At 43.6% G+C, this 113,431-nt stretch overlaps 1 protein-coding gene across 1 annotated transcript; it reads left to right on the plus strand.

Annotated features, from left to right (window-relative positions):
• Positions 1-10,909: 10,909 nt before the first annotated feature.
• Positions 10,910-67,525, plus strand: LOC134608115 (1-aminocyclopropane-1-carboxylate synthase-like protein 1). The gene is made up of 14 exons (XM_063450757.1): positions 10,910-11,192; positions 20,953-21,012; positions 21,574-21,644; positions 23,558-23,627; positions 24,582-24,648; positions 26,301-26,398; positions 48,664-48,741; positions 49,509-49,609; positions 57,747-57,833; positions 58,825-58,870; positions 62,736-62,877; positions 63,587-63,729; positions 64,149-64,302; positions 67,413-67,525. The coding sequence occupies exons 1-14, from the start codon at positions 11,079-11,081 to the stop codon at positions 67,469-67,471; spliced, it is 1,290 nt and encodes a 429-aa protein (XP_063306827.1). The 5' UTR covers positions 10,910-11,078; the 3' UTR covers positions 67,472-67,525.
• Positions 67,526-113,431: the final 45,906 nt, after the last annotated feature.

Genomic DNA, 113,431 nt, shown 5'->3' on the forward strand with positions numbered 1-113,431 from the left:
AATAAACCGGACCATTGTTAGACGTCTTGCCGGATTAAGCTGTGGAGATATAAAGAACAGGAGCCAACAGGTTAAAGTCGATACTTGCAACAAGTTACAAGGTTACACCAGTGAGAACAAAGACCCCTGTATGTACAGTCCCACAAAACAATTAATGTTAACATTTCCATTATTATTGAAAACAACAAGGTCTGAGGACGGCCCCACTTACCTTCTCAAACTATACTATGCGGTGTATCGCGGTATGAGTAATTTGGGTGGGGAGATACATACTTACCATCGTGTAAGAAGAACAAAAAAGGGTGGGGCAATACTCGCCTCCGTGTCTTTAATAAAATCATGACTTTTCGTGATGTAATAGCAAAATCATGCAATTTTATAACAAGACACGGAGGCTCATATTGCAAGTTTAAAGCTGATCCATTATCACAGCGAATGTGTGTGGGGCCGGCCGAAAGTAGAATTCTCGGAAGGTAGATTCCCTAGACCAATCAGCTGTTCTCATAATGTCTTCTAGGCGGGCGCCCGCTGACATCATAGAAGAGGCTGATGCCCCTCGTACTGAATGGGCGCCAAACACTGTAGTGTCAATGCCCGCTTGGGTTAGCAGCCATTTCACCCAGCGTGACAAGGTAGTGCTGGAAACTGGGTGAAAAGGAGGACGGAAAGATAAGAACAACTGATGAGAGGCAGTAGAGCGGTGTGGTTCGGTGCGAGATTCATATTCACGAAGGCAGGTCACTGGGCATAGCGAAGGAGAGGCAGGGAAACTAGGGTAGGATACCGCTTTGATGGAAGTCTTAGTGCGCCTGCTGATGTTAAAAGTTACCCCGTCCGGGGTGTATGACTTGGCATCGACGTCCAGTGCACTAACATCCGAGACTCTCTTGCATGAGATGAGACAGAGCAGGCACACCAATTTGGCGGACAGCTGTTTGAGGGAGAGTCCAGCGTTAGCGGGCCAGGATGAGAGGAAAGCCAATACAACGGAAACATCCCAGGTCATGGAGTAGCGGGGCCTGGGCGGCCTTGAAAATCTAGAACCCTTGACGAGTCGGCACACAAGAGGGTGTTGTCCCGCGGGGCGGCCCTCGAAACCTTGGTGAATAGCCGAGATAGCGGAACGGTAAAGGTTAATAGTCCTGTAAGCCTTACCGGCTTCGAAGAGGGACGTCAGGAACTGCAGGATCGTTGTTACAGGGGCCGAAACGGGATCCTCGTTCCGAGCCATGCACCAGCTAGCCCAAGCTCGCCAAGCTGACCCATATGCCCGTCTAGTGCCGGGAGCCCATGCTGCTGCCAATAAGTGTCTAGTTGCGTCCGAAACTCCTGGGATTTCCCAGGGTCCCCGGAGATTCGCCAAGCTAGAAGTGGGAGAGAGCCCTCTAGCCGGAGGGGATGATAGCGCCCCGTCGGGTCTTGCAGCAGGTCGTGGTGTCCCGGCAGGAGTCGAGGGTAGTCCAACGTCATCTCGAGTATTTGGGGAAACCAAGACTGCGTTTCCCAGAATGGGGTGACCATGACTAGCTCCGCCCGGTGTTTGCGGGCTTGCAGGAGTGAGCGAGGGATCATGGAAAATGGGGGAAAGGCATAGAGGAGGCCTCCCTGCCAATCTTGCAGGAAGGCATCCACTGCCTCCGCCATTGGATCCGGCCTCCAGCTGAAGAAGCGTGGGAGTTGGGCATTGAGCCGGGAGGCGAAAAGGTCTATGGTAAATGGTCCCCAGAGAGATGAAATATTGGAGAACACCTTCCTGGCTAATCTCCAGTCGCTGGTGTCTGAAAGATAACGTGAACCCCAGTCCGCCTGGACGTTGTGCAGACCAGGTAAGTACTCCGCGTAGACCATCAGGTTCCGTTCCAGGCAGAATTCCCAAAAATCTTTCGCCAACCTGGCCAAGACCGCCGACTGTGTACCACCCAGGTGGTTGACATATCTCACCGCCGAAACATTGTCCATGCGGAGCCGTATACATGATAGGGCACGGTCCTTGGCGAAGCTGCGGATGGCGAAGGAGCCTGCCAGAAGCTCCAGGGCATTGATATGTAGTCGGGCTTCGGACTCCGACCACCGGCCCCCAGTTGAGATTCCCTCGCAGTGGGCTCCCCAACCGTGTAGACTCGCATCCGAGTCGATCGTGAATTCCGGCATTGAGCCGAAGATGGCTTTGCCATTCCATGCAGACAGGTTGAGAATCCACCATCGCAACTCGTCTTTCGTCTCGTTGTCCAGAGAGACCAGGTCTGCGTAGGATGCCCCGGCTCTTAGGTGAGCGATCTTTAGGCGCTGTAGCGCTCGGTAGTGGAGAGGGCCTGGGAACACGGCCTGGATTGAAGAGGCCAGCAGGCCTATGAGGCGTGCCAATTGGCGTAAGGTGAGTTGGGGTCGGATAAGGGCCCTGCGCAATTCTTTGCGGATGGATAGAATCTTGGATGTCGGGAGACTCAGTGTTGCAGCCCCCGAATCCACTTGGAATCCTAGGAATTCCAAGCGGGTGGCGGGGGTCAGGCATGACTTTTCCCAGTTGATTATGAAACCTAAGCGTGACAGGAGGTTTATGGCTAGTCGGAGATGTGTGAGGAGGGTGGAACGCTCCTGAGCCATGAGGAGAATGTCGTCTAGGTAGACGATTAGTCGAACTCCTCGACTGCGTAGCCAGGCCATAACGGGCCGTAGAAGCTTTGTGAAGCACCACGGGGCTGAGGATAGGCCAAAGGGCAGACAGGTGAACCGCCATGTTTCGTGTCGCCAGTAAAAGCGTAGGAGGTCCCGAGAGGCCTCCGCTATTGGCACTGTCAGGTACGCGTCTTTTAGGTCTAGTTTCGCTAGCCAGTCTCCGTGAAGGAGGAGATCCCTTAGCAGGTGAATACCCTCCATCTTGAAATGGCGGTACCTGACTACGGCATTGAGGGGGCGCAAATTTATGACTGGCCTCAATTGGCCGCCTTTCTTTTCCACTAGGAATATATTGCTTATTACGCCCGCAGGGTTGGGGGGTGCTAGTTCGATAGCCCCTTTGGACCGGAGGGTTGAAAGTTCTTCGTCGATCCGACCGCGATCCTGGAGGGAAAAGCGGATCGGTCGAGGAGGGGGAATGTGTGTAGGGCGGCAGGTGAGTTCTATATTGAAGCCCCGAATAGTGGCCAGTACCCAGGGATCTGAAGTGATTTGTGACCAGGCTGGGAAAAAATGTTGGAGTCTGCCCCCTATGTAACCCGGAGAAGAAATGTGTGGTATAAGGCAACTCACCGTATGGTCGTCTTGAGTTTGGGTTACCCCGAAGGCCTCTGGATCGCCATTGACGTCCGCGGGATGGAAAAAACATGGGGCGGGAGGTCTCCTGGTACTGGTTATAGTGTTGAAAGGAGCCTCTTCCCGTGCCACGGGATTGGGGATAGTTGCGGCCGGACAGACGGCTCCTGATTCTGCCGGCCCTGGTAGAGACCCGCCCCTGGAATACTCGCCTCATGGAGGCCTGGGCCTTGTCTAGAGCCGTGAATGCTCCCACAAAACGCCCTAAGTCTTTAATGAAGGAATCTCCGAAGAGGAGTCCTTGGGCGTCTTTGCCCGCTTCCGTAAGGGCGAGGTTGGCCAGTTTGGGCTCAATTTTGAATAATATGGCTTTACGCCTTTCAATAGATAGGGAGGTATTTACGCTCCCAGCAATACAAATTGCTCTCTGGACCCAACCTCTAAGGTCTTCAGGGTCGACCATGCGGTTCTCCGCTCTGGCGTCTTCCGCCAAGTCAAATAATTTGGCCAAAGGCCCGAATATGTCCAGGTGCTTGTCCTGGCAGGACTTCAAAGCGGACTCCAGTCCTTTACGGGGATTCCAGCCCAGTTTAGTGAGGAACTGAGTCATTTTAGGATCAACCTCTGGGGTGTCACACACCTTGTTGGGCACCAGAGGCCTAGGACACTCCGCCCTCAATTTGTTGCGGGCCGCCTTGCTTAAGGGTTTTCTGACCCAATTTTCCAGGTATGTGGCAACGTGGTCGGCCGGGAGCCACTCCGCCGACCTCGGATGATGAAGGTCATCCGGGTCGAAGAGTGGGACCCCCGAAGGATCCACGAGGGATGGCCCCGCAGCCGCGGGGTTCCTGGTCCCTGTCTCGCCTCCGGGCATCTCTGCCTGAGCAGAGGAAAGGAGGTCAAGAGCGCCATCGGCGGAATCCGCATCAGAGTCGGTATCTGACTCGTTCATAGCCTCCTCATTTGACCCGATTTCTGAGTCGGTGTCGCTCTCAATCTGTGCTCTAGCACATTTCCATAGCCGCGCCCGTTCTGCCTGGCGCGGAAAGGCTCTTTTGCGTGGATGGGACACGCTTTCTGGGGCGACCGAAGGTACGCCAGTCATTGTGTTTCTGGAGGCAGAGGAGTGTTTGGACTTACGGGCAGCCTTTTTGAAGTCCCCTTTAGACACCTCTCCCTGGGGTGTCAAGGTGCCCGAGAGTTGCTCGTCTGAAGGACGGGGCAAGAGGGCTTGTGAAATGGTGTGGGAGAGGGTGGAGGACATAGACCCCATAGCAGCCATAATGGCGTCTGTTACTGAGCGCTGTGGCGCTAGAAACTGTGGTCCACTGGGTTGGGTATTCCCATCCGCCATAGAAGGCGAAATATCTGAGGTGACAGGGGCCTCAGTTCTGATTACTGGGGAATCCGACTCCCCAGAGTGAGCGGACCCAGTAGATAGTCTGGGTTTAGGCATGATGGTGATAGGAAATAAAGGACGTATGGGTTAGTCACCCAAACAAACTAAGCAAGGAAAAAACGCTCTCACCAGGGCCCAGACCAGCGACACACTAAGAGGTAGGGACAGGATGTCAGAAAATGGCCGCCGGGAATCTCGCGGGATTCGCGGCACCCGCGAGATACGCGGTAAAACTATGAAACAAGAAGAAGTGCGCAGAAAGGCGCTCGAGCAGAAGAAACAGACAAGATTACATAAGCAGGGGAGGTCTGGGCCCTGAGGCTAGTGTATAAAGAGACAAATACTAACCTTAGAAATAAAAGACTAAATCAATACAAGTTAAATAAGAGAAAATTATCAATGAACAGTATATAAGAGAAATATGAGGAGAAAATATGGCATGTACTTATCTTTGTGTCAGAGCAGCAAAGAAAGAGGGAAATGGAAGGGAAGTGCTGCCTGTTATACTGGGACCTGAGGGGGAGGGGCCTATGTTATCACATGTTCATTCTTTTTTCATTCTGTTTGTTTCCTTTGCTGCTATTTGTCAACAGTAAAGAAAGGGATATGCAATATGAGCCTCCGTGTCTTGTTATAAAAACATGATTATTACTCTTAAAATGAACTATATATTGTAAGAAGACTCCTTATACTCTGAGTAAATACATAAAAAATACAATTTTTTTTTTCTAAAATAGAAAAAAGTAGAATGCAGTAATATAATATTGCACTCACTAGAGTTTAATTGATTGCAGGCTCATAACAGTATCTTTTAAGGGATTCTCCAGTGCCAAGAAAACCGGTTTTCCTGGCACTGTAGAATCCTAGAGTGCCCACGTCGCTGAAGGAGTTAAAACCCTTTCAGTAACTTACCTAAATCCAGCGCTGATGTCCCTCGGTGCTGGGTCAGTCTGCCAGCAATGGCCATGCTCGCATTAGGATTTTCAGTGACGCTGGATAGCGTGAGGACATGCAGCGTCATTTAGACTACCAAAAGTCGTCTAAGCACCTGGAAGTCCCTCTAGTGGCTGTCTTCTTTCCTTCTCGCTTCCCATGTTAATACATATAAGGGAAGGAGAAAGACACAAACATAGTGCAAAAAATGCTTCAAAATGAACACTTTTATTCAAATTGTACTCACAAGATAGGTAGATATATATTGCAAATCAAAATTTCCAAAGTCATTCTGTTTATGTCCAGCAACGACAGAAACAAAATTATGGCATAAAATAAAAAATCACTGTAAAGTTTTAAAAATTATAAAAAGATTCGAACTTGCAATACAAGAGTTTAGCACTATGTGGGTCTCCTGGCCCGACGCGTTTTGTCCGATGCAGGATATCCAGATGTGTATGGGAATCCTCTCCTTGATTCGGCTTAAAAGTCCTCCTTAGCACCATACTGAAATGCCTTCAGCCAATCGGAAACGGTGGCTTGTTGTATATCACCTGCAATCAATGATGTAGCTTCCGCATCTCAAGTCTTGGTTTCGTGTTGCGTTCCAATGATGCATTTACAGTTTCACCGAGAGCGCTCTATGCGTTCCAACAGGCAAACCAGAATTCCTTTTTCTTGCGGTCTATGAGTCCAGCAACATAATAAATTAATAAGAGAGGAGCCTTATTGTATAAATCCCTGGGTAGTAGTAGGGGGTAACTCTAATATTGAGAAAAGTATAACTTAAAAAGAGGTAATTGCTATTTCAGATAAGAGGTGTTATAATTATATAATTAATTTTCCCAACATCTTTAATTCTACACTCATACTTGTAACCTATCTTTATTTATCGCTCTCAGAAGGTGGATAAAATTGTACTCAATTAATCTATCCAGATCTTTACACATCTTAATCCTTAAATAAGTGAACACCTAAGGGTGAAGGAAATTATATTCTTCTTGGAAATTATTTATATCATTGGGTGCAATATTATTACATAACGCTATTAAATGTTGACCTGTTTAACTTGTAATTAGATCCTACTGTATACTTCTGTTTCTCTCATAACTTGGGAGAGGGAAGTTGCAGGATCAACAACATATAAGAGAATATCATCCACATATAATAATGAACTGCACGTTGCCCCAGGGGATCGGATATCCCTCAACCAATTTTTTTCCCCTTAATTTGGCTGCCAATATTTCAGTTGTCAAAATATATAAAATTGGGGATAGAGGACAGCTCTGTCTCGTACGTTTTTTTAATTTGAACCAAGAAGAACATAAATTAGGGCCTATAGTCCTAGCCATTGGGGCATAATATATTTAAATCACAGCCCAATGTAGCCACCCTGACAAGCCAAAGGCTTAAAGTATGTGTATAATTATTTACTTAGATTATACACACTCTACTAATAAAATAAATCATTATATTAGATATATGATATAATTATTTTATTAGTAAAGTGTGTATAATTAATTTGTAACTGTATTTTTCTGCTTTGGTGGGTCTGCCTGACATCGGAGACAGGCCCCCCCGCAGGCAGTGCTGCAGCCGGCTATTCAACCCCTTTTGTGATCATGATGTCATCACAATCACATGGCCTAGAAGGGGCAGAGTGGCTGCAGGGGGACTGCCTGGAATGTCAGGTAAGTCCCCCCAGTGCGATCGCCATTGTGGGAACACTGGCAGTCAGGTAAGTGGCGAGGACGGCAGGCATGTGCTATGACGCCTGGTAGAATTTAGGACTGTCTCCTTAAGGATGGTTTAGCACTGTAAGATAAAAATTTAGATCTCTTTAAATGATTGCCATGGACTTCTATTAAGTGATCAATCACTGGTTTCGTCTGTACCCTGTAGATCTGCAGTACTGGGAAGCCCAACTGAGCGACACACACGATGCTGGTTCAAAAAGACTCCGATTTAATTGTAACACACATCAGTATATGAAATGAGCATTAAACATGCCCCTTATTGGATGATCCAATAGGGTACTAACACATAGTTCTTAAAGGAAATAGAGGGGTAGAAACACACATACCTGCAGTATATGGGAAATAGGGAAGAAGGTAAATAAAGTACTAACAAATGGTCACTGTCATACAAAGAAAGGACAGCAATGTATAGAACGGCCAACGCCCTGTCTAAAATGAACAGGACTTAGCGTGTTAGTCTAGGGGCTTATTCACTAACATGTTGAAAATCAAGAAGCATAAAAATAATATTCTATCAAGCACGCAGGCCATCCTTAAGGAGTTAACAAATATGGAGAAACTGCTTGTAAATATTACTGAAGCCTTTCATTTATTGTTGTATGGAAGGCTAACACATAAGGTTACATCAGACATAGCATTCACTGGCAAAATGGAGGCTTAGTGGATGTTATAGTGGAGTACGTGTTACCAGATATATAATGGATGCAATAAGGATATGGGGGAATGGCAGTGCAGATATGAGTATTGCAATTAAGATAAATTCAATAGGGCTGTGATTTTCCAGCCTTGATTTTCCAGCCTAGGGACTTGTTCTACATTACATTTTTCCATTCTTTATTTTGATTTTAATTGTGCATAAAATAACAATGGGCTTGCTCAGCCACAACAGCTGTTGCAAGCATAACTTTGACAGGTGAGACAAATATGACATGGCATAAAGAGTAAACATGCTATGTAAGTGTATGGTGTCAATAGAATGTTAGCGGTAGTAAGACAAACTGGTTATGGGGACCCTGTTTTGTTGATTGTCTGTGGTAACCTTTGGAGCAAAGGTAGGTGACTAAATTATCTGTCGGTGAGGTTTCAGAGTATCGAGGTGTTCTATGTACAATTGTGGGAATTTTGGCAGGTTATCACCTACGTCTGATTGGGAGGGCACAGCACTGTTTGTAGAGAGAGTCAGTAAGACCCTCTCGCGTTGGATCGGTGAGTGTATAGGCTGTCGACTTGGCACAATTTGGTCCAGGCTCCGTCGTGTTAATGTAGTGCAGTCTAGTCAGAGGAATTCTCTGTGTCTTGATTGTGTGGTCGGGTTATTACATTTCTCAGGCATGGCTCCGTCACCAATGGGACTTGTCATGTGCCCTCGCAGCAGAAAGTTGGAGGTTAAGGCCAGGCTAGTTATCAAAATGAGAGGCATGTCCCCTCCCCATGGTACGGGCCCCCCTGCCGGTCCACCATATTCGGGTCATGGTGACCGACAGGGGAGAGCCCCCCTTACCCAGCTAGACCCATCATCTCCCAGCCGTACCCCCTGTGGCCCACAGTGCACTCCCTGTGTAACTAGACCACCTAGCGTTACCGCAACACTCTCCCTTGGGTCAACGTCCCAACATGTCAATGGCATCCTGTAGTGTGAGTCCAAAAAGGGTAAAGGAAAGTCTCGTCCCCGGGACAACAGAGTTCCATCTGGAGTTATTCCACAGTATCCGCTTGGGCATATTAGGGTGCATTACTGGCAGGAGTATGAAGTCCCAAATGGTTTTAGCCACAATGGTTAGCGTCCGTCTGTCGAGCTGGACTATGGTGGGTTCTGCATTCTTGATTTTCTCTGCGTGGTTCCCACCTCGTTGTTCTGTTTCCGTGCCGGGCTGGTCCCCTGAGTTGCCAGGGTTATTTCTGCAGGTGTGGCATGTTGAGCCTGCCGCGGTAGTTGAAGTGTCTTTAGGAACTCCGCTCGGTCTTCCTGTGCCGAGAGGGTCAGGACGGTGTCTCCCCGTTGCACCACCAGGGTGCCCAAAGCACCCCATCTGTAACGGATCCCGTTGTCACGAAGTTCTTTCGTTACGGGCATGAATTTCCACCTCTCTAAAAGGACGTTGAATGGCAGGTCATCATATATCTGGACTAGGCAGCCATCAACCCTGATGTCTGGGGTACTCCTCGATCTGGCTAGGATTGCAGATTTGATTGAGACGTCCCTGGTGACAGCGATGACATCCCTGTGCGCATCCGTGGGGGCCGTCGGGGCTTTTCGTATTCGGAACGCGGATGAAACCGGCACGGTTCCCACCGCGGTCCGCATTCCCAGCGCTGTTGCCACTGCGTTAGTAAAGTCTAGGATAGTGTCTGTTCCCACTCTTTCAGGTATCCCGCGGATCCGTACATTTTTCTTGCGGTGTCGTGCTTCCAGTGAGGTGACTGCACGTGTGAGCCCCTGGATTTGCTGTGTCATTGTCTCTATTTGGGCTCGGGTTTCCGTGAGCTCTTGCTCCCTCTTGCCTTCTCTGGATTACGCTGCGATCACCCTTGCAGTGAGGCCGTCGACTTTGGTTCGTACACCAGCCAGGTCGGCCTTCCATACTTCTCTCAGGTCAATTAAAAGTTTTTTGATATCACCTTTGGTGGAAGGTGAGGTGTCAGAGTCTGATTCCTCGTTACCATATACCCTGCTCAGGGCTCTTGCTGGCGTGAAGGTGTCATCTTCCAGGGACTCGTCTGAGTAACTAGTGTCTCGAGACCTCGTGGGCGCCATCTTGGTTTGTTGCGGCCTTTCAAAGGACGCTCGGATGTCTGGTTGTTTAGCGCTCATCGAGTGAGTCAGCTTGCGGTTTTTGCGTCCCATTTCTCTCTAGGGGGGTTCTTGATGATGCAGGCTTGTAGTTTGTGTGAAATTTGGTGAATCTCCGTGGCAGTTTACTCCTTATAGCCGTGTGGTTTGCCGGAGCTCCACAGCAGCACGTCTGCTCCCTTGCTCAGCTAGCCACGCCCCCCTTGTTCTACATTACACCCACTCCTGGAAATCACATGGCATATTACAATGTACTGTCTGGATTCAGATAAACTAATTGTGCTGTAGGTGTGGCTCTGCACATGTCATATAAATGTAGATTTCCTTTATCCAAAATATAAACCAATTCTAAACTGTCAACAATCAACATTGATACATTGTCCCCATCAGTTGCTGGATTTTATTTGGTCCTCAGCGTGTGCAGCTGTCCTACCCAGGTACTATAAATGTGTCCAATCTCATAGATTGGTTATGTCCATCCATGGCATTGGCACTCCGTCTGTTTTAGAACTACCCAGATTAAAGGCTGATTTAGCATCATGGGAAATGCATTTCTAGAAAATCCGGTAAACCATCAATGTTTTTGCTAAAGGGCTGTTTTGCTGAAATCTGCAATTGTATCCAATACACATTATTTTCTGCTGACGGTTGTATGTATAGGGGAGGATGCTATAATTATTTTTTTAAACAATATTTTAATATTATTGTAAACCATGGTACTCTGAAGCAAATGTAACCGATATATTACCACAATAAGAGTAAATTGGATCTAATATTTAGTTTCAGTACTGTTTGAATTCTGTATTGGTTTTTAAAGTGTCATTATTTACCTAAAGAAAATCATGTGTCTGGTAAGTGCTTTGTTTTTATTAGCTCCCCAATAAGCATATCCTTAATAAATAGAACAGAACTCTCTAGTCAGTTATTTCCAGTGAGCTGTAGCAGAATGGATGAAAGCCTTTCTTTAAGAGGAGCAGCCTTTGCCTGCAAATCCAATATCTTGCAACAAGGATTTAAAATGTGTATCCAAGACCTGTATGACAAGGACAGCAACTCACAGGTGAGAGTTTCAATGTTCTAATTAGTAAACATTTACACACTCTTCATTCTAATCTTTGCATTGTATCCTTTGATTCCCTATTTGCTGATTCATCACAGTTTGCATATTTAGATACTATTAGTTTGCATGTTGTTGTTGTTGCTGTTGTTACTATTGTTAAAGGGTTTCTCCAATATTTTGAAGTGGTCATTGTGCCTACATTCTGGACTGAATTTTGCTATGAAATGTGCTGTAAATACAGAGTTTAACCCCTTTGCTGTGTGGTGAGAGGGGTGTAACACCATCCATTGGTGGATCTAAAGTAGAGAGGGCCCTGGTGCCAGTGGCGGATCCGGGGGGGTGGGGGGGGGGGGCAACGGGGCAATGGCCCCACCCACCCGAAAGCATATTGTCTCCTCTGCAGGGCAGGTGCTATCCAAGCGCCAGCCCTGCTTTGTGCCTACACGGACCGGAAGGGAGATCAGAGATCTCCCTCACCGGTCCGCAGGCACTTTGCTGACATCCGGCAGGGGAGGGAGGGGAACCCGGGGCTCAGCCTGCAGCTCCTCCGGGTCCTTCTCTCACGAGCTCGGAGCGGCAACGCTCCGGATCTTGCGAGAGTGAACTCTATCCCAGAAGCTGCAAGCTAGAGTTCACTCTCACTACTAGGACTGTCAGGGATTATACACCAGACCACCAGGGATTGAGAAAGATTCCACCTCCCAGGCAAAGGTAAGAAGGAAGGGGGATCTAAAAATGTGTTTATTTTAATGTTAAAAAAAATGTGTGTGTGTATATATATATATATATATATATATATATATAATAAACAATACACAAGATCCAGCGCACTCTCCTATCTACTAAACAGCAACTTCAATGTTGACAGATTTTATTAGTTTTTAAAAGTTTTTTTTAAAGACACCTAATCTAGGCAAAAAAATAATAATGGGGATTTAGTTACATTATATGATCATACATTGCATAAGCCTGCCACAACGTCAATGTACACCATGGTTGGCAGGTCCTACTCTCACAGTCTAATGTCTGCTCTTATGAGATTAACCCACTTACTTGGGGAAAAATTCCATCTGAGGCTCTCTGCAGTACAAGGCTAAATAGGGACCTGAGATGAGGCACCTGTAACAGGGAGGGGTGCAAAACCAAGGAGTTGGCTAGACTCCCAAATATATATGAAACATGGGGGATGGTTGCACTCACCTGAACATGCTTAACCCCTTAAGGACAGAGCTTCAGAAGTCTTTCACTTAATGACAACGGCATTTTTTGCTGTTTGCGTTCAACTGCAATCTGCATTTTACTAATTTATTGCACCGACGCATATTATATACCTTTTTTTAAAGGACAGAAAGGGCTTTAATTTGATTTAATATATATATATATATATATATATATATATATATATATATATATAAATGCTCATTTATTATTAACAAATACAGAAAAATGCAAAAAAATGAACATTTTTGATTTTTTTTACAGTTTGCAATAATAATGTGTGCACAATTAGTGCAGGTTAAGGAAAGTAATTAAAAATAAATTTGTTTAGTTGTTCTGATTTACAGAATATATAATGTGTCTGGGATTTTCAGTTTTTTTGGTAGTTACAGGTCACAAAGCACAAGGAGTAAAATAAACTTTTAATGTGGAGCGATTTTAGAATTTGGTATGTTTGTCTTGTAAGCTTAATAGCCATAAAAGAAAACAAAATTGCCACACAAAGGTATATATTTAAATAAAGTAGACACCACAGGCTATTTACCTAAGGTTGTTTTGACACTTTCTACGTAGCCATTTCACCGCCACCCTCTGCTAAATATTGGAGTAAAATTTTATTTTGGGGGGGTTTTGGCACACAAACGTATAACAAAGAACTTCTCATGTGTATTTTGTAAAGTTGGTGTGTTCTATTCCTGTACAAAGTTTTATTTTGTATTCAGTTACATCTGCTGAGTAAAATGACACCCCCATTGTATGTCTTTGGCACTATTTTGTGAAGCTACAGTGCCATATAGGAGACCTGTCCTGTTCAGTATTCACAGTCGAATTTTGAGAGACGGATTTAATGAGCTTATGCTTCCATTTAGGGTATTATAGTAGTTTGACTGTTCAAAAACCCCCCACAAAGGCCTACGATTTGTAAAAGTAGACACTCCAGGGTATATCATAAGGTGCATATTGAGCCTTAACATGCCCTCATTATTTCACCAATATATGCCAAAGTTTGTGGTAAAAAATAATTTTGTGCATTTTTTACATACGGATTGCATTTTTGCTGGGCATTTTGTATATTTCATATGTGCCACTAAGTTCAAACCCCCCAAATTATGCTCAGCTAAGTCTTCTGAGTAAAAGGACACCCCCATTGTATGTCTATGGCACTATTTCATGAAGCTACAGTGCCATACAGGAGACCTGCCCTTTCAGGTATTCACAGTAGAGTTTTGAGAGACGGATTTAATGAGCCTATGCTTCCATTTGGGGTATTATAAAAGTTTGACTGTTCATAAAAACCCCACAAAGGCCTACCATTTGTAAAAGTAGACACTCCAGGGTATCTCATAAGGTGCATATTGTGCCTTAGCATGCCCCCATTTTTCCACCAATATATGCCAAAGTATGTGGTAAAAAAATATTTGGGGCATTTTTTTTACATACGGATTGCATTTTTGCTGGGCATTTTGTATATTTCATATGTGCCACTAAGTTCAAAACCCCCAAATTATGCTCAGCTAAGTCTTCTGAGTAAAAAGACACCCCCAATGAATGTCTTTGGCACTATTTCGTGAAGCTACAGTGCCATATAGGAGACCAAGCCATATCAGTTTTTACCGAACTTTGAATTTTGACGCTGGGCCTATGTGCAATTTCCAAGCATCTTCGCAGGTTTTAAATTCAAACTACCCCACAAAGGCCTACCATTTCTTAAAGTAGACACCCCAGGGTATTTCAAAAGGCATATTTTGAACCTTAGCGTGGGATCATTTTTCCGCTAGCGTGTGCCAAGTGTAGTGGTAATAAGCGTTTTTTTCTGCCTTTTTGACACACAAAGTGAGTTTTCACAGTATATTTTGCAAACCATATGTGTACTACCACTGTATAATACTTCATATGTTGCTCAGCTATTTCTGCTGAGTACAAAAATACCCCCATATGTACCTTTGCCATGTATATGTGGACATCGGAGGGGCACATTTGGGACACAGCCATTCCATTTCAAACTTTACATTTTTACGCTGTGCCCATGTCCCATTTTAGAGTATTTTACCAGGCTATATAATCCAAATACCCCATAAAGCCATACCATTTCTTAAAGAAGACATCCCAGGGTATTTCAAAAGGCATATTTTGAACCTTAGCGTGGGATCATTTTTCCGCTAGCTTGTACTAGGTGTAGTTTATTTTTTAAACTTTCGTTTTGCTTATTAATTTTTTTAAAGTTTCCTAAACTTTCGTAAAACTTTTTTTTTTACAGATTTAACATTTTGCTAAGCTTTTTTTTTTTTACCGTTAACCCCTAACTAGCAGTAAGCAGCACTAACAGTACATTCACCATTTTCCCATAACTCCCACCCACCCCAGCTAGCAAAATATTTAATTATACAATATTTAAATTAGTTAATTAAATAAATGTAACCCCTGAGGGTTAAAAAATAAATAAAAGTTTATCGTCAGGGGTTAAAAAAAATGAGATCACAGTATAATACTGTGATCTGTATTTTGATCACTGAAGCAGTGATCGACTGGCAGGGAAGGGGTTCATTTTTATTTGGACTGGGTAAAGGGTTTATTTTTTAAAAATTTTTTACTTAAACGTTATTAAAACTTTTTTTAACTTAGTTTTTTTAACTTTTTAAAGCTTATTTTAAAACTTTTTTTAACGTTAACCCCTAGTTAGCCTAACACTAAATCCCCCAATTCCCCACTAACTTCCACCCTCCCCAGCTAGCTAAATTTATAATTTTAAAATATTTAAATTAATTAATAAAATAAGTTTAACCCCTGAGGGTTAAAAAAAAAAAAGAGTTAACCCTCAGGGGTTAAAAAAAAAAAAAAAGAAAAAAAAATCAGATCATAGTAAAATGTAATCCCTGACAATTGATCACTGTAGTCAGTGATCAATTGGCAGGGAAGGGGTTATTTTTTTATTAAAATAGGTAAAGGGGGGTGGGATTTTTATTTAACTTTGTTTTTTTTTCCACCAGGGGGCAGGATCAGCACTGATCTGTCTCCCTGCACTTCACAGTGAACCCGGAAGTGCAGGGAGGCGGAGGTGAGTATACTGAGCACATGTGCCCGCTCTGACATGCTGTCAGAGCGGGCACATGTGCTGGGACAGCCCGATCCGGTGCTCCCGGTCTGCCTCTAATACAGAGGCAGACCGGAGCACCATTAACCCCACGATCGCGGCGATCTGGGGTTCATTTTACCGCGTGACGGACGAGGTCCTTCACTCGTCATTAAGGGTTTCCCCTGAGTGACGGACCTCGTCCGTAACTAGTCGTTAAGGGGGTAAATGGGGTGCTGCTGGGGGCCATATTATACAATAAACAATACACAAAATCCAGCGCACTCTCCTATCTACTAAACAGCAACTTCAATGTTGACAGATTTTATTACTTTTTCAAAGTTTTTTTAAAAACACCTAATCTAGGCAAAAATAAATAAATGGGGATTTAGTTACATTATATGATCATACATTGCATAAGCCTGCCACAACGTCAATGTACCCCATCTTTGGCAGGTCCTACTCTCACAGTCTAATGTCTGCTCTTATGAGATTAACCCACTTACTTGGGAAAAAATTCCATCTGAGGCTCTCTGCAGTACAAGGCTAAATAGGGACCTGAGATGAGGCACCTGTAACAGGGAGGGGTGCAAAACCAAGGTGTTGGCTAGACTCCCAAATATATATATATATGAAACATGGGGGATGGTTGCACTCACCTGAACATGCTTAAATGGGGTGCTGCTGGGGGCCATATTATACAATAAACAATACACAAGATCCAGCGCACTCTCCTATCTACTAAACAGCAACTTCAATGTTGACAGATTTTATTAGTTTTTAGAAGTTTTTTTAAAAACACCTAATCTAGGCAAAAAAATAAAATAATGGGGATTTAGTTACATTATATGATCATACATTGCATAAGCCTGCCACAACGTCAATGTACCCCATCTTTGGCAGGTCCTACTCTCACAGTCTAATGTCTGCTCTTATGAGATTAACCCACTTACTTGGGAAAAAATTCCATCTGAGGCTCTCTGCAGTACAAGGCTAAATAGGGCTATATATATATATATTTTTTTTTTTTAAATCTGCCCCCTCACACCCACACACAATAACTTTCCCAGTCACACATTGCCCGCCCCACACGCACACTGCACCTCTCAGACACAGTGCACCCATCACACACTGCCCCCTTCCACACACTGTATCCCTCACACACTCTGCACCAAACAACACACACACACACACTGCACCCCTCACATACACATTGCACCACTCACACACTACTGCCCTATACCCTACGAGAGCCCCTATCCTGGCAGACTCCAGGTAAGTTGTCAAACTGTTCTACTATGGTTTGACTACTTATTCTGGGAGGGCACCACGTCACTCCTGACACCATAACCACTACATAGAGCTGTAGTGGTTATTGTGCCTGGATTGTTCCTTTAAATAATCTACCAGTGCCCCTCCCGAGATCAGGTTCTGGGTCCTCCCCTGCCAGGTGCAAGACTTGTGGGCCCCCGAATCGCAATGATGGGGGGTAAAAAAAGATAGATCCCTGTCTGTTGTATAACTCTCACGAGTTACAATAGTTGAACACCTCCGGATCCATTAGAGCCGCCCTCTCATGGAACGGGACCCACCTGTTTACAAGGATAGCCGCCCCCTTTATTTGCCTGCGCGGTGATCGCTGTAGTACCCTGTCAGAAAGCGGTGGTCCGTCAGTTTGGTCCTGAAATGTTCTCTAAAGTGGGTTTCTTGGATGTAGACTATGGAGGCTCTGAGCCTCTGGTCGGTCCAAAACCGTTAGTGAGGTCGGTTGGGACTAGGGTATATGTTCTCGAAGTCCTTTTGGACAATACCTCATGTCTCCCCCTAGTGGCTCAGTGTGTGGATATGCAGCCAAAGTGTTCCTTGCTATGAATATCTCAGCCCTTGGGTCCCTTAAGCACAGTGCGTGTCAGGTTAGATGCATAACATTTGAGAAAACATATGAAGAAGTGAACATTCAGCAAAAAGGTACATAGGTGATCAAAACCAAAATATTATCATCAATATGAATTGGAGTCATTTGGGGTATCTTCCCCCGAATCCCCTGCTCCACTCCTAGTACCCGTGGCTGGAGACTGTAAGCAAGCATTTCTGTTGTATCCCTACCCCCTCTCTCACCTGAGGACGCCCTCCCTACTGATCTGGCAGGGTGCTGTCGTATCCCCTTCCCCGGTACTTTTCCCAGGCTCCAAGCGAGCTGAGCCAGTGCCACCCCCCTCTCCCCGCATGCTCCCAGATCGTCACACGCAGGTCAGGCAACCAGTGGCCCAGGCCGGTTGGGGCTCAAGCCCTCATTACCCCTGCACCATCCTCCTTGCTATGTGGTCCCCTCTCCCTCCCGGTTTGTAGTTGGGGTTGTTACTTGACTCCTTTGTACGGGATTACTAATTAGGGGAGGCCAGTTTGGGCTACGTGTGTGAGAAGGTCACTGGGTGCAGGTACCACGTCCCCCCGTCAGAGAGCATGCCCCCCCATGGCGGTGTTCCTGTTCCCACCTCCTTCCTTGTGCCCCCCTTCCTCCCCGAAGGGCATCAGCTCAGTGTGTTGAAGCATTGACCATGCCCTCCCCAGTCCGTACAAAGACATAAGCATCTTGGTGCAAGTTAACCTCTAAGGTGTGAGTCTGGTGGGGTGGTACTTGCGGGCATATGTCCGGTTTGCACTCAGCAGCTTCCTTGATCATTTATAGTAAACCACTGTTTCCAGGGTCCGGGTGTCGCAAGTAAGCCCAGGAATGTAGAGAGACTCTGTTCAGGTACCACATGTCTCAGGGCCTGTCTGCCTCGACTAGGCCGCAGTTCCTGAGGGTTGCATAGCTTGTAAGCAGGTTCTCCGCTGCCTCAGGGGTTTAGAGGTCAGATCTAGGGGTCCCATGGCAAATGTGTAAAAGGCCATTGCATAGGCCCCCAGGGAAGCTGGAGTTCTTGGGTTAATGCAGCAAGATCGTCTGCACATTTGACCAGGAAAGGGCCATTCATGGTAAAGAATTGCAGTCCCATTGGGAAGCACCAGCGGTACCTCAGCTTATTAGATTGTAGGATTGCAGTAAGTCAGTGTAGCCAGGGGGGTAGAGCACTTACTACGTTCAGCACTTACTACGTTCATCTGGACTTGTTCTGTCTCTCAAGCCTTCTGCAGCACATCTTCCTTGAGCTGGAAGCTCACTAGGCAGCATATGATGTCTTGGGTGGTCTTCAGGGGGCCCTTTAGGGTGTAATGCACGGTGGGCTCTGACAAATTCATTTGAGGTCGTCGCGGGCCTACCCAGAAGTTTATTGAATAGTTCAGTAAGGGTCGTCTGTATTGGCGCGGAATTGTCTGTTTCAGTAATGCCCCTTATTTTGACGTTTTGCGTTCGGACCCTATAACCTATGCCATCTGTCTGAGTTGGTCTGATTGCGTGTGGATGGCGCCTGTATTCACTGACTGGCTGCCGACATGTGGTCCCTGTGATGTAGGCCTTATAATTCCTCGTGCAGGGCATGCAGCTCTAAAGTGATAGACTTATTGAGTCAGATACTGTATTAACTCAATTATCTCCAGACAGAAAAACTCATATATTTCTACAAAACCTCAAAACGCATAATATGCCCTGATCTGGGTGACCGACATATCCAAAAATCACCCAGATCAGTTCAGGAATTCTATGGAAGTCATTTATTTGACCGACCGCAGACATGGTCCCATGCCCAAAACAGTTCCAGAGAATCAGGGCTTGCAGTCGGTTTAGTTCAGTAGTTTGAAAATTAACAAACTACCGAACCGAGTCAATAGTCTTACCCTGGAGCTTGTTCCCCCTCATTCAGACAAATAATTTCACCGAACAGTGCCCTTCTAAGTCGTAGAGAACCGAACGCAGGCGATGATAAAAGTCCAGTGGTGTTTGGGACTTTGTGTCCGATTTTTAGTTCCATGAGATTCATACCCAAACACCGCTGCCTGCGATAATGCGAACAAGATGGCAGCCACCTCGTGGTTCTCCATATTAATTGGCCACCCAGACGAACAATTAGAACACTGCGGTGAGAAACGTTCCAAGTTGTTAATAGATGTTAACAAGTTCCAGGGTGGTCTCTGGTTTGTGCGGTTGTTCGGGAGTTTGAAGTGCAGCCATGCAAGTCCAAAAAGGCACGAACAGTGGTTTTAACCCAGGTTTATCACAGGGGCCATAGTCACAGGGTAGAAGGCTGGAAAAACGGCCCCTCCAAAAGACAGTGGCGCGGTAACTTTTTTTTTTTTTTTATTCTTTATTTTTCGTTGTGCATGCGGTAACAAAGCATTGGACAATGCCACAACGGCATATAATAACTCAGGTACAACACAGTTTGAAATAGCTATGGCATGTAGGTAACAGCACATTTTTAAATATATTATGATCAGGATAGGCAAACTTGTCCATGTATGGTTCTCAGCCGGTTAAGTTAATTATGATTCAATTTTTCTCGTCTATAACATAACAGGTAAGAGTTAAACATTTAAAGATTTTCATAATCACCGCTTTGCTATCTAGTCATGAAATTCTCATGCTGAGTCAAGGGTTAGTGTGTGGGTACAGGCTAAGTGTAAGTATAAGGATGAGTTTACGATGGTTGTAGGTACATGCAAATAAAGCCTGCAGGATCGGGATATGTCATGCTATACATTAACTTAGGTTCCATACTAGCGGTAGGTAGGTGCCTACATCTAATTATGTCGGCATGGCCGTAGAGTAGCGGCACGATTCGTAAACGATGTAGGCTACATAAACATAAAAGTTTAAACAGGCTTCCTTTCACAGTCCTAAAATTAAACGATGATAATACCTTGGAGGTTGACCAGACACAGGCGTTTAGCGGTTAGGCCGCAACTTAGACAGGCTTGTTCTGCCATGGTGTCAGAGCATCTTGTAAGTTATAGTTTTACCCAGAGACTATACATCGTGCCATATCAGCGCATTTAAGCGGGTTCCTAACATTCAACTTAAAGGTTATTCCACTCAGTTAGTGTGTGTATCACTATGTATTGCTGGGCGCTGATGAATGAAATAGAAAAGCAACAACAAACTAAATGTAGTCTGATTGCTGGTTTACCTAGCCAGTCTAGGGTATATGGCGGTAACTACTTGTTGCTAGACCGCTAGGTGTGCACTGTAAGCATTGTTAGTATAGCTTGGACAAGGCTGCTGAAGTATTAAGACACAATAGTAATAGAGTGTTTACAGTTCAATATAGGTACATAGATTGCGAGGTAGGTGTCCGGGCTGTGGATTGTTGCCAGTGGTAACAGTGTTTCTTTAAGTTAGTCCCTTCAGCCTATGCCCACCTGGCGAACCGACCTGGGCGCGGTAACTTTCACCACACCTAGCAATTCCCCAGAGCTGATAGTATTGTAGTTTGATGTACTAAAGATAATTTAAAAAAAAATGAATTGTTAAAATGAAAGCCGTATACAAATGCATAAATGAAATACAATATTTTATTTATTTTTTTTCAGGGTTTTGTCAATTTTGGAACAAGTGAAAACAAGATTTGCTTTGATTTACTACATGAAAGAGTATGTACTGAACTGTTTGTCATATAGATTATCTACATGATAATTGATAGTAATTATAGTTTAAATATGTTGCATTTACAATCAGTTTATTCATTTTCTTACATTGTATACCAACAATATGCTAGTTCTATATTTTATTTTTAATAATTCACTATCCATGTTCTATTGAGAATCTCAAGAGAAATATTTCATATAATGTTAACAATTGCTTTTATTCTTTATAAAGAAGGTGCTCACATGGGCACTCACTAAATTCAAATCGTAGCAATTTAAAATTCAAAAGACAACACGGAGGCAAATGTGACCAAGCTTTGTTAGGCTGTCTGTATGATGAGGTGGATTTAACGCTAAAGAAAATGCAAAAAATTTTACATTGGCGGTTTAAAAGGACAGGGCCACGGCACCCAGACCATTTTATTTCGATAAAGTGGCCTGGGTGACTATAGTGTCCCTTTAATCTTTATCTGAGTTTGGTGTTTAGTTAATAAGCCACTCTGTCTTAATACAAAAGTCATGTACAAAGTTTGCGATGTTAACATTTTAAAAAATATATTTTTACAGCTCACAAGGCCTGATCTGAACTATTTAGAGCCCAGTCTGCTGGAATATAATGCCCCATATGGCATCAAGAGGTAAGTTGGAAAAATAAAAGGTCCAAATTCAAACCGTAGGTTCACTAAAATAGTCCAAAGTGAGACTCCAAATACTGTTTGTACCTTAAAGGAACACTATAGTGTTAGGAATACATATGTGTCCTATTAAACATTTAGGGACTTGCCCCCACACCCCCTTGTATAGAGTAAAAATGCCTTTTTACTCCCCTCTTCTCCATCCCTTTGGCTGAGATCATCGAGATTGATTATCTCAGACAATCCAAAGCGTTACAATCTATTGAGAGACTAGTGCGCATGTTCAGCAAAACGCTGTTTTACTCTGTTATTTTACGCAGAAGCACCTGTAGTGACTGTCAGTATGTATGACCGCCACTAGAGGCGTTTAAACCCTGCATCTGTCCCTAGAGAATGGCAATGTTTTCTATTGCAGGGTTAAAACTACAGGGACATGGCATCCAAAACACTTCACTGAGCTGAAGTGGGCTGGGTGCCTATAGTGTCCCTTTAATGCTGATAGTGCAAGGAATTATCAGGGCCTCTACCACTTCATTCTGTTTTATTATAGCTGCAGTAATTTGCAAATATGACTTCACATGGGAAAACTGTTTCTTCCCACTGGCTGTACATGTTCTTGCACAAGTTATACGTGCTCGAAATGGTCACAAAATGTACAAGTCTTAACTGGCTTGTTCACTCTTGAAGATCTGTTAATTATACCTTGTTGTTTTATATTGCATGTACTACAGTCTCTGGGAAAATGTTCTAACTTGTTTGTTTTTATTGTTTAAGTGTACACCTAAAGGGTGTGCATGCTTTGTATACCTTCTTTAGGACCCTGTTTTACATTATACTGGGGATCGCCCTGTAGTTTCTATATTGCCAAGAGGTCATTTTTGTTCACAACCAAACAGTATATCATGGTCTTAAAATCTGCATCAGTTTTGTTCAGTTGCCAGTCTCCAGACGTTGGGCTACTCTGTACAATTCCTAGCCCATTGTTTGAATGTTATTTCTGTTTCTAATCTTTGCTAACCCTTTTTAAAAAGAGAGAGAGAATTATTAGAAAGAGAGCGAGCTTTTAAACAAAAATAAACACATGTGGAGATTTTATTTTGGAAAATCCATGGCTGAAATTATGTGTCATGGTTTGGCTGTAACACGTTTGCCAAGGAGTTACCCATAATTTTCATTATCTCAGGCAATCCAATTCTTACACAAAGGGAAGCATTGGGAGACTAGTAAGCATGCTCGGCAATTGCCTCACTGCGCAAATCAACAGTTCCTCATAGAGATGCATTGACTCAATGCATCTCTATGGGGAGCGTTTAATGTCTCCACACTCTTTTCGGGACCAAATCCAGGAAGTCCCTCTAGTGGCTGTTTGAGGGACAGCCACTAGAGATGTAATTTCTCAGAAATAACCGCATTTACACTGTTTAACCTGCAGGAACAGTCTCTATGGCCCTGAACCACAACATTAAAGGACCACTGTAGGCACCCAGACCACTTCAGCTTAAAGGAACACTAAGTTCACCTAAATTACTTATAATCAATATAGACTAATATAGTGCTAATATAGACTAATATAGTGCTAGGAGTGCTATGGTACCTTCCCACAGTAAGAATTAAAACCTTAAATAGCTGTTTAACAATATTCCTGAGGTCTGCTGGGCACTTGTGCCACTTCTCCTAGAATCAAAAGCTCTTGCATGCAGCTTTCGTTTGCTCCACTGAGCTAAGCCCTGCCATGTAGGGTCAGCTCATTGGCTCACAACACAGCTGGCCAACTGATGGACCCAAGTAACCATTCTGAAACAATCAAACTGCTTACTTTGGGAGGGTGCCCAAAGTTATGTAATGAAAATTAAATTGGCACATTGTCTAAGTGAATACCTCTTTACAGCTAAAAGCAAATACATTCTATATTTCAGCCTCCGAGAAGCCGCTGCTGAATTTCTTTCCTATTACTGCCAGGCTCCTGTTCCTTTAAATCCAGATAATGTAAGAAACATTTTTTTATTTTTTAAACCACTTTTATACCATATTCTAAGTCGGTTGTATTCCATTGGACTGATTTCTAAATGTGGTCATAGTTGCCCAACAATCTTATTATTGGGTGTAGATGTAAAAAATTTTTTTACTGAATGAGTGAATGTTCTACGATCTTATCACCATTTGGAACCACAAAATAAGCTGTTTTATGTATACATATAATGTGACTACCAATCAGGGCTCGAGTACAATGAGAACCCGTGGGAACCTAGTTCCCTTAACCTATTTTCCGAAGGAACCAGGTTTCCATGCTTCTTACTGGGAAGAAAGGGGCTAAGCACATAATACTGGAACATTTATACAGAGCACTTGGCATTTTCAAATCTTAGAGAAGTGAATACAAAATTGCTCTGCCTTATTTCACTCATAGGCAGCTTTGAAATTCCGAGCTCACAGTAGCTAGTCCGGTACGTCTCCCTTTACACAAGGGTGACCTATTTTACATAGACTGACATGACTGCCGGCGGTGAGATGACCCATTATTAGTCAGACAAGGCCAAAGTTGCCAACCGTCCCACTTCCAGGGTCTTCTCCAACCGCCCCAATTTATTTTCCCCTGGCATCCTAAAGATATAAAAACCTATCTACAAGACTGAAAGCAATCCTAAATCAAACTAAATAGCTGAGTTGGAGGATTCTTCTGTTTGATTAATTTGGCTTTCAATATGCAATTCTCATGTAAGTTCTCTGCACTTCCTGGCTTAGCAAATAGCACCATAGCGTTGTTTCAAGAGCAGCATTAATATTCATTTTTACTTACCGTTTTCTTTTCCTTTTTTTTTTTTCATAAACTAGAGAACATGTCCAACGTGTTTTAAAAAGCATTTTACTTGGGTAACTTTTTAACTAATAATAAAATATAATTATTTTTTTTTAACCTATAAAGCTGTGCTTTCTTTATAGATCATTATTTTGAATGGATGTAACTCCATATTCTGTTCCCTCTCCGCTTCGATATTTAATCCAGGAGGTAAGGAAAGCTTGTCCAGAGAATAGTTGCTATTGCAACTGAATTTTTTTTTTTATAAAACCATGCACTAAATACTGCCATTCCCATGTGCTAATGAGCTGGTGAAAATGGTTATGTGTATTTATATAATGCCAAAGATTATTTAAAGTGTTATTCACTAAATTGACAATTTGCATCACGGAATCTCAACTTTTAGACTAAAATTACTGACCTGGGAAAAAAATATGCAGCTCAGTTATTCTGTCTCTAAATCCAATATCAATCCATGATCCAACCTGAAAATAATTAGCATTTTAATACTGCTCTGTCTCCCTGCAAGTAATTACAACTAGTCACCACAAGAGGTCATACTCTTACTAACTATTGCTTGGTCATAGTCTTACTAACTATTGCTTAGATGGCTGGAATCAAAAATAGTGTTTTCTATAGCGCCAGTAAGACTAAATACACAAAGAAAGGTGTAATACCCCTATGTCGAGCCTAGGAATCCTCCCAGTACACACACTCTCATATTGCTGATCAATAGTGCATAGCAAAGTAATTAAGACACAATAGAAGGAAATGAAGTGTGGTCACGGCCCAGTCTGCTCCCTATATTTATCCTAATGTAAAAATAAACAGTAACTACATAGTTCCTATTTATTTGTTAATTTTGATTGTCATTTAAGGGCTGAAACCCATTGGTCATGGGTCTAACCTTCTGATACTGTAGGGGCTCTGCTCCTTTAAGGGAAACTATATGCTAGAAATATAAACTTGTATTCCTAGCACTATAGTGCCCTCCCTCGCACGCTCAATCACCCCCACAGCGCAGAACCCTTTTCCACTTACTTGAATCCAGCACCAATGTCCCTCTGCGCCGGTTCAGGTTCCGCCTTGGTTCCTACTTCCCCCTATGACTGTCGATGTCAGGACCTAATCCGCATGCGTGGCAACCACATTAGGACAGCCCCATAGGAAAGCATTCTGCAATGTTTGTTTTTTTTCTATGGTATTTCAGGTGACACTGGATGTCCTCATGCAGAGCGTGATAATGTCCAACGTCAGTTAGGCGACCAAAAGCCACCTAACCACCCGGAAGTCCCTCTAGTGACAGCCACTAGTGGTGCAGTTAACCCTATATAGTAATTATTGCAGTTTCTCAATAACTGCAATAATTACTATTGCAGGGGTACGGGGACTGGGACAGTGCGCCCAGGCCACTTCAATGCGATTAAGTGCTCTGGGTGACTAGTGACCCTTTAACATATAACATGTTATCTGCTTCATTTGCTAGAAAATGTACTGGTGAAATATTGTTTTACTATACAATTTATGATGTCTTTTTATTCTCTGTACTGATATACCATCTGGTAAAGTCACAAATATGGATGCCACCAGCTCCTGCTCGTTGCATCCAATTTCCCAATTAAAGAATTGACTTTTTCCAATTAAATAATTCCACATGTCTAAATGTGTGAATGCTGATGTAATTTGGGGAGAAGATTGTCCCATTCACCTCCCCCTTTCATTGATGGCTTTCATCTCCTAGAAAGTGAGATCAAGCTTCAGATATTTACGTAATCTTCTTGTTTAATCCATGTGTTGAATTTATTTGTGTTGAATTTGGTTGGGGTTTTAAATGTATATTCTTATATCATTTAAATTTTCAGATGGTTTCCTCATTCCCACGCCATACTACAACTTAATAGATGAATACACTGGAGCATATACTGGAGCACGACCTATACACGTTCCACTGTCCAGCAAGGTAAGACTTTATAGACTGCATCATAATATTCAGGAAGCAAAAAGATACAATTTATTTTAAACCATAATGCAACTGGCCAGGTACTTGGTGGGCCGAAATTGATCCAACATTAGTCTACTCAACAAGGTATGAATACTATGTTCATGTTGGTATAATACTTTATATCTATCGCTACCTTAAAAAGCTTTCCGGGTGCAAAACGTGAGTCAAACCTTAAAATATATGACATACATTTTATAACTGGTGTTCAGACCGTCTTGTTAAAAGTTAGGTCAGTCTAACAGTTGTTGTAAAGAACAACATAACCATGTCTACTTGTAAATCTGAGGAAATATGTCATATCTACCACTGTGGATCATGGCCAATTCTCTGAGCCCTACCAACGTCCCTTAATAAAAAATGAGGTGGGGAAAATTGAATCTTTAAATATAAAAAAAAATAATTCATACTTATTAGTCAGAATTTTGATTGAGGATCGTCTTTACTCATAAAAACATGCAAATAAAAAAGCAAACAGAACACAATTATTATTATTATTATTATTTTTTTCAATCTTTCTTTTATTGAGACATACGAGATGGGATACAAAATAAAGAGAGGGAAATGCAAGAACGTTTTACAGTATAGGGTTAGTACATCGTTAATTTGGAGAAATTACATTTCCTGACAAGTGATGCCTCATTTTTTTTTTTTGTAATTTGAATTTTATTTGGTTTTTGATTTTTCCATTTCAATAACATTAGGATGGGTAAGGGGTACAAAAGGATTACATGGTAGACTGTTTACATGGTTATTGTCACACTGAAATACAGTCATCATTTATACATTTTTCTTAAAAGTTACATTTCCAATACTTGCGCTTCGGCTTGCGTGTGCAATATGTGTTGGAATCTACTATGATTTCTACTATGGTTTCTGTTTTATTTCGTTGGGTGGTGGTGCACCATGCATATAAGCAGGGTGAATGCCTATTACTGGTGTGATATCCCCAATGAGAGATTTGCTCCTGCTTGGGAGGGGGTATGCCCCTCTTCAGTTGGTCAATGTCGATGCTCCCGTAGCATCATTAGGTTAGGGGTGCCCGCTTTAGGTTACTTAGCGGGCTGGTCTGCTCTTGGCCCTGGTGGCGCGGGTTTTGTGCATGCTTCCCATGCCCTGTGAGCTTCTTTGACGCTCACGCGGTTTCTGAATTGTGTCGTTGTCATTAGCTCATATGCCCAATTTTGGTCCACTTGCTTTATCAGATTGTCTAGTGTGGTGGGTGTTGTTTTTTTCCATAGCCTGGAGATCACTAAGTTGGCCGAGATGATAGTGTGGTATATTATGGTTCTAGTGTGTGGATTGTGGATTGTCTAGTTTTGGGGTAGGTAACACTTTGAGTAGTAAACGTGTCACCTCTTTCCAAAAGGTGCCGAGTTTATCACATGACCACCAGATGTGTAGCATTGTGCCCACTTCTCTTTCGCATCTCCAGCAGATATTGCTGGTATTGAGCCATAGCTTGTGTAGTTTGTCTGGTACTAGGTACCATCGGTACAGCAATTTGCATTGGAGTTCCAGGTGCATAGAGCACGCTGTGAGCCCCCGGTGAACAGAGTGCGCTCTTTCCCATTCGTCGTCAGGGAGTCTGTCCCAGTTCGCCGTGCCATGCACGTTTAATCTGTTCTAACGTGTGTGCTTGCGTTAGGATGAGCTCCTGGTAGCCCCAGGACATTGTCTTTTTTAGTGGTGAGGTTCCCACACATTGTTTCTCAAAGTTGGTCATGCTTGTAACGACCTCAGAGTCTGGGTTATCTCCTAGCTTGTCTGCTACATATGATTTAAGTTGGAGGTATGAGAATGTCATCTTAGTGGGCATGGCGTACTCCGCTTGGATTGTTGGGAAAGTTTTCAGCCTCCCCCTGTCTATTACCTGGTATACGTGATGTATTCCTCCCCTTACCCAGGTTTCCCATGGGAATGTCGGTATCTCCAGCCCTATGGTCTGCATCGGCGTGATGTCGGTTTCGTCACTAATTTGTTCCTCATGTTGCTCCAAACCCGCAGTAGGGTTTGGGTGCTAGGCAGTAGGTTGTTGTGAATATGTCTGGGGCATTTCTGCTGCCACATTATTGCTCGGAGGTCCTTCTGAGGGGCCCAGTGGGATTCTATGGCTTCCCATTGTGGAGCATCAGTCAGGCGATTAATTTGTGCTATGTTGTGGAGATAGGCTGCCCTGGAGTATGCTGTCACATTTGGTAGGCCCAGTCCTCCTCTGTGTACTGTTTGTTGTAGGGTGCCTGTAGCCACTCTTGCTTTTTTCGCCTCCCAAATAAAAGTGTCGAGGGTATGTTGTATGCTCTTTCAGTATTGTTTTCGGATGGGTATTTGTAATGTGCGACACTTCTCCGTATGTTTTAATATGCGCCATTAGGTTAGGCAGTGAGACCAGTGGCTGTGTGATTGTTACTAAAATGTCATCTGCAAACACGTTAAGCTTCTACTCTCTGACCCCTAAGGTGATGCCGTGTACGGATGGTTCCGCTCTTAGAGCTGCTGCTAGTGGTTCTAGTGCTAGGATATACAGCAGTGGGGATAATGGGCAGCCCTGCCTCGATCCGTTGGTTATTGGAATTTGCTTGGATATAAAACCTGCGTTAAGTACCCTAGCCGTGGGGTGGGAATACAGCGCCCTTACTGCTTTTATAAATGGTAGCGGAAACTTGTACTTCTGAAGTACACCTTCCAGGAACAACCAGTTAAGGCGATCAAATGCCTTTTCGGCATCAAGTGAGAGCAATACACCTCCCTCTGGGCTCCTGTGGAGGCTGTGCATTAGGTCTATCACCTTTCTCGTGTTATCGGAACCTTGTCGGCCTGTGGTGAAACCCACCTGGTCATTATGTATCAGAGTGGGGAGGATAGTGGCCTGCACTTTTGCATAAAGCTTGGTATCGGTGTTGAGTAGCGATATTGGCCTGAAATTTTGACTACAGGTGGGCGTCTTCCCCGGTTTGGGCAGAGTAATAATATGAGCACCTAACATTTCTGCTGGGGCTTCCGCTTTGTGGGTGATGGTATTGAATAGGTCGACTAGGTGAGGTGCTAGAGATGTAGGACATTTTTTGTAGTATGTATTTGTGAGCCCGTCAGGTCCAGGTGCCTTCCCGTTGGGGAGGCGTGAGATGGCTTGGAGTACCTCCTCCTCTGTGATAGGGGCTGTTAGGGATGCTATCTGCTCCTCATTCAGGGATGGTAAGGCTATTCCTTCTAAGTACCGTTCTATGTCCGTCGGGGTTGGCTGGGGGGTGGCGGTGTCCTGTTTTAGGTTGTATAAGGTTGTGTAGTAGTCAGCGAATACATCGCTAATGTCTTTGGGTGTCACCTTTTTATCACCAGCTGGGTTCAAGATATACGGTATCTTGGAGTTTGCATTCCTAAGTGATAGTCTCCTGGCTAGCAGTTTGCTGGCCCTGTTCCCCTGAGTGTAGTGTGTTGCCTTAAGTTTTCGGAGGCTGAATCCTAGTTTCGTTAAGTCGTGGTCCTTGATTTTTTCTAACACGTCCCTGATCTGGTCTCTCAGTTGAGGGGTCGGGGTTAATTGGTTTTGCTTATTCAGATTATAGAGGTGTGTCAGCCATCCTCTCCTTTTTGTTTGGGATGCCCGTTTCAGGGCGCTGGCTCTCCCTATAAAAAGTCCCCTGATGACTGGCTTATGTGCTTGCCATAGTGTATCTGGCTTGATGTCTGTGGTGTAATTCTCGGTGAAATAGTGTTGGATGTCTGCCTCAATGTGGTCACAAAATTGTGTGTCCGTTAACAGCGATTCGTTGAGTCACCATGTGTCAGGGTACCTGAGGTCTCTACCTCCGAAAGAGGTAGAGACTTAGCTGTTCATCCATCCGGACGGTCTGATTTCCCCCTTCCTCGCGGTCTATCCGGTCATGCAAAGCCGGCCGCGAGGGAGTGACTCCCTTTTATAGCATGACGTCCGGAACTCGATGTCAGGACGCTAACCCGGAACGACCTGTCACTCAATTGCTTCAGGACCAATCAGGACGTCTCGGAGGCGTGTTTACTTATCTGAACAGGGCATTTAACAGTGCTTCTTTCATTAGCTCATTGCCCTGTCGTGGTTCTAGCTTGTTCTAGTCACTCAGTGCTCGTGTATTCTAGTTATCCCTTTTGGTTTTGACCCGGCTTGTTTGCTCTACTCTGCTTATCTCTGTTACCCTTGATTCGGCTTGTCTCTCGCTTACCTGTCTTCTGTTACCCTCGACCTCGGCTTGTCTTTGACCATTCCCTACTGTACTACTTACGTTAGTCCGGCCATTCTAAGGTCCGGTATACGTATCTGGCTACTGTTTGTACTCTGCGTGTTGGATCCCTGTCCCGATCCTGACATTACGACAGGGCCAATGGATCCTGCAAGTACAAACAGTCAGCTTGCTTCTCCTGATCCTAGGTTTGAAGCCATGGATCACAGAATGGATCAGATGGCGCTAGCGCTACAGGCGTTATTATCTCGTGCCAATAACCCACCAGAGGAGATACGTACTACTCCTATCTCTCCTGTAAGTTCAGGCCTAGAGGTAGCCACAGTAGGTGCTTCTTCTCGCATTACCCCACCAGTACGTTATGGTGGGGCTCCTGAGAAATGTCGTGGTTTTTTAAACCAAATTAGTATTCACTTTGAATTGCAACCTCGCTCCTATCCTACAGATAGGGCAAAGGTAGGATTTATTATCACCTTACTCATTGAGAAGGCTCTGAGATGGGCCAACCCACTATGGGAGAACGATAACCCGTTAGTATATAACTATAACGCATTTGTAGCTGCTTTTAGAAGAACGTTTGACCCTCCAGGTAGAAAGGTTAATGCAGCCAGATCACTGTTGCGCCTGAGACAGGAGAACCGAACACTTGTGGATTATGCACTAGAGTTCAGGTCTCTGGCGTCAGAGGTCAAGTGGAATGAGCAGGCGTATATGGATGTATTTTTGAATGGGCTATCAGATGTAATCCTTGACGAGGTTGCTACTAGAGAACTTCCTGAAAATTTAGAGGATTTAATTTCATTCATTTCTCGTATAGATGAACGTTTAAGAGAGAGACAGAACACTCGAGAGAGGAACCGGAGACCTTCCTTTAGGGTGGGGAGGATAGTGGCCTGCACTTTTGCATAAAGCTTGGTATCGGTGTTGAGTAGCGATATTGGCCTGAAATTTTGACTACAGGTGGGCGTCTTCCCCGGTTTGGGCAGAGTAATAATATGAGCACCTAACATTTCTGCTGGGGCTTCCGCTTTGTGGGTGATGGTATTGAATAGGTCGACTAGGTGAGGTGCTAGAGATGTAGGACATTTTTTGTAGTATGTATTTGTGAGCCCGTCAGGTCCAGGTGCCTTCCCGTTGGGGAGGCGTGAGATGGCTTGGAGTACCTCCTCCTCTGTGATAGGGGCTGTTAGGGATGCTATCTGCTCCTCATTCAGGGATGGTAAGGCTATTCCTTCTAAGTACCGTTCTATGTCCGTCGGGGTTGGCTGGGGGGTGGCGGTGTCCTGTTTTAGGTTGTATAAGGTTGTGTAGTAGTCAGCGAATACATCGCTAATGTCTTTGGGTGTCACCTTTTTATCACCAGCTGGGTTCAAGATATACGGTATCTTGGAGTTTGCATTCCTAAGTGATAGTCTCCTGGCTAGCAGTTTGCTGGCCCTGTTCCCCTGAGTGTAGTGTGTTGCCTTAAGTTTTCGGAGGCTGAATCCTAGTTTCGTTAAGTCGTGGTCCTTGATTTTTTCTAACACGTCCCTGATCTGGTCTCTCAGTTGAGGGGTCGGGGTTAATTGGTTTTGCTTATTCAGATTATAGAGGTGTGTCAGCCATCCTCTCCTTTTTGTTTGGGATGCCCGTTTCAGGGCGCTGGCTCTCCCTATAAAAAGTCCCCTGATGACTGGCTTATGTGCTTGCCATAGTGTATCTGGCTTGATGTCTGTGGTGTAATTCTCGGTGAAATAGTGTTGGATGTCTGCCTCAATGTGGTCACAAAATTGTGTGTCCGTTAACAGCGATTCGTTGAGTCACCATGTGTCAGGGTACCTGAGGTCTCTACCTCCGAAAGAGGTAGAGACTTAGCTGTTCATCCATCCGGACGGTCTGATTTCCCCCTTCCTCGCGGTCTATCCGGTCATGCAAAGCCGGCCGCGAGGGAGTGACTCCCTTTTATAGCATGACGTCCGGAACTCGATGTCAGGAAGCTAACCCGGAACGACCTGTCACTCAATTGCTTCAGGACCAATCAGGACGTCTCGGAGGCGTGTTTACTTATCTGAACAGGGCATTTAACAGTGCTTCTTTCATTAGCTCATTGCCCTGTCGTGGTTCTAGCTTGTTCTAGTCACTCAGTGCTCGTGTATTCTAGTTATCCCTTTTGGTTTTGACCCGGCTTGTTTGCTCTACTCTGCTTATCTCTGTTACCCTTGATTCGGCTTGTCTCTCGCTTACCTGTCTTCTGTTACCCTCGACCTCGGCTTGTCTTTGACCATTCCCTACTGTACTACTTACGTTAGTCCGGCCATTCTAAGGTCCGGTATACGTATCTGGCTACTGTTTGTACTCTGCGTGTTGGATCCCTGTCCCGATCCTGACATTACGACAGGGCCAATGGATCCTGCAAGTACAAACAGTCAGCTTGCTTCTCCTGATCCTAGGTTTGAAGCCATGGATCACAGAATGGATCAGATGGCGCTAGCGCTACAGGCGTTATTATCTCGTGCCAATAACCCACCAGAGGAGATACGTACTACTCCTATCTCTCCTGTAAGTTCAGGCCTAGAGGTAGCCACAGTAGGTGCTTCTTCTCGCATTACCCCACCAGTACGTTATGGTGGGGCTCCTGAGAAATGTCGTGGTTTTTTAAACCAAATTAGTATTCACTTTGAATTGCAACCTCGCTCCTATCCTACAGATAGGGCAAAGGTAGGATTTATTATCACCTTACTCATTGAGAAGGCTCTGAGATGGGCCAACCCACTATGGGAGAACGATAACCCGTTAGTATATAACTATAACGCATTTGTAGCTGCTTTTAGAAGAACGTTTGACCCTCCAGGTAGAAAGGTTAATGCAGCCAGATCACTGTTGCGCCTGAGACAGGAGAACCGAACACTTGTGGATTATGCACTAGAGTTCAGGTCTCTGGCGTCAGAGGTCAAGTGGAATGAGCAGGCGTATATGGATGTATTTTTGAATGGGCTATCAGATGTAATCCTTGACGAGGTTGCTACTAGAGAACTTCCTGAAAATTTAGAGGATTTAATTTCATTCATTTCTCGTATAGATGAACGTTTAAGAGAGAGACAGAACACTCGAGAGAGGAACCGGAGACCTTCCTTTAGGTTAGCCCCCGCATTTCCAAGCCCTGACTCCATGGTCTCTCTGCTTCCTGAACCTATGCAGATAGGCTATACCCGCCTCTCTGAGGAGGAGAGACAGCACAGGAGAAGGGAGGGGTTATGTATGTATTGTGGAGCCAGAGGTCATTTACTCTCGAACTGTTCTAACCGCCCGGGAAACGCTCGCACCTAAGTTTCTCTAGAGGACAGGCCTTGGGTGTTTCTATTTTGTCCTCTACTCCTAATTATAAAGATCACAGGCTTCTGCTACCAGTTTCCTTAACTTGGGAGAAGGAAGTAGTAAAGGCTATGGCATTGATAGATTCCGGAGCTGCTGAGAATTTTATCGACCAAGCCTTTGCCACTAAACACAATTTCCCATCCCAGTTAACGGAAACACCCTTGGCCGTTGAGGCCATAGATGGTAGACCACTACTGGACCCTGTTATCTTTCGTGAGACTATACCCATTAACTTAAATGTTGGTATCCTACATGTGGAGAATTTATCTCTTATGCTCATTTCGTCCCCTTCTGTTCCCATAGTTCTGGGGTATCCATGGTTGAAGAGACATAACCCTATTATCGATTGGGAATTAGGGGAGATACTCTCGTGGGGTCAGAGCTGCCAGGAGAGGTGTTTACGCAAGGTTTCTCCATTGGCTAATATTAACACACCTGGTAGTCCTACTCAGTCCACAGAAAGACAGATACCGTTCCTGTACCAAGACTTAAAGGCAGTATTCGACAAGAAGAATGCCGATTCTTTACCTCCACACAGGTCATTTGATTGTAAAATTAAGCTTCTACCTGGGACTATGCCCCCGAGGGGTAATGTATATCCTTTATCTGTTCAGGAGAACTCTGTTCTAGAGGAATATATTCGTGAGAATTTAGAGAAAGGATTCATTAGGAGGTCTTCTTCTCCTGCCGGGGCTGGGTTCTTTTTCGTTAAGAAAAAGGATGGCACGCTGAGACCTTGTATTGATTACCGAGGCTTGAATAAAATAACTATCAGAAATGCTTATCCTATCCCATTGATTACCGAGTTGTTTGATCGTCTTAAGGGCTCCAAAATCTTCACCAAGTTAGATCTCAGAGGGGCATATAATTTGGTGAGAATCCAGCATGGACACGAGTGGATGACGGCGTTCAATACCCGGTATGGCCACTATGAATACACAGTTATGCCGTTTGGACTTTGCAATGCTCCTGCAGTATTTCAAGATTTGATTAATGAGGTACTTAGGGAGTTTCAACATGATTGTGTTATTGTCTACCTGGACGACATACTGATACACTCTAGGGAGATTGAGACTCACCATAGACAAGTCAGAAAGGTATTACACAAACTTCTGCAACATGGCTTATACTGTAAATTGGAGAAATGCAGCTTTGATCAGTCTCAGATAGACTTTCTTGGTTACTTGATTTCTGGGGAAGGTTTTAAAATGGATCCTGACAAACTCCAATCTATTTTAGATTGGCCTTTGCCCAAAGGACTCAAGGCTATTCAGAGGTTTATTGGTTTTTCCAACTACTATAGGCGCTTCATTAAGGGATACTCTTCTATCATTGCGCCTATTACCAATATGACCAAACAAGGGGCTGATACTAGGACCTGGTCTACGGAGGCTCTTGTTGCTTTCAAGACTCTCAAAGAACTTTTTGCTTCTGCTCCCATTCTAGTCCACCCTGATACGACTCTGCTGTTCTTACTCGAGGTCGATGCTTCTGAGACGGGAGTTGGGGCTGTTCTGTCTCAAAGGTTAGGGGTGGACAAACCGTTACACCCTTGTGGGTTCTTCTCTAAGAAATTATCTGGGCCTGAAAGCAGATATGACATCGGCGACAGGGAACTGTTAGCGGTCATTAAGGCTTTAAAGGAGTGGAGACATTTACTAGAAGGGACATTACACCCTGTTACTATTTTAACGGATCATAAGAACTTGTCTTATATTGGGGAGGCTAAGCGCTTATCCGCCAGGCAGGCTCATTGGTCCTTGTTCCTCACTCACTTTAATTATGTACTTACTTATAGACCTGGGTCTAAGAACTCTAAAGCCGATGCTTTGTCTCGTCAATATGAACCGTTCACTATAACTGAACCAGTCCTTTCCTCCATAGTTCCTAAGGGTAATATCATCGCTAACACGAATCTCAGGATTCACTCTCCGTTGCTTGCCGAGATCATGAAATTTCAGCATCTTGCGCCCAAACAGACTCCTGGGGATCGACACTTCGTTCCTGCCACTCTCCAACTAGAAGTGTTACGCTGTTTCCACAACAGCAAGGTGGCTGGACATCCTGGCATTCGCAAGACGTATGCTCTGATCTCTAAAGATTTCTGGTGGCCTGAGTTACGTAAAGATATTAAAGAATTCATCGGGGCATGTGAGGTTTGTACCAAGACCAAGCAACCCCATTCGCTTCCATGCGGATTTCTGCACCCTTTAGAGGTTCCTGAAAAGCCATGGTCCTGTTTGGCTATGGACTTCATTGTTGATTTGCCTATCTCTAAAAAGCAGACTGTTATCCTCACTGTGGTGGACAGATTTACTAAGATGGCTCACTTCATTCCCTTACCTAAACTCCCATCTTCGCCCGAATTAGCGGAGATATTCGCTAGGGAGATTTTCCGTTTACATGGGATACCTTCCCAAATTGTATCTGACAGAGGTTCCCAATTTGTTTCCCGTTTTTGGAAATCCTTCTGCTCTCAACTAGGCATCAAATTGAATTTCTCTTCTGCCTACCATCCTCAGTCCAATGGAGCTGCTGAACGCACCAACCAAAAGGTTGAACAATATTTACGTTGTTTCGTTTCTGAACACCAGGACGATTGGGTCGGTTTGATTCCTTGGGCGGAGTTTGCACACAACAATCTCGTCTGTGATTCTACGCATTCTAGCTCCTTCTTCATGAATTATGGCTTTCATCCTTCCATTCTTCCTTCGGAGCCCTCTTCCCAAGGGGTACCGTCGGTGGATGTCCATGTTGCCAATTTAAGGAAGTTATGGGACCAGACTCGACAAATTCTTCTGCACAATTCTATGCTGGTTAAAAAACACGCTGACAAACGTAGAAGGGCAGCACCGGTGTTTGTTCCAGGCGATAGAGTATGGTTAAGTACTAGAAGCATTCGGTTAAAAGTGCCTTCCATGAAGTTCGCTCCTCGGTATATTGGACCTTACAGGGTACTGACTCAAATTAACCCAGTTGCGTATCGTCTAGCTTTGCCTAATGCCTTACGCATTCCTAACTCATTTCATGTTTCCTTGCTAAAACCACTAGTATGTAACAGATTCTCCTCCACGATCGCCCCTCCTCGCTCTCTTCAGGTGGAGGGTCAGGAGGAGTATGAAGTCAATTCCATCGTCGATTCTCGAATCTCCCGGGGGAGAGTACAATATCTGGTCGATTGGAAAGGATATGGTCCTGAGGAGAGAAGTTGGGTACCTCAGGAGGAGGTTCATGCTCCCGTCTCCGCAGGGCATTTCACTCTCGCTTCCCTTCTCGTCCTGGTGCCTTCCGCCCGGTGGGCGTATCTGAGAGGGGGGGTACTGTCAGGGTACCTGAGGTCTCTACCTCCGAAAGAGGTAGAGACTTAGCCGTTCATCCATCCGGACGGTCTGATTTCCCCCTTCCTCGCGGTCTATCCGGTCATGCAAAGCCGGCCGCGAGGGAGTGACTCCCTTTTATAGCATGACGTCCGGAACTCGACGTCAGGACGCTAACCCGGAACGACCTGTCACTCAATTGCTTCAGGACCAATCAGGACGTCTCGGAGGCGTGTTTACTTATCTGAACAGGGCATTTAACAGTGCTTCTTTCACTAGCTCATTGCCCTGTCGTGGTTCTAGCTTGTTCTAGTCACTCAGTGCTCGTGTATTCTAGTTATCCCTTTTGGTTTTGACCCGGCTTGTTTGCTCTACTCTGCTTATCTCTGTTACCCTTGATTCGGCTTGTCTCTCGCTTACCTGTCTTCTGTTACCCTCGACCTCGGCTTGTCTTTGACCATTCCCTACTGTACTACTTACGTTAGTCCGGCCATTCTAAGGTCCGGTATACGTATCTGGCTACTGTTTGTACTCTGCGTGTTGGATCCCTGTCCCGATCCTGACACCATGGACTTCGGTTTTTGTAGTCGTATGCATCCCGTAATTCTAGGGTTATTGGGGCATGGTCAGACCATGTGATGGTACCTATGTAGCATGCTGTTAATTGGTTGAGGAATGTGCCCTTTAGATAAAATCCGTCAATTCGCGAATAGGTGTTGTGCACCCGAGAGAAGAAAGTGTAGTCCCTCTCCCCCGTGTGATATTGTTGGTGCTGGGGTCTTATCTGCTAGTACGTTGTTAAGGTTGTGCCCGGGTCCCACTAGGCGGCCCATCTCTCCTTCCCTTAAACATCTCCCTTGGGTATGGGTTTGAGGCTCCTTATCAATTATCCCGGTGTGCAGTAGGTCCCTGCGTGTCCCCATCTTGTGGGGCGCTACCTTACCATGAGTCCCATGTTGCCATTCTTTGGGGTTAATTTTGGGGTCATGTTCCTGTCTGGTGGGGGGGGAATGGGGAAGGCGGGTGTGTGTGGGGGGGTAACAGTAATGCAACCATTATTCAGAACATTCGAATAAAACATTACATCAGAAATAACATATACATCATATACATTTGTGGTAGTGTCGATAAACATGTCCCTCTGAAGGGTCCGGCACAAGTTAGGCAGTGCCAGGTGGAGCGTGGTTATCGCTTGGTGTAGATATGTGTTGTGGTACTGGGTGAGCACGCTATGCCCGGTGTTCGCTGTCTTCCTAAGATGTGTGTGGCAGCTCTAGCGTGTCGTGCCATCAAGTGGGTGTAAGAGGTGTTCTTGGTGATTGAATGAGCAGGGGTAGTCTCCGCTGTAGGGATAATGCCATTATTTGGGCCTCTTTTTTTTGTGAATGGTCTGTCCTGTTAATGTTTTCGTCTCTCACATTTCCCTAGTGGGTGCTTGGCACGTCTATTTGCCACTTCTTCGCTACATAATTGTGAGATAAGGGTGAGTGTGTAGATATGTTTGTGTTTAGCGTGTGTGTGATTTATACTTGCAACATGTCCGCTATACTACTCCTTCTCGTGTCTAACTTAGACCACTTTTCAATTCTCAAGTCCGTACACCAGTTCATTTTTTGGGTCTCTTCCATTCTGGAGACAACCTGTTATGCATTGTAGTGGTCCTCCCATCTTGGGGTGCTGTGATGTTCCAGCTGCGTAGTATTTTGCGGCCTTCCGCCTCCGGGTTGTTGGCAGTTGTCACCGTACCTATTTTCCTGATCATGAGGCGTATCGGGTATCCCCATCTGTACTGGATGTTATTGCTGCGCAGTGCTTCTGTTATGTCCTTAAATTCTTTCCTCTTTTGCAGCGTGGCTGCTGACAGATCTGTAAATATATTCATGTGTCTGTATTTTTGCGGTGGGTCTTTACCCACTCTAGTGGCCTGTAGTATGGCCTCCTTCACGTGGAAGTAATGTAAGTGAATGAGCACATCCCTAGGAGTGTCTTGTGGTAGGAAAGTTGGTTTTTGGACTCTATGGTATCTGTCTATGAGGAATACCTCCGCAGGTAGATCAGGTGCTAGTGCTTTAAAATATTCTATGAGGTATACATGGAGGTCCTGCTGTTTCACCTCTTCCGGTATGCCCCGAATTCGCAGGTTTTGTCGCCTTGATCGATCCTCCAGGTCCATGACTTTACGCTGTGTCTGTTCCATGTGCTGCTGCAGGGTTTGCAATTGATCTGCCACTTCATTGTGTGCAGACGCTTGCTCCTCTATGCGCTGTTCAGCACACGCTGTCCTGTCCCCCAGCTCCTTTATATCTTTATGGAGCTCCTTCAGGGTACCTTGTATAGAAGCCAGAATTTTGCAGGACATTTCCTCGAGACAGCTTTGTAGGAAGTCCTGGGTCACAGGTAAGTTGTGGGGTCCGGGGGATCTTTGCAAAGGCAAGGTGTCATTCCCGCCGTCGCCATCTTGATCCGGGTCAGTCGGGGCCGTTCCACGCGGTGTCGAAGTCGTGCCGTAAAAAACCCGGCTCTGTCCGTCTTGTCGGCCTGCTTCTTTTGCTTCAGGCTTGCCATGCTGGAGGAGGAACCGAGGGCACTAATTAGCTGTTTTGTTAGCTTTTTTCTTTGCTTTTCGGGCTAGCGTTGTGTGGAGCTCAGGTTAGTGCGACCATCCGCGTTGCTCGCCAAGCCACGCCCCCTAATTTTTTGTTGTTTTGTTATGTCGTGTAGCAAAAACATATTCAAGTCCAACAGTGTAGTAATAAGTAACAAAAGTCAGGCAGTTCTGCACTGTAGACACCATTCAGTCTAGATAACAGGGTGCAGGGCCGCCATCAGAGGGTGACAACCATAACAGTTGTCACGGGCCCGGCGGCCCTGGGGGGCCCGGCCGCCCGGGCCCCACGTGTGGGGCCCATCGGGTGGCCGTTGTTTAGCGCGACCGGGCCCCTTTAAAAAAAAAAAGCAGCCGCAAGTGCTGCTGGGAGGAAGTAGTCACTTCCTCCCAGCTCACTCCGCGCGGGAGGAGCGCGCGCGCCCAGCCGTGAAGAGGGAGAGCCAGGCAGTGAAGAGGGAGCAGCGCCGACTCCTATCATCCCCAGCCACCCTCCTGCAAAGAAAAGGTAAGAGACAGGAGGGTGGCTGGAAAATGAGCTGTGTGTGTGTATGTATGTGTGTCTGTGTCTGTCTGTAAGTGTGTGTCTGTATGCATGTCTGTCTGTCTGTATGTGTATGTCTGTATGCATGTATGTCTATGTATGTATGTCTGTCTGGATGCATGCATGGCTGTCTGTATGTCTATGTCTGTCTGTCTGTATGCGTGTATGTCTGTCTGTATGCATGTATGTATGTATGTCTATGTATGTATGTCTGTATGCATGTATGTCTATGTATGTATGTATGTCTGTCTGTGTATGTCTATGTATGTCTGTGTGTATGTCTATGTATGTATGTCAAAGAAACAGCAACCTCAAAACCTCACCCTACTGATGTGAATATTTCTACTTTAAACATCATATCATAATGTTCCTGGACATATTAAAAACCTAACTTGTTTGTTGCCACTCATATTATGTATGTATGTCTGTGTGTCTGTATGCATGTATGTGTATGTCTGTCTGTCTGTATGCATGTCTGTCTGTGTATGTATGTCTGTATGCATGTATGTATATGTATGTATGTCTGTCTGGATGCATGCATGGCTGTCTGTATGTTTATGTCTGTCTTTCTGGATGCGTGTATGTCTGTCTGTATGCATGTATGTCTGTGTGTATGTATGTCTGTGTATGTATGTCTGTCTGTGTATGTATGTCTGTATGTCTATATGTCTATGTATGTATGTATGTCTGTCTGTATGTGTATGGCTGTATGCATGTATGTCTGTGTGTCTGTGTGTATGTATGCATGTGTGTGTATGTATGTATGTCTGTCTGTCTGTATGCATGTATGTCTGTCTGTATGCATGTATGTCTGTGTATGTATGTCTGTCTGGATGCATGCATGTCTGTCTGTATGTCTATGTCTGTCTGTCTGTATGCATGTATGTCTGTGTGTCTGGATGCATGTATGTGTATGTATGTCTGTCTGCATGCATGTATGTCTGTCCGTATGTCTATGTATGTATGTATGTCTGTATGCATGTATGTCTATGTATGTATGTCTGTATGCATGCATGTCTGTGTGTATGTCTGTATGTATGTCTGTGTGTATGTCTATGTATGTATGTATGTATGTATGGCTGGATGCATGTTTGTGTGTATGTCTGTATGTATGTCTGTGTGCATGTCTATGTCTGTCTGACTGCATGCATGTATGTATGTCTATGTATGTTTGTGTATGTCTGTATGCATACATGTATGTCTGTATGCATGTATGTCTGTATGTCATTATATATGTATATATGTATATATGTATGTCTGTATGTCAGTATGAATGTATGTCTGCATATCATTATGAACGTAGGTCTGTGTGTATCTGTGTATGGATGTCTGTATGCATGTATGTCTGTCAGTATGTCTGTATATATGCATGTATGTCAGTCTGTATGTATGTATGTATGTCTCTATGCCATTATGAATGTATGTCTGTGTATGTCTGTATGCCATTATGAATGTATGTGTGTATGGATGTCAGTGTCTGTATGTATGAATGTGTATGTATGTATGTATGTCGGTGTCTGTATGTATGTATGTGTCTTTATGTCCTCTTGCATGTGTGTCTGTATGTATGTTAGTATATGTCTGTCTGTCACTATGTATGCCTGTGTGTATGTCTCAGTATGTGTGTGTCAGTATTTATGCCTGTATGCGTGTATGTCTGTTTCAGTATGTGTGTCTGTTAGTATGAATCTGTGTCCTTTTGTATCAGTGTGTGCGTTTGTGTCTGTGTGTGGACCCAGTGGGCGGTATTTGGAGGCGGGCCCCAGGGGGCCCAGACCCTGAGCTGAGTTAGGGGCCCCAAAATTTCTGGTGGCGGCCCTGACAGGGTGTGCTGTGAGATTTTATGCTATATGAACTGAGGAATAGCGTTATTGTGCTTCTAGTGGGTCAGTGGGAGCAAAGTTAAACGTCAGGCATGCCATGTACTATATAAAAGTTGCGGTGGTAAGCAGTAACAAAGCGATACATCACGTGACATTTAAAATAGCACTTAATAGTAGTGTACAGGTTAGTATGGTTACGCACGTTATGGTACCTCATGACTAGTAAACACTTATATAACATATATGAGTCAGGTGTGACGGGTAACGCTTGGACGGGCTTGCTTAAGCTCAGTTTAAATGGTAAGAAGCATGCTAGCCCAGGCACTCCCTTATTTGCTTTTATGGGTATGTATAGGTACATGTTAATTGTGTGCAGGAGTGTATTGTGGTATTAGATTAGCTCTGCAAGAACAACAATGTTGCCCAAGCTATAAGATTAGTCATATGGCTAAGATTTGTCTCACAAGGTAAACTTAAAGTAAACAGCACGTCTATGTGGTGCGACATACCAGGAGAAAACAGTGCAATTATAACGTAGGCTGCGTTAAAGGCAATAATTATAGTGAAACATAGTGTTTCATCGTTCGCAAGTAGGATATAGAGAAATTTCGCAAAGTTCGCAAGTAGGATATAGAGAAATTACAAAAAAATAAAAAAGATAGTGAGAGGAGAGAGTTAGAAATCGCTGCGTGTCCACAAATCAGTCCCGTTCAGCCCATGCCGGTTCGCGGCAGTTTGTCATCAGGGATGGGAACAGGGCCGGACTGGGAACTAAAAGCAGCCCTGGAAAAAATTCTATACCAGCCCAACAATGCGCCGCGGCAGCACAGGCGAAAATGCATCACCCCCAAACACACACACAAAAAATGCATCACCGCCAAACACACACAAAAAATGCATCTTCGCTTGTTTTCTTGTGTTTCTTATTCCCTCTTTTGATTTTTTTTTTTTACTCGTTTAGTGTATCTTGTCTCTAATTTTTCTCCTGTCTCTTAGAACCCCCCTTATGTGTCTTTTAACTCCCTCGTGTATCTTTTACTTCATCCCAGCCTGTGTGTCTCTTTTTACCCTTCTCCAGCCCTCTGTATGTCTCTTCCCCATCGCCTTTTGTGTGTGTCTATGTCCCCCCCAGCAAACCTTCTGTGTGTCTCTTTGTTTTCCCCAGTCCCTCTGTGTGCATATTTTTCCCCCAGCCCAGCTTTGTCCCCCACAAACCTTTTGTATGTCTCTTTGTCCCCCAGCAAACCTTCTGTGTGTCTCTTTGCCTTCCCCCAGTCCCTTTGTGTGCCTCTTTCTTCCCGCAGACCCTCTGTGTGCCTCTTTCACCCTCTGTCTCTTTCTCCCCCCTCCGCCTGTTTCTCTCTCTTCCTCCTCTGTCTCTTTCTCCTCCTCCGTCTCTTTCTTCCCCCTCCCCCTCCCCCTGCCTCTTTCTTCCTCCTCTGTCTCTTTCTCTCCCTTCCTCCTGTGTCTCTCTCTTACCCCTCTTTCTCCCCCACTACCCCTCTGTCTCATTCTCCCCTGTGTCTCTTTACCCCCCTCCCCCTGTGTCTCTCTCTTACCCCTCTTTCTAACTCTCCCTCCTCTGTCTCTTTCCCTCCCTTCCTCCTGTGTCTCTCTCTTTCCCCTCTTTCTCCCTCACTCCCCTTCTGTCTCTCTCTTACCCCTCTTTCTCCCTCACTCCCCTTCTGTCTCTCTCTTCCCCCTCTTTCTCCCCTACTAGCTCTCTGTATCACTCTCCCCTGGGTCTCTCTTCTCCACCTCCCACTATTTCTCTCCTTCACCCACTGAGACTGACCTTGTCTGAAATCGGATCTAGAACGGCAGGGACAGCAATGTGATGTTGTCTCTCTCTCTCCATCATGCTCCCATGCGGTTCCCACAATTCCCTGCATGGACACATCATAGAGTAATTACTACTCTATGGTGTGGCTGTGCTGGGAATTGTGGGAACCGCATGGGAGCATGGTAGTTAGCTCCGCCCCCATCCTCATTCCTCCAATGCTTACTGACAGCTGCACGCCTGTCAGTATCCGTGAGTGTGCCGCCAGACCCAGTGGCGGATCCAGAGCCTGATCTCGGGAGGGGCACTTATAGATTATTTTAAAAAAAAATAATCCTGGCACAATAACCACTACAGCTCAGTGTAGTAGTTATGGTGCCAGTAGTGCCAGGATCCCACCCCAGAGTAAGTAGTCATACCGTTTAAGAACAGTTTGACAACTTACCTGGGGTCTGCTGGGATATAGGGCATAGGAGAAGTGGTGTGTGTTAGGGGTGAAGTGTGTGTGTGAACGGTGCAGTGTGTGTGTGAGCGGTGAAGTGAGTGTGAGTGCGTATGGGCGGCAGTGTGTGTTAGGGGGCAGTGTGTGTGAGGGTGGCAATGTGTGTATGGGGCACTGTATGTCAGTGTGGAGCAGTGTGTGTATGGGGGGGCACTGTGTGTATAGGGGGGTCGTGTGTGTGTGTGGGGCAATGTGTGTATGGGGGGCAGCAGTGTGTGGGGGCAATGTGTGTATGGGGGGCAGCAGTGTGTGTAGGGCACTGTATGTGTCTGTGTGTGTATGGGTGTGCAGTGTGTGCAGGGCAGTGTGTGTAGTGTGTGTATGGGGGCAGTGTTTGTGGGGCGGTGTGTATGGGGGCAGTGTGTGTATGGGGGCAGTGTGTGTGTATGGGGGCAGTGTGTGTATGGGGACAGTGTGTGTATGGGGACAGTGTGTGTATGGGGACAGTGTGTGTATGGGGGCAGTGTTTGTGTGTATGGGGGCAGTGTTTGTGTGTATGGGGGCAGTGTTTGTGTGTATGGGGGCAGTGTGTGTATGGGGACAGTGTTTGTGTGTATGTGGGGACAGTGTGTGTATGGGGGCAGTGTGTGTATGGGGACAGTGTTTGTGTGTATGTGGGGACAGTGTGTGTATGTGGGGGCAGTGTGTGTATGTGGGGGCAGTGTGTGTATGTGGGGACAGTGTGACCCCCCCTCACCTCCCCTAATACACAGTTGACCTACCCCTCCCCAATACACATTTGACCTCCCCAATACACAGTTGACCTACCCCTCCCCAATACACATTTGACCTCCCCCAATACACAGTTGACCTACCCCTCCCCCAATACACATTTGACCTCCCCTAATACACAGTTGACCCCCCTCCCCCAATACACATTTGACCTCCCCTAATACACAGTTGACCCCCCTCCCCTAATACAGAGTTGACCCCCCCTCCCCTCATACACATTTTACCTCCCCCCTCCCCTCATACACATTTTACCTCCCCCCTCCCCTCCCCTCATACACAGTTGACCCCCCTCCTCTCCCCTAATACACATTTGACCTCCCCCCCTCCCAATACACATTTGACCTCCCCTAATACACAGTTGACCCCCCTCCCCTAATACACAGTTGACCCCCCTCCCCTAATACACAGTTGACCCCCCTCCCCTCATACACATTTTACCTCCCCCCCTCCCCTCATACACATTTTACCTCCCCCCTCCCCTCATACACATTTTACCTCCCCCTCCCCTCCCCTCCCCTGATACACAGTTGATCCCCCTCCCCCAATACACATTTGACCTCCCCTCCCCTCATACACATTTTACCTCCCCCCTTCCCCTTCTCTCCCCTCCCCTCCCCTCATACACATTTTACCTCCCCCCCTCCCCTCCTCTCCTCTCCCCTCATACACAGTTGACCCCCCTCCCCTAATACACAAAAAATATGTAAATTAAGAAATCCTTCAAAAAAAAGAAATGGTAATAGTTCATTTTTGCCAATTAATAAAATTGTGAACAGAGGACAAAATTGAAATGAAACCAATATTTGGTGTAAATATCTTTTGCCTTCAAAATTATATCAAATTTTGTAGATACAGTTTTGAAGAGTCAGGAGTTTTGTTGATGTTTATTAAGCCTTCCAAATGATTCAGTACTGTTAGAAAAAGTACAAAAGTCATTTATATTCTGTGGAATTGAATCATTTGGGAAGCTTGGTAAATGGAGGACATAGTCAGGTGCATATTTAAACCATTATACCAAAAAGGTTTTATTAACCTAATTCAAGCATTGTTTGCTCCAAATTTGTCTGTTCAAGGAAAGGAGGCTATCTTAGTGGATTAGTTGAGGAAGGAAGTGAGCTTAGGTCGAATGGCTGGCCCCTTTTCCCACCTGCCGTTTGACAACTTGCAGGTATCCCCTCTGGGTTTGGTCCCTAAAAAAGAACTGGGCACCTATAGGTTCATCCGGACTGTTTTCATCTTCTGGGTTGCCAGTTTCAAGGTAACTTCTTTTTTGACATGTCTCCCCAAGGGTTGTTCTATTTCATGTTCTTATTTTAAGTTGTTTAGTTTCTTTCTAAGATGGGACGTGTCGGGTAGCCTCTTTCTCCTTCACTATCTTGACGACTTCTTGTTCTCTTGGATTCTCCGGCCTGCCTATCCTTGTTAGGTCAATTTTGGGAGGTTATGTTTGATTTAGGTGTTCCCATTGCGTAAGATAAAAGGGAAGGCCCTAGCACGGTTATCTCCTTTTTGGGAATTGAAATCGATTTCGGTCTGACGTGAGTTTCGTCTTCTGGAGGATAAATTGCGGGTATTGTCGTCCATGGTAGATTTGGTTTGGTGTTCCCGAAAGGTTCAGCTTAGGCAACTTCAATCTCTCCTGGGACACTTGAATTTTGCATGGCATGTCATGCCTATGGGTAGGGTATTTAGCCAGCGGCTCCCTGGCGGGTATTTGGCTCCACTTCACTTCATTCGTATAACACAATGGTTAATGGCGGATTTGGGTGTGTAGAGCAAATTTTTGTCAGGATATAATACCTATAGCTATTTCATTTGAATAACTGGTCACCTATTTATTTAATGGGCAGCTCGTCGGGTAGAGCAATGACCGTACAGCAGGAATCTGGGGTTCTCTCATGGCCAGGATAGGGTAAAATAGGGCGGGATAAGGGGCCTCAGATGGCATCAGATTTACCCGGAATGCGTAGCCCTCTGGCGTTTTGTTTCTGGCCCTGTGATACTGCTTATAGCGTTGGGGGTAATGACTTGGGGATGGGTCGTACCGTGCACTTAATCCACGCATGTAAACACGATTTGGCGTACTGCTTTGCATTGTTTACCAGCTTGGTGTTAATTTGGTCGGAGGTGGTTTGCCCGTCCCTGTTGGCAATCCTTAGCTAATGCTAAGGCCCTGGACCGATCTCGTCGTCTGCTCAACATGACGATATCCAGATTTGTTCGTAGTTTAGAGGGCCTGGTGATTCTTTGTGTTGAGCTGGAGGGCGACAATCGTGACGTGATGGTGAATGATGGGGTTCACCTCAACCTCATTGGACTGGATATTTTTAATGTGTGTTTCTAAACTGTGGTTAAAAAAACGCTTGCTTCGAGGGGATGCAGCTTTTCCCCAGTTTAGCGTTCAGGCTGCGATGGCGGGTCTTCCTGCACCAGCAAGTTATGTAAGGACACTGCCCGGACGGGCATGGGGAGTCGCAGCCTGATTTGGTGGATCACGAATGACAGGCTGAAGAGGCTCTGGTTAAAAAGTTATGTCTGCTGGGTCAAACCAGCAGCTGACAGTGGTTGTTTGCCGGTTGTCGGAAAATAAAGCTGTGGTCGTTATCCTTGCCCACTAATATGGCGTTTGTGTTATTTATTGGGGGAAGGGACAACGGAAAAATTTTATTAAGGTATCAGCAGTCATGCCTTTTCTGGCAGCGTTTACATTAAAGCCTAGGAATACCTCCACTAGACACTCCTCAGATGGCTACTAGAGGTGCTATTTGGAGCAGTGTGCAGCACTGCCATTCAGTGTCTCCACCCTCTGCATGCAGAAAGTGAATTTTCCTCATAGAGATGCATTGATTTAATGCATTTCTGTGAGGAGATGCTGATTGGCCAGGGCTGTGTTTGGCTTGTGCTGGCTCTGCCCCTGAAATGAAAGCACTGCGATTGGCTAAGATCACCTCTTCTGATGATGTCTGCCACATAGGCAGATCAGGGGCACAGACAGCACCAGCAGACTGCAATAAAAGTATAATTTTACTATATTTAGGGGTGGGGAGGGGGGAACAGGGCTAGACAGTGATTTTAACACGATAGGGTCAGTAATACATGTTTGTGTATTTGTCCCTATAGTGTTCCTTTAAGTGAAAAATTATAGCTGTGTAGATTTAGATTTGTGTTTTGTTAACTGATAAATACATTTAAAATAAATTTATTTTTGAAAGCATTCTTACTTTACAGAATTTTTTCACACCAGCTAAAACTCTTGCACAGTAGTATGTTTGTTTATATGTGTGTGTGTTGTTTTTAAGTTCTTTCTTCAATCTTATTGTTTTTACAATTAATTTTTTTTTTTTTTTGGAAGGTAACAGAGACCGAAAACTATCCATTTCAATTAACAATAAAGAAGTTGGAAGATGCCATGGAAGAAGGAAAGAAAGAGGTAACTATATTTCTTTCTTATATACCACTTTATTTAGTTTAATGAATATATTTATGAGGCTAACAAACTCAGGCACCCACTCCAAAAATATTGCATTATTGGAAAGCTTAGCTCATCACGGATAACTATGACCCAACAAGCAGAATTCAATTAAACAGTAAGAAATATACTTTCACAGGAAAAAGTAGTAATTCTGGACCTTGGAGTAGCTGGACTAAACGCAAAACAGTCATATAGGGCAAGCCAAGGTCAGGAGAACCGTAGATTAACAAGAAAACTAGTCCAGGACGATGGGAGAATGATCAAGGACAAGCCAAGGTCATATAAGCCAAAGATATACAAGGATAACATGCTAACATTCTCTTTATGATTCAGCTTGTTATTCCTATAGAAGTTTGTCACCTCCCTGTGGTTCTGTGTTCCAATTTCCATATTGACTATTTTCTCGACTTGTTTTTCTCGACTTGTTTTATTGTATATTCTAAAGTACATAAAAACACGTTCTCTGCAAAAATGTAAAAAACTTGATTGCAAAAAAAAAAGAAATTAGAATCGAACATTCATTATTGCAAGTTTTTGGTCAAAAGTTTGTTTATACATACCTCCAGAAATGTTTGTAACCCTTTGAGTGCCAAAAGTTAAGATTGTGAACCAAATGCATAAAACAAACTTCTCGATTTTCTATTTTTATATAATTTTTTAGAATCTGATAGAAAGTTCTACTTCTTGCTCACTACTTGATTTTACAATGTTGTGTTTTGATTTAGGGTATCCCCATCAAAGCACTGATATTGATCAATCCCCAGAATCCTTTAGGTGAAATTTATTCTAAAGAATTCCTGGTCGAATGTCTTGATTTTGGACAAAGGTTTGTGTATTCTAAACTCTATAACAGAAAAACCCGACTTATTGATTATCACATATGCAATTTTATCCTTTTTTTTTTTTTTTTTTTTACGAAGAATATAAAGTATATAAAAACAAAACATGGCAAAACTCTATTTTTAAGAAGAAAACTGAGATGTTAACATGGAGAAATTTAGACCTGTTCTGTGAGTTTTCTATATCTAAATGGGGGGAAGGGGGGAAGGACTGTGTCGTTAAGTGGTAAAAGGGATGATATATACATTTTAGAGCATGTGCTGCTAATTTATCAGCTGTACATACAGAGACAGATATAATAAAATACAGTAATCTTGTGTTCCATCCCAGCTCTTATTAGAAGCCGCACAGGTTTAATCACTACTTCTGGGCTATCTCTGCTGATGGCAGAAGACAAGACCTTTTATTGCACAACCATAAATACACTACTTATCACTGTAGATGTCATTTGAAACACATTCCTGCAAATACTGGTTCCTGACATTCACAGCTAACACAGTATCCTCTATTGGTAGAAATCCACATCATGCTTTAAATATCATATAATTTTTTTTAATAGTAAATTATAAAATACTTTCTCTAACTTTGACCCCAAAATCTGTTGCGCATCTACAACTGCCAAAAAACACCTGTGCTAAATAGTTTCTAAATTTTGTCCTGAGTTATTTTTTGTATTTTATATTTTTGCATGTTGTAGGACATTGCTGTTTCAAAATATGTATTTTTAAAATTTATCAATAGTAACATTGTAACACTGTTAGCTGTCATAAATTCAAGGATTTTACTATTACCATGACGTAAAGTCATGATTTTATTAATGACACGGAGGCGAGTATTATGCTGCACTCTTTCTTTATTTCCCTCAGCAGCAAAGAAAAAACTTTATAAATATAACAGTAGTAACATTAACAGTCTTAGGTGTATTCTTCCTAGTAACAGGAACAGCCAATCAGGAACAGCCAATCAGGTTCCACTTCTCCAGCATAATAGGCTCTGTCAGCCAATCCTGTTCCTCTTTATTTGCAGTCCCGAAGTAGTAAAGTGTCCAACCGAACATGAAACTGTACAGGAAGGAGTTTTCCCTTTCGATGTAGGGTAGATTAGGCTGTAAAAGAGGAGAAATATGGTAATACCTTAGCATCAAACTGGGTGTATGCATAATCATAGGTATTTGAGCTAGTGTTTGGTCAATGTTTGTCCAAGGGGATATTATTTAATCTGTAGATACTGGTGAACGTATAGATAAAGACTATCATAGTGAAGACCCACCTGGTTGCAAGTATAACTGTAATTTAATAGTCTGTTAAAATGACTTACCGTAGGTCAACTTACCCAATTCCCGTCTACCTTTCCACCGTCGCCGGGTGGGAGGGAGGGATAATACTCGCCTCCGTGTCATTAATAAAATCATGACTTTACGTCATGGTAATAGTAAAATCCTTGAATTTTATTAAGACACGGAGGCTCCTATTATGCTGGTTTAAAGCTGAGAAACTACCGTTCCTGCGAAGTGTTGTATTGGTTTGAAGTAGAAATCACGGAAAGTGGTTTCTGAGGACCAGTCGGCCGCTTTCAAAATGTCTTCCAGGTGACAACCCATGGAAGAGGCCTTGGAAGCCATTGCTCCTCTTATGGAGTGAGGAGAAAATATGGAGGTGTCAATTCCTGCCGTAGTCATGATCCATTTGACCCAGCGGGCCAGGGTTGTGGTAGACACCGGTAGGTGTGGTCTTTGGAAAGAGATGAAGAGTTCATGTTTATTTGGGTCCCGCAACGTCATGGTGCGCATTTCGTAGAGTTGTAGGCATTTAACCGGGCATAAGAGAGGTTTGTCAGGAAAGGCTGGGTATGTCACTCTCTTTGTCGAGCTTTTTGTTCTCCGTGATATATCAAAAGTGACCCCTTCTGGCGTATAGGACCGTGCGGTGATGTCTAACGCTCTAACGTCTGAGACCCTTTTGCAGGATATGAGGCATAGGAGCATGACCAGTTTTGCCGACAGTTGTTTCAAAGATAGTGATGCGTTATCCAGCCAAGATTCGAGGAAAAGTAGGATAATGGAGACGTCCCATAGCACTGAATAGCGTGGTAGCGGGGGTCGTGCGAATCTGATGCCGCGTATGAGTCGGCATACCAGTGGGTGGCGTCCTATCGGTGCGCCATTGATGCCTTGGTGTGCGGCCGAAATGGCCGATCTGTAGAGGTTCACCGTACGGTATGCTTTGCCGTTTTCAAATAATGAAGTTAAGAACTGCAGGATCGAATTCAGAGGAGCCGATATGGGATCCAAGTTCCGTTCCATGCTCCAATCGTGCCATTTGCTCCAAGCAGATTTATAAGCTTGTCTCGTGCCGGGTGCCCATGCGCTCTCGAGAAGTTGGAGAGTTGATTCCGAAACCCCTTCGATTGAGTAGGGTTCCCGGAAACCAGCCATGCCGTGAGATGTAGTAGTTGTTGTTGAATCAGGGGGTGAGGGGACCCGTCCGGGTCTTGGAGCAGGTAGTCGAAGCATGGGAGCGTGCGGGGTATGTCTACCGCCATTTCCAGCAGAGAAGGAAACCATGGTTGAGACGGCCATAATGGTGCCACGAGCACTGTCGTTCCCCTCTGTTGCCGTAGATGTATTAGGCATCGGGGAATCAATGCAAAAGGAGGAAACGCGTAGTTCGTTGTGTAGGACCAGTCTTGGGTAAAGGCATCTGTTGCCAGTGCTTCTGGGTCCGGTTTCCAACTGAAAAACCTGGGGAGTTGCTTGTTCAAACGGGAGGCGAACAAGTCTTTGTCCAGAGGTCCCCATAGGGATTGGATGTCTTGAAAGACCCTGGGGTTCAGGTGCCAGTCGCTGGAATCCCTGAGGTGTCTTGAGTACCAATCCGCCGTTGTATTGCAGAGTCCCGGAATGTACTCCGCTGTGACCGAGATACCCTGTGCCAGGCAGAATTGCCAAAAGTCTCGTGCCAGATTCGCCAAGACCTTGGACTTCGTGCCGCCCAAGTGATTTATATAACGGACTGCTGATATGTTGTCCATTTTCAATAGAATGGCACATCGGGCTTGAGTCGTTGAGAAACTGCGGATTGCAAAAGAACCGGCTAGGAGTTCTAGGCAATTGATGTGAAGCGTTGATTCCACTTCGGACCATCTGCCACCTGTAGAGATATTGCCACAGCGTGCACCCCAACCGTGCAAGCTCGCATCGGATTCTATTACTATGTCTGGTGCGGTGCCGAAGATGGCCCGGCCATTCCATGCTTCCATATGGGAGAGCCACCATCTGAGTTCTGTTTTTGCCTCTGTGTCCAGAGAGATCATGTCCGTGTATGAAGACCCGTCTCTCAGATGAGAGGCTTGTAGGCGCTGTAATGCTCGATAATGTAGAGGGCCCGGGAAGATGGCCTGAATGGAGGCCGCCAAGAGGCCAATCACTCTCGCCAATTGCTTTAGGGAGATTAGGGGAATCTTCAGAGTGCGTCTGATCTCCTTCTTTATGGTGGCCAATTTCGCAGTCGACAAGTGTAGTGTCTGTAGAGTAGAGTTCACTACGAGGCCCAAAAACTCTATCTGTCGTGTAGGGGTCAGGATGGACTTTTTCTGATTGATAAGAAAGCCCAGGTTCTGTAAAAGATTCTGTGTCCACGTCAGATGGGTCCTGATAATGTGGTTGGACTGACCCATGATGAGGATGTCGTCTAAGTAGATTATGAGACGAACCCCTCGACTTCGAAGTAGAGCCACCACGGGTTTCAAGAGCTTGGTGAAACACCATGGGGCTGAGGAGAGACCGAATGGGAGACAGGCGAATCTCCATTTTCTTCCTTGCCATATGAATTGGAGGAAGTCTTGGTGCTGACGTGTGATTGGTATTGTGAGGTAGGCGTCCTGGAGGTCTAACTTGACCATCCAGTCTGACGGTTGTAGAAGATCTCGGAGGCAGTGTATGCCTTCCATTTTGAAATGGTTGTAGGCAACAAAAGTGTTGAGCTGTTTCAAATTGATCACTGGGCGGACGCCGCCGCCTTTCTTGGCAACTAAAAATAGGTTGCTCACATAGCCTGGGGTAGTCATAGGGATCTCTAAGATGGCCTGTTTGTGTGCCAATTCCAAGACCTCCTTGGATATAAGGGAGGCGTCTTGTTGGGAGAACAGCATTCCCTGTGGCGGGGAGATTTGTACTGGGAGGGACAGGAACTCTAAGGCATACCCTCTTACCGTATTCAATACCCAGGCATCTGATGAAATGTGTGACCATACATGGAAAAAATGTCGGAGTCTGCCCCCCACTGCCCCTAGGGAAGAAGGAAGTGTGAGAGGACTTACCATAAGGTCGTCTGCTTGGTCTGGTACCACGTGATCCACGAGCAACCCATGGCCGCCCACGTTGTGGGAAGAAGGCCGGGGTGTTACGGTGCTCTGTGAAGGAGGTTTGTCCAGTGTAGGAGCCTCGGTTCTGTCGGAATGAACCCCTGTTAACACGGCCGGACAGATGGCTCCTGGCTCTTCCGGCCCCACCAAAAACCTTAGGGTGGAAAACTCTGCGCATATTCGATTGCGCTTTGTCTAGGGCAGTAAAGGTATGTACAAAGGAGCCAAGCTCCTTGACAAAATTGTCTCCGAACAGGAGACCACGGGCCTGGGTGCCCGGCTCGGTAATAGCCATAATCACCAATTTGGGCTCTATCTTTAATAAGATCGCCTTGCGACGTTCTGTGGCCATCGCACAGTTGGCATTGCCGATCAGGCAAATTACTCTTTGAATCCAACCACTTATGGCGGAACGATCTAATTCTTGGTCGTTTTCGACCATATCAAAAATTTTGGTTGCTGGGCCCAATATATCCAATAATTTATCCTGGCAATTGCGCAGGGAGAAATCAAGGCCCTTATTAGGCTTCCAGCCAGTCTTGCCCAGGAATTGGACGATTTTAGGGTCTACTGCAGGTGTTCTGCAGGCCTCGTCCGGGACGGTAGGGCGTGGGCATTCTGCCCGTAGCTTATTGCGTGTTGCCTTATTTAAAGGCTTGCGAGTTCTTGATGCAACGTATTTGGCCACATGGGCCGAAGGGGACCAGTCTGCTGACCTTGGATGACGCAGGTCATCGGGATCGAACATAGGTTCCCCATAGGGGTCAACTAAATTGTTTGCATCGTCTGGGACCTTAAGCTCCATGTCAAATGATTCAGATGGAGGCGTATTATGGTCTCTGGGGCCATGGTCTTCTACCATATCATCGGATTCGGGATCTGATGGATCCTCTGTATCCATGCAGGTTTCCTCTTCAATCTCGCTGAGATCTGACTCAGAGTCTATTTGGGCTTTTGCCCGTTTCCATAATCTAGCCGATTTTGCCTGGCTAGTGGCTCTTTTGCGCGGTGGTATATTAGGCGCGCCATCTGTGACAGGTTTATAGCTGTCCATCTGTGAGATTGAAGAGTGTTTGGTTTTTGCCGTGGCCTTGCGGCCAGAGTGAGGTAGTAAAGGGGCTACCACTGGCAAGGTCTGGGCAACTGTCGGCTGAGCCGACTTCTGTGCCTCAAGCAGAGCCTGTGAAAGAGTCTGCGAGAAAGATTCAGACATCAGTCCCATGGCCGATGTGAGGGCCTTTGTCATAACATGGGACATAGTGTCGTCAATCAGAGACTGCATATCAGCAGTGGGAATAAAATCAGCGGGGTTAGCCGCTCCAAATTCAGATACCCCTGTGGGTGTTTTTACACTCCCTGGTTTAGTGACAAGGGACCCAGAAGGGGTGGGTATCTCTTTCTCACCAGGCATGCTGAGTATGAGATTGGGCAATAGTAATATCTAGCTGAAACTAAAAATGGGTTGATTAACCCGAAGGAAGTACAATGTAAAAATAATTACTCACATAAACTTAGCAGTAATTTGACAAAATATTGCAAGAGTCACAGGTAAATGCAGAAAACAGCAAGGAGGGAGCACAGAGCCGTCCGACCGCCACTACAGCTTTAACCCAACTCCGAGGACCGGGCGTTGGGGGTGGAGCTGTGTGTGAGCGCGGGAAGGCAGGAAAATGGCCGCCGCGGGCGGCAGAAAGGAAAAGAAAAGGCGGATAGCCGGTAAGCTGTGCTCGCGGCGAATGTGTAATCACTTAGAAAGTGTACACATTCCAGCGCCGCGAGCAGGGAACCGGCATTTGAGCTCTAAGAGCTCTGTGGGTGGCGGCCGTTCACGGCGCCAGTAACGAAAAAGGGCGCGAAGCGCCGAATGCGGCTCCAGCCGACTTCTCCGAGCCCGCTCGTAAATTAGGCTCTGGGGAACAGGCTGGACCGCGGAAAATTAAAGGCAGAGATAGTAAAAGGAAATAGTGATACAGTACGTAAGAAATCAATGAAGGATAACAGTAAAACTTTGAGACAGTCAAAATACTTGTAGTAATAATGACAATGAATAGCAATAAATAATAATAATAATAATAAAAGTTAATAAAATATCAGAATAATAGTGATAATAATAATAATAATAATCCCACAGTTAAGGAGCCTGAGGGATCAGATATACTTAACTGAGGGAGCAGCAAAGAAAGAGGAACAGGATTGGCTGACAGAGCCTATTATGCTGGAGAAGTGGAACCTGATTGGCTGTTCCTGATTGGCTGTTCCTGTTACTAGGAAGAATACACCTAAGACTGTTAATGTTACTACTGTTATATTTATAAAGTTTTTTCTTTGCTGCTGAGGGAAATAAAGAAAGAGTGCAGCATAATAGGAGCCTCCGTGTCTTAATAAAATCTCTAAATCACACCTCACATCAATGAATATATATATATATATACATTTTTAAAGTAAACAACCCTGGGTATTCAATGTGGGGTATGCCCAGTCTTTTTTAGTAGCCACTTGTGTGTTAAAAATGCAAAATACTACTGTGACCGCTAACTTTGGCCTGTGTTTTTGACTTAGTGGCTACTAAAAAAGACTGAACATACCCCATTTGCAATACCTTGGGTTGTCTTCTTTTGAAAATGGTATGCCATCATTGGGGTAATTCTTATTCCTGGGCTACCATACGCTCTCAAAAACAACATGACCATTCTGGCAAATTTCAATGTGAAAAATTGAAAATCAAGCCTTATATTTGACCCTGTTACTTTCAAAAACACTATAAAACCTGTAGTTTCACCAGCAGCGGGACTGCCTGTCAGTTCAGGACATGGGATTGCTCTTTCAGATTCAGGAGGGGGGTTAATGCATATATATATTTTTTGAATAATTTGATCTTCACTAAGTGCCTCGAGGAACTCCGCACACAGGCAGAGCATCAGAAGCCTGCCTGATGGCTTCCGATGCTCTTCTACACTGCCGGGCGTCACGTGGGGTAACCCGGAAGTAATCGCTCGGGAGTCAGTAATCGCACGAGGCATTGCTGGAAGCGATCACAATCCCTTCCAGTGCTCACATTTCCCGCGGACGTACCTGGTACCTCCGCGGTCACGAAGGGGTTAAATGACGCTTTTGTCACCTAGACCACTTCATCTATGGGTGCAGTGTTCCTGTCACTTTCATTTTGCAATGTGAAACACTGTAGGTTTCGCAAAACCGCAATATTTACATTGTAGAGTTAAGTCCACCTCTTGGGGTTGTCAGTATGGCAGCCATTAGAGGTGCTTTTGCTGCAATGACAAAGTGAAGCTCCATACAAAAGCATTGATTCAATGCTTTCCCATTGGGAAGTCTGAATGTGCACACCACGCATGTGCATTCAGTCCTCAATGCTGCTCTGAGGAATATTGGATTTGACACCGGTGGAGAAGGCCATCCCTCCTCCGCAATGTCGTGGGAGGCAGAGAGGTGTGAAGCACAGAGGTAGCTTCAACACTGAAAAAAGATAAATAAAATTACATTTTAAGTTTTAGTTCGAATGGTGGGGAAGATGGGGAACCAGAATAAGAGTAGGATATTCCTCGTTGCTATAGTGTTCCTTTAAGGCAGAGTTTGGTAGAAATGGGTGCCTCTAATTAAATCCGTACATTTCTCCATTATAAGAATATAAGTGATTTTGTGATCTTTGTTCAAATACATTAATGTAACCAATGGTGACATACATGCACTCAGTTTTTGATGGGATTGAACAATATAACGTGTATTTCTCTTTAAATTGACAGGCATAATTTGCATGTGATTATAGATGAAATATATATGCTGTCTGTTTTTAACAACGCCACTTTTACAAGTGTACTTTCCCTTCATGAGTAAGTATCTTCTTCTTTTAAGATTTATGTCCAGCTGTTTAAATGAAAGAAATTAATTGTAATAAATGTCTTAATTTAAAATAAAAGCAGTTCAGTAATGCATATTATCATCACAAACGGAACTGTTAGGAACAACGGAGTACAAAAAATCATTGTCAAATCCACCTGATAGGGGAGTTAAAGGGGACATTCTAACAGGGGCATTGGAGACTTCGGTTGATGTATTTGTATAGGTTATGCAATAAACACCAATGTTTGTTCAAGATACTAATGATAAATGTTGGTGCTATTGGTAGTTATGTTCATATGTGGTGGGCCTGTAGAAAGGTTTCGGAACTATGGTACTGGGCTCAAAATATTATATTTAGATTATGTGAGGTTAAATTCCCAAAGACTCCTGAAGTAATGTTATTACAATCACAGTGGCCAAAATTGAAGCAGATGGACCAGTTTCTGATAACCCACTGTCTGATTGCCATACAAATAATAATGGCAAAAAATTGGAAAGGAGGGCATGAGTTTACTAGCTCTCAATTGTGCACTCAAATATTATTCCAATAAAAAATGGGGAAAGGGTTACATTAAATCTATAAAATAGAGTAATGGGGGGAATGGGAAACCGGTTTAAATAAAGTGATTAAAGATGGCCTAGTTGGTTAGGTGATGACAGGAAAGGATATTGGTCTACACTGACAGTGGACCAGGGTGGCCTTTGGTATGAATGTAGGATAAATTAAGGAATATAATCTGTAAATGCCCATTATATATATTGTGGTAGTGTAATGTCAAATTTGTTGTTTAACCCCTTAAGGACACATGACGGAATATTCCGTCAATATTCCCTTTTATTTCAGAAGTTGTCCTTAAGGGGTTAAAAAGAGAAAATGCACAATAAAAAGAAATGGGGGGAAAAAACAACAACAATGCACACCAATGTTTCTTGTGTTCTTTGAATTGGTTTATTTGTACATTTTGTCAATTCATTATATAGGGTCCCAGATCCAGAGATGACACATTTTATTTGGGGACTAGGAAAAGTAAGTGTTTTTGCTTTTTAATATATATACATATATATATCATTTTTATTTATTTTTTTATTTAAAAATGTGATTATGGATACTATAGGCACCATAGCCATTTTATCTCCGTTATACTTAATCTAAGCCATACGCGCTCCCAACTCATAACAGTGTGAGGGCTGAGAGTAGATAACTGACATACTCAGTCTATCACTGCTCCCTATCTCTGCTCGGGCTAATGCTGAAACATTACAATCATCAGCAGAGAGGGGCCAGGCTGCAGCCCCCTTTATCATTATTAAACAGTCCAAAATGGTGTATCCCTGACCCACGAGCTGACACCTAGTGACCCCAGACAGCACTTTTCTAATTTAAAAAGAGGAGAGAAAAAACAAAGGTGGGGTGAATACATATACCCCTCTATTATAAAAAAAAAATGCAAAATGGAATTGTTAATCTTAAGAAGAAAAGTTAATAAATTAAATCATAACCGAGTGTCAACTTTTTGTGTGTTATAGAGTGCATTCTTAGAATAAAAACCTAAATAGAAACTTTTAACATATTAACACTTCTCTTCCTAAGATTAGTTGTTCCATTTTGCTGTTTTTGGAATAAATTGGTATATTTATCGATCACTAATGTGTTTTTTATCTTTTCTGTATGTAATTGTACTTTAGACACTATAACCGCTTAAATGAGATGACCAATCTTATTGGATCCCTTTCTTAAAAGTTTACCGTATATACTCGAGTATAAGTAGAGTTTTTCGGCACATTTTTTGTGCTGAAAAACCCCAACTCGACTTATACTCGAGTCAATGTCTGTATTATGGCAATTTACATTGCCATAATACAGAGAAGGGGCTGGCAGAGAGCGTTTACTTACCTCTCCTGCAGCTCCCTCCTCCTCCGCGCCGGTCCGGTCAGCTCCTCTGTCAGCTCCCAGCGTAAGTCTTGCGAGAGCCGCGGGGTCATAGCGCGGCCGCGAGACTTACACTGGGACTTGCAGTGGGAGCTGACCGGACCGGCGCGGAGGAGAAGGGAGCTGACAGGAGCTGCAGGAGAGGTAAGAGGTAAGTCTCTGCCCCCTCCACTGAACTGCCAATGCCACTGGACCACCAGGGAGTGAGAGCCCCCCTCCCTGCCATGTATCAAGCAGGGAAGGGGGACGAAAAAAATAATATATATAATAATAAAATAATAATAAAATAAAAAATAATATAACAAAAATAATTATTAAAATAATAATAAAAATGCCCACCCCCCCACCAAGGCTCTGCAACACATACACACTCACACTGCATTCATACACACTCACACTGCACTCATTATATACCCACAGTAAATAAATATTCAATTAATATAAGTTTTTTAGGATCTAATTTTATTTAGAAATTTACCAGTAGCTGCTGCATTTCCCACCCTAGTCTTATACTCGAGTCAATACGTTTTCCCAGTTTTTGGGGGTTAAATTAGGGGCCTCGGCTTATATTCGGGTCGGCTTATACTCGCGTATATACAGTAATTTGTTTTCCTCTTCTGGTATCTTCAAAACTTACTTTTAAGCACATATCCGTCATTTTGAGTCTCAAAAAAATAAAATAACTCTCTTGGCCCAAAATGTCACTGACAACTTATTACACATTCCTACAGTAAAATGGTAATATATAGTGGTGGTGTAAGTGGTGTAAGTCTAAGTGTCCTAACTGTAAATGGTTATAAATAAGTAGGTAATGCCACCTAAAATGTAATCATTAAATTAAAGGAATTAAAACAGCAGGGTTCTTCAATAAACCAAAAATGTCATCTTGAATAGCTAAATTGTCACATTTATTTGATTTTGTCTCTTTTGACCTGAAAGGTGCGATTTCCTCACCAGTTCCCAACAAAACCCAGTTTAGATAATAATTCTGATGGGACCTCTGTTATAAAAATATCATACATTATTGTAGATTTTTCCAAATAAATGTAGTACTAATATAACTCCCTAACGGTTAATCACTAGAGAGGGAATTGTTGGGAATTCAAAGTGAATTTCTAATTTAAGGCCAATACAGCTTAACGGAATAATTCACCAAGTCAGCTACCGTTGTAATCAAAATGATTCAACCCCGTTGAAAATCGGCTTTATTGCCAACCTGTACAGACTTTCAGATATTCGCAATGAACAAATCAAACAAAAGCTATTGAAATAGCTCAACACAACAAATGCTGCAAGTGGTTTCACCAAATTCAACTGAAAATATAACTTATGACTTTTCGTGTAAACCAGAGGAAAAATTATTCAACCCCTTAGGGCAAGCATCTTTAGTACTTCGTAGACCACCCTTTTGCTGTTATGACCTGCACCAAATGAGATACATAGCCAGACACCCGCTTCTGGCGTTCCTGAGGAATCTGAGCAATGGCCTCCAGTTCAGTAATATTCTTGGGTTTGTGTGCTACAGCCGCCTTCTTCAAATCCCACTAGATATTTTATATGGGTTTAAAGTAAAGTGACTGTGATGGCCACTGTAGAATTTTCCAGGACTTCCTCTGCAACCAAACTTTGATAAAATTTTAAGGTATGCTTGGGATCATTGTTTTGTTGGAGGGTCCAATAACGCCCAAGCTTCAGCTTCCTCACTGATGGCATGATATTTTCTCATAGGATTTCCTGATACTTAATGAGTTTATCTTGCCTTCCACACGCTGCAGGTTTCCAATGCCAGAGGATATAAAGCAGCCCCAGAGCATCACTAAGCCACTGTCATGCTTAACTGTAGGCAGTGTTATTTTTAGTGTATGCTTCATTGTTCTTCCTCCAGACATACTGCTGATCCATTGGACCGAGAAGTATGTGTTTCATCGCTCCACAGAACAGCATCCCCAAACCTCTGTGGCTTATTTACATTATTTTAGGCATATTGGAGCTGACTTTTCTTGTCCTTTTGGGTCAGTAGTGGTGTGCATCTTGGAGTTCTGCCATGGACACCTTCTGCGTTTAGTGCGCACCTTGCTGTGCTCACTGACACCTCCGTGCCTGTTGCAACCAAGTCTTACTGTAGGTCTTTTGCAGTCGCTCAAGGGTTTTTCACAACCTGCCTTCTCAGAAATCTGGTTGCAGCCATTGATAGCTTCCTTTTTCTGCCCCATCCAGGTAGTGTAGCTACTACAAACTATGCTTCCAACAGTGTTTCTAGGAACATTCAGTGCCTTCGCTGTCTTTTTGTATTCTGTTACTTGGTTATAAAGAACGATCTCTTAACTTTGTGGACCATTCTTTTGACTTAACCATATTTCTAACAAGCAGTCAAATATGACACTTAACAAACCCCCTAGCCAGTTCAGATATCTCAAGTGTTCCAGCTCAAGATAAGGCAAGGGACTAATGAAAGTATGTAGAAAATTGGGCAGACTAGATGGGCCGAATGGTTCTTATGTGCCGTCACAGTCTATGTTTCATGCAAACTTGGTGCGACTAATAAAGCCCTTGATTAGTTGCATCAGGTGTGCTTTAGACAAAACCTGGTTTGCATGTTTGTGAGGGATTGCATGTTTGTGTGCTTTTGTGAGGGATATCTTTCAGGAGGTTGCATAATTGTGAGACTGGAAGTCATTATAAGTTGCATTTTCAGTTGAACTTGGGGAAACCACTTGAAGCATTCTTTGTGCTGAGCTATTTCAATTGCTTTAGTTTGATTTGTTCATCGCAAACAGCTGGAACTCAAAATGTGGACAATAAACCTGATTTTCATTGTGGGTTGAATAATTCTGATTACAACTGTGTGTTCCCAGTTTGGCTGTTTTGAAATGTAAAATTCAGTTTGAATTCCTGACAATTCACACTTTAATAAATTAACCCTGCCTGTAACTGTCTGCTTTTCTTTTGTACTTTAACTAAGGATTTTGCAATGAGTGGCATGAGGATTGGAATATTTTATACCAAAAACCAACATGTGCTTAAATCTATGAGCCACCTTGCTCTGTTTCACCAATGCCCTGGACCTACGCAGTATGTTATCTCCAGGCTACTGGGAGACAGAGGTTTGTGAGACCTACCATGTAGCTTTTTCTTAATGTTTAGTGTCAGTGGTTAGTAAATATTTGTAATATGCAGTTAATATTAGCAATGTCTAATGGAAAGAATCGCTTCAGAGAAGTTTGGGGGGGGGGGGGGAATAAAGTATTAACAATGTTGCAAAAAAAAAAATCACAAACGAAGGTTCTACTTACCAACATTAGTCCACATGAATTTGGGTCTAGAAGGAGCAAGGTTGCCACAGAGTATGTATCTGTGATGTAATGTGCCCTGTAGGAATGTGTCTGTTATGACTTAATGATGCCATAGGGCATTCCGTGCTTACAGAACGTGTAAAGCACAGCGCTAACACGCTAGCTGCCCGTCATGAAACCCGTTATGTCACAAGTGTTTATGCATTATTATTATTATTACTCTCCTTTATAAAACGCCAACAAATTCCACATGGTTGTACAACTGGGTAATAAATAAACCGTACAATATACACACCCAATAGAAAAGATAAAGAGGGACCTACTTGAGCTGAGATCTAACCGTTGAAGAGTGGATGAATAATCCTGTGACCTGAGGACAAAGGTCCAAAATGGGGCTGGTCGGGAGATATTCTAAAAATTACTCAATTTTATTTTAATAGATAAATGAAATATTGGATCTTTTATATATTGATAATTTTGCTTTGAAATTAGACTTGTAAACCTCTGTTCTTGTCTTCAGAGTGGTTGGAAAACACATTCATTCCAGGTAATAGGCAACGTCTCAAGGAATCCCAGTTGATCATGGTCCATGGTCTGCAGGATCTGGGGATTCCAGTTCTCAAAAGCTCAGCAGGACTCTATGTTTGGGCAGACTTCAGAAAAGTGCGTAGTCCACAAAATGTGTGATAAGAGTAAAGAAAACAATAATAGTTTTATTATGAATCTCTATTGCTACACATTCTAGTGCTGCTGAACGTTGATGTATCCCTCAAACTTTTCTAGTATTTATACACAGTCTATTCAGTCAGGCCATTGGCAGATTGCTGCACTTATATGGAAATGTCCACATATCAAAATATTTTAATAACGTGAAGAATAATAAACTAACAAAAATGTTAACAAGAAATCTATTATTGAGTTTATCTGCAAACTCAAAATACATTTGAAGAGAATTTCTACTCTGTAACAGCCCTTAGCAATATAATGCTCACGCAATAAAATCATTTAAAAATAAGTTTTTTTTGTTGGTTTTTTTTATGTGTTTTTTTTTTTCTTTTAATGCTCTGTTTTTATTTATGTAGTTTTTGACAGCCCAGACATTAGAAGCAGAGATGGAGTTATGGTGGAGGTTTCTTGGAGAAAAGCTGTACATCGCTCCCGGTAAGGCCTTTGAATGTTATGAGCCTGGCTGGTTTCGCCTGACATTTTCTCTTCCAAGCGACCTTTTGCAAGCAGGTATTATAGTAGTTTAATTGAAATTCTTACCACATGATCCACTTATAGCCTAGTGGAAGCCCTTTCCATACTTCAGTTAAGCAAGTTCTTCTGATTTAAAGTGAACCTGTTGCCTAATTTTAAACTTTATCCTATGCACTTTTTTGTCCTTCAATGTAGCTTCACAGGTTGTTTTTTATTTATTTATTTATTTTAATTTTTTTTTTAAGACACTTGCCTTCTCCCTAACCGTTTCAGTGCCGCCTTTAGCCAGTCTTCATGGGAATGAATCCTCTTCACTGGCTTCCCCACACTTAGCACTGCCCCCTCATGACACTGGCTTCATTGCCAGTGTATCAGCCCACTGAACGTAGCCAGGTCAGACGTCACTCCATTCTGAATAGGATTTAATTTCAAGTAAATGAGAAGTGGCATGACAGGTCCCCTTTTATGTAGCAGTTAGAGCTGTTTTTATGAAAGTTTAACATTCTGTTATACTTTAAATTAAGAACAATATGCAAATTAGCCATCATGCTGTCCTCAAAAGAAATATTGCCATCAAGTCACAAGGGGCCATCTCGCCTGATAAGCTAGCAAGCCAGATCAGCCAGTTTGAATGCATGCCTGGCTCCCTGCCAATCAAGCAGGCTGTCCTACCAAGTGCAGACCACACAGTGAGCACTGTTTCACTATCTTTGGCCTAAAACACCCTGTCCATCTTTTGAAACCCTATGTCCCTATTTTCTAGGAGCTCTATATTGTTGGTGTGTATCACAGCTCTCCACAGCAATAACACTCCCAGTAATGTGTCTTTAACCCCTTAAGGACACATGACATGTGTGACATGTCATGATTCCCTTTTATTCCTGAAGTTTGGTCCTTAAGGGGTTAAACTACAATAAATGTGTTTAGAAATCCATCTGTGCAAATAAGATACATTGTTCTTGCTCTAAAGTAGATTTTAGTTCCATAAATTGTTATTAGGAAGCATGGGCGAATTTTTCTGGTGGGGGGATTGTAATGTAATCCATGCTTGGTCCCTTTTTGAAAGTGTCCTAAAACGGAAGGGGCATAGTCATTATCACATAAAGCCAGGGAGAATAGCGTTTTCACAATTATGGTGTCAGGAATACATAAATGAAAATGCTATGATGCCAGGAAGGCCCTGGGTGCTCTTTCCTTTAAGGGGTTTAACCTCTCTCAAATGGTTTAACCCCAAAAGCTTCCTCCAGCTCCAGATCTCCAGGTCGCACAGTGGTATTTGGATTCTGAAACGGAGTGTCAGGAAGTGCAGATTGACGTCAGGCATGGGTGCCGCTGATTGGCTAGAGTGGTCAGTTGACGATCTAAGCCAATCGCTAGTTCCCGGTTCATAAAAATGTTTTACTTTTTTATGAACGGAGAGCTACGGATTGGCTTAGAGTGCCAGCTGACCGCACTAGCCAATCAGCGACACCCCTACCCAGCGGCACTCTGTTGTTCCTGACACTCAGTAAATCAGAGTGAACACATTAACACTGATATATATATATATATATATATATATATTTATTTATTTATTTATTATTATATTTTTTAACTTGGAGAGATGAGAAGGTCCAAAGTTTCCCTGCCATGCCCAGGTACCAAAGCCTTATGATGTGATGTCCAGAATAAAGTCATGGGTTCACTTTACTTGTCCTTCCTGCTCCAATCTCCTTTATTTGACACAGTCTTCTTTTTCTTCTCACTGTCTTCACTCCTCCTTGGCTCCTTCTGCTCCTTTACCGTTCTGATCCCTTTCTGCTCCTTGCAGACCCTTTCTGTTCCTTCTCCTACTTTACCTTTCTGCTCCTTGCTGTCCCTGTCTGCTCCTTGCTACCCTTTTCTGCTCCTTCTCCTATTTTACCTTTCTGCTCCTTGCTGTCCTTGTCTGCTCCTTGCTACCCCTTTCTGCTCCTTCTCCTACTTTACCATTGTACTCCTTCTGTCCCTTTCTGCTCTTTGCAGACCCTTCCTTTTCCTTGCAGACGCTACCTGCTAATTTCTGCTCCTTCTCCTACTGTACCTTTGTGCTCCTTCTGCCCCTTCCAGCTCATTGCTCACCCTTTCTGCTCCTTGATGTCCCTTCCTGATCATTTATGTTCCTTCTCCTACTTTACCTTTGTGCTCCTTCTGTCCCTTCCTGCTCCTTGCTGTCCTTTCCAGCTCCTTGCTGACCCTTTGTGCTGCTTTATCTTTCTGCCCCTTGCTAACCCTTCCAGTAGGCTGTCTCCCCCATCCCTCACTTAGCTGATCTATAGGCTGTCTCCTCCTCCATCTCTCACTTTCCTAATCTACAGGCTGTCTCTCCCCCCCCCTCACTTCCATGATCTGTAGGCTGCCCCCCCCATGCCTCACTTCCCTGATATAGGCTGTCCCCCCATGCCTCACTTTCCTGATCTATAGGCTGCCCCCCCCCCCACGCCTCGCTTTCCTGATCTATAGGCTGCTCCCCTCCCCCACCCATCCCTCACTTACCTGATCTGTAGGCTGTCTCTGCTGGCTGCATGTGCTGCTCCCCTGCAATTTCAGTCAGCAGAGAGAAGCAGGGATAAGATGTAGCTTCCTATCCCTGTCTCTCTCCATACACAGCACCACCTACAGGTCGCCAGTATTGCAGTGCATTTTCAACCTCACACGAAAAATAGCAGAACATGCTGAAAAATCCAGGGAGGGGCAAGTGCCCCCACTGCGGACGCCCATGTTAGGAAGTCAACAAATTTCTCAAAGCAGCTCTACCCATGGCCACATCCCCACTCACCTACTTAAAATTAAGGTGTCCCTCTTTGTCCGTTTGAAAGGTTGGGAGGTGTGGAGAAAATAAGATCTCCTGAGAATATCCTTACAGAATAACTTCGTATCTCAGAGCCATCAGGGATCCATGCTCTGCCTATTTCAAAATAATTGTAGCAGAAAGGTAAAATTGGATGTTAGAACATTTTAAGGAGGAAAAAACCCTCTGCAGTTTGATGTATTATACAATAATGATGTTGAAGCCTACAGGGGAATCAAGACACAGGACCCAAGTATATGTCCACCAGTTAAAACAAAAAAAAATCTGTAAATATTTTTTGGGGGGGAAAACCACATTTATTTTCTTTTCTGAACAGGCTTAAAGAAACTTAAGAAACTGTTGAAGCAAGAGACGAAAACTGAAAACTGCAACTAAAATAACGTCCTATAACATGGGACTGATGGGTTTAATTAAATGATATAAATGAAACCTTCTATATCTTTGTATTTATTTCAAACACAAACGATGTAAAGATATTCTAATTAGGAACAAAAATTGACTTCAACGTAGCTGGACGATGTTCCTTGGGTGGCAAACTCTGCATAATTATTCGCTTTGTTCTGACATTCAAAAAATATAATACAAAACCGTGATGAACACACAGCTACAAGGTGTAACAGTAAAATGAAAGGATCTATGTAAAACGTATATATTATTGTATAGATCATTAAAAAAAATTGTAATTTTTTTTTATATAACCCATTTCTTACCTAGGAGTTCAGAGCATATTGGTGTTTCTCCCCTCCTGTGCGCGATGTGCAAATATACCTCGTTTGCACCTAATCTGTGCTGTACGTTTGTATTTTGCTGCCGTACAATTTTCTGCATGATTGTATTTTGCTGACAGACCCCCGTGTACTTAATCAAACCGTTTACCTTATTTTTCTGTGTACAAGTGGTCCTCACTTTATGACGGCTCGTATTTGCAACCAGCTCTCTAGCGTGGGGGTTCAAGGGATTCCCCACGTTGGAGTGATGATCTATGTTATATGATATTATATATATATATATACACACACACACGAAAGTTCCTTGCACTTAGGCTCAACAGTTATTAAATTAGTCGGGCACCAGTCCCTGAGGCACTGGTAGATAAACATAATAAACAAAAGTTTGGGCTGCACTCACGGTGTTCAGATGAAAGTTTTATTGAATTTCCAGATTGATCAGGAGATCGACGTTTCAGTCCCCTGCTGGGACTTTCTTCAAGATCAGGATAACCTTATTAATTATTGTGTTTTTTTTCCTTCTCTAATTTAAAATATTGGTCCTTTCAGTGTGATTAAATTATATAGTAAAGCATACTCACATGCAGACACAGACAATCTCACTGACACAAGCTCATTGATACACAGGCTCACAGACAATCTCATTGATATTCAGAAGCTCACTAATGCACACAAATAGACTCACTGACAGACAATCTATATGACACACAAAGACAAGCTTACTGGTACAGACAAACTTACGCACACACATGCTCCCTACAGACAAACTCATTGACACACACCTGGTCCCTACAGAAAAGCTCACGAACCCACAGGTTTACTACAGGCAAGTGTAGGAAATTGGCATTCCGTGAAATCTTTGTTTGTCACATATCAGTTTTATTAACAATCAAATCAAGTATCTTGCAGTTTAACTTATGTTTATTCAAACATAACAATCCATCTGGTAATAACAAATGTCTTTAACAGTCTTTGTCCAATACAGAGAGAACTTTCCCAGTTGTTATCCATTTTTGATGTTAAAGGTATTGGCCACGAATTCTAAACTACAATCAGTTTTATGGGTTTAAAATTCAGTTACAGAGGGGAGTATACATAAGATTGCCTTACTTTAAAATAAGTGGCTATCTTAGAAAAAGGGGAGTTACTTAGCATCATTTGAAATCTATGATTAAAGTCATACGTTATATTTGGCGGCAAGATATGTGAGACAAAGAACTTCTATATACATGATGTAATGAATAATTGCCTGTAGAAATGTGAGTCTTCAAAGGAATTCAGGCTTTCAAGGCTAGGTCAAAGGTTACTATAAACAAGCCCTTCAACATCACTCTTAAAGTGAACCAGATGTGGTCTCCATTCCTTATACAATGAAAGTCTGTAATACTCTATAGGCCAAGGTATGGCTTCTCAATTTCAGTGTTCTTGAAGCAATCCGAATAAAACTTATAATATCTATATCAACACATTAAATACATTTAAAGTACATAATAATATTTTTCAAGCCCCTCTTTGATGCTTTTATGTAAATATAATGCATCATAATAACTTATACCAATTATTTATGGGATTTTAATTTTGTTTTCTGATATTGATCTAAGTATCAGTTTACAAGGAAAGGCCTTTTAACACAGCCATTTCCAGTTGTCTGTATTGCTTTTTACACTCCAAAGGGAGAAGCAAGACATTTTAACCCTTTCATTTCTGAACTCCTAAGAACAAAATTCTTGTTACAATTACCTTTACATTTTTCACTAATTCATTAATTTACCTTGGGCATTGATTTTACCTAACATTAATAATAACGGTATCATAGTTATTATGCTGTGCAATTGTATACAGTTTACATTAACCAGAAAACACAATCGGTTTGATTTAGTCCATGAAATATTGTCCTCTCCAATCGAATCCACAAGCACAGTCTCTTTGAAAGTCCATAATGTCCTTTGAAAGTCCAAACAATTTGTCCTTTTATTTAAAATCATACAGGTTTTTGTCCATGTAAAACAGTATTAGTTCTGTAATGAAAAACAGATGGCAGTTTACTATTCTTATACATTAGTAAATGTCTTATACATTAGTAAATTTCTTATACCTTAGTACATTTCTTATACCTTAGTACATTTATTTTACATTGATCACTATGCACAAGAATTGATTTATTACATTTTGTACCAATGTTTGCTTTTTAACCCTGTAACACAGTTTGTCCTAATTTTTATTCTTAGACCAACATAAGGACCATAAGGACCTTCCCAACTTGCTTTTCATAGACCTGGTGTTTTAAAGGATTTTACCATTGCCTTGTAACCTGGCATAAACATATCTGCATAATTTCCCTGTGTTACTTCTTTATATTTATTTAATTTATTTATATAGCGCCATCAGATTCCGTAGCGCTGTACAACTTTAACACATAGTTTACCATAAGGGACGACATTTGAAGTAGCAAACTTCAAATCTAACAATAGATGTTCCTGTAATACTTTCAACTATTCAGCATGTTCTGCTGTAACTTTGAATGTACTTGGAACAAAAGGTTTATTAGGGAAAGTGATTACATAGTTCTACATGTCACTAACTCATGAGGTGACACTTGAGTTTGGATTTGCAGGAATATACATTAATACTCCTGGTAAATATGTTAACCAATTACTCTTATCTTAAAGCATTTTTATTTCTATTTTATTTTATTTATTTTAATTTAGAAATTAATTTATATAGAGTACCATGGTATTTTTGCCAAAGGAACTCTCTGCAAATTTGGTTTCTAGTATTTAGGTCTTGGATTAATTGAACACATATGAGACACTTCTGCAAAATATTTCTACACTTTTTGTTTTAAATTAGGATGATACAATTTATTTTGCAGGACCTTAAACAGTTGTCCTGTACCCAAATGCCCTGTGTACGATGATTGAATACAATCAGCCCTTGTAATAAGCCACTAGGTACAAATGTTTGTGTTTCATTGTGTTTAACCCTGTACACGCCAGTTTCAGTATCTAGATCCATTGTTTCTATACTGAAAGCTACATCCTTTCATTCTCTATCTGATCTTATAGGGTATTTGTTATTTGTCTTTTACTAACAGTTGCACTCATTACATTTTTCAAGTATTACAACTCCTCAAACAAAGTTTCCTTTGATTCCTGATTTACAAGTCTGTTTCACAACAACAAGTTAAACCTTTATTTTCTTTTTCATAATTAAACAGTTCTGCCAGAATACCTGCATGTTTTAAAGCTTTATCCTGAGAATCTACCATTCCTCTTTTCTCCATATTGGGAGGTGAAGTGTTAAAGCTTTAACTACATGACTGCTGTCACTGATTATATTGACTGGGTCATATATTTCTAGAACTTCCTTTACAGACTCTAACTCTGCTTTCTGAGCAGCCATATGGCCTGGCAGTCTATCTTTGCAATTCTTTTGTTTAATCGTCATATATGGCATAACCTGTGTGATGTGATCCATCAACATAAAATCTTGTTCCTCCACATACAAACTAGAAATCCCTTGTATTATTTGTTTCTCAAAAGGAGATCTGGATTATATTTCCATTAGCTTTTACTGGTTTCTACCCTGGGTGGTTTATTTTGTAACTGGCTATATACTCCTAACTCAGAACAATTTTGTAACAGTTTTAGATATTTGGGGGGTTTGTAAATTTATCTGTCCAAATCCTGCCATGTGTTGTGTTGCTTCTAAAGCCCATCATACAGCCATGAGCTGTTTTACACAGGAAAACATTCCTCTTTCCACTGGATACATAATATTAGAAAAATATCCCAGTATTCGTAAAGATTCATGCTACCTTTGCATTAAACTGCTATTAATGAAGAGACACCTGCGTAACATTGAACAATATATGGTACTGTTTCAATGGGAGCAGCTAGCACAGGCGCTTGTGTGAGAGCATCTTTTAACAGATTTAACTCTTTTCAAATTCCCCTGTCCAGATGACCTTATCTTTTATATTTTAGCATATTGCATAAGGGTTTTGCTATCCCTGCCATATCATATATAAATTCTCTGCTAATATTTATCAAGCCTAAACATTTCTGTAGATAATACACTGTCATTGGCCTTGGCAATTGCTGCAATGCTTTAACCCTTGCTGTACATGGCGGTTTACATTCTGGATCTATATTAACTCCTAGGAAAGTAAATCTTTCCTTCAAGATCTGCACTTTGAATGTGTTCAGTTTTAACCCATTATCTGCCAGTGTTTTGACAAATATCACACAGTATCTGCTCATGCTCTTCCCTTGTTACTGTTTGAACTAACAGATCATCAACATATTGCAAAATCTTATTCCCATACCCCAGGGGTTCCAATACTTGAGCCATTGCTTTATGAAAGTAAGCTGGCGAGGAGTGGAAGCCCTGTAGCAACACCTGGAACAGATATTGATGATTTTTAAAGGTAAAAGCATAGCAATACTAGCTATCTGGATTGAATGGTATAGAAAAGAACACATTGACTATATCCAATACAGAAAGTACTTAACATTAGCATCTATTTGCGCCATGATATCTGATGAGATTTACTTATTCACCACATACGTGTCTACAATTAAACCATAAGTGCCATTGGCTTGATTATTAGCCAAATGGTGACTTACATTTGGAATTACCCACTCTCAACACTCCTTGAGATACCAATGCTTTTATCACCTGATTCACACCTTCTTCTTATTCTTTGGGATCTTATATTGTTTAACTGCAGGGGGTCTAGAACTACAATTACAACTTGCAAATTCACTATCCCACACTCTTGTTTAGACTTAGAGCACACTGTGGGGTATTTAGTTTTAAGATATGGTATAACCTCATCATCTTGTTGTATAGAAGGTGACACTTCACTCTGTTTTACAGTTATATCATGACTAAACTATCTTAAATTATTAGGTTTAACCACTCAACCTGTTTTGCTCTCACCTAAAGCTTGCCATTAAACCAAATTTAATAAATCCACATACAACTTTTTTTCATTGATAACATCCATTCCCATAATAGTACAGTGGGAGGAGAGGTGCAACTATAAATCACCAAAAGATTTTTCCTCCTTCAATCTCAACTTCATTATCAGTGGATAGAATTTCATGTGCATTTGTTCAATTAAAAACTTAGAAGGGATTTGTTGATATGCTTAAATTTTTAAAGGCAAGCGTGTTTTATTAGAGTCATTCCTGCTCCTGTTTCTAATAACACTCTGTTATATTTCCCTCTAGTCTTCCATAAATATATGGTCGCCCATCTTCACTTCGTTATCAGCAAGATAGATCTGATAATAGCTAGGGGTTACACATCCCTATTTATTGATGAGTTTAGGCAGATTTCACTTGCTGAATTTCAATGGCATTTAACATCAGTATACACTCTTCATGAATTTGATATGTGAGGGGGGTTGGTTGAAGATGTATGCTCTGTTTTTACAGCTGCCACTCTCTGTAGATTTTTGTGGTCTGGGAAATTAAATTTTCTTTCCCTTTCACTGGGTAAGTTTTTTTCTTCATATTTAGGACAATATCTCCTAACATGACCTTATTGGTTGCAATTATAGCATACCATAGAATTACTCTAATAAAACCCTATAATATCTATCTTGGGGTGTGGCCGAATAGTTTTTAGTACCCTGGTAATTTTGTTAATTTTGTGGTCTTTCCTTAAACCTCACTCTAAAATTACCATATTCAATTAATAACCTCATTTCTCCTTCTACCTTCTTCACTAGACACAATTTTAATAGGGGCCAGTCCTGCTGAAGTATCCCTAGACAAAAGTGTGTCTGTGCAACATTGTAGTTATTCCTGTGTTTTTCCTTTTTAACAATTGCAAGGATTTCATAATTTTCATAGCAGCAAAATCTCTTAATCTAGCTCATTTGGTTACCCTGATATTATAGAGACATATTCACTAACACTCTGCCTATGTTACTCTTTAGACATAGTAAACTGTTTTGTGTCAGTAATCAAATTCCATGCCTTATTCCTTAAATTAGCACAAACATGTATATCATAATTTTCTCCATTTAAATTAATCAAAAATAGAAAATTCTAAACTATTCAAACTAGTTTCACACTGTACAACCATTAGCAATATATTTGGAAACAATCCCTGCAACTAAACTCTGGGCTTTTCACATTCTTTATCCTCCAACACATCAATGAGTTAATTTTTAACCCCTTTACTTAATGAGGCTGGCAGCCAGATCAAACGACATCTGGTGGCTACCACATCACTAAATTTTTGTTTATTCATTTCACCTTCAAAAACCCACATATTGTAAAAAGGTCCTCTCTGCTCATCATATTTAGACACATTTTTAATCAATCTGGCTAATCTGAGAGTATCCATCTGACCCTTTTCCTTGCACAATTTCCCAATTTTCCTATATCTTTTCTTCTCTTCTGCCCTTTTCACACAACTTCTACTTTAATCCAAATCTTTCAGATTTTTCCACAAAATATCTGTAACATTCCCCAGACTAACAATTTTTGCAAATTGTCAAAATTAGTAACAACGTCTAATATTGGACATGTGAGACATTGTTTTATGGGTTCTATTTAACAGATCAGTCTGATTCTTAAGCATTTCTTTCATTATATTAAAATCTTAATTTCCTCGACATTACTTAATCCTTTCAACAACTGCCGAGAGTCTGAGTTTTTGTTTCAACTAATGTTGCATCCAATGCACTCTCAAAAGAGAGCCATGGGGGGCGATTTCCTTCTTTTAACACTTTTAAGGAGATTTACAGTTTAACTAGGGGCTAGGTAAATTACTAGACCTTGCAACAACACATATATTTTCCAATTGTTTTTAACAACACATTTCTTTTTTTTTTTTTTCGATGTATTACAAACATAACAATTACTGGTCTTTTCAAGTTGACACCATTCCTTTATAGAATCTTTAGTTTCCAGAAAGCCTTTTGCCAGTAATGCAACTTTTTCTTTCCCTTTTAACCACATTGCTTTGCTCAATACCAGTTAATCTGTCTAACCATTTCAATACACAATAGCGTTTTCAGGATTAACTCTTTTACAGACAGATCCTGTTACATTTGACAGCAGTCTTTTGCTGCCAATCCATAATTAACTAAACAGTTAATACAATTTGTTTCAATATACATATGAGCAACTTCTACAGACATGTTAAAGACACATACCCTTGAAGTATTTGATTTCCACAGGTGTGCGCATCATCTGATGGAAGAATACTTTTTGGAATATGTAGTTATTTCTTGAGAATCCTCCGAAATGCCATCTTCGATCTGCAATTCGTCATAACATTATTTCTTCATAAATAAAGTATGGATAAAAGGATACAGATTGTCCTCTCAATTATTATCGTTTTATTCTTCCGTCAGTACTGAGCATATTTCCACGTTCGAACGATTTTTCCCCCTGCGCAACTCTATTTTCGCATAGTAAAACTGAATGTTTAAATAAAGGATTTTTGGGATGCCATCCTGCTGTATCAGTCAATTGTGTTTCTCCTGTTGCAAGCCGGGTACTAAAGCTTTTTCTTCAGGGAACAATTTCAACTTTTCTTCAGTGAGTTTCTTGTCTTCTTCTTGTAATCTTCTTGTAGCTTGTAGCAGTCATAATTCAGGCTTAAATCAAAAGTTTGCTGTTGGTGCTGTTGGTGCTGTTGGTGCCCGCATTCTCCACCATTAAATGTAGGAAATTGGCATTCCGTGAAATCTTTGTTTGTCACATATCAGTTTTATTAACAATCGAATCAAGTATCTTGCAGTTTAACTTATGTTTATTCAAACATAACAATCCATCTGGTAATAACAAATGTCTTTAACAGTCTTTGTCCAATACAGAGAGCAATTTCCCAGTTGTTATCCATTTTTGATGTTAAAGGTATTGGCCACGAATTCTAAACTACAATCAGTTTTATGGGTTTAAAATTCAGTTACAGAGGGGAGTATACATAAGATTGCCTTACTTTAAAATAAGTGGCTATCTTAGAAAAAGGGGAGTTACTTAGCATCATTTGAAATCTATGATTAAAGTCATACGTTATATTTGGCGGCAAGATATGTGAGACAAAGAACTTCTATATACATGATGTAATGAATAATTGCCTGTAGAAATGTGAGTCTTCAAAGGAATTCAGGCTTTCAAGGCTAGGTCAAAGGTTACTATAAACAAGCCCTTCAACATCACTCTTAAAGTGAACCAGATGTGGTCTCCATTCCTTATACAATGAAAGTCTGTAATACTCTATAGGCCAAGGTATGGCTTCTCAATTTCAGTGTTCTTGAAGCAATCCGAATAAAACTTATAATATCTATATCAACACATTAAATACATTTAAAGTACATAATAATATTTTTCAGCAAGCTCACTGACACAGACATGGTCACCACAGACAAGCTCATGGTCACACACAAGCTTACTAAAGACAAGCTCACTGCACACATAAGCACCTTACAGACAAGCTCAGACACACTCATGATCCCTACAGACAAGCTCACTGACACACATACAAGCTTGCTCACTAGCTGGCGCACACACACTCACAGGTGCACACACACACAGAAGCTCACTCACTAGCAGGCACACACAGTGGTGTATCCTGGTTTTGTGCTGCCTTAAATTACGTTATCTTGATGATTTATGCTGTTTGCCCGGCTGGCCCCAGGTGCCGCAGCCCACCGGGAAATTTCCCTGTATCCTGGTAGGCCAGTCCGACTCTGCCGACCAATTCGTTTTACGACCGGGTCGTAAGAACGGAACCCGGTCAGTAAGTGAGGAGTATCTTTTTTTAATTTTTATTCTTTATTTTATTGTGCACGAGAAGTACAGTGAGGCAAGCAATGCCACAACAGCCAGTGACAACTTGTCATTTAACAGTAACTGTTTGGCATTTCAGGGCATAGCACATTTTATATTTTAAAGTAAAGTAGTTGCAGCAAATGTTACACCAGGTGTCAGTTACTAGTTATGACAGATAAGGTACTTATTCTGAGTTGCATACTGACATTTGTGTTAGATTTAGAGGTCTCTAGCTTAAATAGGGTACCACCTGGCATAACATCACACACCGTGCTGTCTTCGTCCATAGGTAGTAAACTTAACCAAAAAACAACCACCGTAAATAGGGTGCATTCATTCTTATTGATCATTTTAACTACAGCAATATCTAATGAGGCTATGAGTGGTACAGCATACGGTGTGCATCTTAGCGTAAAAGGGCTGGGGTGACCACCAGCTCCGGGAGAGCAAAAAATAAGGGTCCGGGGGAACACAGCTCATGCCTAGGTGTGTGGAAGAGTCCCTGTATAGTACCACAAGAGGTCCACTGAGTCCCATTGTCCCGCCCTGTGGCGCAGTGTCCGCCGACCGTCGTCGACAAGCTTCCCGGTTGCTGGGTGCTGTGCCCTGCAAGCTGTAGCACTCCGGTGCGGGCAGCATCACTGTGAGGTTGGTGTATGAGGATGATGTCCTCGGGTGCCCTCCCAGTATAGGTCCCCGGCGCAGGCCCACTGATTGTTGGTGAGGCTTGTTCTGTCAGGGTGGGCCCAGAGTTCTCTCCAGGAGATTGCCGCTGCGGTAAGGGTAGGTTACTATGGTTCCAGCTTGCGGTCAGGCATATTCCAGGGGTGGTTGAGCGCTCGCAAGGCACTCCCGCTGTGTCATCTTTGGCTGTGCGATTTATGAGCACCGTTCTAGTATGTCACACAGGGTTCTCCTTTTCGGCTAGTGGGGTTGCTGCGCTCGGTGTCCATGTTGTGTCGTGCTCCGGATTGGTGCCGGTGGGGGTCCTATTGGTTATCCCCTGGATCGCAGTTGCCTGGGTGATGCCATAATCACGATCTCAGGTCGGTGTCCACTTTTGGCCCGCAGTTAGCACCGATTTTCCAGCTCAGAGGCCGGAGCGCAGACAAAACATGTCTGATCTGGCCGGCGGTCAGGCCCCGCCCCAAGTGAGGAGTATCTTTATAAGACAACCCTTATTTTTTATTTATTTTTTTAAACCAAAATTAAGAAATCAATTAAACATCAAATAGAACAACTTTGATATTTTAGAGGTGATTTCTGAGGAGAACAACACACTTCTGATTCTCATGCCTCCCCTGTGCTACTGTACTCAGTGAAATTAATGGCTCTATAATACATGCTGGGAGACTAAAGCCTTGGCGGGCGGCGAGGGAGTGCTGAGTGTATTATCTGCATATCAAGTATCTCAAGTAGCTATTTAACACAATAAAGCTAAATAAAGAGTACGGGACCCACAGACGTATAATGTCATTAAGGACATGCAGTTAAAATTATTAGAATAGTTCTTGTAGCAAGTCATATAAAGTAGCTTTATGAATGTTTATTCACTCCAGAAAGATGGCATCTCAAGTTGGTTCCTATAGACCTTATGCCACTGTCCTGTATATTTCACATCGATAGCTCTGTACAGAGTGGGTCATACAATGTTAGAAAATGATAGTAAAAGAATGGAGCAGATGGTTATGAAAGCACAGACTGCCATTGGTTCTCAAGGATGTGCACAATAGGGGTTTTCGATTTTCTGATGTGCACCCTAATAGTGTGACAAAGTGTCCTCTCTGTGCCTTGTTTAGGTCTCTATAGTTTGTTTCTTTGTTATGTTTTGGGCTACACCTCTAGATACCTTTTAATCACTAAGGACTAGCAAAAACGTGTATATTGTATACCATACCTCCATTATTCATTTTGTTTATGTATAGTTGACAATCTTGTCTGGGTGCAAACGTAATTTACTGTGGTCACTCGGTGTTACCCTAACTTACATGATAATGCACGAACTGAGAGGAGGAGAGGTTCGACAGCGCCGAACAGGTAAGTATATTTACATTCGATTTTACATGTCTATGTAGAGGCAGGCAGGCAGTGCGGCCGAGCGCAATCTGTGAAGAGGAGGGGTTTTCCTGACACTATAGCTTCCCCCTCCATCAAGGCCCCTCCGCGTGGTGCAGAAGATGTGAAAACCCCATTCTGTCACTTACCTGGGTCCGGGTCCAGGTCCGCCTCTGCTCCTCTAACGTCGGCAGGGGAGACCTAATACGCATGCGCAGGAATGGGCGCGCTCTCATTACGATTTACCCATAGAAAAGCATCATTCAATGCTTTCCTATGGGGATTCCGGTGACTCTGGAAGTCCTCATGCATAGCGCCCAGACCACTTCAATGAGGTGAAGCGGTTTGGGTGCCTATAGGGTCCCTTTAAGAAGTTAATTGCTTTCCCTGGTATTTTCATGGTACATTTGTGAAAGAGAAAAGAAACTGGGAAAACATATTACTGTGCATCATAAAGATATACGATACTAATATATCTTGATTGCTATCATAAAATGCAAATGTGCGGGCTCTCAGTGAATAGCTGATGTTCACAAGTACAACAAAAACAACTGTGTCCTTCCTACTACAACTCTCAGCAATGATCAGTTAATGCTAATGTGTTACTGTGTACTTAAAGGGACTCTCCAAGTTACCATAAGAATGCGACTTTGTAACTATTCAGTACAGCTATAGCAAGTATTACTGCAGATATATGCACCCACTCACTTTGTGATGTATAGGTAGGGTGCTGCATTGCTGGCAAGATTTTACATGTTAAAATTATTTTAAAAATCAACGGATTTTCTTCACACTGTTGGTGGACCGCAAGACTGCCTATTGCCTATAATGCAGATTTTATACCTAACCCCCCCCCCTAAGGTCTAAACTGGCTCCGCCCGATATTAAGATACTCTCTTCCCCCCCCCCCCCTCCCCCCACAACGAGCAATGGCCTAAAGTTCATAATGCTTTCTCTAGGCATACTATGCCGGCACGGGCCATCCCCCAGGCCTTCCACCCTAGCAATAATATGCCAAGCGTAAAGTCACAGCAAACGAAGGCTTGCAGGCTAACTGTTAACCTCACTGAAGGCCTCAGTGCAGCTGATTCCTCACAGCCATACCGCAATAAGACCTAAGAGGCACTACGAGATCTAAGGCCAGACCCCTCTATAAACGTAGACTGCAATAACGCACCCTGCCTATAATAGGGAAACCTAGTTGATATAACATAAAACGTGTTTCATGTGTCATGTTACCATTACGCGATCACTTGCACAAAATAAAATATAAAAAAAAATCAACGGATTGCTTTGTGTAAAATTGTAGCAGAGTGACATATATATTTGCGCTCAATGTTGGTGTTTTAGGAATGTTACAGCTTAGTGTAGGAGTAGTGTTAATGGATATATAGTATTAAAGGGACCCTATAATCACTCGAACCACAACAGCTTAATGTGATGGTTCTGGTGTCTAAAGGCCCTGTAGGCATTTCAATGTAAATGCTGCTTTTTCAGAGAAAACAAAATGTTTATATTTATACCTAGTAACACCTCTAGTGGCAGTCACTCAGACGCAGGGGGGGATCCAGAGCCTGATCTCGGGAGGGGCACTTGTAGATTATTTAAAGAAATAATCCAAGCACGATAACCACTACAGCTCTGTGTAGTTGTTATGGTGCCAGGAGGGCCGGGACCCCCTCCCAGAGTAAGTAGTCAAACCGTTTAAGAACAGTTTGATAACATACCTATATGGGGCTGTAGTAGGGCATAGGAGCAGTGGCGTGTGTGTGTGGTACAATGTGTGAGGGCTGTAGTGTGTGTAAAGGGTGCAGTGTTTGTATGTGGAGGCAGTGTGTGAAGGTTGCAGTGTGTGTGTGATGGGTGCAGTTTGTGTGTAGGAAGGGCAGTGTTTGTGTGAGGGCTGCAGTTAGTGTGTATGGTGGCAGTGTATGTTTGTGTGAGGGGTGCAGTGTGTGTGTGTGTGTGTGTGGGGGCAGTCTGTGTGTATGAGGGGCAGTGTGTGTGTATGGTTGCGCAATGTGTGAATGGTGGGGCAGTCTGTGAATGTGTAGGGTGTTGTTTGTGGTGGGGAGGGAGGCATATCAAAGTAAATATATATTTCTTTATTTTATTAAAATAAATATATTGTATATCCCCCCTCCCTCCTTACCTGTGGCCTGGGAGGGGGAGACATTGCTTCCATCCCTGGTGGTCCGGTGGAGAAGCCCTGGTCATCCCAGTCGTGAGAATGAACTCTAGCCTGCAGCTCCTGAGGCTAGAGTTCACTCACAAGAGCGAGCGTTACCGTAGTAACCACAGCAACGCTCAGAGCTCGCGAGAGGAGAACCCGGCGGAGCTGCAGATAAGAGCTCCTCCTGGTCCTCTCTCCCTCACCTGCCGGCTGCCAGCAGAGTGCCTGTGGGCCGGGGAGGGACATCACTGATCTTCCCTCTGGTCTGTCAAGGCAAACAGCAGGACATGTGCTGGCAAGGGAGAGTCTCGGCCTGCTCTGTTTTCTTGAAAGAGGGTGGGGGCAATTGCCCTGTTTTGCCCCCCCCTGGATCTGCCACTGCTCAGATGGCCACTAGAGGTGCTTCCTGGGTTAGTGGTGCAGAGTGTGGAGCAGTGGCGTTCACCGCCTCCACGCTCTGCATGAAGGCTATGAATGTTTCCCATAGAGATGCATTGATTCAATGCATCTCTATAAGGAGATGCTGATTGGAACAGCGCAGCGGTTTGGGGCGCATTCTCAATAACCTCCCAATGCTTTCATATGGGACCAGGCAGGGCCAGCCTACACAAGACCGATGCAGCATGGGAGAAAACGTAAGTTTAGTACCCTTTCAGAGAGATTTAACCCCTTAAGGACAGAGCTTCGGAAGCTTGTCTTTCACTTAATGACAACGGCATTTTTTGCATTTTTTGCTGTTTGCGTTCAACTGCAATTTGCATTTGACTAATTTATTGCACAGACGCATATTATATACCGTTTTTTAAAGGACAGAAAGGGCTTTAATTTGATGTAACATGTATATATATTGTTTATTTATTATAAAAAAATATAGAAAAATGCAAAAAAAAATGAAACATTTTGTGTGGGTTTTTTTTACAGTTTTTGCAATAATAATGTGTGCACAATTAGTGCAGGTTAAGGAAAGTAATTAAAAATAAATTCATTTAGTTGTTTTGATTTACAGAATATATAATGTGTCTGGGATTTTAAGTTTTTTTTGGTAGTTACAGGTCACAAAGCACAAGGAGTAAAATAAACTTTTAATGTGGAGCGATTTTAGAATTTGGTATTGTAAGCTTAATAGCCATAAAAGAAAACAAAATTGCCACACAAAAGTATATATTTATATAAAGTAGACACCACAGGCTATTTACCTAAGGTTGTGTTGACACTTTCTACGTAGCCATTTCACTGCCAAAGAACTTCTCATGTGTATTTTGTAAAGTTGGTGTGTGCTATTCCTGTACAAATTTTTATTTTGTGTTCAGTTACATCTGCTGAGTAAAATGACACCCCCATTGTATGTCTTTGGCACTATTTTGTGAAGCTACAGTGCCATATAGGAGACCTGTCCTTTTCAGTATTCACAGTCGAATTTTGAGAAACGGATTTAATGAGCCTATGCTTCCATTTGGGGTATTATAGTAGTTTGACTGTTCAAAAAAACCCCACAAAGGCCTACCATTTGTAAAAGTAGACACTTCAGGGTATCTCATAAGGTGCATATTGTGCCTTAACATGCCCCCATTATTTCACCAATATATGCCAAAGTATGTGGTAAAAAATAATCTTGTGCATTTTTTACATACGGATTGCATTTTTGCTGGGCATTTTGTATATTTCATATGTGCCACTAAGTTCAAACCCCCAAAATTATGCTCAGCTAAGTATTCTGAGTAAAAGGACACCCCCATTGTATGTCTTTGGCACTATTTCGTGAAGCTACAGTGCCATACAGGAGACCTGTCCTTTTCAGTATTCACAGTAGAATTTTGAGAGACGGATTTAATGAGCCTATGCTTCCATTTGGGGTATTATAACAGTTTGACTGTTCAAAAAACCCCCACAAAGGCCTACCATTTGTAAAAGTAGACACTCCAGGGTATATCATAAGGTGCATATTGTGCCTTAGCATGCCCACATTTTTTCACCAATATATGCCAAAGTATGTGGTAAAAAATAATTTTGTGCATTTTTTACATACGGATTGCATTTTTGCTGGGCATTTTGTATATTTCATACGTGCCACTAAGTTCAAAACCCCCAAATTATGCTCAGCTAAGTCTTCTGAGTAAAAAGACATCCCCAATGAATGTCTTTGGCACTATTTTGTGAAGCTACAGTGCCATATAGGTGTCACGTTCACATAGAGTTTGAAGGAGCTCAACTGCAGATTTCTGATTAATTAGATGTGAATGTGAGGAGTTGAGGAAATAAAGAGATGACAGTTCACCAGGGAGTTAACTGATACTGTGTCTTTAATATTTTTGATTGAAGAAACACAGGTACTGTATCTTTAAATGGTTCAAGTTTGTTGAGTGGATTCTTAGATTAATTTATACAATTGAATTGAAGCAATAATATGAGGGAAGCAATGTAGATTTAACTTGCAGAGATTCGTTTTAGCTTAATTGATAGAAAACATCTCATATGGAGGTAGAAAGGTAAATGATTAGGAATTACTCCTATAACGATAGGAGAATGTGTGAGCAGGCTGAGCTTGAGAGCTCAGTAGTCAGGGAAAGTTCGTATAATACAGCGAGGTAACTTAGCTTCCAGAGGAGTTGAAGTTGGTTCCAGAGTTCCTTCCAGAGAGGTTCCGTGGAGAGAGGTCGAGAGGAGTCAAGTGCTAGCCGTGGTCGAGGAAGGAGAAGGAGGTTAGTCGTTTACGAGTCCGGTTCGGTACACAGGTAAGTTTGTAGAGAGAAGTTGCAGCCGGTTTAATTCCGCGGTACGCTGTTCATTAATCCAGCGTCTGTTGCCTGGCGTGGTCGCATTATGTAGCGCAATGAGACCGCGTCAGAGGGGGGTGTGGCTACAGTCCGTCAAACCCGGAAGAGACAGGCAGTGCAAGTAACGGCCATGACAATAGGAGACCAAGCCATATCAGTTTTTACAGAACTTTGAATTTTGACGCTGGGCCTATGTGCAATTTCCAAGCATCTTTGCAGGTTTTAAATTCAAACTACCCCACAAAGGCCTACCATTTCTTAAAGTAGACACCCCAGGGTATTTCAAAAGGCATATTTTGAACCTTAGCGTGGGATCATTTTTCCGCTAGCTTGTACCAGGTGTAGTTGTAATAAGCGTTTTTTTATGCCTTTTTGACACACAAAGTGAGTTTGCACAGTATATTTTGCAAACCTTATGTGTGCTACGACTGTATAATACTTCATATGTTGCTCAGCTATGTCGGCTGAGTACAAAAATACTCCCGTATGTACCTTTGCCAGGTATATGTGGACATAGATGGGCAGGGGCGGACTGAGAACCCTCAGGGCCCCCGGGCAAAATAAATCAAGGGCCCCCTTACAGGCCCCACCCATACTCCGCAGCAAGCGCCACCCATGTCCCGCCTCCATGCACCGCCTCCAGCCACACCCTACACAATCTTTAGACACAAGGAACAAAAGTGCAATAATCCCTTCAAGGCCCCAGTAGAGACTACAATTGAGGGCTAATGGGCCATGGAGGGGGGTCTTTCTAGCAGAGGCTATCTCAGTGTCCTTTAGAGAGTGTGTTAGAAAGAATCCCCTCCAGGCCCTATTAGAGACTACAATGGAGTCTAATAGGCTTGGAAGGGGGTCTTTCTAACAGAGGCCATCTCAGTGTCCCTGCTGGAAACAGTCGCCTCCAGGCCCCAGTAGAGACTACAATTGAGGGCTAATGAGCCATGGAGGGGGGGAGCATTCTAGCAGAGGCTATCTCAGTGTCCTTTAGAGAGTGTGTTAGAAAGAATTTCCTCCAGGTCCCATTAGAGACTACAATGGAGTCTAATGGGGCCTGGAGGGGGGTCTCTCCAACACTCTGGTTCCTATTCACAATATAGCAACACAACATAGCTGATACCTAGGCCAAGTTGGCTCCTCTTACCTTAATTACTGTTGCTGGCTGGCAGTCTGTGGGCTTGCTGGAAGGCTGTGGGCTTACTGGCTGCGGTTGGCAGGCTGTGGGCTTGCTGGCAGGCTGTGGGCTTGCTGGCTACTGCCGGCAGGCTGTGGGCTTGCTGGCTGCGGCTGGCAGGCTGTGGGCTTGCTGGAAGGCTGTGGGCTTACTGGCTGCGGCTGGCAGGCTGTGGGCTTGCTGGCAGGCTGTGGGCTTGTTGGCTACTGCCGGCAGGCTGTGGGCTTGCTGGCTGTGGCTGGCAGGCTAAGGCTTGCTGGCTGCGGCTGGCAGGCTGTGGCTTGCTGGCTGTGGCTGGCAGGCTGTGGCTTGCTGGCTGTGGCTTGCTGGCTGCGGTTGGCAGGCTGTGGGTTTGCTGGCTTTAAGCCTAACTGGTGGCCTGTAGGCTGGCTGTCTGTCTACTGGCCAGCCTGTGGGCTGGCTGCCTGTGGGTTGGCTGGCTTGCTGGCTACTGGGGCACTCGTAGATTATTTAAAGAAATAATCCATGCACAATAACCACTACTACTCTGTGTAGTCGTTATGGTGCCAGGAGGGCCGGGCCCCCCTCCCAGAGTAAGTAGTCAAACCGTTTAAGAACAGTTTGACAACTTACCTGGGGTCTGCTGGGATATGAGGCTGTAGTAGGGTATAGGAGCAGTGGTGCAATGTGTAAGGGGTGCAGTGTGTGTGAAAGGTTCAGTGTGTGTGAGGGGGTGTAGTGTGTGAATGTGTAGGGTGTGTGAGGCAATGTGTGTACGAGGGGGCTGTGTATGTGTGTGGCAATGTTAGTATGGGGGGCTGTGTGTGTATGGGTGGGCAGTGTATGTGTGTGTGTGTGAGGCAATGTGTGTAAATGTGTATGGTGTGTGTGGGGGCAGTGTGTGTGTGTATGGGGGGCAGTGTGTGAATGTGTATGGTGTTTGGGGGAGTATGTTTATGGGGCTAAAGTTCACTCTCACCACTGCGACCACCAGGAATACCCAGTGGTCACAGTGTTGAGAGTGAACTCTAGCCCGTAGCTCCAGGGCTAGAGTTTACTCTCGCAAGAGCTGTAACGTTGCCGTGGTAACCGCGGCAACGATCTGTGCTCGCGCAAGAAGGACCCAGAGGAGCTGGGTCCTCTCTTCCTCCCTCCCCTGCCGGCTGCCCGCACGGTGCCTGCGGACAGGGGAGGGGGCAATTGCCCTCCTCTTACTCCCCCTCCCCCTCTTCTTACTCCCCTCCCCCTCTTCTTACCCCCTTCTTACTCCCACTCTCTTCTTACTTCCCCCTCCCCCTCTCCTTACTCCCCCTTCTTACTCTCCCCCTCTTCTTACTCCCCCCTCCCCCTCTTCTTACTCCCACCTCTTCTTACTCCACCCTCTTCTTACCCCCTCCCCCCTCTTCTTACCCCCTCCCCGCTCTTCTTACCCCCCTCCCCCCTCTTCTTACTCCCCCTTCCTCTTTTTACTCCCCCCTCCCCTCTTCTTACCCCCTTTACTCCCCCCTCTCTTCTTACTCTCCCCTCTTCTTACCCCCCTCCCCCTCTTCTTACTCTCCCCTCCCCCTCTTCTTACTCCCCCCTTCCTCTTTTACTCCCGCCTCTTCTTACCCCCTTCTTACTCCCCCCTCCCTTCTTACCCCCTCTCTCTTCTTACCCCCCTCCCTCTTCTTACCCCCCCTCCCTCTTCTTACCCCCTCTCTCTTCTTACCCCCCTCCCTCTTCTTACCCCCCTCCCTCTTCTTACCCCCCCTCCCTCTTCTTACCCCCCTCTCTTCTTACCCCCCTCCCTCTCTCTTCTTACCCCCTCCCTCTCTCTTCTTACCCCCTCTCTTCTTACCCCCCTCCCTCTCTCTTTTTACCCCCCCTTCCCTCTCTCTTTTTACCCCCCTCCCTCTCTCTTTTTACCCCCCCTCCCTCTCTCTTTTAACCCCCCTCTCTCTTTTAACCTCCCCTCCCTCTCTCTTTTAACAACCCCCTCTCTCTTTTAACTCCCCTCCCTCTTTTAACCCCCCGGACGCAGAGCAGCTCGGCCACGCTACGGGGAGAGCGCTCAGGCGGCTGCAGCATTTAAAGTGGCGGCCGGGCCCCCTGATGGCGGGCCCCCCTCCCGGCCGGGCCCTCGGACCATGTCCGAAGTGCCCGACCGGTCAGTCTGCCCCTGTAGATGGGGGACATTTGGGACACAGCCATTCCAGTTTTTTTTCAAACTTTAAATTTTTACGCTGTGCCCATGTCCCATTTTAGAGTATTTTACCAGGCTATATGATCCAAATACCCCATAAAGCCATACCATTTCTTAAAGAAGATATCCCTAGGTATTTCAAAAGGCATATTTTGAACCTTAGCGTGGGATCATTTTTCCGCTAGCTTGTACCAGGTGTAGTGGTAATAAGCGTTTGTTCTGCCTTTTTGACACACAAAGTGAGTTTGCACAGTATATTTTGCAAACCTTATGTGTGCTACCACTGTATAATACTTCATATGTTGCTCAGCTATGTGGTCTGAGTACAGCAATACCCCCGTATGTACCTTTGCCAGGTATATGTGGATGTTGAAGGGGCACATTTGAGACGTAGCCATTCGTTTTTTCTCTAAAGTTTTACGCTGTGTCCATGTTCCAATTTGGAGTAGTTTAGATGGTTGGTTATTGAAACTTCCCCACAAACACATACTATTTATTAAAGAATACACCCTGGGGTAATTCAAAAGGCATATTTTGAACCTTAGCGTGGGATCATTTTTTCTCTAGTTTGTTCTAGGTGTAGTGGTAATGAGCGTTTTTAAATGTATTTTTTAACTTTTTTTTACTTTTTTACTTTTTAAAACTATTTTTTAAACTTTTGTTTTGCTTATTAATTTTTTTAAACTTTCCTAAACTTTCTTAAAACTTTTTTTTTACAGATTTAACACTTTTCTAAGCTTTTTTTTTACCGTTAACCCTTAACTAGCAGTAAGCAGCACTAACCGTAAATTCCCTATTTTCCCATAACTCCCACCCACCCCAGCTAGCAAAATATTTAATTATGCAATATTTAAATTAGTTAATTAAATAAATTGAACCCCTGAGGATTAAAAAATAAATAAAAGTTAATCGTCAGGGGTTAAAAAAAAATTTAGATCACAGTATAATACTGTGATCTGTGTTTTGATCACTGTAGGCAGTGATCGACTGGCAGGGAAGGGGTTAATTTTTATTTGGACTGGGTAAAGGAGGGTGTTTTTTTTTTTTTTTTTTACTTAAACGTTATTAAAACTTTTTGTAACTTCATTTTTAACTTTTTAAAGCTTATTTTAAAACTTTTTTTTAACGTTAACCCCTGGTTAGCCTAACACCAAATCCCCCAATTCCCCACTAACTTCCACCCTCCCCAGCTAGCTAAATATATAATTTTAAAATACTTAAATTAATTAATAAAATACATTTAACCCCTGAGGGTTAAAAAAAAAAAAAGAATTAACCCTCAGGGGTTAAAAAAAAAAAATCAGATCATAGTAAAATGCAATCCCTGCCAATTGATCACTGTAGTCAGTGATCCATTGGCAGGGAAGGGGTTAATTTTTTTTTTTAAATGGTAAGGGGGGTGGGATTTTGAATAAACTTTATTTATTTTTTTTAACAGGGGGCAGAATCAGTGAAGATCCGTCTCCCTGCACTTCACAGTGAACCCGGAAGTGCAGGGAGGCAGAAGGTGAGTATACACAGCACATGTGCTCGCTCTGACGTGCTGTCAGAGCGGGCACATGTGCTGGGACAGCCCGATCCGGTGCTCCCGGTCTGCCTCTAATACAGAGGCAGACCGGAGCACCATTAACCCCGCAATCGCCGCAATTGCGGCGATCTGGGGTTAATTTTACCGCGTGACGGACAAGGTCCGTCACTCGTCATTAAGAGTTTCCCCTGAGTGACGGACCTTGGGGTTAAGGGGGTCGGGGAGCTAAACATGTAGTTTAACACTATAGTGTTAGGAATGCATGTTTGTATTCTGTCACTATAGGCTTCCTTTGAGTACCAAGGAGTGTTTTGAGGATGGGAATGGTGTTCATGGCTATATATATATATATATAAGGGTTTTTAAAGAAACTTTACATCCCTTATATCAGGGTTGCCCAAAAGCTAGATCCCCAGATGGGGTAGAAATGCAACTCCCATGATGCTTTGCATGCCTTTAGAATGAAACTACATGGAAGCAGTAGTTTTAAAACTTCTACCTTTTTGGCACCCCTGATATATATATATATATATATTCTAGCAAAACATTGCCTATGAATAGATTATTTTTTATTTTTTTTTAAATGATGGGGAAAAAAATCTACATTTTCATAATGTTGCTTATAAATAATGGTTTACACAACTGGTGCAACCAAAACACTTTGATGGTATTGTGACGGACCGTCCTGGCACCCTGACCGGGAACCTGTCAATCGCTGCTTCCTAGCACTTGCGAGCACCCTAAGCACTGTACTGGAACACTATTACCACCGTAAACCCCATGAACCGCTGCAGCTTGGTTGTGGTCTCGCCGTCCTCCACCCACCTTGGACCAGGATCCAGCTTCCAGTGCGTAGACCTCTCCTAGTCCAGAGAGTAAAGCAGGAACGGCTCTTATAAGAGCTAGTGATTAGACTTAGGGGAGTATTGTGATTATAGCAATCCCCAGAGTGAATGTAGTTCTCCAATCCCCCCAAACATGAGCCAAGACTTCATGAACGGGTAAAGCATTCTGTTTAATGGAAGCCAGAGCTGGCCTTTTGTGCAAGTCCCCAAGCAAGGTATACGTCCACATGGACCTTGTGGGGGACAGGGACACAAAGCTTACAAATCAATCAGAACAGTAATTACATGTACGACACTCAAACAATCCCTCCTCTCTGCATGGGAGATAATTGAGTACAGTACAGTATGTAACTCAATTATCTCCAGACAGAAAATACACATATTTTATAAAGCCTCATAAGTACCCCAAAACACAACATATCCCCTGATAGCCCTGATCTGGGTGAACAACATATCCAAAAATCACCCAGATCAGAGCAGGGGTTCAGGAATTTCCAGGATTTTCAGGAAAGTCTTATTTTTGACCGACCATGCACACGGTCCCATGCCCAAAACTGTTCCAGAGAATTAGTGCTAACGGTCAGTCTCTCTGTCTGGAGTACAAAAGTACATACTTCACATGAACAGAGCCTTTTAACCCCTTAAGGACCAAACTTCTGGAATAAAAGGGAATCATGACATGTCACACATGTCATGTGTCCTTAAGGGGTTAAAGAGCATTGGGCAAGGTATATTGCAGGGCCCATAGTCCTGAGGCAGGAGCCTGGCCAGCAGGCCCCTCCAAGAACCAGTGACGAGGTTACTTTCGTCACAGGTATTTTTTTGCTTTGCATAGATTATGGGTTAGAAAGCACAATATGATCGTATAGTCGTGGTGTTCTAGAAAACAGACCAGGCATAGAGCAAATAAAAATGGAGAAGGAAATCAAAAATTTCAAATAGATGAGTCGGTGTAGACATACAATGTGAGTATAAATCGGAAAAGTTGATCAAGACAATATGAATTATAATCTGTCATCGTTTGATTGGGAAAGGAAGAAAAGGAGAGAGCGAGAGAGATTGCGTGTCCGTCCGTCCATCCCCGCTGCTGGTTTCCTTATTTACCACTATAACATCTTCAAACATAGAATTTAGCAGGGCTAACCGTACAGATACCTCAGCCATAATATTATATAGTTAGCAACAGTTTCTCTATTTAAAATATATAATAATTGAGAATACAATATAAAATAAGGATTGTCTTGGAAGCAAAAAAGGTTTTGTCTTTTTAAATATTTTATTAAATAATATGAGTATAGACATATAAAAACTTAATCTATTACAATAATTTATAGCAGAGTTTATAAGATTAAAGGATATGCTTGCAATATCAGTAAAATAGAATAACATACCCTCTTGAACAAGTCAACCTCTCAGTCATGATAAAATGAAGCAGCGTCTCTGTCTCCAAAATTCTCTCTTCTATATCCGAATATTAATAAGTACACATATTTACCTTAGATTTAAAAAACAAACAAACAAAACAGCCTCAGTATGCCACAATAGCGGTATCAAGGTATAAAGGAATGCAATATGCATGACAGTTTGTGACGTTCTAAAATTAGGCACATTTGTTAGTTTTAAGTAGAGGATAATTAAGCTGGATAGTAGGTTTTAGCGTGATGTGCTAAATAAGTTGAGCTGACGTTGAGTGTTATTTAAGTATATCATAAGTAGTCAGATATGTGTTAGGTAGCTTACACATTAATTATACGAATTGCGGGTTAATTTAAACACATTTGCTAGGTAAGAAGAGTGTAACAAATCGCTGGCACCCATACCGCCCTGCCAAGACTTAGGTATGTAATGTAAGCGTGGTAAAGTAAATGAAAACAAAGTCATAAACAGTATGTGGGCCTCCTGCCGCTGCTGCTTTGTTTTCCGGTGTCGTAGGTGAGGCTTAAAAGGAAGGTCTGTGCTGTAAGCGCCTTCAGAACGCTTGGCAGATTTGCTCAAACCGGATCTCGAAGTGCAGTCTCCATTGCTGGAGCTCTGGGCCATCTTTATTTTGCTGGGAGTGCAGCATGGCGGCCATCTTGGATGCTTCGTGGGACCCGCCACTCGGCAAGATTTTTCCCTTGTTGCAGGTAAATATGACCCTCGAGCGGGGAGCAGGATATCCACATCTGGTCCATAGGGGGGGTAGCGGGAGAACAGACGCTAGGCCTCAGACGCGTATCGCGGTAATCGGCAATAATAGTTGCTTGTGTGGCACAAAAAGATTCAGCAACACTTTGCCTGTCTACTGGTAGCCCTTTTGTAGCATTTTCTGGGCTGTGTTGTGCAGTTTTTCTGCTCTGTTAGTCAAGCAGAGTGGGAGCGGTGTCTACATGCGTCTGCTCAGCTCAGCGTTCAAGCCCTTACCTTAGATTTTTAATTAGGTTGTGTTAGGATATGTAAAGTCATAGTTTGAGTAGGGTGCCAGCATTGCAGGACAGACCCAGCCTATACTTTAAACACTTTGCATTACAGTAGAGAAGAGTTGAAGAGACATTATCAGAAGGGTATTATATGTTCATAGAACACCCAGGATACACTTTAGACTTTTTAACAGATAGCTTGAATGTAGGCGTGAATGGTTTATAACAGGTGAATGTAAATTTCTTAACAGATGGTAAGGGCTGCCAAACCTGAGGAGTTCCCATTGTTATATTTTCAGCACTTGATATCTGGTGTACTTCATACATAGTACACAGCAATGCAAACACTGCAAAGTCTGCTTTAATTTAAAATCTTGGTCCATGCACTCATTTAAAACGAAGCAATCTAGCAATAAGTTATCAATGTCGTGAGTTTAGATGTACAAACTGATCTATAATAAGTAACTGCTGCAATGTAAAAAAAGCACAATTAATCTCCATCAAAGTAATTGAACATATATATTCAAGGACATTTCCTGGTACATAATGTGAGGTAAACAACAAACCAACTATCTATTATATACATTTTTAAAGAATAAAAGTTGTAAGAAAAAATAAATGTGTGTGTGTGTGTATATATATATATAAATATCTTATCTAATAATCGTCACAGATCTTATCAAATATGCTCCCAAGTCTACAATCAAGGCTAATATCTCTCGCTCTGAACGAGCAGCCCTTGAGAACTTAGCCACAGATCTTTTGATAACCATTAGACTGGCAGACAATAGAAATGAAATCCTCAATCAACTTGCCGATACAGCAGTGTAGCAATTCTCACACTGTGATCCAACTATTGAATTTAGCAAAAAGATCTACAATACTGTACACAGTGGTTTTGAAGAAGGCCATTTGTCTAAACAAGAATTTGAATATTTATATGAAACACATTCGCGCTGCCCAATCATCTACACGCTGCCTAAGGTGCATAAAGACCCCATACGTCCACCTGGTCGGCCAATAGTATCGGCCATTGGTGGTCTCCTGGAACCAATAGGCAAATGGTTGGACCAAAAATTTAAGGCACCCGTTATGGCATTACCTACATACGTCAAAAACACAGCTATGGTGATAGCTGAAGAAAATCATCATTCCCACCCCTGGCATTGTATTGGCTGCTATTGACGTTAGCAGCCTTTATACCATCATTCCCCATGTGGATGAGATTCAAGCCATGAGGGAAATGTTGCATCATGTTGAGCCGGTAAGTCCCTCTCTGGAATATATCCTTGAGTTGTTACATCTATGTCTAACCCTCAACTATTTTAAGTTTGAAGCTGGATTTTATATCCAAAAGACTGGTACCTCGATGGGGGCTCCTATGGCCCCCATGTACGCTAATGCATTCATGTACTGCTATGAACAGAAGTATATCCTAGATCAGTATGGCAAACATATTCTGAAATTGCTTCGCTTTATAGACGATGTCTCCCTAATATGGATAGGGAGTGAGGTTGAGTTGTGCCAGATGATACATGTGCTTAATACCATGGAACCCCCCGTGAGATTTACCTTTAAATACAGCACCAGCTCCATTATATTTTTGGACCTAGAGATTTCTGTGCAAGGGGATAGATTGGGATTAACACTCTACTCTAAACCATCAGATCGCAACACCATATTACATGCGTCCAGTTTCCACCCTAGTAAGCTTAGTCATTATCTACCTCCCAGTTCATAAGAGTCCTTAGGAATAATTCTGATCAAACTTCAGCAGAGAAGCAACTCGAAGACGTGCAGAACAAATTTCTACAAAGGGAGTACAAAAAACGGACATTACAAAGAGCACTCCAGCAGGCACATAAATTGATTTCAGAGCAATCTACATGTAACCAAGTCACTGATCGATTCATATTTCCTGTATCATTTCACACCTGTCCAAAGAAGTGTCCTCTGTTATTGATAACAATTGGAATGTGCTGATAAAGGACCCCTTGTTACCAGAAAGGTTCCATACAAATCCAGGTATGAGTTACCGTAAAGGTAAAAACCTTCGGGACTATTTGGTACTTACAGATCAATACAGTTTAATTCAGAAACTAAATACACCATGCACTACGGGTTGCTTTCGCTGCTTAAACTGCACCGCATGTAACTCAGTGATAACAGGAAAACTCTTTTACCATCCCCGTATGGGAGAAACGTACAAAATCAAATATCGTATTACCTGTACCACAACCCATGTGGTCTATCGCATTCTGTGCCTGTGTGGACTAACCTACATTGGGAAGACTTCCAATGATCTTCGAGAACATATGCGCGGACATAGATCCGCTATACGATCAGCCTTGAATTTAATTTTTTGAGCATTTCTTGGAGGTAACTAAAAATCTCCATTTGTTCAAAAATACATAGGGATGTGTACTATGGTCGTTGCTGCCGCCCAGGAGTAATAGGAGTTTGAGCACAGGACTAGTTTCTTTGTATTTGTATTTGTATTCACTTTTGTATCACACAGCTAGGTTGCAATGCTGCTGCCCATCCCATGTGTTCCCTATAAAGGGTTAATAAGCATGTAGGGATGTATATAAAAAATACCCCTTTCTGTCTCATTAGAGATTTTTTTGCCAGAAGCTCAAGGAAGCAAGGCAAATGGTTAGCGTTAGGACCCACCTAAGAGGTCTGCCTTGACGTGGCAGGTGGGCATACTGTAACGAAAATACACCCCAACACGCAGGATTCAACTAAACAGAAGACAACACAGAGGGGAGATACGTCTACCGGACCTTAGAGTGGCTGGACTCGACGTATTTAGGAGAAGTACAGAGTCAGGAGCGATCCGAGGTCAAGGGCACAAAGAGACAGCGTAAACTAGGACTAGCCGGGGTCTGGTACACAGTAAACAGCAAGCCGGCAAACAGAACAGATAAGGATAAAGAGATAACGTAGTCAGAAAACAAAGCCAAGGTCAAGTACGAAGGAACACAACTGAGTACAACAAGCGCTAAAGGGAACTGAAACAGAAACCACGATAGGGCAAGGAACTAAGGAAAAGAGGTGAGTATATATATAACATCCATTTTGATTGGTCCCTGTCACATCCACGCCCCCAAAAGGTAAGTGTATGGGGAGTGTGGCATGACAGGGACCAATGGGAGGCCTTTGCCAATTTAGGCTCCCACTGTCCCTTTAAGAGCGCGCCCGAGACCCGCGGCCCGCTCTTAGAGTCAGGCGGGACATGTGACCGCTTCTCGCGGTCACTGCCCGCCTTCCTGTTGCAGCCGTCGGATGAGCCGCGTGCGGCTCGTGCAGCAGCAGGGCCATTAGCGGCTTGAACAGAGGACCCCGGCCGGCCCCTGGAAAGGGTAAGTACCTACACAGTACCCCCCCCGAGGACACGCCCTCCGGGCGGGGAGGGCCAGGCCTGGCAGGAAAACGAGAATGGAAGGAACGCACAAGGCGAGGAGCGTGAACAGCGTCAGCGGAAATCCAACTGTGCTCCTCAGGCCCATAGCCCTTCCAATGCACCAGGTATTGAAGTCGACCGCTAAGGAAACGAGAGTCAAGAATGGCAGAAACGTCAAACTCCTCATGACCCTCCACAGAGACAGGAGGGGGAGGAGGAGTATGCCGGGTATAGCGGTTGCGTACGTAAGGCTTCAACAATGAAGTGTGAAATACATTAGGAATACGCAGATTCTTAGGAAGACCCAAGGCATACGAAACAGGATTAACCTTATGCAAAACACGATAAGGACCAATAAAGTGGGGAGCCAATTTCATAGAAGGCACCCGGAGGCGAATATTTCGCATGGAAAGCAAAACCCTGTCCCCCACGACATAAGAAGGAGCCGCCCTGCGATGCTTGTCAGCCTGTACCTTCTGGCGAGCAGCGGAATCCACCAAAGAACGCTGAACCTGCTCCCAAGTGTTACGCAAACCAGCTAAATGCTCATCCAGAACTAGCATGCCCTGTGAGGAGAAAGCAGCCGGAAGAACAACGGGATGCTGGCCATAGACAACGTAAAAAGGACTTTTGCCGGAAGAATCATGAGTACCGTTATTCCGAGCAAACTCAGCCCAAGGAAGAAGGTCAGCCCAATTGTTCTGATGGTGGGATACGAAACAACGAAGATACTGGTCCAGAGATTGATTGGCACGTTCAGCAGCTCCATTAGACTGGGGGTGGTAAGCGGAAGAAAATGAGAGAGTAATACCCATTTCCGAACAAAAGGCTTTCCAGAACCTGAAAATAAATTGGCTACCCCTATCGGACACAATAGATACGGGAATGCCATGCAACCGAAACACTTCTCTAGCGAAGATAAGTGCCAGTTCCTTAGACGTGGGCAGCTTGCGAAGAGACACAAAGTGAGCCATGTTGGAAAACCGATCTACTATCATTAGGATAACTGTGCTACCATTTGAAGGGGGTAATTCAACAATAAAATCCATGGACAGGTTAGACCAAGGTCTCTCGGGAACGGGTAACGGATGCAACAGCCCACAAGGAACTCTACGAGAAGATTTCATACAGGCACAAGTAGTACAAGCACCTATATAGTCGTGACATCCTTGCGCAAGGAATCCCATCAAAAATACCGAGAAACAGCTGACACCATTTTGGAAATACCAGGATGTCCAGCAGTCTTAGTGTCATGATACAACGACAGAATATCCCGTCTCTCGGGAACGTCAACGAATAGTTTATCAGTAGGCCTCTCGCTAGGTGCCATGCTTTGTTTCGCTTGTATGGTCTGCAAGAGGGACGAGGAAATAGACAAAATAGTAGTAGCTATTATCCTGTCTGGGGGAATGACAGGAGTAACATCAATCTCCTGTTTGTCAGCAGTTTCGAACTGTCTGGACAGAGCGTCTGCTTTAGTGTTGCGATCACCTGGCCTATAGGTGATAATATAATTGAAATGGGACAAAAAACAGTGACCACCTAGCCTGCCTAGAAGACAATCTTTTAGCCTCACTAAGATAGGATAGGTTCTTGTGATCCGTAAATATGAGGATGGGATCCTTCGTTCCTTCTAACAAATGTCTCCATTCTTTAAGTGCTAAAATAATAGCAAGGAGTTTGCAATTACCCACATCATAATTATTTTCTGCCTTGGACATTTGTTTGGAAAAGAAGCCACAAGGATGCAATGGCTTTTCAGGCGACTTTCTTTGGGATAAGACAGCACCTATCCCGATATCGGAAGCATCAACTTCAAGAATATAGGGCAGTGGGGGGCGGCGCCTGACTTCCGGTACGGATGGCCGCACACTGAAAGAGCTCCGTACAACAGGGCCCTAAATCAGCTACCTTAAGCACGCTCAACCGCCAAAAAACCACCGAGGCTTACCCCCTGACTCCCCCAAAGCAAGCTCCAACCCCAGAATGGGCAGAAAAACGAAAACCGACCCGATGGTAGCGCCGATATTCCGCGGCCGCGCTGACAGAAGCCGCACAGGCGCAGAGGACCGGCGGGAAACGGACTCTGAGTCTGAAACAAGCGAGGCGGAAAAAGGTACTGCAGACCTCACTCCAATTACCAAGGGGGACCTGAAAGGACTCCTCAGGGACATTAACGCTAACATGGCTGCTGAATTAGCCAGACACATGGCCCCCATTAGAGAAGGCCTGGAAGACCTGACCAGACGCACTCTAGCAGTGGAAGACAAAATGGAGGACATCTCCACAACGACTAGCAGACATGACACAGCCATCCAAGACCTCCAAGCGCAGGTACAAGCCCTTGAAAGCGCGCAAGAAGATCTAAACAATAGGTCGCGCAGAAATAATGTCAGGATCAGGGGGCTCCCTGAATCCATTGCCCCTGACACCTTACACACCACCCTTAGAGAAACATTCAGCGGAATGCTCCCCGAAGCTCCCCCAGCTGAACTCATCATCGACAGAGCACACAGAGCTCTCAGAACCCAACCTCCATCGAACACACAGCCTAGAGACGTCATTGTCCGCCTCCATTATTTCCATGTGAAAGAGGCACTAATGAGGGCCGCACGAGACTCCCCAGTCCACGTTGAAGGACACCAGGTTCAATTATTCCAAGACTTGGCCCCTAGCACGCTTTTCAAAAGAAAGACCCTGAGACCCCTGACTCAAGCCCTCACGAGACAGAACCTTAGGTACGCCTGGGGGCACCCCTTCAAGCTAATGGTCCGCAAAGGAGACAGGACCTACACTCTCCACGACACAGCGGACGCTGCAGACTTTGCGGCCCAACTAGGCCTACCTCGCTTAGAACCGGATCCAGACAGACAACGAGAACGTCGAGAACTGCCACCCACTGCAGGAAGAAACTGGCAATCTCAACAGAGGGATCGCAGACTCTCCAGAAGAGACCAATCCCAACATTAATCCTAGGCTCGGGCACCTGCCTCACACCCGACCGCCTAACCGACCAACCGGGACCATTCCCACCTGCAACCACCCTCCGCATCCCCCAAGAGACTCCACTTGCCACCCCCAAAGCAGCAAGACAACGCGGCACCCTAAACCAAGACCCTGATGATATGGACAAGAGATGAACAATCAGGCTAGCACACAACTCACCGGCTACTAATTTACCACCGGCGCACAAAGACTTGTCCCCAACGTCCCTCTGCCTGCATCCCTCCTCCACAGACAACCACCCAAAGGACACTAACCACCGACAGGACCACCTGTAGCTAGACCACCGGCTACCAGGCCCAGACGGACAAGAAAGCTAAACCCGGGGTCCGCACGCCCGCCAGGGCCCACGAACTTTCTCCACAAGCTCCACAGAACCGGGACATTGCCTTACTTGGCCCAACCAACACGCATAAAATGCTTGTAAATATGCACGGGGGGGAGATAGGGTAGAGGGAGGGAGGGATAAGGGGAAACCACTGACCCATAGCACCGACATCTCTGCAGACGACAGCAACGATAACATGGGTGAACCATAATGAGGGACCCGGCGGGGAGGCGGGAGGGAGGGCAGGAAATGTCTAGACTTGCCAAATCAAATGTATTTTATTTAACGTTATTATGTTCTTAACCTGATTTCTTTATCCTATACTCGCATTTAGGTTCTAGCATATAACACGTTTTAACCTACCATTCTGTGTATAATGCCTTTAACGTTTGAAATGTTTTGTTCCCACTAAGGGGGAGGAGGGGGACAACCCAGATGGACAAACGACAGACCAGACGGGCAGGAGAGCTCAGAGAGGCCCCACGGAGACTTTCACTGCGGACGACACATCTACTAACTCCGCCACACCTTCTGCAGGGAACACCCGACCGGACTCCCTACGGAACGTTAGACGACACTCCCCACCGCCTGCTGGCCTAAACTGTAAGTCCAGCAGCAACACACACACACACACAGACTTGACCCGGCTGGTCCGGGTTGCAGGGACCCACGCCCCTCCGTAATCCCTTCATACCCCCCTACCCCACCTCAACACCCACCCACATACCCACTCCCCAAGGGACACCTCGCACACGCAGCCACGCAACATGCCAACCCACCTCAAATGCACTTCCATTAACGCAAAGGGCCTCAACTCCCCCAAAAAACGCCACGCACTACTCAGATGGGCCCAGAGACAACAAGCTGACATCCTCCTAGTCCAGGAGACCCACTTCACCGCACTCAAACACTTCCCCCTTACAAACCGGACGTACAAAACTAGCTTCTTAGCCAACTCCCCATTGCCCAAAACCAAAGGGGTAGCTATCATATTAAGAGGCACGAGCCCTTTAACAGACATAACCGCACACCCTGATCCCTCAGGACACTTCCTTACAATAACAGGGAGAATAGGCACCACTCAATACTCCTTCTGTTCTTTATACGCGCCTACCCAACCAGACCCAGACTTCTGGAATACATTCTCCGCACACATAGCCACACTATCCAACACTCGCCTCATCATAGGCGGGGACTGCAATGCAGCACACTCCCCACACCTGGACAGAACACACCATGCACCACCCCCACACCGACCAGCCAGAAACGACACACTATTCCAGCAGTTCCTCTCCTCTCGAAACCTCATAGACATCTGGCGCGCCCAACACCCCTCCACCAAAGACTTCACCTTCTACTCCTACCCCCATAACTCATACTCGCGGATTGACCACTTTCTGATCTCCCCCAATGTCCTCTCCCAGACAAAATCCACGAGCATAGGTACGATTTCATGGTCGGACCACGCCGACATCAACCTAACACTCTGCATTGCAGACATCACACGCCCATGGACGTGGAAACTAAATCCCATACTACTACATGACCTCCCCATCACAGACACCATTTCCAAAGACCTGTCAGACTACTTCGAACTAAACTCAAACCCAACAGAAACATCCCCTACGACCCTATGGATGGCGCACAAAGCGGTCATCAGGGGCAAACTCATAAGCTTAGCCTCAGCCCGGAAAAAACGTAGGACACAACAGATTACAGATGCAATAGCGGAGATACACCGCCTCGAAGCTATACACAAAGAGACCAGAGACAACAATACCCTAGATCAATTGACCGAAGCCCGAACCCTGCTAAAACGCCTCACCATGGAGGACACCGCGAAAGCCCTCCAGTGGCTCAAACAGAAATATTACGAAAAAAGCAATAAAGCTGACACCATGCTAGCAAGACGCCTAAAACGCCGCATCGAGGCCAATAAAATCACGAGCATACGAGACCCAAACCAAAACATGTGCACCCAACCTGACCAGATAGGCTCCATATTCCAATCTTTCTACCAACAACTCTATAACCACACGGCACCACTAGGAGACACCACACAAGACGTCTCAACCCTCACACAGACATTCCTAAACGCACTTAAGCTCCCAAAGCTAACCACAGAGATTAGCCAAACACTCGCAGATGACGTGACAGTGGAAGAGATAACCCTAGCCCTCCGCGCATTCCAGCCCAATAAAAGCCCAGGCCCCGACGGATTCGGGGCATTATACTACAAAACCTTCAGCCACCTCTTGCTCAAACACCTCTGCCCGGTATTCAACGCCATGCTGCGCGGCGAGAAGCTGCCAACAGACATGGTGGCAGCAAACATTTGCCTCCTCCCAAAACCAGGCAAGACACTAGACGAACCAGGACATTACCGACCCATATCCCTCCTAAACGTAGACCTTAAAATCCTTACAAAAGTCATGACCAACCGCATAAACCCCCTACTACCAGCCCTAATCCACCCCGACCAAGTGGGCTTCATCCCCCATAGACAAGCGTCCGACAATACCAGAAGAGCCATAGACCTAATTTGGTACACCACCCACAAACACACCTCCACGGCCATAATTTCCCTAGACGCCGAGAAGGCATTTGACCGCCTCCTATGGCCCTTCCTCTACCAGACCCTGACCCACTACGGATTCCCCCCACAATTCATCGCCTTCCTAGACGCAGCCTACGCACACTCACAGGGATCCCTCCTCCTCCCCAGCATCGCCCCCCCCACATTCACCATCTCTAACGGGACGAGACAGGGGTGCCCTCTATCACCCATACTTTTTGCCCTATCCCTAGAACCCTTACTGGAAGCAATACGATCTGACCCAGACATAGGAGGAATCACCATCAGAGACCAGACCTACAAGGCATCCGCCTACGCGGACGACATCCTCCTCACCCTCACAAACCCAAGCACCTCCATAAACCACCTTATGGCACTGATCCATTCCTACTCTCGCATATCCGGCTACAAACTAAACGTCACAAAATCTGACCTAATGCCGATACACATACCCCCACATGAACTTACCAACATCAAGGACCAATTCCCATTATGCATCCGCCCAACGGCCATAGACTACCTAGGCATAAAGCTCACAGCCGACATCTCCACCATGTATCAGACTAATTACACACCCATACTCAAAAAGGCACACGCCGACCTCCAGACATGGGCCCCGCTAGGGATCTCGTGGCTAGGCCGAGTTGCCTCGATCAAAATGAACCTCCTACCACGAATGCTATACATATTCCAAACACTGCCCATAGCAGTTCGAGTGGCTGACATAAAATCTTTACAGAAAGCGGTTAACAATTTTATATGGAACCACCGAAGGCCCAGAGTAAGGCGTGAAACACTATACGTCCCTAAGCGATCAGGAGGCCTTGGATTACCCAACTTTATGCATTACCTATATGCCGCCCACTTATCCCAAATCCAAATGTGGCATCTCCCGCCCATGGAGAAAAGATGGGTGGACATTGAACACTCAATCTTTGGTCATGACCACCCCTCCCAATACATGTGGACCCCCAGACAGCACCGCCCACTACCCCCCCCAACCGCACCCACCATCACACACTCACTTGACCTCTGGGACAAAGTACACTTGAAATACGACCTCTCCTCGGAAATCTCCCCAATGACCCCGATTCTCAGGAATAAACTCTTCCCCCCGGGCCTCACAGCCCAACACTTCGCCCAATTCGAGAGAAGGGGAATTGCCAGACTAAGCCACTTATACACGAACAACCAACCCATCACCTACGAGAACCTACCCGAACCCACCACACTCACCACGTTCGACTACTTCCGCTTCATCCAACTCCGCAGCCTGGCGGCATCACCCTGCATCCAACAAGCAGGCAAATCCCAGCCCACTAAGTTCGAACGAGACTGCACCACAGCCCCGGCCAGAAAGGGACAAATCTCTGACATATTCCTCTCCATAGCAACCCACACGACCCATATCAACCTCCCATACATCCGGGCATGGGAAACAGACCTGGGCACACCAGCCGACACAGGAGTCTGGGCAGAAATCTGGGAAGCCACCGCATCACTGACTATATGCGTAACATTTAAAGAACAGGCTTATAAAATGCTATTCCGCTGGTACCTCACCCCCCAGAGGCTGGCATGCATGCACAGACTACCCACAAACCAGTGTTGGAAGCAATGCGGAGAAACAGGCACCTTCCTCCACTGCTGGTGGACGTGCCCAAAACTCCAACCCCTCTGGCAAACCGTGGGAGCAATCCTCACTAGAGTCCTGCACAACCCATGCCCCCTCGACCCATGGACCATGCTCCTATCCAAACCGATGGACACATTCACAAGAGCCGAAAACAAATTGATAGCAAGAGTGGCCCTTGCCACACGCAGAGCAATAGGCGAAGTATGGTCCACAACCACAACACCTAACCAACAAACAATACTTAGGAAAATCCAAGATCACATGGACATGGACAGGCTCACAGCCCAAATCCACGAAAACACCAAACAGTTCCACAAGACTTGGGACCCTTGGCTCATGGCCGACACATCCTTACCCTGGTAAGACGACACATACCACACACCGCAACTTAGCACCAGCAAAACACAAACCACGACCCTCACCTAATTACAAGCCCACCAACGCTACTTGAGACACGCAACGAGGTGTACCCACCCCCCACCCGTCCTCCCCACTCCCTTCCCGGGGGGGCCGTGGGACCCTGCAAACGAACACTCACTCCCCACCGACGAACTGACCTCACCGGACCGACGACCCCCCCCCACGCAGCCAGACGAGGACACCCCAACCACACCCTGACAGAGGTACCCACCGGCTGTACCACTCCAGTAATCACAGGACCACTCACGACGAAACGACCACACCTACACAGACGAAGTACCCACCCCACGAGACGTCCACCTTTCATCCCAAGGACCACCCTGACGTGAAGACCGACAAGGCCGTACACGGCCAAAACAACCCGAAGAGCTAACTCAGCAACGCAATAAAGACCACGCAATGCATATACGCAGACCTGACACCTGCTGTTACATGTCTGGACCCCACAACCTCCCTCCCCTTGTTACTCTTGTATGCTGTACCCCTGCCCTTGAATACCAATTCTATAAATAAGGAACTAGAAACAATAGGGCATCCTTACCCTTTCCACTTCCTATGTTTGTACCCCTACCCCACCCCTCCCTAACCCTCAGATCCAGAGCAGCAACGAATGTTATATACAGAGTACAAATGTACTAACCAACCTCTGATACTTCAACAATGACAGACCGTTTTTAACCTGTCGCTTACGCAAGATTGTCATCCACATACGAAATAAGCTCCGAGATCTCTGTAACTGTAACCTCATAACATTATTCCCCTGTTTTTTTTCTGTACCCCTACCCCAATGACACTGAAAACAACTCAAAATATGACAAATAAAGAATTTAAAAAAAAAAAGAATATAGGGCAGTGAGGGGACAGGATGCTGTAAAATAGGTGCAGATGCGAACGTAGCTTTAAGAAATTCAAAAGCCTGAAGTGCCTCTGGAGACCAGACACGAGTATTGCCATCCTTTTTTGTCATACGGGTGATAGGCGCTACAATAGAGGAAAAACCTTTAATAAAGCGTCTATAATAGTTAGAGAAACCAAGAAAACACTGAATGGCTTTCAAACCTTGTGGTAGAGGCCATTCTATGACAGGAGAAAGCTTCTGGGGATCCATACGAAAACCTTTAGTGGAAATAAAATATCCCAAAAACTGGACTTCGGATTGGTCGAATAGACATTTTTCCAGTTTACAATAAAGACCATTAGCAAGAGGGGTCTTCAGAACTGTTGTAACATGTCTGTGATGAGTGTGTAAATCTGTAGAGTATATTAATATGTCGTCCAAGTACACAATTACAAATGTGTGAATAAAGTCTCTTAGGACGTCATTAATAAATTCTTGAAATACTGCTGGGGCATTACATAGACCAAATGGCATCACAGTATACTCGTAATGGCCAGATCTAGTGTTGAATGCCGTCTTCCATTCGTGGTCTTTCTTAATACGTATTCAATTGTATGCACCTCTAAGATCCAATTTAGTGAATACAGTAGCATGTTTTAGCCTGTCAAATAATTCCGTGATTAAAGGTATAGGGTATGCATTTTTGATGGTGATTTTATTTAGAACTCTATAAATCGATACATGGTCTTAAATCACCTTCTTTCTTTGATACAAAGAAGAACCCCGCTCCAGCTGGAGAAGAGGATCTCCTAATAAACCCCTTTTCTAGTGATTCCTTAATATATTCCTCCATGACACAGTTTTCTTGAACAGATAAAGGGTACACCCTGCCCTTTGGAGGTATAGTGCCAGGCAATAAATCGATAGCAATATCGTAGGGTCTGTGAGTCGGTAATTTGTCAGCTTCCTTTTTATCGAAGACAGTCTTGAGAAATAAGTACTGAGGGGGTATTACAGTAGACAAAGGAGGAGTAGTTGGAACATTAATATAATTCAAAGGGGTGATTTCAATGGTACAAGACTCGTGGCAGGCTTCGCTCCATGATTTTATTTGCCCTGACTCCCAGTCGAAAATGGGATTGTGAGCACGTAACCATGGGTACCCTAACACGACGTGAGAAGAGGGAGAGGTGATGACCTGGAACCGAATGGTTTCAAAGTGTAAAACCCCTGTATACATGTGTAACGGTACAGTTTCATGAGTAACAACTGGAGAACTTAATGGTCTACCATCTATGGCCTCAACGGCCAAGGGTATCTCCTTCTCTCTGATGGGAATGTTGTTTTTCTTAACAAAACCCGAGTCCATGAACGTTTCAGCTGCCCCGGAGTCAACCAGAGCGTATATGTGCTCAGCTATGCAACTCTCTCCCATATGTAAAGAAACAGGGAGAAGCAAACGGTTAGGAGGCTATAAGGTCTTAGGTGCGAGAGTTTTCCGGAAGCAAAGGACATTCCTTTACCATATGGTCTCTCCTACCACAGTATAGGCAGAGTCCGTCCATTCTCCTAGGTAATTTTTCAGTATCAGAGAGTTTGGCAACCCCTAATTGCATGGGTTCCTCCTCAGATACTTTAACACTCTCAGGTTTATCAACTCTGGGGTTAATAGGTGTAACCAAACGTCTATTCCTGTTCTTAGTATAGAGCCTGTCACGAATCCTATTATCTATATCAATGAGGTAGTCAATAAGGTCCTCTAATGCAATAGGAAGCTCCTTAGCTGCTACCTCATCCAATATAGTGTCAAATAAACCTTCCATGAATGCAGTAGTTAACCCATTGTTGGTCCAATCTACCTGTGAAGCAAGGGTACGAAACTGAATAGCATAGTCAGCCACAGACCTAGAACCCTGTTTAATTCTCATTAATGCTCTTGCGGCATTTTTTGACCTTTTTGTTGTATCAAAAGTTCTACGAAAAGCCGTAAGAAAACTATTGAAATCATGCACCATAAGTCCATTAGCCTCCCAAATAGGATTTGCCCACTCAAGTGCTTTATCGGTAAGTTGGTGCATAAGGAACCCCACCTTAGACCTTTCCGTGGGAAAGGAACGTGGATACATCTCAAAGTGGAATTCTATTTGATTAATGAAACCTCTGCAAGTCTTAGAGTCCCCTCCATACCTAGGAGGAGGTGTTAAATGGGCCGAAGTATTAGGCAAAGTAGATACTTCAGGAAGAAGAAGTGTAGGAGGGTTAGGTGTGGTTGCTGGAATAGTTCTAGATAAGAGTGTCTGGAGAGCCTGGGCTATCTGATCCATACGGTGATCCTGCTCTACAAATCTAGCCTCATGAGATGCCATCTGCTGAGCTAAATCTGCGGGGTCCAAGGCCCTATCGTAATGTAACGAAAATATACCCCAACACGCAGGATTCAACTAAACAGAAGACAACACAGAGGGGAGATACGTCTACCGGACCTTAGAGTGGCCGGTCTCGACGTATATAGGAGAAGTACAGAGTCAGGAGCGATCCAAGGTCAAGGGCACAAAGAGACAGCATAAACTAGGACTAGCTGGGGTCTGGTACACAGTAAACAGCAAGCCGGCAAACAGAACAGATAAGGATAAAGAGATAACGTAGTCAGAAAACAAAACCAAGGTCAAGTACGAAGGAACACAACTGAGTACAACAAGCGCTAAAGGGAACTGAAACAGAAACCACGATAGGGCAAGGAACTAAGGTAAAGAGGTGAGTATATATATCTTAACATCTATTTTGATTGGTCTCTGTCACATCCACGCCCCCAAAAGGTAAGTGTATGGGGAGTGTGGCATGACAGGGACCAATCGGAGGCCTTTGCCAATTTAGGCTCCCACTGTCCCTTTAAGAGCGCGCCCGAGACCCGCGGCGCGCTCTTAGAGTCAGGAGGGACACGTGACCGCTTCTCGCGGTCACTGCCCGCCTTCCTGTTGCAGCCGTTGGATGAGCCGCGCGCGGCTCGTGCAGCAGCAGGGCCGCGCGCGGCTTGAACAGAGGACCCCGGCCGGCCCCTGGAAAGGGTAAGTACCGCTACATATACCCTCTCATGGCCATTGGAGGTAACTAAAAACCTCCATTTGTTTAAAAATACATAGAGATGTGGAAAGAGCGCAGCTAACTTTTTTTTCTTTGATTTCTTGGAAAATGGCCATACTCTACCGATGCTGCGGTTTATGGGGATTGATCATGTTCCCCAATCCCCAAGAGGAGGGGACAGAGACAAATTATTGCTTAGAAGAGGAGCATATTGGATTTACACATTGGGAACCATGGCACCTAGTGGTCTTAACGGGACCTAAAAAATAATTACCACTCAGTATGGTCAGTTGTAATTATACATTTTATCTGATATAAGTCCGTTAGTCTGTTTCGACCTCTGAGATATTGGTTATAACATTAGATTTTGATGCAATAATTGAAGTTATTAATTATGTAACACTGTACATTGTATCCCCATAGCCTTGGTGGTTGTACTACCTCTATTCTAAGGCTGTGTATGGGGAATTTCCTTAGGAGAACTAGCAATGTGATATATTGTGTATTTCTAATTTATTTTAACTATACTGTATATATTTCTTATGGCATGTATATAACTGACTTCATCATGTTTGTTTTGCTCATGTATTCTCCGCTGGATTATTTGCCTCCGTCTTTTTAATATGGTGTATAGTTCACACACTCTTATTCAGTGGTTTGTTGCACATGTATATAACGGTTACTTATCACTTAGCACATTGTCTTGAAAATAGTCCTCTCGGACTGAAACGTTGATGTATGTTTTGTGCTGAATAAAAGCATTTCTTCACTTTTTTTACAAAGACCCCAGAGTGCTCTCATCTATTATTTTTATACTGTGGCTTGAGATTGTAGCAGGGCATACACAAGACCAGGAATCCAGAGTGCTGGGATCGTGGATACACACACACACATATATATCTTATCTAATAATCGTCACAGATCTTATCAAATATGCACAGTTATCTTTTTGTTTATTTTCCTGTTGGTTAATTTTTCTTGCAACATTCTATGAGACCAATATATTGATTTCCAGTTTGTTATGGTCTTTTTCTTTTTGTGGATTACCTCTCAAGAGTGTTTCTCTATTTATTTTTACTTAATGATTGATGAATATTTTTCTTATGATTACGATTTTTTCTTTTGCCGATTTTTTCATATTACTACGATTTTTTCCCCCTCATTTTATCTCTGAATGTGCCCTTTTCACTAATGGGTATGAATGAGGGAAGTTCAATAGTTACTATAAGTAACTGCACAATGTGTATGTGAATTATATCATCTACCTCTTGTTCTATAATGTACTCTAATTTTCTCTGTATTAATACAACCTATGTATTATAATGTTTCCTCCATAATGTTTTTTTAATATTTTACAAACTTATATGAAGTATGTGTATTTTATATATTTTTATGTTAAGTAAGGGCAGGATCCTGCTTATTCTTTGTATTTCACATGTTAAAGACTATTAGTCGATCAGCAGTTTATTATTAGCTGATCAAAATGAAATGTATTTAAAGATTTCCTTTTTATCCGATACACTATCTTGAAAAAGCCCGGCAAAGCGGGCGAAACGCGTTGAAGTGTCATCGGGTGCAGAGGTCTGATGTTCACAGCCGGCTTAGAATCATCCACACGCTGATGCTCCCATCCTGCAGGCTATAACCCACCGTATCAGCGCTGAGATCGGGCGGGAACTTTGAAACTGCTGAGAGCAGCGGACGGTAAACGGCTGCACAGCCTCTGACTTTACAAATGTGTATTTCGTGATATCTTGGAAACAAGTATCACCACTTGCTAACGTAAGGGTTCCTATTTGGGGGGAAGGGTATCTTGTGATTTATTAAAACGGTTTTACACTATGCAAGTTTTCTTTTGTATCTTTTGAAGGTAAAAGCTACAGTGTATCTCCTACTACAACACAAGAGTAACCCCTTCAAGACTCTCTTATAAGACTGTATGGACTCTTAAGCAAGTTTTTTCTATCTTTTTGTGCATAAATCTAAACTACTGTGGGATTTAAGTGTTTCTATTTGTATACCACTAATTCACAGAGACCTGTTTGATTTTTTTTTTTTTGCACATTTTTATAGGTTGCCTCATTGAATAGGCTACCGTATATAGCGCTGACATTTTTTATTTTACATACCGTGTTTCCCCGAAAATAAGACCTACCCCGAAAATAAGCCCTAGCCGAATTTTCGGGGTGGGCTGCAATATAAGCCCTACCCCGAAAATAAGACCTAGGGATTTTACCTTTGCGGCCCGGCGAGACTTCCTTCTTCTATGAGGAGGGGGAGGAGCGTTGCGGGTCGCGGCATCGCGCAGTGTGATGACGACGTGCGCAGCGTGATGACGACGTGCGCAGCGCCGTCAGTCTGCCTTCACGGATCTTCAGCGGAAGGATCCATTCCGGGCGGTGAGGCACCCAGTGGTCGGACTCTTTGAACTGTGAGTAGATATTTTATGTCTGGGACTTAATTAATTAAAGGGGGGGGTGAATTAATTAAAGGGGGGCGGTGAATTAATTAAAGGGGGGGTGAATTAATTAAAGGGGGGTGGATTAATTAAAGGGGTGGTGGATTAATTAAAGGGGTGGTGGATTAATTAGAGGGGGTGGATTAATTAGAGGGGGTGGATTAATTAGAGGGGGTGGATTAATTAAAGAGGGGGTGGATTCATTAAAGGGGTGGTGGATTAATTAGAGGGGGTGGATTAATTAGAGGGGGTGGATTTATTAAAGGGGGTGGATTAATTAGAGGGGTGGATTAATTAGAGGGGGGTGGATTTATTAAAGGGGTGGTGGATTAATTAGAGGGGGTGGATTTATTAAAGGGGGTGGATTAATTAGAGGGGTGGATTAATTAGAGGGGGTGGATTTATTAAAGGAGGGGTGGATTAATTAGAGGGGGTGGATTTATTAAAGGAGGGGTGGATTAATTAGAGGGGGTGGATTTATTAAAGGGGGGGGTGGATTTATTAAAGGGGGTGGATTAATTAAAGGGGGGTGGATTAATTAAAGGGGGGGTTCAATGTACATACCTTTACCGTAAATAAATAAGCCCTACCCTGAAAATAAGCCCTAGTGGTTTTTTTGTGACTAAAATTAATATAAGACCCGGTCTTATTTTCGGAGAAACACGGTACTTAGGGCATGAACGTTAAGGAGTTTTGCTTTATGTCTAGCTGCTAAATTTTTATACCCACATATTCTTATTTTATTTTTATCTTATTGTATTTTATTTATATCTATATCTACCTTTTAAAGGTGCGCTCTCCTGTATTTTATAATTTATTTATTTTACTTGTTTATTTTCCTGTTGGTTAATTTTTCTTGCAACATTCTATGAGACCAATATATTGATTTCCAGTTTGTTATGGTCTTTTTTTTTTTTAATCATAAACAAACATATAAAAAAACAATAAAATGCAATTAAATAAAATTATTACTTATAACAGAGTGATAAAATTATATAGAATAGTGTTAGTGATACAACTGTCACAGCCTGTCTGTTAAATGCGGAAATGGGCTGTACTGACACAATTATCAGTGCATCCAATAAACAAGGATCTATGGCTTTGAAATTGGTCCAGAGTATCACAGTAAATGAACTTTGAGAAGAAAGGTGTTGGCACTGCCTGTTATCAAGCTGAGCTGTACTCTTAGAGACATATAGTGACATAGTGACAGTTGCTGAAAACGAGCAGACGAGATAGCCACAGAGTAAAAGGTATGTATACATTTCTTAAGCATTTTTTTCATGCAATTTCTGATATTTAATAAATTTTACTTTCAGAATTTTAACAAAGTTATTTGCTAGGAACACTATAGTCACCTAAATTACTTTAGCTAAATAAAGCAGTTTTAGTGTATAGATCATTCCCCTGCAATTTCACTGCTCAATTCACTGTCATTTAGGAGTTAAATCACTTTATTTCTGTTTATGCAGCCCTAGCCACACCTCCCTGGCTATGATTGACAGAGCCTGCATTAAAAAAAAAACTGGTTTCACTTTCAAACAGATGTAATTTACCTTAAATAATTGCATCTCAATCTCTAAATTGAACTTTAATCACATACAGGAGGCTCTTGCAGGGTCTAGCAAGCTATTAACATAGCAGGGGATAAGAAAATCTTAATTAAACAGAACTTGCAGTAAAGAAAGCCTAAATAGGGCTCTCTTTACAGGAAGTGTTTATGGAAGGCTGTGCAAGTCACATGCAGGGAGGTGTGACTAGGGTTCATAAACAAAGGGATTTAACTCCTAAATGGCAGAGGATTGAGCAGTGAGGCTGCAGGGGCATGTTCTATACACCAAAACTGCTTCATTAAGCTAAAGTTGTTCAGGTGACTATAGTGTCCCTTTAAGTTTTTGAGTGATGAGAAAAAACGTATCCTATTATTTGAATCATAAACACAGGTTATGAAATGTAATGTATTTTTGCTGTTATTACATGTTGGTCTTTATAGAATTATGATACATTAATACTTATTTTTAAAAATTGAAGCACAAAAACCCAAAACATCTTAAACACAATAATGATAATAGTTTAGCAATTTTGGTTCTAAATCTGGTATTTTTCCCACAGATAATTTTTTCAGCCAATACATTTGTTACATTGTTTTCATTTCTTTCCTTAAATTCCTTAAGGTATTTTTTATTTATTTATTTACTCTATTTTATTATCTGTTATGTTACATACGGCCCTGGAACATTATTTTGGACAATTTCCCTAGAATTGGATTGCACTATGAAACAATTGGGGGGATTAAAATGCTTTAAAAAACAATATATATATATATATATATATATATATATATATATATATATATATAGAAAAATAGAAGGGAAGGCTGCTCTCCGGACTTTAAAACATCAAACTTTTATTTAGAAATGGTTAAAAACTACCAACGTTTCGGTCCCCGCTTGGGACCTTCCTCAGGGTCAAAAAATAGAACAGCAGAACAATACAGTACAGTGCAACAGTGACCAATATATACCCAAATAATCAATTAGTTACTCACTCAGGTGTGTTTCCGTGCGTTCCCGCCATCACCCTGTGCTCTTCCGGGTATGCGCGCGCATACATGCGCGTCACGCCCCTTCAATTACGTGTCTACGTATTGGTTTACCCGTCACCCTGGAAACCATATCAACAAAACGGCCCGTTTGTGAAAGCCGGACTGTGATCCACAGGATGAAGGATTCCGCAAATATACTTACAAAGAAAGTGCATCTAAGTGCTTCTAATTAAAACGATCTATTGCCAGTGAAAGAGGATGTGCAAATAAATATCCATATAATTTATATTGATAACAAAAATAATGTGCATTAACCCCATGAGGGGTATGTGGGTAATTATATATACACAAAGTGTATAATGAATAGAGTAGTGGAAACGCTACTGTTTTCCTATTAAAGTGCTAGTGACAAATATAAAGTGCTAATGACTATACACAAAACTGTGCAAGTAATGTAAACAAAGTGCAATACCCATGCATAGAGTAGCTTAAAGTGTTAAACAACTGTGTATAACAGTGCATTACAATGACTCCAACATAAAACTACAACTAATAATAATACCCATTGCTTTCTATCACTAATTAAAAATTTTGCAATTAAAAATTCCTAGCCAGCTGTAAACCTTCATATAAACGAATGATAAGTATTGTTTTCATTTAACCCCATAGGAGCCACTGTATTCAATTGATGGATCCAAAAAGTCTCTTTTTGAAGGAGCATCTTTCCTCTATCTCCACCTCTACGGGGGGGAGGAATGTGGTCTATACCCACAAACTTCAGTGATGCCAGTGGGTGCTTTTTTTCCAAAAAGTGCCGTGCAACCGGTTTATCTGATTGTCCATCCCTATAGGCTAACCTGATACTCGACCGATGTCCTCTGATCCTTTCGCATAACTGTGTCTCCGTCTTGCCCACATAGTGGAGGCCGCATGGGCATACCAGTTTGTATACAACAAACTGGGTTTTACAAGTAATGGTATGCTTAATGTCATAAGTCCTGTTCGTATGTGGGTGGTTGAATCTCTTAGCTGGAATCATATGCCCACATGTCACACACCCAAGGCACCGCACACTCCCTCGTATGTTATGTTTAACTGCACCTGAGTAGCTCTCCACTGGATCTGTACGAACCAGTATATCCTTGAGGCTTCTGTTCTTTTTGTAACAAATGAGTGGCCTCTCCTTAAAGATTTTTGGCAGGGTGTCGTCCGCTGAAATCATTTTCCAGTTGTCTTTGACAATGGCTGATATTTGGCTAGATGAATTGTGGAAGGTCATAGGGAAGACCAGTCTCTGTTCACGTTTCTTACTTGGGAGCACCGGAGCCAAGCGAGCTTTCAACAGTGCATCGTCCAACACATGAGCATCATATCCTCTTTCCAAAAACTTTTGGGTCATAACCCCAAGTTGTATCTCAGCCTTGT

Source organism: Pelobates fuscus, chromosome 4 (genome assembly GCF_036172605.1).
Source record: "Pelobates fuscus isolate aPelFus1 chromosome 4, aPelFus1.pri, whole genome shotgun sequence".
Taxonomy (NCBI): Eukaryota; Metazoa; Chordata; class Amphibia; order Anura; family Pelobatidae; genus Pelobates; species Pelobates fuscus.

Bases quoted from the DNA above. Each gene is read 5' to 3' on its own strand.
- LOC134608115 (XM_063450757.1), top strand. From the start codon at position 11,079: ATGGATGAAAGCCTTTCTTTAAGAGGAGCAGCCTTTGCCTGCAAATCC. The intron at 24,649-26,300 runs GTAAGGAAAGCT...TTAAATTTTCAG, and splicing joins TTCGATATTTAATCCAGGAG to ATGGTTTCCTCATTCCCACG. The intron at 49,610-57,746 runs GTTTGTGTATTC...TTAAATTGACAG, and splicing joins TGTCTTGATTTTGGACAAAG to GCATAATTTGCATGTGATTA.